We start from the raw sequence: 144,179 nt of genomic DNA, 5'->3' as shown, positions 1-144,179 counted from the left end.
ATTCTGTTTCGTTGAGCCATTGCATATCTTGGGATTTCTTTGTTATAGCAATTTAACCTGCCCTAACTTGATAAACTGTTACTCTGAGATAACGTTAAAATTGACATTTGTAAATTTTTCCTCTGCATATATAAGTGTGATCAATATCGACATCTATTAGATATATAAAGTCTTAAGGAAATTAGGACATTGACTTAAATCTCTTCTATAAAATAATGCTTAAGTTTCCAAGTAATGCAAAGTATTGTTTTCAAAATAATTGTGAAACTTATCTTTTTACTTTTGATGGTCCAGTTTGTATAAAAGTGGTTTTCGAATATTGTCAAAAAAAGAGAAATTGTAGTTGTAAAAAAGAAAACCAAATACGAGAGCTGAAAATTGTAATACAATGAATTTTAAAATTCTGCATAGTTGCTCAATGGCAAAATGATAGCAAAAAAAAAAAAAGATATTAAAGAGACCCAGTAAAACAACAGGGAGATAAAACAGAAAACATAACAGAGACTCAGGAACTTATGGGAAAATATCAAAAAGTTTAATATTCAAGCCATTAGCATGCCAAAGGAGAGAAAAGGAGGGACTTGCCAATATGGAAAGGTGGAAAGCTAAAGTGAATACTATAGTATTGTATTAGAAATGGAGGGATCAGTAAAAATTTAGAATTTTAATATAGATGATTCATTCATGTCTTAGTTCAGGCTGCCATAACAAAATGCCATAGACTAGGTGGCTTAAACAACAGAGATTTATTTTCTCACAGTTCTGGAAACTGGAAGTCTGAATTGAGGGTCCTAGCATGGCAGGTTGCTGGTGAGGGCTCCCTTCCTAGCTTATAGATAGCCACCTTCTCACTGTGTCTTCATGTAGGGGAGAGAAAGAGTGAGCTCTGTTCTTTTAAAGGCACTAATTTCATCTCATCATGAGGTCCCTACCCTCGTCACCTCATCTAAACCTAATTACCCTCCAAAGACCCAATCTTCAAATACCACCGTGCCAGGGGTTAGGGCATCAACATATGAATTTGGGAGGTGACACAATTCAGTACATAGAAGTTCATAAGTATAAAAATAGGTGGGTTTGTGTATGGGTATGTTTCATGATTCAGTCTGTTAAAGAGCGTACCTAGCCATGAGGACACTCCGGTAGTAATGAGCACAGCTAGCACCTAGTTCTTAGTTTCCTAAAAGCCATTCTATAATACAGGAAACCTGGAATCTTTCCAAAAATTGCTGACTTCAGACTGGATGGAAAATTTTCAGATGAATCTGAGATACCTTGTACCAAAAAATAAGAAAATGGTCAAAGAATAGTGGGGCAATGTCAGTACAACACAGAAGCCACATCGGAGGGCCTCCCACTGGCAAATGAGGAAAAATTTGAGCATAAAATAATGGTAATAGATTATGATTTATTGAATAAAATAAAAACTCATGAGACTGTGGTGATATAAATGAACAAATACATATATATAGAAATAACTTAGATATAAGGGGAATCTATTCCTTTCACTAGAATGCCAATTAATAAATGTAGAAGGAATAATGAAATTAAAAATTCATCTTTTGATAACAATCATATAATTAATTTAGCGAAGCATGAATCATCAATAGGTTCTAAAACTTGTGAGTGAAAATGTGATGAGAATTAGAATATTTACATGGTCTTAAATACTTACATGGTCTTTTTCCATTTGTAATTAATAAACCCTATAAAATAAGTTTGTTATTTACAAATGGAAAAATAATGATTTTATGGTGAGAAACCTGGGAGACACGTTAACCAAATATCAAAGTTATCAGCAGTAATGGGATGAGTTGACAGCATGTTCTTACTGGTGTGACACAGTGAAAAGTGTACGGACAATCCCCAACTTAAGATGGTTTGGTTTAACAATTTTTTTTGACTTTACAATAGTGCAAAACTGACACACATTCAGAAGAAACCATACTTTAGTACACTGTTCAATAAATTATATGAAATATGCAGCATCTTATCATAAAATAGTCTTTGTGATAGATGATGTTGCCCAAATGTAGGTGTTTTGATCATGTTTAAGGTAGGCTAGGCTCAGCTATGATGTTTGGTAGGTTAAGTGTATTAAATGCATTTTTGACTTATGATATTTTCAACTTACAATGGGTTTAGCCAGATGTAACATAATCATATGTAGAGGATCATCTGTATTTTCTACATCACTACTATGATACTCCTGCCAAAAATAAATAATTTTAATTTAGTCATGAAGAAACAAAATGAAAATGAGGTATGTTTCACAAAACACATGGTCTGAAGGAATGACTGGATAAATAAAATGTGGTGCTTATATACAATAGAATATTATTCAGCCATAAAAAAGAAGAAAATCCTGCCATTTGTGACAATATGGATAAACCTAGAGGACATTATGCTAAGTGAAATAAGCCAAACACAGAACAAACGAACACTGATCTTATATATTTAGAATGTAAAAAAGAACTTATTCAGAGAGTAGAATGATGGTTGCTATGGGCTGGGGATGGGTTTATGGGAAGATTGTGATCATAGGGCACAAACTATCACAAATAATATAGGAGTTATTAAGAAATTATTTTAGCAGTTAACAAAGGAAAAAGTCCTTGGTAAGGTTTTTTCTTTTAATAAAAAGCAGCCCCCAAACCACTTCTTTTCTAACAAAAAGCAGCCTGAAAAGTCGAGCTTCAAACGTAGATTAGCTGGAAGCTTACATATATAAACGCAGGCAGCTGTACTAAAAGCCAGGTTCATCCAACATGGCGATTCCCACTCCCTTTTCTTTGTCACCACGTGTGCAGGTTTCATGGCACCAGCCAGGTAAAGCCATGTGTGCAGGTGTCATGGTGCAGCCAGGCAGAGGCTGCATTTGCATAATAAAAGATTAGGGTGTGAGGGCCAGTCTTTTTGTGGGCTGTGTAAATGGCACACCTGGTCAAACCAATCCCCTGGGCCCTATGCAAACGGACACATCTCCTCAAGCTTCCCAATATAACCTACAGCTCTCAGCTGCAAGCAGGGTTTTCCACTGGGAGGCCTCCTCTCCCTTTTTGGGGGAGGTGTTCTCTTCTTTCCTGCCTATTATTATTAATTATATATAATTATATAATAATTAATATAATATTGTTATATTATGTAATATATAATATTGTTATATTATGTAATATATTATATAATATGTTATATTATATAATATATTATATAATATTGTATTATATAATATGTTATATAATATTGTATTATATAATATGTTATATAATATTGTTATATTATATAATATATTAATATATATTATATTGATTATATATTAATTATATACAATCTATATATATAATTATATATAATCAATTATATATAATTATTATATAATATAATATAAATATTATATAACATAATATATAATATATTTTATATTTTATATAATATTTATAATAATATATTATATATGATATATTATAATAATATATCATATATAATATATGATATATTATAATAATTATTATTAATTTATTAATAAGAAGCAAAATAGATAATATATTTTTTCTCTAAAAAGACAATTTTCCTCTCCTTAACCTACTCTGTGTGTGTGAGTTCATGTTGTTAATCTTCACAGCACAAGACGAACCACAGATATTTCCCCAGACAATAAAGCTGCTTCCATAAGATGAACAAATTCTGGGAATCTAATGCAGAGTATGGGTGATGATGAATGGGTTAATTAATTTATTTATGATAATCGCTACACAATGTATATCTAACCATCACACTGTACACCTTAAATATGTACAATATTTATTTGACAATTAAATATTTTAAATTAATTTTTTAAATGTCAACCTCATGAAAATTAAGGAAAATTAAGGACCTACTCTAGATTAAATAGGTCTAAAGGGACATAACAACTAAATGCAATGTATGATCTTGGAGTGTCACTAGAACCTGGAAAAAAAAGTTATTTAATGCTCCCTTTCCTGCAGCTTTGTGTATAGAACACATTATTAAGGCAATTGACAATGTTTAAGTAAGGTCAATAGGAATCGATAATTTAATTCATCAATACGAATTTTCTAAACTTTCAATTACACTGTGGTATAAAAGAAAATGTCTTTTTTTAAAGAAATTATACATTTAAGTGTTTAAGGAAATGGAGCAACATATCAACAGTGTATAATCAAATACCAAGTAGAAAGTGTAATAGAGAAAAACATACCATTTACAATTGCAACACACTCTAAGATACCAAGGAATAAATGTGTAAGTGTTATAAAATGTCCTAGAATTAGAAAAGAATAGCTAAAGAAATAGATAGATTTACTGTTTTTATGGATAGATTTAATATCCTAAAAAATCCAATTCTTCCCAAAGTAATCTCTAACAACAATAGGATTCTAATAAACCTTTCAATGGTATTTCTATAGAATTAGACAAACTGATTCTAAAGTTAATTTATTAATAAAAACAAAAATAGATAATGTATTTTTCTCTAAAAAGAAAAAAAGATCTTCCCTTATAAATATTATTATGGTAATTTAGAGAGTGGAGCATTGCCACAGCAAATGAAAAAATTGAACAATGCAATAAAATAGGCCTAGAAATGGGCATATATATGTGGAAATTTGATGATGGTGACAAAGCCTCTCTTCTTGACCAAACTTTAGTCAGGCTCCTCCGAGTCCCTTTCCCTATTCACCTTCATTCTTGGCCAGCTGAGCCTAGTTTTAGCAAAGAATATTGCTATTCTAGTTTATTAAGAATTAGATATAACCCTTGATATCTAATCAAGTTCCTCTTCTCCCTCACCCTGCCCACTAGCTATAAATCTCCATTGATCCTTCTTGTATTTGGAGTTGAGTTCATTCTTTCGACCCTACTGCAATAGTTTCTCCCCTGTTGTGATAGTGTTGTATAAAACTTGTCTTGCTATTTTTGATAAAAATTAGGATTTTTTTTTTCTTTAACAATAGTAAAAGTAGACATTTAAATCTTTGGGGAAATGGAAGATTTTTTTTTTAAATTTTGGTGTCAGAGTTGTATTCAGACAACTAGCTTTAGACCTTCATGCCACAAATGATGATGGTGATTAAAATCAAATGAACCCTTATTTTATTTTATAGGTTAAGATGTCTGCCATTTTATACCATAGGTAAAACAATTCAAATGAAATAAAGATGTGAAAAATAAAAACTTCGATATTTTAAATTTAGTACTAATTAAACCTTAGTTGACCAGAGAACATAATTTGTTTTCAGGAACCCTGAGAGTCTGTACAACTTTAGCAAATATGAAGCCCTGGATTGGCCATTAGTCTTTGCTTGAGTTAATAAGAAAGACTAGGCCAGGGGTAGTGGGTCACGCCTGTCATCCCAGCGTTGTGGGAGGATCACTGGAGTCCAGGAGTTTAAGACCAGCCTGGGAAACAAAGTAAAACCCCGTCTCTACATAAAATGAAAATGAAAAAAAAAAAGAATAAAAGAAGAGTGGTTGTATATATATTAGTTACCATAGAATATATTGGTTTTTGTTATCCTAAAGTTTAGTTTCTGCCTGTGAAAAGAAAATAAATCTTAGGGCCCCAAAATCACCAATCTAAAGGGAAATGTCAAGCTGAGAACTGCTTAGGGCAAATCTCCTTCCCATTGTATTCAAAGTCACCCATCTACTCACTGACATAAATGCAGATCTGATTGCCTCCTTTGGAGAGGCTGATCAGAAACTCAAAGAATGCAACCATTTGTCTCTTATCTACCTACCACCCAGAAGTCCCCTCCCCACTTTGAGTTGTCCTGCCTTTTCCTATGGAACCAAGGTTCATCTTACATATGTTGATTGATGTCTTATGTCTCCCTAAAATGTATAAAACCAAACTGGGTTCTGACCACCTTGGGCACGTGTCATCAGGACCTCCTGAGGCTGTGTCACATGCAGGTGTCCTCAACCTTGGCAAAATAAACTTTCTAAATTAACTGAGACTTGTCTCAGATATGTTTATTAAAAGAGGCAAATAACTTTCCTAATATCCTAAAGTTTTTTTTAAAATGCCAAGAACTATTTCCTTCCAATTTTGTAATTATTAATATTTAATATAAAAATTATGTGTCAGAATGTTTGTTATAGGAAAATGTGTTTGTCCACATAGAGCTGTGAACTGTTTCTATGGAAGTGCTTACTCTCACACATTTTGTGATATTGAGTCTGCTGATTACATACTCACTTATCTTGTCAAAAATATCTCAACCAATATAAAACATATTGTGTATTCTTTTAGAATTAGAAATGTAGATAATGAAATTTCTCCTTATAGACATTGCTTTATAAGTAAATTCCAAAAGAATAACTCCAAAAAAATGGAATATCTGGATTTCCTATGACAATATCAAATAAAAATAACTTTTGAAAGTCTTAGAAAAATGTGTAAGAGAATATTTTTGTGTTTTACAGGTGGAAAAGACACACACACACACACAACAATGAAAGAAAAATTGACAAAACAAAAACTTCTGCAATAACAAAGGCAAAATAAAAAGATAAGAAATATTCTTGAAGAAGATATTTGCAATATATGTGTGTATATATCAGTTATTAAAATATATAAAATAACTTTTAAATTTAAATCTAAAAAGACAAATATTATATCGATTTTTGTATCACTTGGAGAAGCTGCATATGATATGAAAAGCAACTCACAAAAGAATCAACCAAATTACCAAAAAACATGAAACTTAATTACACCAAGGTGAGAAGAAAACCTACTTTTTAAAGTTACTTTTTAAAAAAATAATTCTCAGTTGGGCGCAGTGGCTCACGCCAGTAATCCCAGCACTTTGGGAGGCCAAGGCAGTTGGATCACGAGGTCAGGAGATCGAGACCATCCTGGCTAACACGGTGAAACCCATCTCTACTGAAAAAAAAAATACAAAAAAAATTAGTCGGGCATGGTGGCAGGCGCCTGTAATCCCAGCTATTTGGGAGGCCGAGGCAGGAGAATGACGTGAACCCAGGAGGCAGAGCTTGCAGTGAGCTGAGATTGTACCACTGCACTCCAGCCTGGGTGACAGAGCGAGACTCTGTCTCAAAATAATAATAAATAAATAAATAAATAATTCTTAGAGTAGAAAATAAAAAGTCTGGTGTACCTAATACTGGCTAAGATTTTAAGCGCAAAGGAAACCTGCCCTCCAACTCATACAAATTTACAGTGGAAAAAACATTGTGGAAAATATTTGGTCAGTATCTAGTAAAGTTTAAAACTTCACTGTGTCTTCATAATTACTCCTCAATCCTACTTTTGGTGTGTACTCTAGAGAAATTCTCATAGATGGACAACATGCAAAATGATAAGGATCTTTGTTGTAGCAAGGTAATATAAAATCAATAGCAATTAAATGACCATCAATAAAATAGCAAACTTGCATATTCACATGTTGAAATATGATATAGCATTTAAAATCAGTGGACTTGATTCATATACAGCAGCATGGAAAGAGGTTGAAAATCTAATGTTAAGCTAGAAATGAAGGTCGCATAAAGAATAACATCCTTGAAGTTTGTAAACAGAAATACAGAAAGCTATGTATATATTGTTAACTCTTCCCAAATATAGCATTAAAATATATAGTATATGTGATGGTTTATTTTAAGTGTCAATTTTTCTAGGTTACAGCATTCAGGCAGATATTTGGTCAAAGGTTATTCTAGACATTTCTATGAAGGTATTTTTCAAATAAGATTAGCATTTAAATCCGTAGACTTTTTTAGTAAAGGGTTTTTTCTAATTGGATTAGGTTTGTTTTATCCAATCAGCTGAAAGTCTTAAAAGAAAAAAGACTGACCTCCCCTGAGCTAAAAGGAATTCTGCTGATAGACTTCCATTAGCCTTGAACTAAACAGCAACTCTTCACTAGGTCTCCAGCCTACCAGACCACCCTGCAAATCTTGGACTTGTCAGCCTCCAGTATCACAGGCTAATTCCTTAAAATAAATCTCTCTGTATAGATATATAGACATATATACAGATATAAAGATATAAATAGATTGGTTCATTAATTGATAAATAGATAGATATCACCTACTGGTACTGTTTTTCTAAAGAACTCTGACTAGTAGAGTAATTAAGTCTCAAAACACTCACAAAGTATGCCATAGGTTAAAATTTCTGTTAAAATATGAAGCGGACTTCAGGTTAGTGGATGCTTCTGAAGAGGGAAAGAAGCAAATAGATAGGAGTCAATAATGAAAACTTTGCTTTTATCCTTGACTTTTATTAAAATACATATCATTATATATATATTCTTATCTAAAGCAAAAATGGCAAAATATTAACATTAATTAATTTGAAGAGGAAAGAACATGAACACAATTTTCATTATTCAATATACTTTTCAATATCTTTAAGCACTACAAAATAAACAAATAAAAACACACTGCATGAGTGAGCAATTTTATCCCAATCATTAAAATGCTGTCATACGTTGTATATGCAGTTCTGATTCACAGAACCTGAAAGTGGCCTCAGTGATCTATCTCTTATGCTTCCCTGAAGTTGCACTTTGATTTCATGTTCATTCAGCAATATTCAGCCTCCTAGTGCTATCACTAAGACTGAGGAAAAAGTGCCCGGGGTTGAGAACAAATGTTTTTGATAACTAAAATGATGATAATCAATTGAAAATCTGTATCTTTATATCTGGTTGATTCTTCCATCTCTATAAATCTAGTTAATGTAGATTTGTTCTCTAAGTCTGGCAACTTCCAATTCTCCAGGAGGAAAAAATAAGGTAGCTTTTAATCTAGCAATTCTGAGAATGGGATGGGGCTATGCTAACTCCCCTTCCTTACCCACAGCTTCAGACCTGTCACAAACCAGGTTTCCTTCCTCCCTGAATACATACATGCAGGATGTCTAGAAGAACTTCTTTACTACTGAATTTAAATGTGTTAATTGTAAAAATGGAACCCAATATCATATAAGTTTGGGAGTTACTGAGTTAAACAAAATTAAGTGGATTTTCTTCACGGCAGCATTGCACAGAACCTTTTGCATACTGATGTATGATATACTCCATGAATTTTCTAAAGAAGGATATGACATGTGACATGTCTTTTACTCATGTCATCTTTTTGTATAAAATGTCTCATGAGACTAGTGTCTAGTATGACATTATGGGAAATTCCTATATAAATACCATCAGTATTTTTGGGGGTTGAATGAATTGTAAAATAGAATTGTCTCTGCATATAAGAAGAAAGTATTTTAAACTTATTCATTTTTCCTTGTCTCTTGTGAGAGAAAAAATATGTGTGCCTAATATGATGATAGGTGGCAGCTGGCCACCATTTTCTGTTTGACAAGATGTCAAGAACTTGAGGTCACGAGTAAGTCACCTTTACTTTCTTCAATAGACTTTGCTAGGTGGCAAGTGAGCCAAAGACAAGGAGAATATACTGGAAATTCCTACCTCAAAGAAAAACAAGTGTGACAGACATTTTTAGAAACAAGCTTTTCTTTTGTCTCCGACACCTTAAGACAACTTAGTTCTTCATATTTGTGGAGACAGTGAGCTGTCTTCTGCTCTACAACTAAAACACATACATGCATGTGCACACACACACACATACATACACACCGTCCTCACTCTGCCCCTCCATAACATGCAATAAAGTGACGAGCTTCCAAAGAGTTATTGATTTTGTGAGGACAGCACCCTGCCATTTATTCCCAAAAGCAGCTGATTTTCATGTTTTAATGGCATTACAGAAAATCCATTCCCTACTCTTGTTAATACAAGGTCATCTGACCATGGTACAGCTCTGTTGATGGCTTCATCAGCCCTGTCTTCATATGAGGTCAGTCAGCATTTACCCCAGCTCAGTCCAACTTCCAAGAGCTCTCTAATCTGACCCTCTGTATTTCAGTGTACAGGAAACTGGTGAGCAGGCATAGCAGAGAAAGAAGGGGTAATAGAAATAAACATTCCTCTTATAAAGAGTAATTCACAAGAGTTTGAGGTGACAGCGAAAAAGAAAAGCAATTTTGTAAGGTTTTATTTTTGGTAAGGTTTTTATTTTATATTTTTTGTCTTCATTGCCTAACATTCACAGGTGGTTTTCATTATCAACATCCAAGAAAATCAGAGGCAGCTATGATGTTGCAGTAAGTTGAGTTTGAATTCAATTTCTGATTCTAAAACACCACACATGGAAATTTAGGAAAGCCACCAATTCTATTAATTTAATTTCATCATCTTCAGAAGAGGAATGTAATAACTGTGGCAGATTCCATAAGTTTGGTTCACTCAATCCCCATTCTAAATATCTCTGCAGGACCATTGTATTCATCATGGTTTTCCAGATAAATAGAATAAATATATATATATGGGAAGGGAGAGAGAAAATGAATACATGTACAGAAAGAGAGAGAGAGAGAGAACATACACCACACACACACACACACACACACACACACACACACACACAAGAGAACCAGGAAGGCCAGTGGTATAATTATAATTCAGTCTGAGTTCAAAGTCCTAAGAATCAGGGGGCAGATGGCATAAGTCCCAGTCTGAGTCCAAAAGCCTGCAAACCAGAAGTGCCAATGTTCAAGGACAGGAGAAGATGGATGTCTCAGCTCAAGCAGAGAGAGTAGTGAATTTGCCTTTTCTCCATCTTTTTGTTCTATTCCAGCCTTCAATGGATTGATAATACTCACCCACATTGGTGAGAGTGATCTTTTTCTTTACTTTTTTCTTTTTTTTTGAAGACAGGATCACATTCTGTCACCCAGGCTGGAATTCAATGGAACCATCATAGCTCACTGTAACCTTGAAAAACTGGCCACAAGCAATTCTCCTGCCTCAGCTTCCCAAAACCCTGGGGTTATAGGGGTGAACCATTATGCCTGGCCAAGAGTTACGTTTTTTACTCAGTCTACTTATTCAAATGCTGATCTCTTTCAGAGACATCCTTAAAGACACACCTGGAAATAATGTTTTCCCAGCTACCTAGGGATTCCTTACCCCAATCAAGTTGACACATAAAATTAGCCATTGCAACCATGTACTACTGTATTTTCTAGAAAGCCAAAACTACAACTAGACCTTTCAATAATGCATGTTTTAGGCAGAGTTGGCCATGTGTCATGATTCTGGGCAATGAGACACAAGGAAAGGTCTCTGGAGTTTATGAGAAAGGCTATGCTTTTCTCACCCAGTCACCACCTGATCCTCTATCCCCCACCTTCTTTGCCCTGCCTAGAAAAAGGTCGAAATGATAGGCTAGAACAGCCAATCTAAGACCATGAAAGGAAGACCAAAAGAAACATCAAACCTCAGCCCTGTTTTCCTTGAGCCGTTATAACACTGGTCCTTATATCCCAACCACATATATTTGCCACACAAAAGAGAGAATATGGATTGAGCAGGGGAAGAGGATAACAAGGCTTAAGAACATTACCGTTTGACAGGAAAATAAGATATAAAATGCTTCTGATGCTAGAAATAGGCTATGAGGGAGAAGTGAAGGTAAAGGAGAGATGTAAAGTTCTTAACACCTCCCTTTTATCAATACCAAGGAGTAAGGTAGGAAGTTGAGTGCTAGAGACACCAGAGATAATGTAACATCTTTCCTATGGAGGCAGTTTTGCCCTTTGATTCCCAAGGCATGATTTGTGAAACTTGCAAGTGCTTTTGAACCCAGCTTCTTTAAATGTAATATACATAGGAATTACCTAAGGGTTTTATTAAATTGCAGATTCTGACTTATCAAGTCTAGAGAGGAGCCTAATATTTCTCATGTCTGACAATCAACCAGGAGCTACCAATGCTACCACACATTACACTTTGAGTAGAAAGGGTCTGGAAAGCCAGGAATGTGAAGACCTCATCTTTTGATGTGGTAGAACAAGTGAGATATGGATTGGTGTGGGAGATTAATAGGATATTGAATTGCCATACATGTTAAATAAAATTACTTTCATTAGTTTTGTTTATTTTACTTCCTTCAAAGGATGTAAGAGAAAAGAAAGGAAGTGGACTAAGTCACTTGGTAGGAGGCTAGGATCCTAGTTCATGAAAACAATTTAGGAATTTTTTGAAAGGCCAGAAATGTCTCATACCCAGTTGTTGATTAGATGTTTGAAGTTTCCTCTTTAAACACTACTAAGATCTACTACACATCAAAAGGTCTTTGGTTAGTAGGGATTTTTGTTAGTTTGTTTTAGTGTAACAAGTAGGACCATACACACAGAGCTTTGAGTGGATTCGTACAGTAACTGAATAGAGGAAGCAGAAAACATGAGCTAGAGGCCATGAAATGTAAGTCTCTTAAAAAGTTAAAAGTGGTTGAATGGAAATTGGAATTTTCACAAGTTGTTGAATGGGAGTTTGAACCAATGCAATTTATATATTAAGAGACAGAAAAGTTCCAGCTATCTCTTTAGTTACATTTGCATCTAAAAAACATGTGAGAAGAAGCAAACATTAGAAGCAAATATATAAAAGCATTGTAAGTGTGATTTCCAGTCTGGCATGTAGGGATCTTGGAAGTCTTTACTCCCATCCTCACAACAAAAAATAAAAGCTAAATAAAAATTAACAACTCTTCTTAGATACAACAGAAAATCTAGGTCACAGGACAAACCACTGCTTTTCAAAACTGGAGAGATAGAGTTAGAGAATCATAACTTACTGGAGCAGAAGCCCAGGAGTAGAAAACTCTGTGGGAACGAATAACTGGAAGAAAAACTTAACCTACAATTAAGAAATTGCTGGAGGTTCAATGTGGACAAGTTTAAAAGTTAACAGGTCTATATTCAAGAGAAATTATTTTACCAGATCCTAACCGATTGGGGTTTTGCCAGAGCATAACCTACTTGGGGGAAGGGAAATACACAATTCCAACGTCCTCTTGCTTTTCTCTTTCACCAAAGACTAACAAAATAAAACTGAGAAGCACTAACAAAGGTCACAGCCCAGGGGCACAAGCTCACTAAAAGACTAATACCTAACCAAATAAATACAAAACACCTCCTCTCCACCCACATCTTACCACCACATCAATAGAACTCTTATACGATAACAGGGGAATCCAACTGAAGGAACTACATGAATCAGCTTATTTAAGAATGGCTCTCTAAAAAACAAAATAACAATAGAAGAGAGAAAAACAAGTTCACAAGATGAAATTGGAGCCGATGACACCTACAGCTACAAAAAATAGTAAACATGGACTAAGTCCTAGATTAATACATGTGAAACCTCACATAAAGGCCTATTTACTTCAGTCCCTTTTAAATAGTGCATCATATCAGGCTTTCCAAAAAATTACAGGACAAATTAGAAGACAAAAAGCACAGTATGAAGAGAGCAAAGCATCAGAATCACACTCAGATGTGGCAGAATTATCACATTAGGTATTTAAAACATTTATGATTTAAATGCTAAGGGCTTTAATAAAAAAACAGATACCATGCCAGAACAAATGGGCAACGTAAACAGAGAGATAAAACCCTAAGAAAGAATCAAAAGGAAATTCTGGAAAATAAAACTATTGTATTAGAAATAAAGAATGTCTTTGATGAACTCATTAATAGAATGGGCATCACTGGAAAAGATTCAGAGAGCTTGAAGAAACATCAATAGAAACTCCTAAATCTGAAATGCAAACAGAACCAAAAAAGGATAAAAAAGACAGAAATGAATATCCAAGAACTATGAGACAATTAAAAAAGATGTAACATGTCTGTTGGAAGCACCAGAAAGAAAAGAAAGAAAGAAAAAAAGAAGAGAAGAAGAATTTTAAGAAATAATGACTGAGAATTAAACAAAATTAATGGTAGACACCAAAGTACAGATGCAGGGAGATCAGAGAACATGAGGCAGGATAAATACTAAAAGATACACATCCAGGCATATCATTTTCAAACTTCAGAAAATCAAAGACCAAGAAAAAATCTGGAAACAAGCCAGAGAATAAAACACCTAATCTATAGTGAAGCAAAAATAAGAATTATGTCAGACTTTTCTTCAGAGACCACACAAATAAGAAGAGAATAGAATGAAATACGTAAAGTGTTGAAAGAAAAGAACCACCAACATAGAATTTCATATCCAACAAACTATCCTTCAAAAGTCAAGGAGAAACAAAGACCATACGAAGCAAAAATTGGGGAAATTTGTTGAGATCAGTCATGTCTTGCAAAAAAAATGTTAAAAGAATTTATTCAGAAAGAAGGAACATGATATAGATCAGAAGTTCATACCTACATAAAGAAAGAAAGGGGCCAGGTGCAGTGGTTCATGCCTGTAATCTCAGCACTTTGGGAGGCCGAGGCGGGCAGATCACGAGGTCAGGAGTTCGAGACCAGCCTGACAAACATGGTGAAACCCTGTCTCTACTAAAATTACAAAGATTAGCTATGTGCAATGGTGCATGCCTCTAATCCCAGCTACTCAGGAGGCTGAGGCAGGAGAATCGCTTGAACCCAGGAGGTGGAGGTTTCAGTGAGCCGAGATCATGCCACCACACTCCAGCTTGAGACTTCGTCTCAAAAAAAAGAAAGAGAACTAAAAAAAGAGTAAGTAAAGGCAAAATAAAATATTTTACTTCTTTTTTTACTCTCAACTGATCTAACAGATAAGAGTTTGTTCAAAATATTAATAATAATGGCAATACTGAATAACAGCAGTATTATAAGGAATAAAAGAGAGGAATTAGAAATACTCTTTTATAAGTTACTTGTGATACCTGTGAAGTGGTATAGTGTTATTTAAAAGTGAACTTGGATTAATTGTAAATGTATATTGCAAATTCTAAGGCAACCACTAAAAATTGGGACATATTGAGAGAAATAACCAGAGTAACATGAATCTAGACAAACTTACTTAAATGGAGGTCCTAGGGGAAGACATGATTTTCAGCACTTTCTCACCTTACTCCACATGCTTGATATCCTTTTAATATCCACCACCCTGAAATCTAAATCTAGCTTCCCCAGTGACTGAAGCCTAAATATTAATAGAGAATTTTTTTTATTGACCTAGAGTCTGTCTTTCACTTTAGCTTCCTCTCTAAGGATCTACCTCCTCCATACCTACTGACACGAGGAAAATCTTCACAATTTGCATTCAGCGGGTTACAGAAGCTCTGATAAAGTTGTTTATGAGAGCCTAAAATTTTCAGGAATTTTTGCTAACCAGTTGTTAAATGCAGCCATTATTAAAACACAATTTCAGAAGCTTACAAATAAATAACTATATTAAAATAATGATGAAAAACTCCAAATTAATCATGTTTTTATTATTTTAAAATTATCTATGTTCTTGAGGTCACTTGCCGATTTTACTGTGTGGTGAAAATACTATGAAATTGTCACTACCCAAATCCACATTCATTGTGTTGGAAGTCTGAAATCCACTGTGGTGAGACACCACATAAACTGACAAACTCCACAATCAGGGATTTTTGTTGTATTTCATAGAACTGATTGTCAAACATTTACCAGCTCAATACTGGGTTAGCTGTGGCTAACCACAGCTTAGCCTTATTTGTTTCATAAAACATATGTTTTCCTTGTATGATACCATACCTTTTTATATTTTTACCCCTTTAAAATATTTGATAATCTAATGAGTAAATTTTTCTCTCCTTTTTATTCTTTTTTATGAATTTCTTGTGATATCCATATCCTTATACATTTCATAACAATGAAATAGTTAATGCTGAGTAAAATGGCAAGAAACTTCAAAAAGTGTCAGTAATAGCAATAAATCTACAAGTATTAAATATCCATCTAAAGACATATCAACAAAGAAATTACTTTTCTTGTTTTTTAAAAAAGCTACATAAATAGTCATTTAAAAATAATTGTGCCTAAAAGGAAAGAACTTGGAAATGCTGAAAAGTGTAAGAGATAGACTCAACCTAAATATAGCAGGTACATTAATATGAATTTAAGACAAAATGTAGTACGAAACAAATAAAAAGACCAAAAGGACATCTATCATAGTGAAAAAGTCAAAATTAGAAGATATGTAATAAAAATCACTACATAATTACAATTGATAATGTACTTTAAAAATAGCAAAACTGAGAAATACATTGACATTTGCAAACTTATATATGATTTTTATCATACCATATCATAACTCAGAAACCAGAAGTCAAGTACTGTGTGTTCTCACTTATAAGTGGGAGCTAAATAATGGGTAGATATAGGCAAATGAAGGATAAGAAATTACTTAATGGGTACAATATACACTATTTGAGTGATGTACACTAAAAGCCCAGACTTTACTGTGATGCAATATATCCATGTAACAAAACTTCGTTTGTACCCCCTAAATCTATACATGTAAAAAATAAAATAAATGGCAAATTTAAGCATGCTTTCTTGAAAAAAAAGATTTGAATAATACAGTAGATAGACATGAAATAAACCTGTTTACTGAACAAAATGTCAAGATGTTGTTAATTAAATAGTAAATGAAAAAGAAGAGCCAAAACATCTATTATCCTAGAACATTTTTTAAATCATTGTAAATAATTAAGTTAAATTTGAAATCAAATAGAAATTAAAACTGGTTTTAAATTGATAAAAATAACTATACTATATAGAAACAACCAAAATGACATATTCACTAGAAAAAGAATATAAAAAGTGAAGTAACTATTTTTTAGCTTAATAAGATAGAAAAACAGCAACAAAATGAACAACAAATATTAGATGACGGAAATTAGTGATAAAATATTAGCAAAAAATAACAAAATGGAAAATAAAATGTAGAATCGATCAACAATATCAAAACTTCCTTTTCTGAAAAGCAAAAACTTTAATGGACAAAGCTTTGATAGAACCAATCAACATGTATAATGGACAAGAAAATAGTATCTTGAATGCCTAAAGTATACCAAACAATCTTGCAGAAAATAAGAAAAGGATATGAACAAGGAATTTATAAAAGAAAATAAAAAGGAGAGATATATTTATCATTAGATTATCAAATATTTAAAAATTATTTATGATATAAAGAGATAGTATGGTAAAAAATAATACTCATAACCGAATTTTAGATTTCCATTTTGTGTTAATTAAAAATGAAATTCAAAGTTTAGTTCTTTCAAATCTACTGTATACTCCTAAAGAAACACTTGCACAGATCCACATGGAGGAGTGCAAAATTGTTTGGGGCAGCATTGCTTATGATAAAATATTTTGAAATTTTTATAAAAATCCACTGATGGAACAACATTGAATAAACTATGACATATCTTTATCGTGGAATGCTTTGCAACAGACATAAATAAAGTTTATGATATCTATATATTAGCATGAATACATTTTAAATGAAATACTGCTGAATGACATACCATCGCTTCCTTCAGAAAACTCTCTTATCACCTAATATTGTGTTATATGTGGTTCCTATGTGTTACCTCTTTTTAGCTCCATCTATGTTGAAATCTGTTACTTGTCCAGTTATTTCAATGGACTGCTAATTTCATGGTTGTAAACACTAATCTATGTTGCTTATGAAGGCTTAGATTTTGATCCTCACTCAGTCTTTCAACTAGCTTCAGTTTCTTCTCTCCTGATTGGCCTTCTTCACAGTCCAGCCACCAGGGCACCACATACCTCTGTGGGAGTCATGGAGAGATCATCAGGTGGGACCTCAGAGTTTCCTTCCTAATCAGGACAATGGCCACAGAAACCCACAGATTTAACACAATGGCCATTAGCTTTTAAGAGCACATACAGAGTTAATTCAAGAATGGGATCAGAGTGCTCTTTCTCAGAGGGAAACTGCTTCTCTTGTGGGCAGCTCAACTTGTGTACTGGATCACAGAAAGTTACCTGATCTGAGTTCCTCTTCTAATCAGGTCACTGAAACCTCAATTCAGTACAGACTGGAGTTCATTATAATAAAGACTAAGCCTCTTCCCCTTAAGGGAATCTTGCAACCTAATAAAGAGCAATTTATTTTTATTAAGCTACAGATTTGAAAAGCACAGGAAATTTGCATTTTTGAGTCTCTACAGCATGACAGATGCTGAGCTATGCATTTTACCTACTTCACATAATTTAAGAACCCTATAAGACAGGTCATCCTCATTTTAAGTGGAAGTCTGCAGCACAGAGGTTAAATGGTTTTTTCATGGACGCATTACTATTATTGATCAGATTCATAATTTAAACTCAGAGCTATCTAATTCCAAAGCCTGTGATTTCTTCACCAGCTGCTAAGATCTATGTACAACTAAAAGACAAGGATATGTCTAGGACCTTGCTACTCAAGGTATGGTCTGAGGAACATTGGCATCATCCGGAAGGCCACTATAAATGAAAGCAACTAAGTCATAATTAACATTTTTAAAAGTATTCACACCCAGATTTTTATGCACATTAAAGTTGAAAGAGCATCTGTCAATGATATGTGCTGGATTTGTAGATCGGGTCACCAAATAGATGACTGGGTGTAGTTTGGGTGACCATCCACTAAGGTAAGGCAAAGAGGTACATGAACACATTGCTGAAGGGGAAAGAGTGGCCCACTTTTGAACATTTGGAACTTATGTAGGAGACATTCAAGCAGAAGATTACAGAGGAGAATTGGATATAGTATGTTGGAGATCAGAAAGACAGCCCGGTTGGAGATGTGGATTGGTAATTATAATCTAGTGTGGAATGTAGGACCATAAGTGTGCATAAGCTTGGAGGGAAAAAACATGTGGAAAGAGAAGACAGCCAAGGACAATGGTACCCCAGATGCTATTATGTGAGAATTTGAAATTTCTCTGAACTGTTTGTCTCCAAGATGTAGAACTAGAAACTATATGTTAAAGATGCTGGTTCAAAGTGAGACAGTGACTTTCAACACTTGGAGTTCTGTGACTAAATGGACTTTCTGGGGAAATAAGGAGGAGCCCTCCTTGTATCTCATCCAGCACAATACACTTGTTAGGGATGCTACAGAAAGAATTTAAATACTGAAGCACTGGGACTATTCCTACCCTGAAATTCCACCATAACTAAGGCTAAATGATTCTGTTAAGGGTAAATGTCCCAGCATGTTCAAACTCTAACATGCTTAACTGCAATTGCAGCAAAACAGCACAAAGTTTTGATGTTAATAATATAGAGAGAATAAAAGGAGATAGCTGCCTCAAGTTTTGTGTGGCACAAGAATTTGATTTGTTTCAACCCTTACAAGTTGCTGTTGTAATTTTTCTGCCACTGTCACGATGCAGACTTGAGTTGTGTTAGGAACATAAAGCAAAGAGCAGTAAATTAGAATTCTTAGAAAACTCTATGATCTCTTTTCTCCATAATCCCCAATATATAACCTTTCCTCCACTCTATTGCTAAAACCGTCATTCTAAAACAAGATCTTATCATGCTAGGTCTTGGGTGAGATAGTGGAGAAAGATTACTTTTGAGGAAACCCTGTTGCCTTCAGTCTAGAATCCAACTCGTTGTATTATGAATGGCATGCCACAGTCTGACCCATCTCCTTCTCTAGGTGATTATTGCTATGATTTTTTTCTCTCTAAAATGGTGTTTATGTTATTCTTCATCTGGGAAACTCCTTCTCATCTCTCAAGATCCAATTTGAATGTCCTCTTCTTAGTAGTGCCTTTTCAATTTTCCAAATTAGATTTAATCATCCCACAATAATCTGAACATACTTCTAATAGAGCAATTGAGACACTTTTTGGTAGTGATGGGGGTTAGCCATCTTTCTCATAGCATTGTGTTTAGGAGCAGATTCTGTCCTTTTCATCTTTTGTCATCAGCACATTGACTGCCCTTAGTAGTGCCTACAGTCTCAAATGTTTACCAAAGCTGTGCCTCTCTGACAAGTGTGTGTGCATGTTTGCCCAATTGTGCATATGCGTTTGTATACTCACACACACACATTCCAAATCTATCTCCCTCTTTTGTGTGTGTGTGTGTGTGTGTGTGCACAATTGGAGTTCTAATCTGGCTTTTGTCTTACTAAGTGGGCTCTTAAAAAGATACAAAGAAAATGAAACAAAATATAAATCTGTTTTTCAACAATCTAAAATAGATTATAGTTAGTTAATTGTTCTGGAAGATAAACAAAAGGGACTCCTTGTTTGTCTCAGCCCTCTTCTCACTAGATGATAGATGTTTTCTCCACCGTTTTCATTTCTGTCATCACCTGGCTTATGTATTAATCAAGGATTCAGAGGCACAAAATAAAACAGTAGCCAAAACCTATGATGGAAGACTAACAGGTAACTACATTTTCCCCTTTCATTATCTCTGCATAACTCAAAGTGGGGGTTGGGTGATCAATTGCGTAATATGCACAGCATAACCAATGTCTGATTTAAGTGAAATATTTTGTCCCTAAGTCTCTGTCTCTTGGTCTGTAATATAAGTAGATTTATAACTGCTATACAGAGTTACTTTGGAAATTAAATATTCTAACATCGGCCTGTGTTGTGTCTCACGCCTGTAATCCCAGCACTTTAGGAGGGCGAGGTGGGAGGATCATTTGAGGTCAGGAGCTCAAAACCAGCCTGACCAACATGGTGAAACCCCATGTCTACTAAAAGTACAAAACAATTAGCTGGGCCTGGTGATAGATGCCTGTAGTCCCAGATACCTGGGAGGCTGAGACAGGAGAATCCCATGAACCTGGGAAGTTGAGGTTGCAGTGAGCCGAGATCATGCCACTGCACTCCAGCCTGGGTGACAGAGCAAGACTTTTCTCAAAATAAAAAATAATAATTCTAACATAAATAAAAATTCTGAATATGTAGAAATAGTAGTTACCTTGTTCCCAAACACTTGCTACAGAGGTCTGTCAACAAACATAGTCCTGTGCCTTCACCTGCTCTCTGTTCTTTCAAGATTCTCAATTCCTACATTATATAACACGCTCTATACAGAGCACTAAACTGAGGAAATCCCAAGGATAATAGCTTTTCCTATTTGATCAATTTATATCACCATGACTCTTGCAGGTTGTGTTCCCTGGAAAACAAACTCCAAGATAGAGATTAAAATATAGGAGGTTCACTAGAATGTATTCTTGGGATTGATACCTATGGAAGCCAACTGGGAGAAGAGAGAAGTTGGGCTGCAGTGAAGTCTCAATCAAGGTCTCAGCTTATTTCACTCAGTCCTCTAAAAATGGCCTGGTGCTTCAGAATTGTCCTGCACTGGGACAAAAGGCTCAAACCCTTGTACCTTTATATGAACCAGTTACTCCATGCAGGTTACCATGAGAAGAAGGTAAAACCAGGGAAGTCAACTCTCCTTAGGTAAGTCAATTCCTGAAAAGTGTGGATGCTGAGCACTGCCTATGAGAAGCTGCCTTTCCTGCAGAGGGAAAAATAAGTCTTTCAGTCTTGTAAAAGGATATGGGTGGAATGTAATAATGTCCAATATAATGACATCATTTACAGAGCTCAGTACTGCCAAAAGTACTTAGGGGGAAAAGTTGGGAAGAATTGATTTCTGAAAGTTAAAAAATTATAACAACAGTTAACAGATTTGATTATTTTTTAAAATAGTCAATTTTGAAAAATAAAGAAATGGTAGTGGAGAGGTAAGAGAGGGCAGAAGGCCATTTGTGGGCTAACAGTTAATGTTGAGGGCAGCAAAATAAAATCTATAGCCAAGGATTTGAATCTTTACTCTTGCTTACTAGCTATGTGGTTCTGGGAAGTCAAGTGACCCCTTGGACTTCTCCTTTTCCACTTGCAAGTGACAATAGCAACTATTTCACATGATAGTTATGAAGATTATGAGATATTGTAGGTATAACCCATCATGGTGTAAAGGACATATGGCATGGAAAAAATGGTATTAGTATTATTTTAGGATTGGCTCTTATATAGGTAACTAAAGGAGTCACTGTGTTAGTCAGGGTTCTCCAAATAAGATAGATAGATAGACACATAGATGATAGATAGGTAGGTAGGTAGAGAGATGAAGAAAGAAAAAGAAAGAAAGAAAGAAAGAAAGAAAGAAAGAAAGAAAGAAAGAAAGAAAGAAAGAAAGAAAGAAAGAAAGAGAAAGAAAAAAGAAAAAGATCAATCAATAGATCACACACACACACATACATATACAGATTTTATTATAAGGAATTTGCCCAAGTGAATATGGTGGCTAACAATTCTCAAGATTCTCAATCGCCAAGCTGGAGAACCAGGAGAGATGATGATGTAGTTTCAGTCTGAGTCCAAAGGCCTGAGAACCAAGAGAGCTAATGGTATAAGTCCAGCCTGAAAGCTTTAAGGCTCAAGATCCAAGAAGGGCAAGTTTCAATCTAAGTCTGAAAGCAAGAATAAAACCAATGGCCTACCTCGAGCAGTCAGGGAGGAGTTTTCCTTTACTTACAGGGTCAGCCTTTTTGTTCTATTCACACCCTCCATGGACTGGATAAGGCCAACCCACATTAGAGTGGGCAATCTCCTTTATGCAGGCCATCAATTAAAATGTTAATCTTATTCAGAAATACCTTCACAAACACACCCAGAATAATGCTTGGCTAAATGCCCAGATATCCTATGGTCCAGTCAAGTTGACACGTAAAATTCATCATCACAAACTTTTCACTCCAGATTCAAGCATTGTGTTACAACTCTTCAGGAGTCTACATCATAGAAGAAATTCTGGCGTGTATCTCTAACCAACTGATCTAGTCTCCATGAACTGTCTCTGGCACTGAGCCCCAAATTAATCTGACAACTACCCATCTCTAGTCATGTCAGTGTATTCTTGAGGCCCTGTCATTAAGGACAGCTTCTTAATCTGTTATTCTTCTGGTTTACTTTCCCAACATCCTGCTAAATGCAGAGTTATTGTCATTTATTTCTAGGCTCATGGGCATTTGGAGAGGAAAGACTTCTTCAATCTAAGGGTAAACAGGAGGAACAAAAGTCCATGAGAAAGAATATAAAAATAAAACTGATCTTTTGTCATTTAAGAATTAATTGCCTCAAGTCTTTCTCCTTTATTTCTATGAACTAGAAAAAAATGGTGTCTTTCTTCTCCGTAGGCAATAAAATAACAAGCTTGACACTACCCTAGCATCTCTAGAGATCAGGCTCCCAGGTGCCTTCCCATCACACAGGGACAGGACCTGCAATTAGTAGAGACTCAGTGGTTGTTGGTTATATGCCCAGTTTGATTGTTTGAGAGTAACTGTTCACCTCTTAAAGACCTTGAGCTTTTGGCTTCATAGACTCTAAATAGTGTTAACGCAATTTATTTGAAGAGGGTCATTGCCCAATAATGTTGATCTATTTTTTTTTCCACTCAGCAAATGCATTATTTGATTTTCTCCTCTTCCCAATTAGCATCAATGGTGGATTTTCTAACGGTGTGATCTGAGCTTGAAGGTTAAACATGGCATGCTTGTGTGTTGTTCAAATCAATGCTGTTCTGACATTGCTATTCCTCACCTTAACTTCCATTGATGATTTGATTTAAACCAGCTGTTTTTGCTAATTCTGTAATTAGTGACTTGGCAAAGCACTAATCATGTTGGGAGGTAGAGAAAAATAACTCAGATTTACATATGTAATGAAATTTCAGCATGAAAATGTTGTTCCAAAGAATGATAATATATAATATGAAACTCAAGTTTACACAAAATAAAAATAAGAAACTCACAAAATGCTCTAGTACCTTAGATCCATACAGTTATATTTCTCCATTTTGTGAACACCTAGTGTATGCCAGGATTGTGCCAAGTGCTATACATACATTACTATATTTTCCACAGTGACCCTAAAAAGTATGTATTATCAGTTGCATTTTACAAATGAGAAACTAAGACCCAGGGATGCTCAATATTTTTTCAGTGTCTCATGGCCAAAAAAGCAAAGAGCAGAGATTCAAACTTAGATCAGTTTAATCTCAAATTTCATATTCTTCAAATTTTTTTCCACAACTCTTAGCTATTTTCTTCCACTCCTGATGAGTAAAATTCCACTAAAGTCACACCTATCACAGTTCAAGAAAGATAAATGTTTTGTCCTTTTTCTGATTGTTCATGTCAATGGCTGGAATGTTGTGTCTAGTGTCCCTACAAAATAAGTTGGGTATATGGAACCTGGTCTCCATTTAAAGATCAAAAATTATCTGTGCATTTGGCCATGTGTTATAAATTTAACTATGTTAGAATTTCTGCTATTAATTGTGTGCACCAGCTTATATTACATGTCTAGAAGTGTCAATTCCACATGCATGTAATTGCCATGGATGTACATTTCTTTGTTCTCAGCATTCTATAGCATTCCCTATATTTTTGTTCCAAGAAAAATTCTGATGATTAGAAAAATGTGACTTTTTTTTCTATTATTCTATGCTAGATTTGGAAACAAACATCTAAATGGTGGCTCGAGCTACAATATTTTACAGTTGTTTCCCCTTAGCTATAACCACTTTTCTGCTTTTTCTGGTTTCAGTTATCTGTGGTCAATCAAGGTCTGAAATAGGTGAGTATAGTACAATAAGATATTTTGAAAGAGAGAGTGTGTGTGTGTGTGTGAGACAGACCACATTCACATAAATTTTACTACAGTATATTGTTATAATTGTCCTATTTTATTATTAGTTTTTTTCTAATACATTTTAATCTCCATTAATAGTCAAATTCAGACTTTGCTTTATTAAAAAATAGATAATCATTCAACTTAAAATGATACATAAATGACAAAGAAGAATAACAAAGTAGGATAAATATAGTAATATACATAAATTATGGCAATATAGTTAAAAGTAAACAGTACTGAACTAAAAATGAAAAAAAAATTCCTAATAAATTCAAGTACTTGGTCTTTAAATAATTGGTTTAAAAAACCACTAGATTATCTAATCAAGTATAAAGAATAAGAATGATAATAAACACATAGCAGGAATGATTAATATGATTAAGCCACAGATATGGAGATTAGAAAAGTATGAGATATTTTGTTATTTGCATCAAAGTATTAAATTTCAAAAGGTTATTTTATTTTATTTCTTTAATCATTATTTTGTTTTGTTTTTGTTTTTAACTTTTATTTTAGGTACAGTGAATATATGTGCAGATTTGTTACATGAGCATATCGCACCAAGGTAGTGAGAATAGTACTCGAATAGATAATATTTCGACCCATTCCCCTCTTCCTTCCCCCCACCCCTAGTAGTCTGCAGTATCTATTGTTCCCTTGTTTATGGCAATGGGTGCTCAATGTTTAGCTCCCTCTTATAACTGTGAACATGCAGCATTTGGTGTTCTGTACCTGCAGTAATTCACTTGGGATTATGGCCTCGAACTGCATCCATGTTGCTGCAAAAGACATGATTTCATTCTTGTTTATAGCTGTGTAGTATTCCGTGATGTATATGTACTACATTTTCTTTATCCAACCAACAATGTATGGGCACCTAAGATAATTCCATGTCTTTGCTATTGTGAATAGTGCAGCAATGAACATACAGGTGCATGTGTTTTTCTAGTCTAACGATCTATTTTTGAGGTATATACCTGGTAATGAGATTGCTGGGTCAAATAGTAGCTCTGCTTTAAATTCTTTGAGAAATCTCCGAACTGCTTTCCACAGTGGCTGAACTAATTTATATTCCCATCAACAGTGTATAAGCATTCCCTTTTCTCTGCATCCTAGCCAGCATCTGTTGTTTTTTTGTCTTTTCAATAATAGCCATTCTGACTGGTGTGAGATGAATCTCATTGTGGTTTGATTTGCATTTCTCTGATGATTGCTGATATTGAGCATTTTTTCATATGGTTCTTGGTCACTTGTAAATCTTTTGAGAAGTATCTGTTCATATTCTTTGCCTGTTTTTTTTTTTTTTTTTTGAGATGATGTCTTGCTCTGTCGCCCAGGCTGGAGTGCAGTGGTGAGATCTCAGCTCACTGCAACCTCTGCCCCCCTGGGTTCAAGAGATTCTCCTGCCTCAGCCTCCTAAGTAGCTGGGACTACAGGCATGTGCCACTTTGCCCAGCTAATTTTTGTATTTTTAGTAGAGATGGGGTTTTGCCACGTTGGCCAGGCTGGTCTCAAACTCCTGACCTCAAGTGATCCACCCACCTTGGCCTCCCAAAGTGCTGGGATTATAAGTGTGAGCCACCGTGCCCGGCCTTCTTTGCCATTTTTTAATGGGGCTATTTGTTTTTCATCTGTTGGGTTGTTTAAGTTCCTCATAAATTCTACATATTAGACCTTTGTCAGATGCATAGCTTGGGAATATTTTCTCCCATTCTGAAGGTTTTCTATATACTCTGTTGATTGTTCCTTTTGCTGTGCAGAAGCTCTTTAGTTTACTTAGATCCCACTTGCCAATTTTGTTTTTGTTGTAATTGCTCTTTGGACCTTAGCCAAAAATTATTTGTCAAGGCTGATGTCACGAAGGGTATTTCCCAGGTTTTCTTCTAGGATTTTTATAGTTTGGGGTATTACATTTAAATTTTTAATCTATCTTGAGTTAATTTTTATATGGTGAAAAGTAAAGGTACACTTTCATTCTTCTGCATATGGCTAGCCCATTATCCCAACACTATTTATTGAATAGGGATATCTTTCTTCATTGCTTGTTTTTTTTTTTTTTTTTGCTAGCCTTGTTGAAGATCAGATGGTTTTAAGTATGTGGCTATATTTCTGAGTTTTTTAATTCTGTGCCGTTGGATTATGTGTCTATTCTTGTACCAGTACCATGCTGTTTTGCAGCCATGTTCTGCAGTGAGACTGAGAGAGGTGACTTCCTCACCAGATCCACTCCTGTGCTTTGAGGGAGACCCCTCAGATCAGTGGCACTGCACCCTTGTTTCTTTTGTTAGGTGTTCTGGGCTGCAGGGCTCCCTTGGGCAGATGTCATGGCAGGGAGATAGACCACACCTTTTCCTGGCCAGCCCTGTGGAGGGAGGCAGCCCTGCAGCAGCCCACAAACCATGCAACTCCCCCCGCTCAGTGCTCTGGGAGTGTATTAGTCCATTCTCACACTGCTATGAAGATACTTCCTGAGGCTGAAGGAGGTTTAATTGATTCACAGTTCCACATGGCTGGGGAGGCCTCAGGAAACTTACAATCATGGCAGAAGGTGAAGGAGAGGCAAGTACCTTCTTAACAAGGTGGCAGGAAAGAGAACAAGAGCAAAGAGGGAAGAGCCTCTTATAAAACCATCAGATCTTGTGAGAACTCACTACCATGAGAACAGCACAGGGGAAACTGCCCCTGTGATCCAATCACCTCCCACTAGGTCCCTCCTTCGACACATGGAGATTATAATTCAAGATGATATTTGGGTGGGGACACAGAGCCAAACCACATCAGAGAGTGTGAGCTCTGCTCCTGCTTGAGTGTCAGGCACCAATCTCAGGTTGGCACTCCTGAGCTGTGTGTGCACCGCAGCCCCAGGGAAAGCTCAGGCTTTTTGTTCCCTCCCCAGCTTAGAGGCAGCAGGGGCACAGACCTAGGCAGTGGCAATGGCAGAGGACCTGTCACTTGTCTCTGTGAGCTCCACCCCAGAGAAACACAGAGCTCCTGTCGATTGGAATGATTAGCGAGGGGTGGAGTAGCTGCCCTGGCATTCTGTGCCAGAGTTGGGAAGGGGGGCTTCCTAGAGAAGAGTGGGAGTGGGGCTCACTGGGAAGACAGTCACAGGGAAGACTGTCTGGCCTCCTCTCTGTAATGTAGCCATGGCATGCTGGAGGTAGGAACAGAGCAATCAGATCTGTTCCTTCTCCCTAACCCTGGGAATGGTGGCAGTGTCAGAGGAGCTGTCAGTTGCCTCTGGGAGCACCACTCCAAAGAAATGCAGAGCCACTTCCAATCAGAATGTTCAACTTGGAGTTGGGTAGCTATGCTGAAGGCCCACGCCGGAGAGTATGAGGGCTTCTGGTGAAGAGCAGCAGGTTGGGGTCTCACAGGGAAGACAGCCTGTCCTCCTCTCCATAGCATGGCTGCTGTATGCTGTAGAAGCAGACAGACAAGCAATCAGATTCTTTGCTTCCTCCCTAGCCTAGGGGAGCAAGGGTGGCTACTGCTGTGGTGGCAGTGGCAGAGAGCCTGCTGACAGTCTCCAGGAGCTCTACCCCAGAGAAATGCATGGCTGCCACTGATTGAACTGATTAGGCAGGGGTAGGGCAGCTGTGCTGGGAGCCCAGACCAGCAAGCCCTGTCTAGTGAATAGTAGCAGGGTCAGGGATCCATGTGGAAAACAGTCTTGCTACTTTTCCATATGGCAGCAGCAGCATGCTGGAGGCCCATGACAGTTCTCAGGCTCTTCACTCCCTTCCCATCCTGAAGGCAGCAGGGGCAAGGATAATAGCAGAGGCAATTGCTGTGGGCCTGGGGATTACCTCTGGGAGTTCTGTGACCTGTCAGAGTGCTCAGGCAGAAGTGGGGTGGCTGCATTGGGGTCCCAGCCCAGTGGGCTTTGCTTGGTAACACACTGCAGAGACAGGGTCTGCAATCCATCTGCTCCTCAGCACCATGGACACAGCCCATATCCTGGGGGTTCATGAAAGAGCTTGGCTTCCCTTAATGGTGGGGCTACAGCAGCTGACAACAGGATGTTCAAGGATCTAAGACCCATAGGGCTCCCCATGGGCCTGAGTGTGGCTCTTCCCAGACTCCAGGCAGCTTGCTGTGTCAGTCGGCAGGCCCCGGGGGTGGGGGGCTATCCAGAGATGATCTCTTGTGTTCCCCAGGATTGCAAAGGTTTGTGGCAGAAGTATGAGTCCCAGGGGCTCTCACCCACTCACCTTTTCTTCATGGTAGAGAGCCTCCCCTGGCCTTGGGCCAATCCCAGGTGGGCTGTTGTCCTGCCTCAGTCCTCTCTGCTTTCCGTGGATTGCTGTTGCTTCCTTGATGAATCCCAATTTGCCTTCGTAGACAATCCACTTGAAGAGCTAGTGTTTACCTGGCACCCTGTCTCTTCTCTGTCAGAGCACGGCACGCTAGCTGCTGCTGGTCAGCCATCTTGGTGCTTCTTTCTATTGTTAGTTATTATTGTTAATCTCTTACTGTGCCTAATCTATAAATAAAACTTTATCATAGGTGTGTATATATAGGACAAAACATGGTGTACATAGGAGTGAGTACTATTCAAATTTCAGGCTTCCACTGGAGTCTTGGTATATTCCTCATGGATAAAGGAGGACTATTGCATATAGCAAATCACTTAAAAACAAATAAATAAATCCAAAGAAGGAAAAAGTATGCTTATTGAACAATAATCAGACAGCATTGTTTTATATTCATTACCTCATTTTATCTTTCCAGAAACCTTATGAGGTAAGGCTTTTTTGATGAAATTGGGGCTGAAGAAAGTCAAATGTCTTTACCAAGTACTCAGTGAACTAATGACGATTAGTGCTTCCGATATCAAAGCCCCTGTACTTTGCATTCATAAAACATAGCTAATTAACCAATAGACTCTTGTGCCAAGGCTGGAATGCTTTGAGAACTCCCTCTCCACATTGAGTGTGCAACAGAAACATAGAGCTGTCTCAGTAGTCACCAGTCAATTGGTAGGAAGTGGCACACACTTTTAAATCCATTTCTAACTTTACCCCCAAGATATCGCTATGGCTTGAATGTCCCCTCCAAAACTCTGTTGGAACTTAATCCCCTATGTGGCTATAAGGTGGGATCTTTAAGAGGTGATTGGATCATGAAAGCTCTGTCTTCTTGAATGGATTAATCCACTCATGGATTAATTGATTAAATGGTTAATGGATTGAGTTATCACAGGAGTGGGACTGGTGGCTTTAAAAGAAGAGTAGTAGAGTCCTGAGCTAACAAGTTCAGACCCCTCACCAACAGACACCCTGTGCTGCCTCTGGACTCTTCAGAGAGCCCCCACCAGCAAGAAGGCGCTAACAAAATGCAGCTCCCTCAATGTAAAACCTCTCTTTGTTCATAACTGTAAGAAACAATTTTTTCAAATAAATTACCCAATTTCAGGTATTCTGTTATAAGCAACAACAGACTAAGAAATACAGATACTAATATGCTGGCAGAGCCTTTTAGACACTTAGAGAAGGAGGCAGGCAGCCACGTCACCCTGCTGCCTTGCCTGTCTTTGGCTGGTTAATACATCACATATGGTGGATCTGTGTGCCAGCCTCTCTAATAGATCACCCGGGCCCAGGGCATACAGGTGATCACTTGGGCCAAGCTGCCTTCCCCAGAGACAAACACCAACAAGCTCAAGGTCTTATCACCCTGGGGGATTGAGCCACCACTCTTTATAGAGCTCATGTTTCATTTAACTAAGAAAACACATTTTAAAATCGATTTTCTCTCAAAATACACTTGGGTTTTGTAGATGAATACAGAAAATAGTTTTCTAAAGTTAAATAATTCCTTGGAGAGAGTTTGCAGAGCAGCCTCTAAGTTAAACATACATATGTATATAAGCCACATGTCTTTCTCCATCACTCAATGAGGTCTCTTTATAATTTAAATTAGGTGAGATGAAGAAGGCAAAGGGCCTACACCACACTCAAAACTTTCCCTTTTTATTCTGACTCCCTTTCTTCCTAAAGATCCCTTCCCTCAGACGCTTCTGTGAATAATTGACAAAGATATTGAACCAGTTAAGTCCAATTTTAAAATTAAATTACGAGTAATATAGTCAAAAATTTTTTAACAGAAAAAAGTTCAAAATTACAAAAAACATGATTTGAATTATTTGTACCTAATCCCTTAGCTTCATTTTTTACAACATTCTTTGAATTTATTCTTTAATAGATTAAAAAATTGAAAAGAAAGTGTTTATTTCCTTTCAAAGAGAGAAATGTTCAAAGACACCATGGAGAAAGGCAGAGAATGTAGAGACTGTAGAAAGCCATTCTGTGTAATTACATTTGTAGAATAATATTTGTAGAAAAAACTAGGATTTTCTACTTAAGATTAAGATTAAGAAACAGTGATGTAGACCAAATCATTGTGCTAGAAGAATAAATTATGTTGCTACATGATTTCTACTCAAAATATTTTTCTAAATACAATTATAGAAAATACGAACAAATAATTTAGAAAATAAATACATCCCAGTCTCACAGCACTTAGATGAGATTTTTGTAACACTATTGCTAATATTTTTATTATTTCCATCCAGTAATTTTTCTATATATAGACACATTTAAATACATTTATTTTTATAAGTTTAGAATTTTATGTAAGTTTGTATATGTTTCTGTGAGCATCTGTGTATCTATATGTGTAAAAATGTGTATATGTGAGTATATGTGCATATACATTCAGACAGGTGTGCACATGTGTGCATGTATGTGTGTCATATGTACATGTGTGCATGTGTATATATGTATGTTTTATATGTACATGTGTATAATCATTTATATATTTGTACATGACCTATGTTAGTTCAAGACTCTTCTCCTCTTCTTATAAAGCCATGTACATGGGGCATGTACAAATAGAGAAGATTTTCTGTTTATCAGTATGTGTGCATGTGTCTTTGTATATTCAAATATAGGTATGTGTACACTTGTGTCTGGGTATGTGTGTATGTGCATTCATGTTTGTGTCTGTATACCTGCATATGTGTGTGTACTTTTACTAAAAACATATGTGGTACTGTAATTGTCATTTAACTCTAAAGAATTTTTAATATTGGTTTTTTATTCTTTGTTCTTTTTGATCTCATATATTTCTAATGTTCCATAATTTAAAAGATCAAATAGTTTTACAAAGTTTGTTATAGAAATCTCACCATATTTCTCATTCCTTTTAAGTAACTAATTTAAATTCAGTGAGCCACATCTTCTGTTATTTGACTTAATGTATCTAAAGAATATACTTAAATTGTTAAAAATCTCTAGTCTTAAAAATTATATATTGACTTCTCCAAATATAATATGGATTCTTAGCTGTTTTTTACCAATTCTTTGCAACACCACTCCCACCCATCCTAACACCCCCACACTTTTCCCAATATACTTTAATTTTGGCTAGATCGGTAGTCATGCCTACTTCAGTATGTCCATAAATATTAGCCACCATTGATTATATTGTTGCCTGAACAACATACTATTTTCTTATAGCTTATTTTCTGTGAGCTCATCATTACTTCACAACCAAACTTTTTCAGCGGTGAAACTCTCATTACAAGAAGTTGAGACACATTAGGTATGCTGCCACTGTTACCTGCTTGATGAGACCCTTACAGATTTTCTTAGATGCCTCAGGCTGGACAGAAGGGATTCCCGGCCTGCTGGGTACCTGTCCTTTTAGAATCTTACCATCATCCTGAGGATTCCATTTACTTCTGTTGCATTGGATCCTCTGTTTCTTGGATTCCTTACTATTCTCCTTGATTTACTCCACCGATTTGGTGGGACATATCCTTTAGTGGTTTCCTGAGAAAGAGCGTGTTATAGGTAAAGTTTTAAAATATTCAGTTTTGATAATTTCTTAATTAACTCCCACAATTAATTTGATTGGGAATAGATTCTCAGTTAGAAATAGTTAATTTTGAATAAATTTCTACATTGTTTTCTAGTTTCCAAGGGTGTGATTGAGGTATATAATGACTATCGAACCTCTGATTCTTGATTCTCTCTCTCTCTCTGTGTGTGCATTATACATGTACATAAATACATATATATATACTATATATAGATATATATTCTGTCCCCATAATCACATAAGATATTTTCATGTAGTTTCACTCAATATATTAGGTGACTAGAGCCTGTTCACTTTTTAAACACTTCTTTTTAATTTCTGGGAAAATATTTTCCATTATTTCATCGATAATTTCCTTTCCTCCCTTTTCTTTCTTCTCTCAGAAACTCATTTCTAGGGTTAAATATTAGGTTACTGGACCTCCTAGATGGGTTCTGTAATTTATCTTTTCTCTCACATTGTCATCTCATTTTCTATGTGTTGACTTGCAGGATATAGGATTCTAGTTTGACTTTTCTTTTTTTCTTTAAAAAAAAATGGGTTTTAAATATGTTATTCCATTGTCTTATAGTCTCCGTTGCTGTTTTCTGATGAGAAGTCAGCCATCATTCTTACTATTGTTTTCTCTATTTAATATGTTTTGTTTTCCCTGGCTACTTTCAAGGCTTTCTCTTTATTTTTGGTTTTTGCATAAGACCCAGGTACTGGTTCTCTATCTCTTCCCCATATTTAGGCAGATAAATAGATTTCTCTCTGATGTCTTCCCTCCAGCAAAGGTCTATGTATTGCTTAGCTATTGCTGCACAACACTCTCCAAAACTTAATGGCTTAAAACATCAAAGATTCATTTTCTGAGAATTTCTCCGAGTCAGAAGTCTGGAAGCCACCTAGCTAGACAGTCTGGCTTTAGAGTCTCTCACAGGACTGCAATCAAGATATGGCTGAGTTGGGAGACATCTCAGGATATGACTGAGGAAAGAGACTTCTAATCTCTTAAAAGAACTTCCAAGTTCATTTACATGGGTCTCTCTACAGTGCAGTCTCATTAGCAACCTAGAGAGAGTGAGAGAGAGCGATGGCAAAGAAGGAAGACAGACTTTCACATGTAACCTCAGAAGTAATGTCACTTTTGCCACCTTCCATTCATTACAATCTAGTTAATATGCCTGGCCCAAACTCAAGGGGAGAAGATCACTCAAAGGCATGAATATCATGAGACAGGGATCACTAAGAACATCTTAGAAGCTGCCTATGACAGACTGTATCTGTCTCCTAAACTATATAAGTGCCAGAGCTCAAGTGGGTTTATCTAGTTCTCCTCTGACCTCAGATAATAGCAGACCCAGCGTACCTGTATCTCAGATAGGGGTCCCTACCTTTACTCTTTCAAGAGAGCACTTAATAAGGTCCTTGGAGAAGAGATAATAGGTAGTTATAGGTTCCTTTGTGTCTGGGGCCCTCCAAGATACCAATCAGTCCAGACCACAGTAAGCCTTTAAATTTTTATTAAAAATTCACTTACAGGCACATTCACCTGTGTCTGTGGTGCTTCCACCTTCTCATGTTACTCTGCCAAAGATGAAAGCAGAATCTCAACCTGGCCAGAAAAGGCTGGTAATTTCTGGATTTTTTTTTCATTAGGTTACCTTGTGATCTCAGCTTTCTCATGGACATAAAATAATTGTCATTTTGTATATCATCTGGTTAGTTATAATTACTAAAGTAAGGAAGACATTCTACTATGGCTTTCCATGTATTACGTGGAAGCAGTGTGTTTTCCAATTTCCTCCTCCATTCCCATGTCTTCTTTCTACTTATCTTTGTCCTGTGGCTTTACTTCTCAAATGATAAAATTAAAACTCACCTTATTGTTATTTTGGTGAGGTTCTTTGAGAAAATGATGCCAAACATGTCATTCAGCTCTTCATCTAGTATATATATTTGTGAAAAATAATTAGTTAGAAGCACTGGGCACAGATGGTCTGTGGTTGGTTGTTTAATACTGAAGTGTATAGATTTGAGTATGATACTTTTGTATTTTTTTTTTGGAGACCGAGTCTAACTCTGTCACCCAGCTGGAGTGCAGTGGCAAGATCTCGGCTCACTACAACCTCCACCTCCCAGCTTCAAGCAATTGTCCTGTCACAGCCTCCTGGGTAGCTGAGACTACAAGGCGCCTGCCAAGACGCCCGGCTAGTTTTTGTATTTTTAGTACAGACGGGCTTTCACCATATTGATCAGGCTGGTCTCGAGCTCCTGTCCTCAGGTGATCCACCCGCCTCGGCCTCCCAAAGTGCTGGGATTACAGGCGTGAGCCACAGCACCCGGCCCTGAGTATAATACTTTTATAATTCTTAATCTTGTTGACTTTATGCAATAAATGCAGCTATATATAATATTTTGCAGCCACATATAAACATAATTTTTAAAAACTGTGAGACTTCCTTTGTGACCTAAAATATGCTGAATTTTAGTGAATTTCTGAAATGTTTGGAAAAAATTTATTCTCTATGTCTTGGCTGTAAAAATACTATTTTATCTATTAGATAAATCTTAATAACATTATTCGAGTCCTTAATATTCTGCCTTATTTTTATCTATATAACCTATTAATTTTGAGAGAAGTGTGTTAAAAAACTTACTCTGATTATTGACTTGTAAGCTTACTTTTATATTTCTAACAGATTCTGTAGTACGTATTTTATCATTGTGATATTATGGTTATAAGGTAGCCTTGATAGATTGTATATTTTGTCACCATAAAATGTCTCTCTTGGTTCTTTATCTACCTGTAGTTAGTTTTGGAAATATCTCTATTTGTTCTTTTTCTGTTTTTAGTTAGCTTTGTATTTATACATCTTGTTCAATTTCTAAAGTCTTTAAAACAGCTTTATTTTCTTGAGAATATCCATTTGTTGAAGAGAATGTCCTTTCCCCTTTGAATTGTGTTACCAAATTTTTTTAAAAAATCAGTTGACCATAAATGTTAGGGCTTAGTTTTGAACTTTTAATACTGTTCCATTGATTGTATGTCTGTTCTTATGCCATGCCACAGTGTCTTTATTCTCTAGCTTTATAGCACATTTTGAAAGCTGGTGCAGATCATAATCTCATAAAATACAATCCCAAACACCATAATCTCAAATACTGAAATCTCAGAAGATCACAATCTCTAAAAATCAGACTCCTTAAAGTCTAAAAATTCCTAACATCTAAAATCCCAAAAATGATAATTCTGAAAGATTAAAATCCCAAATGTTGAAATTCTTAAAGCCAAATTCTGGGGAACATTTTAGTACATTTTTAATTGTGCACAGTATAGTTGCATCATGTTAAGTGGAACTATCACCTTGTTATTGTATTTATTTGGAAATTAAGTATAACTTAAGAAGATGTGAATGGGTGACTGGTTGACAAAGGATAGATTTGTCGACTTAATTTTAGGTGTCGACTGGATTAAGGGATACCTAGAAACCCAGTAAAGCATTATTTAAGGTGTGTCTGTGATGGTGTTTTCAGAGAAGACTAGTGTATAAGTCTGAGAGGACTAAGTGGGGAAGATCTGCCCTCAGCGTTGGCAGGCTCCATCTAATGGGCCAGGATCCTGGAGAGAACAAATACATAAGCCAATTTGATCTCTCTCTGAGAGCTGGGACAGACTTTTCTTATTCTGCTGCCTTGGGCATCATAACTCTAGGCTTGCTGGCCTTTGGATTCCAGGACTTCCACCCCAGCTACCCCCCAGGTCCTGAGGATTTGGTGTGCAAACTTAGAGCTACATCATCAGCTTTCCTGGTTCTGAGGCCTTCGGACTTGGACTGAGCCACTCAACTGGCATCTCAAGGTCTCCAGCTTGCTGACAGCCTGCTGTGGGACATCTCAGCCTCCATAACTGTGTAAGCCAATTCCCCTAATAAACTTCCTCTGATATATCTATCTACATGTCCTATTGGCTCTGTATCTCTGAAGAATCCTGACTAACACAGGTTTGGTACTGGGGAAGCTGAATATCATTTCCTCTTACTGTATTCGTTACAACACAGTGGACGAGATCTGTGAAATTGTTCCCTCACAAAATGGCTTTGATAAGTTAAGGGTACAAGGCTACTTAATGGTGAAAGATAAAAGTTTAAAAGCTAATTATTATTGGTTCTACAAAAGCAGAAAATTGCTTACTTGCAATGGCCCAGCAATAATCAAACTTTTAAAAGGGTGGCATATGCTTACACAATTTGTACATCACAATGACTCCCCAAATACAAATGCAATGAGTGTTTCAAAGATCATAGAAGTGAAAACACATGCAAAAAATACAAGAAATTTTCCCTGCCAAATTGTTTAATCATGTACGACATCTGCCCCTTCACCCATAGCACCAATTTGCTATGCTATGCATTTTATCTTCACATAATTTTCACTACTGAAGATATAAAGTGCGGAAAGACTTTTAGAGTGCTGTAATTCATTTTGTGCACTTTTTGCAAATTTGACTCAACGAAAGTGCATTACCACAACATGGACACTGTGTGTAAGCATTGTGTATGCATGTAAAAATGTGGACACTTCCTCACTAAATAAAAGGATGTCCTTTTTATACATCTGCATAACGTTTGTTAATGATAAAATTTCTTGAGATTTCAGCTCTTTGGGTGACTGCATACATAGTGGTGACCCATTGTGTTTTTGATCCATCTAATCAAAAGACTTAGGTTGTCGGCCAGTTGCAGTGGCTCACGCCTGTAATCCCAGCACTCTGGGAGACCAAGGCAGGCGGATCACTTGAGGTCAGCAGTTAGAAACCAGCCTGGCCAACATGGCGAAACCCTATCTCTACTAAAAATAGAAAAATTAGCCAGGTGCGGTGGTGCATGCCTGTAATCCCAACTACCCGGGAGGCTAAGGCAGGAGAATCGCTTGAACCCGCTGCGAGGCAGAGGTTGCAGTGAGCCAAGATTGCACCACTGCCCTCCTGCCTGGGAGACAGAGCAAGACTCTGTCTCAAAAACAAAACAAAACAAAAAACAAAAAAAGACTTAGGTTGTCCACAGTATTTCAAATAACTGCAGTTAAAAAGCTGGGTGCACACAATTACCAACCATAGTGATATTCATTTATACATTTTACTTTTTGACTTGTTTCTTCATGAGTACAGTTTATTTGCCCGTAACTGTTATATCCATGTAATTGTAATTAGTATAACTGAGTGGTTATGTTTATAAAATATGTAATTACTGCCTATTTTATCATGTAAAGTGGCCTATGAAGTGTTCTATGATTTTTTTATGTTTCTCAAATAAATACCCCTTTAAAAATGTAAGTAAATATCTTTAAAACATTTTTAGAATTATATTTTCAGGATTTTGATCTTTCCAGATTATGGTTTTCAGAATTTTAAACTCTAGAGATTTTCATCTTTTGGAATTATGGCATTAGGGTTTGTGTCCTTTGGGATTATGGGCCAAACCCTTTGAAATAAAAAAGTGTAAGTTCTATGACTTGGTTTATCTTTTTCAAACCTGTTTGGCTGTTCTAGGTCCTTTGCGTACTCACATACATTTTAACATCTCCTTGTTAATTTCTGCAAAAAAAAAAAAAAAAAAAAAAAAAGCCTGAAGTGAATTTTATACAGATTGCATTGAATTTAAATTTTTAAAATATTTTTATCTTATTGATGCTATTATATTTGAAATTGTTTTTATAATTTCATCTTTGACTATTCATTGCATGTAGAAATAAACTAATGAATTTTGTATTTTGACCCCGTAACTTTGCTGAATATATTTATTAGTTCCAGTAAGTGCATTAAGAATTCCTCAGGATTTTCTACTTACAAGATCATGCTATCTATGAATAAAGTCAGTTCTACTTCTTACCTTTCATCCTGAGTTCCATTTCTTCTCTTTATTGCATAGGCTACAACCTCTACTATGAGGTTGAATCGAAATGGAAGGAAAGGGCATCCTTGCCTTTTTTCCAACCTTAGAGGAAATGCAGTCTTTCACTAAGTTAGATGTAGATTTTTCATAGATGACTTTATAAGAGTACCATTCTATTCTATCATTATTTGTTGAAAAATTTTATTATTTTGGCTTTGTCTCATTTTTTAATCTGTTGAGATAATTATGTAATATTGCCTTTTAGCTTATTAATATTGTAAATTATGTTAATTGCTATTTTTATATTAAATCAAGCTTCTATTCCTGGGATAAACCTCATTTGTTTATGGTGTATAACCCCATTTATCTATAGCTGGAGTTGGTTGCTAATACTTTGTTGAGAATTTTTGTATTTATATTCCTGAAGGGTATTGGTCTACAGTTTTCCTTTCTTACAATGTCTTTTACTCTGGTATATAACACAAATACAGTCCCCTTAGAATGAGTTGGGCAGATTCCCTTTCCTTCTGTTTTTTCCTTTTTTTTCAACTTACACTTCTTGTGGATGAGTTTGTGAAGGAGTACTATTATTTCTTCTCTATTTCATAGATTTTTCCAGTGAACACATCAAACATGGAATTTTGTGTGTGGGAAGATTTGTAATTATTAATTCAAATTCTTTGCACATTATATGTCTATTTAGATTGTGTATTTTATCTTGAGTCATTTTTGATAATTTCTATATTTCTAAGAATTTGTCTATTTCAACTAAGATGCCTAATTTGTTGGCATAAATTTGATAGTGTCCATTAATAACACTTCTAATTTTTATAGGATTAGTAGTGATGTCCTCTATTGTATGAATGATTTTTAAAACATGTATTTTCTTAGTTTATTTTTTGGTGAATCTATCCAAAGATTTGTCATTTCTTTTTATACTTTTGGTCCTCATTTGCTACTTTGTCTTATGTTAAATAGATATTTTATGTTGTACTATTTTAATTTGTTTGTTGTTTTATTCTATTGCATCCTTTAATTAATGTATTTATTGTTTTCAAAAGTATCAGGTTGGTAAAAAATTTTGCATATTTTTAAGTTATTTTCTTAGTATTGCTCTAGGAATTACAATATACACTGTCTCTTATCACAATTAATTTCAGATTAGTACTTAATTTCATTAAAATACAAAATATTTGCCTCAATATAACTCAATTTCTTATCCCTTCTTTGTGCTATATATACATGCATATGACATATTTTATAGCATATGAAATCTTTATACAATTTCATACTTATTGTTACATGCAATCATCTATTAAATCAGTTAGGAAAAAGAGAAAAATATATATTTACACGGGCTTTTATATTTGCCTATATAATTGTGTTTTTTAGTGATCTCTATTTATTCATGTGAATTGGAGATAATATCTGCTTTGACTTCTTTTTAGCCTAAAAGACTATTATTTCTCCTAAGGAAGGTCTACTAGGAATACATGCTATCAGTTTTTGTTTTTCAGAAAATGTCTTTGCAACCTTCACTTTTGAATGGTAGTTTTTATGGATGTGTATGTGTGTATCTTGGTTGAATTTTTTTCTTTTGGCACTTTGAATATGTCATCCATTGTTTTCTGCCCTCCATTGTCACTGTTGAGAAGTCAGCTGTTAATCACATTGTTGTTGTCTGTGTGTGATGAGCCTTTTGTTTTTCTTCTATTGCTTCATTTAATATTTTATCTTTGTCTTTGTCTGTCAATAGTTTGAATATAATGTCTAAGTATGTATCTCTTAATTTGTCCAACTTGCATTTCCTTGAAATTCTTGAGTGCAAAAAATAAATATTTTGCAACTAATTTGGGAAGTTTAAAGCCATTTTATTTTCAAGTAATTTTTCTGTCTCATTCCTACTCTTCTTTTTCTGGGACTGTCCTTGCACATATGCTAATAAATTTGATGTTGTTTCACAGGTCTCTGAGGTTCAATCCTTTTTTCCTCATATTCTTTACTTACTCTTCTTCAGATTGTATAATTTCTATTGATCTCTTTTTAAGTTCACTGTTTCTTCACTATATTTTTCTTATGATAAATTTTCTCTAATACACTTTAAAAATTTAAGTTATAATATATTTTAACTCCAAAATTTCCACTGAATTCTTTTTCTAAAATCTCTAACTCTTTATTGATATTCTACCACTCATTATTGTCATATGTTTTTAAAAATTCTTTAGTCATGATTTTCTTAAGTTTTTGAAACATATGTAGTAACCATTTGTATCTGCTAGGCACAGTATCTGCTCTCCTTCGGAGATACTGTTTATTGATTGAATTTTTTCTATGTATGAGTTACACTTGTTGCTTTCTTGTTACTTGACATGTCTCATACATTATTTTGTGGAAAACCAGGCATCTTGTTAGATAATATATTAAAGAAATCATTGATTCTGGGTTTTCCTACAAGGTTTTTTTTTACTGTTCTGTTCTGTTCTATTCTTTTTGTTTGTTTCTTTTTCTGTGACCTGCCTGGTCTCATTCTCCTGTCTGTTACTTCCACAGTGTACAGCTCCTGAGATATCTGCTCATTCTAATTTGTTCCTGTTTTTATTTTTAAGCATAGCTTCCTAAAGCTCACACCTAAGTCAGCATATATTAATAAAGAGCCACTGGCTGGCCCGGTGTTTTGCCCTGAAACCTTGAGCTGATAAGTCTTTCTGCATTTGTTTTCAATGAATGTATACTATGCAATATATTCAAAGTTTTGAAAGTTTACAAATATACCTCAGTTTTGTTTTGTTTTCCCCCAGGCCTCCTCATGTCTCCTCTGCATGTATGGAAGACCTCATATTTATCCAAGGGAGTAGAAACAGAGAGGGCTCTCCTCATTCTATCCTGTGCATATAAACAGTCTTGCAAGTGAATACTGCCTTCTAGTCTGCCAGGACTATGTCAGAACTCGAGAAGGCATACTATGGCTATCTCAATCCTCCGATTTCCTTGTCAAATTTGTGGTTTGTCTGTTAATCTTGCTTAACTCAACTAATATTGTAACTTTAGGTTGCAATGTTGGCCTCACATATTCTTTTGCCATTGAGATCACCACTGTTTCATACCCAGAAACATAGCATATTTCTGACTCTGCTCCAAAGAAAGTCAACCTTCAAAAATATATCTGCTGTTTTTTGCAGCTTTCCTGGCCCTTGTAAAACTACCACACCTATAAACCTGTCAGAACAGCAATATGAAACTATTATTTCATTTGCTTCATGCATCAGTGTTGTGGTATGTGGTATGTGAAACTATTTTGTGTTGCTTTTTTATGTGTTTTTTAATTTAATTTTTAATTTTTGTTATCTAGAAAGTTCCTTCAGCCTTATTCTGCAATTGTTTAAATTTCCCAATGTGAGGTTACATTTTTCTTTACCCTGCTTATCATTCAGTGAGGGCTGTCAATTTAAAGATCTTTTTTGGGCAGGGGAGGGATCTATGAAATATTTCACTGATTATTTATTTCCTTCCTGTGTCTCTAGTCTTTCCTTCTGGAACTTCTAATAAATGGATGTAGAACACCATGTTTTTCCATTTTTTTAATTTAAGGTTTCCAGATTCTCCAATTTGCTCTTCAGTGGTGTTTTTACTATATATTCTATTATTAATTTTTTAATCTATACAATTAATATTTTTAAGTGACTATTTGGTTAATGATAAGATAGATATATTTTATGACAGTATCATTTCTTAAAGATCTGTTATTGAAAGCCTCTTTATTATGGTATTAAATCTGCTTGTTAGGATTGATGATGCCTCTTTTTAATTCTATAAGTTTTTCTCAGGTGTTTTCTAGTCTTTTGTATGGGTTGTCATCTGTGTTTCTAGATCCCTGTAAGCATGTGTGTGAATGCTATAATTTAATATTGCCACCCTCCTTTATGCCACCAACCATGGAGAAGCAGTAGAAGGCAGTAATCAGCAATGCACAGAAATACTCATTTTCAGTAGATAGTGATGACCATACTACCTGGAATTTCCAGCCTTCCAGGGCACTGCACTGTCTTTCAGGCCTCACATCTTCATTTTCTCTGATTGTCTGGTACAGATGCTTCTGATACCCTGAGCTTTGCACAAAAGGCATGAAAGACAAGAGATCAAGTAGCCTCAACAAGCAGATGTGATATCGTAACCACCCAGCCCTGAGTAGTTTCATGATTCTTTTCTGGCCCCTGTGATACTTCCATTTCTTCACTTGAAAAGCCTTCACTGCCTTTGTATTCTTTTCAGCTAATTCTTCCTTGAGTCTGTTATAGGCTATTTTTTTCTTCAATAGAATCTTATCTGCCTACTGTTTTTTGAGTAATTCTCACAATATCTGGTGTATTAAGGTCACACTTTCTGTTCCGCTACACCCTTCCAAAGACTGTCATAGATTTAATATTAAAAACTTTTTTGTTGATTCTATCTGTGCTACCTGCCAATTTTAAGTATGCTAATAAACCACTTACTACTGTATAATGATTTTTTCTCACAATATTGCACAGTCTTGCCTTTTTTTGCCCATTGCGAAACCAACAAAACCTAGCACATTGGAAGTTAATAAATGTTGAATGAGTGAAATATTTCTTGGAACAATTAATTTTAGTGCCCAAGTAATTTTAATATATACATGTAGTTTAATATTTTATAATTAGAAATTTATTTAACACTTCTGAAAATATCATTTGTTTCTTAAATTTTAGTATAATAATGCTTCAGTCCACACTATCTCTCTGTCTTGCCCTCTAATCAAATCTTACTTATTTGTTTGCTGCTCACAATTGCCTCTGCAGGATGTAAACAGTGGCAGTTCTTAAGGCTGGCTTGGGATGGAGGCAGCTTTAGCCACTGGATTGTACTTGTCAGTGGCCCCATCAAAAAAAGCACTCCCAAAACAGGCAATGTAAATAAAAATTAGTCCTGCTTCACTTCCTCCTTCAGCTGTGGAATGGAAGTAAGTGTTACCCGAGGTGTCATTATCGGCCCTTGGTGCTTTATGGTTCTGAATAACCCTTCCTCTATGGACTAAGGCTGATGCTTTTAACCATGCCTCACCTTCAGAAGCAGTGGCTATAGCAGCAATAGTTAATTTTATAGGTTTACATGGGTATCACAGGGTGCCCAGATTAAGTATCCTTTCTCAGTGTATCTGTGATGGTGTTTCCCAAAGAGAATGAGCATTTGAATTGGTAGACCCAGGAAAGCAGATTGCCCTCCCCAGCGTGGAATGGCATCATCCAATTCACTGAAGGCCTACATAGAACACAAGGTGGAGGAGGGAGGAGTTCTCCCCTTTGTCTCTGCCTCTCTGCTTGAGCTGGAACATTTCATATCATCTCATCCTACCCTCAGATTGTCTCCTTTGGTTCTTAAGCCTTGAGACTCAGACTGAATCACACCACCGGCTTTTCTGGGTCTGCAGCTTACAGATGGCAGACTGTGGGACTTCTCAGTCTATAATCATGTGAGCCAATTAGTGTAACAAGTCTCCTCTTATCTATAAATAATATATAATCATTATATATAATATAGTATGTAGTATATATGAGATATATATATATAATATACAGTGATATATATAATTATATGTTAAATATATTTTTAATTGGTCCTGTTCCTCTGGAGAACCCTAATACACCCATTACGGAAAGCAAGTTGACACACACTCCCTGTGGGCCTTCCTTATGTCCCATATGGTCGCTGGGGCCATGGAGATAGAGGAGAGGAGACAAACATGATTTCTGTTCTCATATTGCAGACACACATCAGAGTAATAGAAAAAGCAGGCCTAAAAGAGGCAAAATCAAGACTGAATTCAAAAACATGTATATATACATGAAGAAAAAAGGAAATGACATCGTGATAAGTGTTAAGTCAGAGGAAATTTCTGAGACATTATCCCTAACTTATTTAGGATACAGAGCAGATACAGAGTGGAAGAGACATGTGCATGAAGAATTATGAATGTACAGAATATTTCAGTAAAATGGCAGCATCTTACTTATCATAGGGAGACACTTGAAGTTATATAAGAATGTATTATGCTTTACATTATTGTGTATTCTAGACACTATAGTGTAAAAAATATGGTATATAATCTCTAGTATAAAGACTATGGTATATAGTCTTCAAGAATTTACTTGCTTTTTAAAAGTAGCGTCAGTGGTACTAGTAATATTGACAGCAAGGGGGTGTGTGTGTGTGTGTGTGTGTAAATAAATTGGCTCACACAGTTGTGGAAACTGACAGGTCCCATAATCTGCAGGTGGAAAGCTGGAGACTCAGGAGAGTAGTTGCTATAGTTCCAGTCTAGGTCTAAATACCTGAGAACTCGACAGCCTATGGTGTGAGTTCTAATCCAAGGGCAGGAGAAGACTGACAGCCTGCCTAAATCAGTTAGGCAGAGGAAAGCAGTAAATTCTCCCTTCTTCAGCCTTTGTGTTCTATTTGTGACCTGACCAAACTGGATGATGCCCACCCACACCAGGGAGTGCCCTCTGCTTCACTCAGGCCACCAATTCCAATGCTAAGCTCACTAAGAACACCCTCAAAGACACCCAGAAATAATGTTTAGTCAAATCTGGCTAAACATTGACACATAAAATTAATTATCACAGAGTGCTCAACTGACACATAAAATTAATCATCATGGGTGCTTGCATCTTGGGCCATTGCTCCTCTAAGCTCCTCCCCAACCCCATCACACACTAGGGCTCCTGGGAAGCCAGACCAGATAGCTTTTCACTCACATATGTCCCCACACTGCAAGAGTGCTGACCTTACCTAGTACCCCACACCCACGCTCACGGGATCCACAGCAACCAACAAAACAACACAAAACAAACACCCACCACCATTCCCTCTTTTACATACACCCACTCTACTGATAGGGCTGTTTAAAAATAACAAATACATATGTCCTTCATCGCTTATAATTCAAGTCCACTTAATAACAATGCTGTGTATAAATAATATTTAGCTACATTTTCCAGATGAAGAGTAGCATTCAGAGAAGATAAATAGATTCCCCAAGTTCACACAGCAATATAATGACTTAGGTCTGGTGTCCCATGAGTTTCCAATATCAACACATCATGCTGTAATGATGTATCAATGTAGCCTCACCAATTATCACAAATGAACCACTCTTCTGGGGAATGTTGATGATGGAGGAGGCTGTGTGTGTGTGGCACTGGGAATATATGAAAAATCTCTGTACCTTCCACTCAATTTTGCTTTGGACCTAAAACTACTCTAAAAAATAAAGTATATTTAAAAGAATTGCCCTCTGAAATATTGGGCAAATTCTAAGGTCTTGCTCAGGGGACAGATCAAGGGCTGGTTCCCCACATCCTTCCCCTTAGCTATCTCAGCACCAGTTTCTACGATTTCTATGGGTGATCTGGGTTGGGCATCTTAACTTTCCGGCTTCTAGAGGAAACAGAAATTCATGGGATTGTGCTGAACTTCTGGCATGGTTTGAGGTATATTCATGGTTCAGCAAGCATGTTTTAAATTATGTCTGTGATAGACGATTCCCAGTTCTGCACCCTAGAATTTCATGGTGGGTGAGAGTTTGAATTCCCATTGGTCAGTAGGTATTTTTGCTTATGATTCAATTGAGACACAGCTAGAGTTCTCAGCTCCAGAATTCTCCTCTCGGTAATATTCCTCACACATTCTCATTTTTCTGTCTTATATTAAGCATTTGTCTCTCTGCAACCATCTCATCTGATCTCAAGAAATTACTCTAAGTAATATTTGGAGCTAAAGGAATGTCTCAAACTTGCTTGTTTTGAATTTTTTTAAAGGGTCAGAGGATTAAAATAATACAATGTTTTTAGATTTGAAAAACTTTAATGACCAGGCTTACTTAAACAAATAAAAATGAAAGATTAAAACAAAATATATTATGTAAACCAAAGATGCAATTGTTTAGTTGTTATTGCTGTTGTTGAGAAAGGCAATTTAGTGGGATTAAGAACTGAGTAGAAAATCACAAATGACAGCACAGCTTTGTTTTCTGCATCTGTCTTATTACCTTCCCACACTCTGATTCTAAACCCCATTTGTCTTAAGGATGTTTTTTAAAGGTTATTTCCCATATCCCACTTCCTAATAACCTTGACTTCGTTCATGAATATTTTTGTACATCTACAAGATGTGTAGCATTGCATCAGGAGCTCAGGATTCAAATACCTAATTTATTTGTCATCCCAGTTCCTATGAAGCAGGTTTTTTTTTTTTTTTTTTTTTTTTTTTTTCACGAGAATGCACAGGCTCAGAAAGTCCAAATGATTTGCCCAGGGTCATGGAGCTAGTAAATAACAGAACAGAATATAAATGTATGACCTACCTCAAACCACCGAACCAGACTGACTCTTCAATATATCAGGCTGCTATAGTTCTCAAAATCTACTCACTCCAGTTTTCTCACACACAAAATCTTAAGAAAACTAATGGACAAGAATCCTGGTATGTTTTCTGTTTGCCCTCATGATATTCACAGCTGATATATTTTTAAGGATCTCAGCTTTAAATATCAAGAGAATATTGTATCTTAATTTATCTGATTACAAGTTAAATCCTATCTATGAGATACATACACACTAAGTACATTCAATAAGAATATACATCCAATCATCACAGAATGTTCAATATAACTTAATCACACTCAACGAGTTTAATAAAGCCAAGAACTAGCATATATTAAGCATTTACTCTGAAATATGTCAAGTACTTTTGCATATTTTGCCTCCTTCAAGCTTCCCAACAATGTTATTTATTATTTACATTTGACAGATAAGAAAAGTGAACATTAGAAAATGTAAGTCAATGGTGGAGCAAGACACAAACTTCTGAATCTGAGTCCAAGGCCTGTGTCTTTAACCACAACATTCATATGCCTATAAAAGGAGGAAATCAGGATTTGTAGAGTAGGCACACATTTTATTATTGAGCAGGAATAAGAATGCAGGCCTCTATATGCCCACTGCAAAGTGTACTCTGCCTTCAGATAGCTTAAGTTCCTAGGTATAGCCTTATTGTTAAGCTGTAGATTGCTAAGACCTAACCTATAATACAGTGCTTCAAACTGTGCATTTCAGAGTCCTGGCATTTCTACCTGCCTCGTGGACTAGTTATCATTTTAGAATGAACCTTTTGCAGTGCTAATTCCTGGGCTAAATAACAATAATAATGATGACAATAATAAAAATATTCAGTGGTGGTGGTGATGATGATGACAATAATGATGTTATCACTACAGTTTCCATTCCAAGTGGCCTTGTTTGTCAGAGAATTGAGCAGAAAGCAAATTGGAAATCTGAAATGAAAAGGGTTAGCTGGTAAATTGCCATGTGTGAATCTGCTTTGATTTTTGCATTTTCTGTAAGACAATTTGAATTCTAAATGGCACCCCAACCCAGAGAGTGTGAAATCTGAAACTTGCGCTGTGAAAGTCATACAACTGAGCTCTGATAAGTAACCTTAAATAATTTGAGATCTAATGCACCATTAAGATCATTTCTGTTACCATCTTGTAACAATTGTGTGGCCAATTTTAATAGATAGATTTCCTTTTAGAAAGGCTGGGGCCTTCCTCCGGCCCTGAATGGCACGCCTGGACTGTGAGATGCCAATGCATATAACATCTAGCCATAGTGGAAGAGTGATTATTCTTTAAAAGTTTCAATTAAGCTCCTCTTTTGATCTTATTTAGCTGCCTTGTAAGTTGGTTAGATGGAGACTTCAAACTTTGTGAACACATGGTGGGGGAGAGGTTTATGTGCCTGCCTCTTCTTGCTCTCTGTACAAGAAGAACAAGGCTTTATCAGGCTCCTTCTCCATAGCAGATGAATATAAACTCTATGGGATACTTTATAAGCAAAACAGCCCTGCCTCAGAAAGAAATAATTAATCCTCAGAAGAAAAAAATTATCTCTAAGAAAGGAGATTGAGGCTGAGCATCCCAAAACTAAAGAGACTCAGGGGTATGATACCAGGCAGTGAATCAGACATCAAAATATGAACTACTGCCATAGCTGAAAAAAAAAAGGCAGAATGTCTTTTCATAAAGGGATAACTCTTATCTCCAACTTCATATCACTGCTTTAGAAAAATGGCAGTATGCATGCAATATGAAATGGTTCTTCCACTAGCAAATTTTCAGAGGAGAAAATTTAGTTTGAATCAAGACCCAAAACTATGCCTTGTAACAGTAAGGTTTCACTCAGAAAATTAATATAAAATAATTAATTTAGACTCTGGTACCTAGAAGTGTTATGAGTGGCTCATTCTGTCCCAGACAAGCCACCACTGATTTTCTGAGCCAAAACATGGGGATCCTATACCATCCATACATCAGAGCATAGCATGTGGCTGCTGTGGGCAGGGCACAGACTGACAGAAACCCAGGGATAGAAGTGCTTCTGAGAGCTTAAACTTTACAGGGGCTCTAAGCATACAGAAAACATCCCCGTCATGCTTTTGCCAGCTTCTACTCATGTTCCTCTGGAATCTGCACTTGCACCAAATATCCCAGATCCAACACTACCTCTTAAAGCCATACAGACCAAGCCCAATCCTTCTATATCTATGAAAGATGCTGTAAAGTTACTTGCACATTTGTCACCTGAGATAAATTTCAGTAGTATAAGTTATTATGGTCTGAAAACTCATAGGTGGAAAGTCCTTTGCTGGGTGCTTTTCCAATTTCATTCATTCCTTGGCAGCCAATAAATGAAATGGCTACTCAGCCTTTTCTCCATGCTACTCATCTTGAGTCTTTAAATGGGACTATTTTCTAAATAAGCCTCTTTTAGTCGTACTAATGTAGGGCATTTTAAAGTGTCACAACCTTTTATTTTTTGAGCGGAGTTTTGCTCTTGTTGCCCAGGCTGGAGTGCAATGGTGTGGTCTCAGCTTACTGCAACCTTTGCCTTGCCTCAGTCTCGCAAGTACCTGGGATTACAGGTGCCCTCCACCATGCCTAGCTAATTTTTGTATTTTCAGTAGAGGGGGAGTTTCACCATGCTGGGCAGGCTGGTCTTGAACTCCTGACCTCAGGTAATCTGCCTTCCTCAGCCTCCCAAAGTGCTGGGATTACAGCCACTGTGCCCAGCCTACAACTTTTGTATGATTTAATAACAACCCTGTTAGTTATTACACTTCCCATTTTACATATGAATAAATAATGCATCACAGTTTAGTAACTTTCACCAGTTCACTTAATTGTTTAGCAGGGAGATAAAATTCAAAAACATTTTGCCTACTTCCAAAATTCAGAGTCTTAGCACTATACTATACTATCTCCATCTCTTTTCACAAGAGAGGAGCATACTAAATCTAAAGAATAAAATTCAGTAAAATAATAATAACAATAATAACCCTTTCTCTCTCCCTCTCACAGTCTCTCTGCCTTTGTTTTGGTCTCTATCTCTGTCTGTCACATGCACACAGACACCGACCCCTAGGCACTAGAGCAGTTCAGAAAGAGTAATCTATATGATATGATAAGGGAGATCAAGAGGCTTTCTTTATCCCAAAATATACTCTCAATAGTGCTGGTGTTTTGGTTCCTGCAAGTCCCATTACTTTCTCAGGTACTTTTGAATTAGGAATGGTCTCCAAAAGGTCCTTGTTCTTTTGCACATCTGCTCAACAGTTCATTAATATAAGGTCCATTAGAAATGGATTACCATTTGCTCTGCATACTTTCCATTGGGAGAAAAAGGAAAAAAAAAAAAAAAAAGGTCACCAAAGTAAGGATCAGCAAAACAAAGCCCAAGACAGGGAATGAGGAAATAAAAAATGAATGACAGCAATAGTCCTAAGCTATCCATGGGTGCCGGAACACGTGGATCATGGTACTTTGTAGGATACCATGAAATGAAATTTACAAATTTTAATGCACCTTCAAAGAATAATTTTAGAAGTTTAAAACAAAACCTTTGTTTTTGCAGAAAAAAATTACAGCCTCCAACATGGATTGGTTTCTGCATTAGTCCCATACCAAAATACCATAAAATGAGTAGCATATAAACAGAAATTTACTTCTCACAGTTCTGGAGGCTGGGAAGTCCAAGATCAAGGGGCCAGCAGATTCAGTGTCTGTTATGGATCTCTTTCTGGTTCTAGGTAGTGTCTTCTAGCTTTGTCCTCACATGGTAGTAAAGGCATGGCAGCTCTCTGAATCTCTTTTATTAGGGCATAAATTCCATTATTGAGAACTCCACCTTTATGACCTAATCGAATCCCAAAGGCCTCCACTTCTTATGACCATCACCTTGGTGATTAAGTTTCAACATTTGAGTTTTGGAGAGATACAAACATTCAGACAGACCATAGCAGTTTACATTGAAATTCACTTGATATTTTCCACTTATTTATTCATTCAAATATTTTTGACTATTCTTTCTTTATCAGGCATTGCCCCAGAAGCTGTGAGGACAGTGATGAAAAGGAGTTATGGCACACACCCTCATGGAGCTGGTTTTCTTACTCAGAAGCTATGTTAAAATACGGCAGCTGGTAGGAGAGGCTTCCATGGGAAAAATTGCAAGGCACCTAGGATAGTCCAGGAGGGTTGAATGGCCGTTTTGGAGGAAAAGTTAAGCTCTTGTGGATCAGTAGGAGTTATCCAGATGAAGGGAAGGAGAACAAATTTAGGAAATATAGCAAAGAGTAATATGATTATAGCTCAGAAATTTGTAGAGAAAAGGTGGCACATGAAGCCAGGGAGGGCAGCAGGAAACAGACCGTGAGGTACTTCAGTGACATCCATTCAAGACAACAGGAACCACTCTAAATAATCCAAATGGGGCAGAAAGTAATATAGGGAATTTATTTTACTGGAGATGAGGGGCTCTGAACCAAATAGCAGACAGAAGGGACCCTAGAGCTTAGCAAGAGCAGGCAGCTTCTCTGCCTTGTAGGCTGCAGAAGCAAATGGAAAAGGTGATATTACAGGAGTCCCGGAGCTCAGATCAGGTGATAAAATTAGAAACCACAGCAAAAGCCCTCTTTAGCAAGAGCTGGAACCACACAGCTGCTACCAGAAATGACTCAACAGGCAGAAAGAGAAAGAGATAAGTACCTTTCTACTACTCTTTGGTCTTAAAGGTATCTCCCATTTGTAAACGCCAGCTGGAAGCCCAGTGTAGAAAGCCTGGGAAATACAGTCCTTGAAATGGAGGGTGGGAAGAACAGTGGTCTGAGAACAAACACAGAGGATTTAGTCTTTACCCTGGTTCAAAGAGAAATCTTTAAATGTTTATTCCTTTTGCATACTACAAGTACTCCTAACAGAAAATTAGGGGCAAGAATCAATGTTTAAGGACACATATAGGTGGCAAAGTTTGATAATTGAGACAATTCTATCAATTATCTGGTTTTTATTAACTTTGAAGATGATCTTCACTCAGCTTTATCAGTGGAACTCTATGGCAACAACTGTGATTTCCTGGAAGGGAAAACTGAGATTAATGGAGCAGGGTATGAGCCTCTAATGCGGCACTCAGGGCAGGCAATCATGGAAAGAAGGCAGTGGTGAATATCAGGACTTGGAGTACTTGATGAGGAATGAGGATTAGAGAAGGAATCTGAAAGAAGAGGCAGGAATAATAAAAGATAAACCTTACTCACCTGGACCCTGGCTGATTCTTGCTTCCTCAATCACGGAGCTTTCTCCAAACATCATCATCAACCCTTCATTATCTCTTTGGTCTATGAAGCTCTCAGCTTTCGGTGCTGAACAAAGGGCTCTTCTGAGATGATGCACACGTTCAATATTTATGTAGTGAATAATGCAGTCACTAGCCATACGCCTGAGAAACACATTTTTAATTTTGTTTCAAATTAATTTAAATTTAAATAACTATATGTGATCAATGGCTACTGCATTGGCTAATGCAGCTGGAGCACCTACTGGTAATGGTGTGGTAATCGTTTGGACAGTCTTAGAGAGGCCTTTCCATCCCCACTCTTCCTCATCCTAGCTACTTAGGTAAGTTACAGAACGTTGCTGAATCTGAGTTTCCTCATATTTTAAAACTCGTATGACAATAGATTCTTCTCAAGAATTGGAAGGATAAAGTAGAAAAGTAAGTCAATTACCCAGCACAGTGCAGAGCTGGAGGAAGTTTCCAATGAAAATGTATGTGTCCTCCTATCCAGAACACACTCTCCCCCTTTTTACACATTGCTTACAGTTTTGTAAATGGCCATTATAAAATAACAAGATGGATTTTTATATCAAAACTATCAGAACTGCTGTGTGTAAATGACCTACTCTTTCATGGCAGTCACTTTGCTTAAATAGCACTGTCATTGCTTAAGTAACTTTGGACAAGTTTTTTCTCAAAGTTATTGCACTGGTGTTTGGTTGCATTTTCATTGTTGACTCATTTTTGTTTTTTACTTCCCTTTTTTTAAAATTATATATTTTGATTTAAAACACAAGAATATGTGAAGAAAATAAACATTTTCTTTTTTTTAAATTATTATTATTATTATTATTATTATACTTTAAGTTTTAGGGTACATGTGCACAATGTGCAGGCTAGTTACATATGTATACATGTGCCATGCTGATGTGCTGCACCCATTAACTTGCCATTTAGCATTAGGTATATCTCCTAATGCTATCCCTCCCCCCTCCCCCCACCCCACAACAGTCCCCAGAGTGTGATGTTCCCCTTCCTGTGTCCATGTGTTCTCATGGTTCAATTCCCATCTATGAGTGAGAACATGCGGTGTTTGGTTTTGTGTCCTTGTGATAGTTTGCTGAGAATGATGGTTTCCAGCTTCATCCATGTCCCTACAAAGGACATGAACTCATCCTTTTTTATGGCTGCATAGTATTCCATGGTGTATATGTGCCACATTTTCTTAATCCAGTCTATCATTGTTGGACATTTGGGTTTGTTCCAAGTCTTAGCTATTGTGAGTAGTGCCACAATAAACATGCGTGTGCATGTGTCTTTATAGCAGCATGATTTATAGTCCTTTGGGTATATACCCAGTAAGGGGATGGCTGGGTCAAATGGTATTTCTAGTTCTAGATCCCTGAGGAATCGCCACACTGACTTCCACAATGGTTGAACTAGTTTACAGTCCCACCAACAGTGTAAAAGTGTTCCTATTTCTCCACATCCTCTCCAGCACCTGTTGTTTCCTGACTTTTTAATGATTGCCATTCTAACTGGTGTGAGATGGTATCTCATTGTGGTTTTGATTTGCATTTCTCTGATGGCCAGTGATGATGAGCATTTTTTCGTGTGTCTTTTGGCTACATAAATGTCTTCTTTTGAGAAGTGTCTGTTCATATCCTTTGCCCACTTTTTGATAGGGTTGTTTGTTTTTTTCTTGTAAATTTGTTGGAGTTCATTGTAGATTCTGGATATTAGCCCTTTGTCAGATGAGTACATTGTGAAAATTTTCTCCCAATTTGTAGGTTGCCTGTTCAGTCTGATGGTAGTTTCTTTTGCTGTGCAGAAGCTCTTGAGTTTAATTAGATCCCATTTGTCAATTTTGGCTTTTGTTGCCAATGCTTTTGGTGTTTTAGACATGAAGTCCTTGCCCATGCCTATGTCCTGAATGGTAATGCCTAGGTTTTCTTCTAGGGTTGTTATGGATTTAGGTCTAACGTTTAAGTCTTTAATCCATCTTGAATTAATTTTTGTATGGAGTGTAAGGAAGGGATCCATTTTCAGCTTTCTACATATGGCTAGCCGGTTTTCCCAGCACCATTTATTAAATAGGGAATCCTTTCCCCATTGCTTGTTTTTCTCAGGTTTGTCAAAGATCAGATAGTTGTAGATATGTGGTATTATTTCTGAGGGCTCTGTTCTGTTCCATTGATCTATATCTCTGTTTTGGTACCAGTACCATGCTGTTTTGGTTACTGTAGCCTTGTAGTATAGTTTGAAGTCAGGTAGTGTGATGCCTCCAGCTTTGTTCTTTTGACTTAGGATTGACTTGGCGATGCAGGCTCTTTTTTGGTGTCATATGAACTTTAAGGTAGTTTTTTCCAATTCTGTGAAGAAAGTCATTGGTAGCTTGATGGGGATGGCATTGAATCTATAAATTACCTTAGGCAGTATGGCCATTTTCACAATATTGATTCTTCCTACCCATGAGCATGGAATGTTCTTCCATTTGTTTGTATCCTCTTTTATTTCATTGAGCAGTGGTTTGTAGTTCTCCTTGAAGAGGTCCTTCATGTCCCTTGTAAGTTGGATTCCTAAGTATTTTATTCTCTTTGAAGCAATTGTGAATGGTAGCTCACTCATGATTTGGCTCTCTGTTTGTCTGTTATTGGTGTATATGAATGCTTGTGATTTTTATACATTGATTTTGTATCCTGAGACTTTGCTGAAGTTGCTTATCAGCTAAAGGAGATTTTGGGCTGAGACAATGGGGTTTTCTAGATATACAATCATGTCATCTGCAAACAGGGACAATTTGACTTCCTCTTCTCCTAATTGAATACACTTTATTTCCTTCTCCTGCCTAATTGCCCTGGCCAGAGCTTCCAACACTATGTTGAATAGGAGTGGTGAGAGAGGGCAGCCCTGTCTTGTGCCAGTTTTCAAAGGGAATGCTTCCAGTTTTTGCCCATTCAGTATGATATTGACTGTGGGTTTCTCATAGATAACTCTTATTATTTTGAGATACATCCCATCAATACCTAATTTATTGAGAGTTTTTAGCATGAAGGGTTGTTGAATTTTGTCAAAGGCCTTTTCTGCCTCTATTGAGATAATCATGTGTTTTTTGTCATTGGTTCTGTTTATGTGCTGGATTACATTTATTGATTTGCATATATTGAACCAGCCTTGCATCCCAGGGATGAAGCCCACTTAATCATGGTGAATAAGCTTTTTGATGTGCTGCTGGATTCGGTTTGCCAGTATTTTATTGAGGATTTTTGCAGCAATTTTCGTCAAGGATATTGGTCTAAAATTCTCTTTTTTGGTTGTATCTCTGCCAGGCTTTGGTATCAGGATGATGCTGGCCTCATAAAATGAGTTAGGGAGGATTCCCTCTTTTTCTATTGATTGGAATAGTTTCAGAAGGAATGGTACCATTTCCTCCTTGTACCTCTGGTAGAATTCGGCTGTGAATCCATCTGGTCCTGGACTCTTTTTGGTTGGTAAGCTATTGATTATTGCCACAATTTCAGAGCCTGTTATTGGTCTATTCAGAGATTCAACTTCTTCCTGGTTTTGTCTTGGGAGAGTGTATGTGTCCAGGAATTTATCCATTTCTTCTAGATTTTCTAGTTTGTTTGCATATAGGTATTTGTAGTATTCTCTGATGGTAGTTTGTATTTCTGTGTTATCGGTGGTGATATCCCCTTTATCATTTTTTATTGCATCTATTTGATTCTTCTCTCTTTTTTTCTTTATTAGTCTTGCTAGCGGTCTATCAATTTTGTTGATCCTTTCAAAAAAACAGCTCCTGGATTCATTAATTTTTTGAAGGGTTTTTTGTGTCTCTATTTCCTTCAGTTCTGCTCTGATTTTAGTTGTTTCTTGCCTTCTGCTAGCTTTTGAATGTGTTTGCTCTTGCTTTTATAGTTCTTTTAATTGTGATGTTAGGGTGTCAATTTTAGATCTTTCCTGCTTTTTCTTGTGGGCATTTAGTGCTATAAATTTCCCTCTACACACTGCTTTGAATGTGTCCCAGAGATCCTGGTATGTTGTGTCTTTGTTCTCGTTGGTTTCAAAGAACATCTTTATTTCTGCCTTCATTTCGTTATGTACCCAGTAGTCACTCAGGAGCAGGTTGTTCAGTTTCCATGTAGTTGAGCAGTTTTGAGTGAGTTTCTTAATCCTGAGTTCTAGTTTGATTGCACTGTGGTCTGAGAGACAGTTTGTTATAACTTCTGTTCTTTTACATTTGCTGAGGAGAGCTTTACTTCCAACTATATGGTCAATTTTGGATAGGTGTGGTGTGGAGCTGAAAAAAATGTATATTCTGTTGATTTGGGGTGGAGAGTTCTGTAGATGTCTATTGGGTCCGCTTGGTGCAGAGCTGAGTTCAATTCCTGGGTATCCTTGTTAACTTTCTGTCTCGTTCATCTGTCTAATGTTGACAGTGGGGTGTTAAAGTCTCCCGTTATTATTGTGTGGGAGTCTAAGTCTCTTTGTAGGTCACTCAGGACTTGCCTTATGAATCTGGGTGCTCCTGTATTGGGTGCATATATATTTAGGATAGTTAGCTCTTCTTGTTCAATTGATCCCTTTACCATTATGTAATGGCTTTCTTTGTGTCTTTTGATCTTTGTTGGTTTAAAGTTTGTTTTATCAGAGACTAGGATTGCAACCCCTGCCTTTTTTTGTTTTCCATTTGCTTGGTAGATCTTCCTCCATCCTTTTATTTTGAGCCTATGTGTATCTCTGCATGTGAGATGGGTTTCCTGAATACAGCACACTGATGGGTCTTGACTCTTTATCCAATTTGGCAGTCAGTGTCTTTTAATTGGAGCATTTAGTCCATTTACATTTAAAGTTAATATTGTTATGTGTGAATTTGATCCTGTCATTATGATGTTAGCTGGTTATTTTGCTCGTTAGTTGATGCAGTTTCTTCCTAGTCTCGATGGTCTTCACATTTTGGCATGATTTTGCAGTGGCTGATACCAATTGTGCCTTTCCATGTTTAGTGCTTCCTTCAGGAGCTCTTTTAGGGCAGGCCTGGTGGTGACAAAATCTCTCAGCATTCGCTTGTCTGTAAAGTATTTTATTTCTCCTTCACTTATGAAGCTTAGTTTGGCTGGATATGAAATTCTGGGTTGAAAATTCTTTTCTTTAAGAATGTTGAATATTGGCCCCCACTCTCTTCTGGCTTGTAGAGTTTCTGCTGAGAGATCCGCTGTTAGTCTGATGGGCTTCCCTTTGTGGGTAACCCGACCTTTCTCTCTGGCTGCCCTTAACCTTTTTTCCTTCATTTCAACTTTGGTGAATCTGACAATTATGTGTCTTGGAGTTGCTCTTTTCGAGGAGTATCTTTGTGGTGTTCTCTGTATTTCCTGAATCTGAATGTTGGCCTGCCTTGCTAAATTGGGAAGTTTTCCTGAATAATATCCTGCAAAGTGTTTTCCAACTTGGTTCCATTCTCCCTGTCACTTTCAGGTACACCAATCAGACATAGATTTGGTCTTTTCACATAGTCCCACATTTCTTGGAGGCTTTGTTCGCTTCTTTTTATTCTTTTTTCTCTAAACTTCCCTTCTCACTTCATTTCATTCATTTCATCTTCCATCACTGATACCCTTTCTTCCAGTTGGTCGCATCGGCTCCTGAGGCTTCTGCATTCTTCACGTAGCTCTCAAGCCTTGGCTTTCAGCTCCATCAGCTCCTCTAAGCACTTCTGTGTACTGGTTATTCTAGTTATACATTCATCTAAAGTTTTTTCAAAGTTTTCAACTTCTTTGCCTTTGGTTTGAATTTCCTCCTGTAGCTTGGAGTAGTTTGATCGTCTGAAGCCTTCTTCTCTCAACTCGTCAAAGTCATTCTCCATCCAGCTTTGTTCCGTTGCTGGTGAGGAACTGCGTTCCTTTGGAGGAGGAGAGGCGCTCTGCTTTTTAGAGTTTCCAGTTTTTCTGCTCTGTTTTTTCCCCATCTCTGTGGTTTTATCTACTTTTGGTCTTTGATGATGGTGTTGTACAGATGGGTTTTTGGTGTGGATGTCCTTTCTGTTTGTTAGTTTTCCTTCTAACAGACAGGACCCTCAGCTGCAGGTTTGTTGGAGTTTGCTAGAGGTCCACTCCAGACCCTGTTTGCCTGGGTATCAGCAGGGGTGTCTGCAGAACCGCAGATTTTCGTGATCTGTGAATGCTGCTGTCTGATCGTTCCTCTGGAAGTTTTGTCTCAGAGGAGTACCTGGCCGTGTGAGGTGTCAGTCTTCCCCTACTGGGGGGTGCCTCCCAGTTAGGCTGCTCGGGGGTCAGGGGTCAGGGACCCACTTGAGGAGGCAGTCTGTCTGTTCTCAGATCTCCAGCTGCGTGCTGGGAGAACCACTGCTCTCCTCAAAGCTGTCAGACAGGGACATTTAAGTCTGCAGAGGTTACTGCTGTCTTTTTGTTTGTCTGTGCCCTGCCCCCAGAGGTGGAGCCTACAGAGGCAGGCAGGCCTCCTTGATCTGTGGTGGGCTCCACCCAGTTCGAGCTTCCTCGCTGCTTTGTTTACCTAAGTGAGCCTGGGCAATGGCGGGCGCCCCTCCCCTAGACTCGCTGCCACCTTGCAGTTTGATCTCAGACTGCTGTGCTAGCAATCAGCGAGACTCCGTGGGCGTAGGACCCTCCGAGCCAGGTGCGGGATATAATCTCCTGGTGCGCCGTTTCCTAAGCCCATCAGAAAAGCGCAGTATTCGGGTGGCAGTGGCCCAATTTTCCAGGTGCCGTCTGTCACCCCTTTCCTTGACCAGGAAAGGGAACTCCCTGACCCTTTGCGCTTCCCGAGTGAGGCAATGCCTCACCCTGCTCCAGCTGGCACACGGTGCGCTGCCCCCACTGTCCTGTGCCCACTGTCTGGCACTCCTTAGTGAGATGAACCCAGTACCTCAGATGGAAATGCAGAAATCACCCGTCTTCTGCGTCTCTCACGCTGGGAGCTGTAGACTGGAGCTGTTCCTATTTGGCCATCTTGGCTCCTCCCCCCGAAAATAAACATTTTCTACAAACCCATCAGCAAAGATTAAGAAGTATTAACCCTGTTTATAGTAATTATAGGCTTTTTTGATGTTCTTTTAAAGATAAAAACCTACAATTTGATAGTTTAAATTTTTTACACTTTCACATAAGCATTTTTTATTAAATATTTATTAAAATGTGCTTTTTAATGGTTTCAAAATATTCTGTTATATGAATGTGTCAAATTGTATGTGCTTACTCCTACTATAGCTACTATTTGTTTTTGAAGTGAAAAGAAAATTTTTCTAATTTATCAGTCTTGACTTTAAAAGCTTTTTCTTTCTCCAAAATATAACCCACTCTAAAAAAGAAGGATAAAAAGAAGCAACAATTGCCAAATATCTACTACAAAGCAAGCTTATCATATACCTTATCTTACTGAGTCCTAGAAATTCTGAGATATGTATACTATGCCCCCAATTTTTAGCATTTCAAGTGCAAAATTTTGAAAAGTCTAAATAGATTGTTCTAAGCCATGTGTCTAGGAATCTTCACAGACAGATTTTTTAAACCAAGAGTATGGGATTCCCAGTCCATACTTTACATCATAGCAGGCGACAACTGAATGGTTTCAACAGAAATAGAATGACAATTCCAAACTGTGTTTGCCATCTTTCATCACTTGCACAACTCAGAATATTTATATAAGCCACTTTGGCAAAAGAGAGACAAAGGGCTCAAAGTAATTTGGCTCTTGCTAATTACAAAACGTAATCCAAAATCTTTTTTTTTTTTTAACCACAACCACTTCAGAAGATTGTTCCTGTCAAATATGTCTCAGCACATCAGTCAATCAGGCTGCAATATTTCCCCCTCCTTGGCAACCAGGACCTTCCTGGAATTGCCCATAGTGACAGTTTGAGCAATTTTAATTAACAAGCACAATCAGGCTGGAGAAAATTAGTTCCCTAAATGCCAGTCAGTCCTATTTTCTCTTTCATGCTTCCCAAACAAAGATTGCAGCTGATACTACTGCACAGCAGTGTGTTATGGAGCCTGAGGGCCAGCAATGTCCAGCCAGGGATCCAGGCTCAGCCTGGCTGTGATGGGGATCAGGAAAGAACTTGGGCAAAAGGCCCTTTAAAACCCATCCAAGATACAATTGCCACCAGAGCCTTCTCCAATTTCTGGAATTTCATTTCAGGGAGGAGAAAAGGTGTCAAGTTACTCTGTTCTTTTAGCAAAGGAAAGGAACTGGTTTTTCCAGGTTTCCAGCTGCAGGAGCCCATCAGCACACTCCTGAAATTGATGGCTCTGTAAAATCATAATATTTGGAGGTGGATGGAAAGAGGGTAGGAGGGCAAGTGACGTTTTAAAAAGCTGATTTATAGTTTTGGATAAAGAAAGATGAATTTATTTATTAAAATGCAGTAGCAGATTAAGACATCATTCAAGAGGGGAATACATTACTAAGTGTTTTGAATGACAACTGTGGGAGTGTCTGGCATATTTTGATTCTTTCTGTTCCATGTGATGTCAACTAAAAAGGGGCTGACTTATGTAAAGAACGGAAAAAAGAGTTTTAAGATGCAACTCACGTAAAGGTCCAAACCTTGCACCTTGTCCCAGTAAAACCTCAGATAACATATTGCAGCATTATTTTTACTTTACTACTACACAACTTAATGGAACTATAAAATCAGTCAGCTTGGGTTGGAATTCTGGCTCTACATCTACTGGCTGTGTGACTTTGAGCCAGTTACTTGTTCTCTTTGTGCCTTAGCTTCTTCACCTATAAAGTGGAGTTAACAACTAGTTAACAACCTAGAGTAATTGTAAGTATTAAATGAGATAAGATACTACTTGTAAATTGCTTCAGTGTCCTAAATAAGAATTTATTACACAACAAATATTTTTTGAGTACAATCATTTTCTTGTCCTTCTTTTTCACCTGACCATTGAAAACTGAGCAACTCCAGGCAGGATGAGCATGAAAACATTTTGTCTTCCATCATTCTTACTCTGCCCCAATTTTCCTCTGAGAAAAGTGGGTCCATCCAGTTGAACATCTCTGATTTCCTGCCCCTACACACTTCCACGCTTTATACTGCCAATCTTCTGTCCTTTCACCCTGTAGTTTCAGGAAATTAGCTGTCTCTGCTTTTGTTCAAGGTGAACCCCCTCATCTTTCCTTAGTTCACATCCTCCTTGGAAATCTTACTATATTCCAATCTTGTCTCTTAGCAACTTCTCTGCTTGTGCCTTCTTCAGTGTATAAACATGTTTAAGTCATAATAGAACAAGACTCTCCTAATCACTTGTTTCTTCTTTTAAAAAAAAATCATTTTTTTGTTGTACTTTGTTCTTTTTCTGCAATGTTTTGCCCAGGCTTTGTTTGCCCGTCCTCTGATCCTTTGTTAGGATATTAAAAAATATTAATATACCTTTTTTGACAAGTTTTAGGTTTATAGAAAAATTGAGCTGAAAGTACAGTTTCCACATACCCCTTCCCTTCATAGATTTCTCTGTCATGAACACCTTTCATTAGTGTGGTACATGTTAGAATTAATGAGCCAATATTGGTACATTATCATTCACCAAAATCCATTATTTATGTTAGGGTTCACTCCTTGGGTCATATGTTTTATGGGTTTTGCAAATGCATAATGACGTATATCCGTCATTACAGAATCATACAGAATTTTTCACTGCCCTAAAAATTTCTTATGCTGCATAGTTTTGCCTTTTCCAGGATGTCATGTTTGGAGTAATACAGCATGTGGCCTGTAGAGATTGGCTTTTTTCACTTAATAATATGCATTTAAGGTTCCTCTCTGTCTTTCTATGGCTTGATAGATCATTGCTTTTTAGTGCTGAATAATAGTCCATTCTCTGGATGTGTTACTATTTATTTATCCATTCACCTACTAAAGAACATGTTTTCTTCCAAGTTTTGATAATTATGAATAAAACTGTTCTAAATATTCATGCACAGGTTTTTGTGTAAATATGTTTTCAACTCATTTGTGTAAATACCAAGGAGTATGATTGTGGTTCATATGGTAAGAGCATGTTTAGTTCTGTAAGAAACTCTTAATTGTCTTCCAAAGTGGCTGTATCATGATGCATTCCCACCAGCAATGAATCAGAGTTCCTGTTGTTCGACATCCTTGCCAGCATTTGGTGGTGTTAGTGTTTTGGATTTTATCCATTCTAATAGGTATGCCATAGTATTTTTGTTTTAATTGTTTCAATTTGCAATTCTTTAATGACATACCATGTTGATCATCTTTTCATATGCTTACTTGCTATCTATCTAGCTATCATTTTTTTTTCGGAGGGGCTGAGATATCTGTTTAGATCTTTTGCTCATTTTAAAATTGGGTTGTTTCTTTATTTTTGAATTTTAAGGGTTCTTAGTATATTTTGGATATGAGTCATTCATTTATCAGATAAGTGTTTTGTAAATATTTTTTTTCCCAGTTGGTGGTTTGTCTTTTCACTCTCTTAACTATCCTTTGCAGGATATAAGTTTTAATTTTAATGAAGTCCAACTTAATTTTCTTTCATAGATCCTGCTTTGGGGCATTGTGTATAAAAAGTCATCCCCAAACCCAGGGTCACCTAAATTTTCTCCTATGTTATCTTCTAAGAGTTTTATAATTTTGCATTTTACACATTTAGGTCTGTGGTCCATTGGAGTTAATTTTTGTGAAGGGTGTAAGATCTGTGTCTAGATTCATTATTTTTGCATGCAAAGTCTCATGGTTCTGGCACCATTTGTTCAAAGTACCACCTGTCCCCCAAAAAACCTATGAAAATAAGTTTTTTATAACAAAAGAAGCTACAGTAATGAAGACAGTGAAGTATAGCAAAAGAAGAGACAAAACAAGGGAACAGAAGAGAGAGCACAGAAATAGACTCCCACAAATACAGTCAAATGATATTTGACAAAGGAACAAAGATAGTATTTTGAACACTTGTTTATTTTTGCCTGCAGCTCCTTAATTTCCATCATTTCCATCATAATCACTTCTCAGGCTGATGATTTTTCTGTATTTTTTTCCAGCTAGGACTTTGGACTCCCAGCTGGACCCCAAATGAAAAATCTTCTCCCTCTCAGTCTACCTAATTATGGAGCAATTTTAAAGATAAATAAGTAAATGAACGTAAGCCAATTAACTATGGTGAGTCACCCAAATACTTGAAAAAATATTAGTCCTTGGCAATGCAAAGGGTATATTTCATGGAATAGGGTTAGAGTTTCTAGCCTGAACCCAAACCATACACTTTTGTGAAAACCAGAATGTAAAATCCAGAGGGGGTCAAAAGGCTCAGAGATTAAAAACTCTCAAATAACTTAGTTAAGTAGGGTGAGGCAGTGGTAGGAATGAAAGAATAAAGAAGGGATGAACTGGTTACTTCTTTATTTCCAAAAAAACTCCTTCTCAATCTTTGCTCCTATTGGCCAGTATGGCTATTAGAAGGGAGAAAAGAATGGTTAGTTCTATGAGCCTTATTTTAGAGAAGACTGAACGTTACGGTAGCCAAATGCCTGGGAATTTGAGCCTTTATTCCTCCTCCAAAAACATTTTAACAAGGGAAAAATATGCTTTTCTTGTTAAATCCAATTTTCCTGAAAATTCTGTTACCCAAACTATGCCATTTACTAAAGATTTTTATGGATTGAAATTTTATCCTTATTTATAAAACCTACTCATGTCTGGTGATATTTTTTAATGAAATAAAAAGCCAGCATATCACTGTAGAGAATTATTTTTCACAGTTTGAAGAACTTTTTATTAGAGAACCATTGATTTTATAGGTTGCTAAGGATTTTTTCTTGAGTCATGCACAATTCAGACGGAGAAGAGATGGGCACAAGTGTCAGATGGATTGACCAATGTTACTGCTCAAGGAGGATTATCAACCAGTCGAAGCACCCTAAAGCCCTGTGCTCCTACAACAGAAGCCGAAGGGAATGACAGAACAGAAGACTATTTCCCTAATGTAATAAAAAATAGTTCTTTAAATTTATGTAAGAATAAATATAATGTTTCATGGATAGAATAATGATTCTCAGAGCTCATCTTAGTTCTTACAGAAGTCAAAGATGAGATGAATCTTTTGCAACACTCACAATTCTATGGTGAGTTAGAAGTAAAAAAATGAATTTTATATGATTTTAAAGTTTTTATTATCCTTTCCTAAGCTTTATTGTGTCTTATTTACTCAGGACAATTTATTCATCTTATCTGCTCTGCTGAATCACCCTTGTAGCAAGCCTCAACCTTGTGTTCACTTTCATGTGACTCTACCTTCTTAGAGACCAAGTTCACTTGAGCATATATTATAAATTCAGGTAAGCTTTATGCCAAACTTGGACTGCAGAATACTCTCTGGTCAAATGATAGCTATTATTTCGCCAATCATATTCCTCATACAGAATTTTAACTGAGAAGTAAAAGAGCAAATTAGAATTGGCTATAAAGTTGATATGTCTGTGAGACAGAAAGCAAGCAGGAGCAGGAAAAGGAAATTACAACAGGTGCTCAGAGAAAAGCAAAGATGAGTCAGTGAGGACCCTGAATGGGAGACAGAAATAAGGCAACTTCCCAACTGCTGTGTCTTATAAAGCTGTTCCTGTCTTCGGAATTCAGTAAAATGTCACTAGCATCCTTCTAATAACCACTAAGCCAGTTATTTCATGAGTTATCTGGAATAAGCTCCTGTTCTTTTGAACCAAAAGGGCCTTGTGCAGCCATCCTCATGACTGCCTGTCAAGATAAGCAAAGAGAGAAGAAGTGTCAGCAATATGCTTGTCTAGTGTTCCATAGATTCAATTCATCAGAACCACCTGGGGAACTTTTTTAAAAATAAAGATTCACAGACTCATTCTCGTTCAAGATGGGCTCAGGAAACCAACGTTTTCTTAAAGATCCCCAAATATTTCTCATGATAGCTAGTTTGGGGAACCTAAACTAAGGGCTCTTAATCTTGGAATTACAGATATCTTTGAAAATGGCATAATACTATGATCCTCTTTTATTATACGACATTCACATGTGCTTTTGTATAACTTTAGGACCCCCAACCCAGACCTAGCCCAGTGACCCTTCTGGGAGTAGACAGAAAATGACCTATCCAATAGCCAGCCAATGGGAAGCAGCCAAGCCAAGCCTATTATCTGAGCTGTTAGAGACATTTTGCAAATAACAAATGAGGAAAAGACACAAGATAAATTTCTTGGTGTCCAAAAAGAAACCACACTAGGTGTTTCAACAGAGTGTAATGAATAAATACAAAATTGGTTGCACAGGCGTTGAGGAACTGAAAGAGATAATAATTCCAGAAAGCCATTTATGACCCAGGGAAGGAGGACGAAGAGTAGGGGCTAGGATTCTCAGAACTTCTTCCCCAAACTGGTGTTGGTACTCCAGGGGCATGATGGAGGAGCCCTGCAGACCCAGGCCTCTGATCACTGTGGAGAGAATTTTAATTATTTGTTGCTGGTACAATTAAAGAGAAAAATAAAGCTGATTCTGGAAGTACTGAAAGTAGCTGGAGGCTGGAACCGACTGCTGCTACTGGGACAATGCTAACAGGCATAGAAATCAGACAAGAAGAAAATAAAAAACCCTTGTTATTCCTCTGCCTTCCAATTGTCCTCCAGTGCTCCTTATTGGTGGAATAGAAACAAGAAGTGTGGTGATTTGTAAATATACCAGAAATTACTTCAAAAAGTGAAAGCTAATTCTCCTCTGTTTCACTGTAGACTGAGCTTAGTGACTCACTTCTAATAAATAAAATGAACTGAAAATGATGCTGTGCAACTTTGAATACTTTTCACAGAAAAGAAAGGCTGACTCAGAGGGCAGAACCAAAAGTCATGGAGAAGTATTCTTGGGCAAGATCAGGCTAAGAAAAACTTTTATTATTAGCCCAGCTGAATTTCAGATTTTCTATGGGCCAATGACTCTTTTGAATCTTGCATTCTTGCCCTTCTTGAACAAGAATGTGTACAGCAGCTATTCTATGCCTGCATCACTGTTGCATGTTGAACACGTGAGGTAGAAAATTTGCCTCTCAGAGGTCTTAAGGCTTGGAGAAAGTGCACTCAAGAATCTCTATTTTAAAAACTACCTCTCAAGCAAAAAAGAGCCTCAAGCATACCTGGATCTGGTTTAGATAGTGAGATTTTGATATTAGAATGTTGGGGACCTGAGAAGGGGGTGTGTGTATTTTGCACATGAGGGGAATGTAAATAGCCAGAGTGTACACTATGGTTGTTTTATTTTTGAACCTCAAATTTTTAAATATACATTTCTTCATGAAGTGGAGACTAAGATTACTCCCCTTGTGGTGGGCTGGACTTAGTGACTCATGTCTTACAAATAGAATAAACTACAGGGAACAATATGCAACCTTAAAGACTAGGTCATAAAAGGTACTATAGTTTTTTCCTTGCTCTCCCTCTTGAAACAAACATTCTGGAGAAAGTTACCTCCCATGTCAGAAGACAATGCAAGCAGCCTATAGAGAGGGTCATGTCCAACAGCCCGTGAAAAATTGCCAACAACCATGTAAGTGGGCTTGAAAGAGATCCTCTTTCAGTCAAGCATTCAGATAAGAATGCAGCTTGGCTGAAATGTTGATTAAAACTTTAAAAGACCTTGAGGCAGAAGCACCTTGCTAAGCTGCACCCATATCCATGACCCACAGAAACTGTCAGATAATAAATCTGTTTTAAGCCATAAATTTGGGAGTAATTTATTACACAGCAATAGATAACTAACACAGATGGCAAAACAGAAACAGTTTCCAGAGTCTTAGATTCAGCATCACAAAAGAAAATATATATGAGAAGATTTGGAACTGAGAGACAAATTAATCACTGTTATGGTCCAACATTTTCCTACTCAGCATCCATTTATACCTCTGTAGATACGTGTAAACTTCCACACTAAAACACTAACACTTTTATGCTTAACAAGTTGCAAATATCATTCAACCAAATAAAAGACAGTCTCACCTTCTCTGCCAAAATAAGCAATTCAAATTCCCCAAAATCATGGTATCATCTCTAAGTGAAAACAATCCCAGAATCTTTTTCTGGGCAACTTCTTGTTGAATGGGAATTTTCTTCTTTTCAGTACTAAACTAACTAGCAGAAGGCAAAGATGTGGTAACAGAAAGCATCTGCAAGAGCGTTCATAAGTATAGTGAAGGGAACAGCTAGTTCTGCATCTCCCTTAATCTCTAGACCACAAATCAAGTGTCCAAGTTCAGCCAAGTACATTAACTCATCATTTACTCTGACCTGAATGTCCTCCAAAATACATGTGTTAACTTAATTGCCAGTGTGATAGTATTAAGAGGAGGGGCCTTTTGGAGATATTTAGACCATGAGGGCTCCACGTTCATAGATGAGATTAGTGACCTTAGAAAAGGGCTGGAGAAAACTAGCTAGGCCCCTTTGTTGCCCTTCCATCTTTTCTGCCATATGTAGACACAACTTTCATCCCCTCGTAGCAACAAGGCACCATATTAGAAGCAGAGAAAGCAGCACTCACCGATGAACCGGCCAGTGCATTGACCTTGGGCTTCCCAGCCTACAGAATTGTGAGAAAATAAATTTCTGATCTTTACAAATTGCCCAGTTTCATATATTATGTTATGGCAGCACAAATGAAGTAGGATATCATTAGTATGCCAATTATTTTAAATAATAAAACCAAGGCAAAGAGAATAATGTTACAATGTAAATATAATTAATAATACTGAATTGTATGCTTAAAAATGGTTAAAATGTTAAATTTTATGTCATGTATATTTTGTCACAATTAAAAATAAAAATAAATAACAGGAAAAAAGAATAAGTTACTTGACCATTGTTACATGGCTACTAAGTATCAGGGCTGGGATTTGAATTGAGGATTTAAGAACAATTGGTCTTATTAGGACTTAGTGAAGTTTTCTTTGGGTTGAATGTTATTAGAGACTTTCAAGCTTAGGTACCTTAATGTCCACATCTCTTCCCAGATTTGGAGAGTTTTCAGCCATTATTTATTTAAATAAGCTTTCTGCCTCTTTCTCTCCCTTTCTTGTGTCTAGAAATCTCATAATGTGAAAGTTAGCTCTTATGCTGGTGTCCAATAAATCTTGTAGGCATTTCTTCACGTACTTTTTTTTCTTTGCATATTTTCAAACGTCCTGTCTTTGAGTTCACAGATTCTTTCTTTTGCTTAATCAAGTCTGCTGTTGATTCTCTCTCCGTTGTATTTTTGCATTTCACTCATTGTATTATTTAGCTCCAGTAATTCTTTTTTTCTGTCTCTTTACTGAACATTTTATTTTCTTCATGTATGTTTTATTTGATCCTGTTGAGTTGTCTGTGTTCTCTTATAGCTCACTGATTTTTGAAACAATTATTTTAAATTTTTTGTCAGGCTGTTCACAGATCTTCATTTATTTAGGGCTAGTTCTTGAAATATTATTGTATTCCTTTTGTTGTGTCATGTTTCTTTAATCATTTCAGTTTCTTGAAGTCTTGTGTTGCTGTCTTTATATTTGAAGAAGCAGTAACTTCCTCTAGTTTATACTGACTGGCTTCAGGAGAGAAACGTCTTCACCAAATATCTCAGCTAGGAATTCTGAGGCTCTCAGAACTTTTCTATGGGTATGCCCACTCCACACCTCTTGTTCCCTCTTGGGGTGTGGGGGTTCTTAAGATCGTATGCCTTTCTTCCATCCTGCAAAGCCAGGTCAGGTGCTGACAGCTTCCCATGTGTTTTCCCTAGGACAGTGCCCTGAAATGCTCAAGTTTGTGTGCCTTGTCCCAGTCCCACAGAGTCGAACCAGCTGTCTTTACAAGAGCTGTCTTGCGCTCATCATCTGCAAGGGCATGCTTGGAGAGCTGGCCTGAGGAGAGTGGTGAGGTGCATAGAGCATTCGAGTCGCCTATGGGCCAGTTGTGGGGGAGTCCACAGGTGAGATATTTTAAGCCACTCATGGATGAGCTGCCTGATTGGGTCCACTGAGCAGTTAGTAGAGCCCATGGCCTCTCTTCTGTTCCCAGCTTCTTCCAACCACTTAGCTATGTCCATCACTTCAGTATCCTGGGTGGAGCAAGAAAGAAGTGGGCCTCCTGGCAGCATCTTGCATGGATGGGAAAACCAGACACTTATTCACCACATTTTTATTCTCCCCTGAGGGAGAACTCATGGGCCAAGGGGAGTCTATCTTGGCACAGAGCTGTGCCACATTAGGAGAAGGGCGACATGGGTCAAGTGAAAATGTCCTTTGTACCCCCTTCAATGAATCAATTCTTAGATTTTTTACTTCAGTGGTATACTGGAACTTCTCCATTGACTCATAGATTCCTGCCAAGGTACTCTTGTTCCTGGGTGTTTGTCAAAATTGATGCTTTTGCAGGAGGATAAGGTAGAAAGCTCCTATTGTACCACCTTGCTGACTTTACTCTCCTTAGGAATTAAAAATTTATTACCAATACTCATTGTCAAGACCAAACTTATTTACTAATGCCTTTTACATTTTACTGTGGTGAAGAATTAACAAGGTAAGAATTAACAGTATGCACAACTAATGTAACCTTTCTCATTATATACTTGACAAGAAAAGAACATTGTATCTATTTTTCATTTTCAAAGCCAAAGTATTTAAGATTATAAATAACTAATATTTCCTCCTTATTTTTTTTCCGGTCTGTGTATTTTCTATGGAGCAGCTAGAGCTTTTTAAATTTTTTGATGAAAAAACTTTTAGTCAGATGAAGTCAATAACTAGGGGCCCAGAAAACAAGATGGCTTCTGAGAGTAAAGCTAGGACGTAAAATACCAAAGGTGAATTTAATAATCAACATTTTTTTTCAGGGATCGGTCATCTCTATGGTCAAAGTGATAAAGAAGATTTGGGATCCAACCAAGGAAATATAGCGAAGTTTTGCATCACTGACAAAATTAATATATATAAGGGAAGAATAAAATTAGAAGTCCAGATAAAGGGATGTCCAGAGAACAAAGATTTGTGACTATCTTCAGGAATGTCTAAGGAAGAAAATACTCCATCAATTGACACAGCTATTTTACAGTCCTTTCCTTAAAACGTTAATGAAATAAGCAAGGAGTCTTATTTCATACTACAATTATCTAGGAATAATACTAAAATTAACAAGAATAACTATTATTATATAGTATACAGTATTAATCACTATCATTATTCTTGTTATCCATAGTATTACTAATAGCTAATTATCATGAATGTGTATGCTACTATTATTTTGCGACAGAGGTTGTAAGGAAAATTCACCTTTCTTGCTTTCTTCAGGTGTTCCCCAAGCAGAAAATGAATGAATTGGTTTCACATGTAGTTTTCTAGCAGGCAAACATGCTAATATGGGCATAAACTTTTCATATCATTCTATTTTTCAGTGAAGTCAGTAACCAATTTATACAGAAGTCCCACGTGAGTTTGGTGAGTGTGCCTCAAGTCATTAACAATGCTGATCTCTGTGTGCTGACAAAAAAATGAATTTTGGAACCAAAAATGTAAGGCCCTGACCATAAAGCACAGTTGTCTCATTTTGACACCTCTCTGATAAGGACTTCAGCCAGTGCCTTTCTACTACTGCTACCTGGAATCTTGCTTGATTCAGCATCACAGATATGTTTTAAGTGTTTCTTTTTTCATTCATAGAACCAAAGAAAAACAGTATCCTTCCTTCCTTCCTTCCTTCCTTCCTTCCTTCCTTCCTTCCTTCCTTTCTTTCTTTCTTTCTTTCTTTCTTTCTTTCTCTTTCTTTCTTTCTTTCTCTTTCTTTCTTTCTTTCTTTCTTTCTTCTTTCTTTCTTATTTCAACAGCATTCGTGTGTGTTTCTTTGGTGCTATATGCTGCTGCAGCAGTATACCATGCAAGAACAAAGAATGGAAAAGTGTAATGGCTTATACCAGAAGAAGTCTCCTGTAAAATCTACAGGGTGGAACTTGGAATTTACTTTGAACTACGCTTCCATCTGGCAGAATAAGCAGAGCCTGTTTAACATTATGTACATAAATTTTCTCATACTGTCTTTAAATGAAAGCCTGTATGAGCTTCGCTACTATAGGTCCTGAAGATGGCTTCATGGTATAGGTCACACTTGCATCTCTTTCCCACTATCACCATATTTCGAGACACTGGAGTTTTCTGCTAGAAGGGTAGTGAGGAAGATGGTCTTATTTTAAGTCAAAAGTCCTGACTCATGTACAAAAAAAATCATGTGTTATGTGTGAATCAAGTGCTATTGTTGGAATTAAAAATTCTCCCTTGGCATGGCCACATTATACTTTTAAATTGTAGAAAAGGATAACTCAGTTATACAAGAATTGGCTTTTAGAAAAATGTCAAGTACAGTTCTGCTTTGGCTGGGCTAAATAATCACAATTATTTAGCCACAATTATTTATATCTCCAGGCCAGGAGACAGGGAAAGTGAGTGCATCCCTCAGGTGGGGGAGTTGGGAGAAAATGCCTCTCTGAAGGCTGACCTGCGTCCTGTGTCTGAGCTCATGGCAAATTGTCAATCAGTAGTTAAAGTATAACCCTGGACACAAAATGAAAACACGGAGCTTAGATTCTCTTCAGTGCTTATCTTTTATCTGATGCATTTTCCTGAAATGGAAGCAGGTTTTCATAACAAAATTTTACGGCTCTTTTGCATAATCTCTCTCTCTCTCTCCACCCCCACACACACACCCTCATCTTTTCTCTCTTGTCACTCTTTATATGTTTTTCCTTTCTCTGGAGTCTGCACCATGAATGATGACATGGATGTTCTGCAAAATTCCAAGCAATCTTTGATTTCTCTCCACAGTGGCTTAGTAGCTTCTTTCATAATTCTTAAGCTCCCAAACTCATTTCCTCCTCCTCACTTTCAAAGAAGAGCAAATTACCTGTTTTATAGATATAACTGGAGTTGGGGAGAAACAGAAACAGCCAGTGACTATCTAGATAAGAGATAAACATTACCGGTCTTTCAGGCTCAGTTTTCACTCTAAACCCCATTCAATTCTTTGTGTCTTTTGACAACTGATTTCACCCGAATGTAGAAATGAATCTGCATGTGCCACACTGTGTTACTGAAAGTTAAGCCACCCCTTTTCTCCCCTCTTATTTGTGCAACAGAGAATTGAGGAAGGAAATGTTCAAAAGCCTGTTTTTTCTATACCCTCTCTATTCAAAAATGCATAACATTTGCTAATGCAATTTATAGTCACTTGGCCCGGTTCAAATGCTGGCTCTAGTACCTTCTACTTGTGACATAATCTCTCTGGCTTCCAGTGTCCTCATCTTTAAAACAGGAATTATAATAATCTGCTTCATAAGATAGTTCATTCAGTCTATGCTTATTGAGCACTGACTCTAGTCAGGCATTCCTTTAGGCCTCTTACCTGCTTTAACTCAATTTATCCAACAACTACTTTTGATACAGTTACAATACTCCCCCTTTATCCACAGGGGATACATTCCAAGACCCCTAGTGAGTACCTGAAACCAAGGATACCAGATGTTTTTTTCTTCCTGTACATACATACCTATAATAAAGCTTAATTTATAAATTAAGCACAGTAAGAGATGAACAACGATAACTAATAATAAAATAGGACAATTACAAAAGTATGCCAGTATAACTACTCTTGTACTTTGGGATCATTTTAAAGTAAAATAAACATTACTTCAACTTAAGTACTGTAACAGTGTGACAGTCGATCTGATAACCAAAGAAGGTCACTAAATGACTTGGGTGGGTGGAATATGCCATGTGGATATGCTGGAAAAATGGAGGATTCATGTCCCTCTGGATGGCATGAGAGTTCATCAGAATGGCATGCAATTTAAAACTTTTGTTCATTTCTGGAATTTTATATTTAATATTTTTGGAACACAGTTGACCACAGGTAACTGAAATCATGGAAAGTAAAACTGCAGATAAGAGGAAACTATTGTACTATTATTATTCATATTTTACAGATGGGAAAATGTGAAAAAGCATCACATTATTAAAAGCTGGCAGTGACTAATGCTGCAATGCAGGACAATTTAGTGAATCTGGGTTGGAGCCTAGGGTTTAGGTTCTGAGCCTAAGCTTCTGAGTCCCACATCTCTGAATCCTGTATCTACATCTTGGAATGGTACCATTCTCCAACAAGCTCTGTGCAGTGGCAAATATGCTGAAACACACTCTAGGGCATTTTAGTGCACACTGATTTCTTCCTAGCCCAATAATTATCTCACAAGCTAAGTGATCATTTTATAAATGGCTACCTTTTTGCAAAGGGAATTGGGGGGATGGATGAGTGAAGAGGCAATACTGCAGATTCCCATTTCCCCTCCAAGCAGCTTTTGGATAGAGAAGAATAAACTCACACAATGACTATGCTAGTAGGTTTTATTATCTCACATTTAAAGGAGAAACACACAAGACTTAAAGTAGTAAATTAAATTGTCCAAGGTCATCAAACAAAATAAGTAGTGGTTACATTTCTAATTCTTTCTAACTCTAAACTCTTCACTGCAAAAACCTTGCTTCTCTGTGATAGTTTTAAGGATGTTCACTGATTATGTTTGGCTCTCCATCTTACGGCACATGATAGGTCTGCCTCCGTACTTGAGTGGAGATATTTTTCACCTACTTATTTTCCTACTCTTGTTTGTCTCAGACTGTTATTATTATGTAAAGTTCTGAACACAGAGGAATTGACAGCGAGGAAAAGGAGGTATGCTAGTAAGTAAGTATAACATAATTTTGTTATAAATGATTTGGTCTATGCAGACTACAATGTGCTCAGCACATGTGCAAATTAGTAAGAGTTGATTGTGAGTCAATTGATAAAGGAAGAGGCAAAGCAATGTGTTAAAGCAGGAACATTACAATATCTAGTCAAACCCTAGACTGAGTAGTGTCACTAAGAAATTTTGCAATGTCAGGCAAATTATATTTCATTGAGTCTCTGATGCATCAACCATAAAATAAGGTTTTAATTCAATGCTTTATGCCATAAATCAGTATATAAAATAAAGAATGGTCACTATTACATGAGAGGCCAGTATTAACAAATTTCCCTGTGTACTTGTTCATTCACCATCAAAAGTTTCTGGACTGGCTCATATTCCTGTGATTGTACCCAATTCCCCAAACATATGTATAGTATATATAGATACTTTCTGTTTCATAAGTTCTGGGAGATGACAGGCCCATGCTATCAGTAATAAAGAGAATGTCAGTTGTTGACTTTCCATACTAGTTTTACCATGTAATATATTTATCAATACTTGTATTTGTTTTTAGGAATCCAATTTATCTTTTCCAGAGCTTCATTCTCAATAACCGCCTAACCCAATCAGTGCTAAATCACCATCAGGGTAAAATCTAAAACAACAAAACAGAAGAATATCAGTATAAATATTAAAAAGCTTCAAACTCCCACCTGGCCTTTTGTTCAGTGCAACTAAGTGTCCTAGTCAGCAGTATGAGTCAATGTAGGCAATAGAGTGAGCCCACAGAATCCTCAACCCTTCTATGCTCTGCACCTCTCACAGTGAATTCAAGGCAGAGAAAAAAAAAAACTGTTCCCAAAGTTAAGAACTATGTTGTTCTAGCATCTAAGATTAGGCAGTTTTCAAAGGCTAAGTCAGCATCCTGCTCATTCCTTTAGAACACTAAATACAACTAGAGAGAACGTAACTAATTTGTTATTGACCTAATTTTTACGTGTCTCACCATGTAGAAGAGAACTCCATACGGGGAATGATTTGAATGTCTTATGTCTTCAGAGCCTACTAGAGTCCCTGGCATTGGGTTGGCCTCAAAAAACCTTTGTTGTGAATTTAAAAATATGAAATATTTGTGGACATAGCGGCACATTTTTAATTCATTCATTCAATCAACAGATTTTGAGGTCTTGTGTAGAAGGCACAATGGGGATGCAATGATAAAGAAATTAGATATGAAACTTACCCTCTGGTGGGTGAGATGGACATTAAATTATTATTTATATAATTAGATATTTAATTACGATTTTGAAAAGCACTACAAATAAGAAATACAGTTTGCCAGGGAAACATATTATTTGATCTAAGCTGTGTGAGGTAGTTTAGGGAAGGATTCCCTGATAAAGTGACACTTGAGGCAAGGTGTAAGGAATTCTTGGTAATTAATGTGACGTGTCTCGAAGAAGAAGGGGCATTCCAGAGGAAAGAATACGCTTCAAGGTCCTGAGATGCAAAGGCTAAAGCTGCATTCAAAGGACTGAGGGGAGCTCAGTGTGGCCAAGGCAGGAAAAGTGAACCAGAGTCCTATGGGATCAGTTTAATGAGGCAGGCAGGGACTGGCTGTTCCAAGAACTTACAGGTTATGTTAAGGTTATTCTTTTTCATTGTCCCAAGAAGAAGAGGAAGCACTTGAAGGGTTTTAGCCATAGATTTGTTTTTAAAATATAATTGTGGCTGTACTAATGATAATAGCTTAGAGAAATGTAACAGTGTATGTGAGGAAACCAGTCAAGAGGCAAGAGCATGGAGGGTGAAAGTGAAGATAGAAAAAAATAATAATAAAGAGGATTTGGAATTGGGAAGAAAATTAGGTTGTAAATTTGATGACAGATGGTGATTAAGATGTGGGGATGGGGTGAGAAAATGTTAAAGATAAATCTCTAATTTGTATCTTGCGCGATTCAGACCCATTCAGACCAATTCAGGGTCAACTTATTCATTAGGCTCAGCAGGCAAGGTGCCTGGGGCCCACAAAATTTTTAGAGGGGTTGTCAAGAAATTTTTTGATTTTCTTTTAATCCAAAGAGCAAAATGAACTTTAGCAAAGACAATGCTTAAATGTGTAATATTAATATATTCTTCTTTATACCAATGCAATAAAATATAACTTTTAATATTCTTATGGAGGAAACAAAAGTGCCCAGGGCCCATGGAAATTATAATGCAGCCCTGGAGCAACTGTCAGTGATATAACAAAACTGGATGAAGACCAGGTGGGCATGGGGCTGGAGGCTATGGCAGCACAGGGCAAGTTGGCTCTGACGTCAGTTGAGTTCAAGGTACCTGCGAAACATCCAAGTGCAAGTGACAGAAAGTCCTTTAGATACCAACTTGAAAATTACTATGGCATTCTCAATGTCAGAACGTATGGAGTCATAAAGTATGGATTTCAGTTCCAACTTCACCATTGTGGTAAACTTTGGTTACTCTTACTACCTTAAACAACATCATCTTTCCTTCAAGAAATGCTTCAAAACACATGGCTTTGTTGATGGTGACCCTTGGCCCAGTTGCAGTGAGAGGTTACCTGTGGGCTTACCCAAAATGAGCCAGTCAGAGTCCTCCTGTGGGGTTTTGTATCTGACAGTGGTTGGAAAGACCCCTGTGACTTCCTAGCGGTAAATCTACTAGAACGTGCGCTTGAAATTGCCAGGGAAAGGGTACACTACCACATAGAGAAACTTGCTTGAGAAAATGAAGCCAACATTTATAAAGTGACAGATTCAGTGTAGAGAAAATTCCAATGCCATTGTCACCCCTGTTTCCAATCCTACCACCACATCTACCCTTGCACTCTCTAGATAATTGACCAATAAATTGTCTAGTCTGTTTAGGGTAATTACAATTTTGATTTCTATCGTTTTCAAAAGCAAGAAAGGTGGCAAATATAACCACAAAACACCACATGATATTGGGTAAACCTTGTAATCTCCCCAGGCTTCAGTTTTCTGGTCTGTAGGATGAATATGGAAAAACAACAACATAGGGTCACGATGATTAAATCAGAAAATTGCTTTAAAGTTCAGTGTACAGCATGCACATATTGGTTATCATTTTCATGACAAAGAAGAGAGAAAGGAGGAGGGACTTCTAGATGTCAACATGGGAGCTGTTTGGCCCACACAGGGTCTGGCTCAATTACTGGGAAGCCATTACATGTGGTTTAAAGAGTGCCTTCTCAATGTGCACCATTAGATCCAAGAAAAGTCATTATTATTTTTCTGTGGTACTCTCCGCTTCATGTTAATCTTTTTTCCTTTTCTGTTTTGTTATTGTTGTTGTTGCAACTCCCTCTTCACAGAATGTGTTAATCTTTACTAATTTTCCAACATTTGCAAAAAGCAGTGAGCTTACTCTGTATGAAATTCATGTAGAGCTAGGATGAGTTGCCTTCTACCTCACTTAATGCTCACAGTGAAAAATTCCTTCTCTGTGTCCTCTAAGTGTCCTAACTGTACTATTGACCTCTCCTCATTGCAGTGTGAATTGTTTATGTTCACTATCTCTCACTGATTAGACTGTGAGTCTTCAAGGACAGACATATATTCTCATTTATGTGTGTATGCCCCCAGCACTGAGCACACAACAGGTACTCAACAAACATTAGTTCAATAAACAGATGAATTTAGATACGTTTTTTTGCAAACTCACAAAACACACATTAGCATCTCTAACACCAATAATGTGTAATCCACACTGTAGAATCTGAAATAAAATCCAAGCAGCTGGATTGAGATTTGGAAGTATATATATGGACAAACAGGTGGTGCTCAGCTCGAGGGTGGCCTGCATCCCCTTTATGAGAAAGAGACCCTGTGAAGGTAGATGTGAACTGTCTTTAGCTTAGCCTGTGGCAGGAGGGGAGCTCTCGTTAGGAGTACCTGAAAAAACGCATTTCCACAATAAGACAACTGGTTGTTCAAGACACTGCCACCACACCACTTTACTCTGTCTGGCTCTTACTTTATAGCTCTATCGTTAGGGCATCTATATTTTATTTCTGTAAAAACTGACAACGAAGTCAGAAAGAGCCTTTTGTGGCATCACTATTTGTAAATCATACAGGCATAAAAGAGCATCACAAAGACTAGAACTCGTATTTTGCATTCTCCAATAAGCATACTATCAATTAAAAGCTCAAGGTCAAGAAGCTCAGCCAAGTTTCCATCCAGATGGAATTTATAATAAATGTTATAAAGCACTGAAAACAGGGGGTTCCAGCCAAAGTAAAGACATGTCATAGAAGGTACACACCTCCCTAATGTGGTAATAGCACCACAAACATGGGTCTTAGTTTGCCACAAATCTGCTTTTTCATTCTGTTTTTCAGCAAACATGTATTCAGTGCCTACTATGTGCTGAAGAATGCATAGAAGCTACAGTCATGAGAAGGTCCCCGAGAAAATGAGAAGAAATATATATACACAAATTCAGACCCAGATGTACATGGACACACACACCATGTGCAGCTTAGTAGCGCAAAATCAGTCAGACTAAGGCAGAGTAATTGGCGATTGCTTCTTCAAGCCTGTGTTATGGGTTGAATGTGTCCCTTCAAAATTCACATGTTTAAGTTCTGACCCCAGTACTTCAGAATGTGCCTTATTTGGTAATAGGTTTTCAGCAGACGTAATTAGTTAGGTTAAGATGAGATTATACTGGGCTGGGGTAGGCCCCTAATCCAATATGGCTATTGTCCTTATAGTACAGGAAAATTTGGACACAGACACACATACAGCAAAAACACCATGTGCAGATAACAATCATGCTGCCACAAGCCAAGAAACTACCAGAAGCTAGGAGAGAGACCTGAAGCAAGTCTCTATCTCCTACTCCAGAGTGATTGTGTGATTGGAGTGTGGGATGGAATTTATACCTTCAGAGAAAGCATGGCTCTGTGAACACCTTGATCTTAGACTCCTGACCTCCAGAACTACGAGACACTATATTGCTGTTGTTTAAGCAGTTCAGTTTGTGGAACTTTTTTACAGCAGCCCCAGGAAACGAATACAACTTAGTTGATGGTTGATTAGATGACTGATGATTAAATGACATAGTGTATATGAAAAAGCTTTTTGAACTTCAAAGTTTAAAAGCACAAAAATGTACATCATCCATAGAGGCCTTTTGCACAGCCCAAATTATATTGTGTTCCCAAGCAAGTCTGAGCCCCAGGCTTTAGATTTCAAAAGCAAAGCATGGAATCTGGATCTGTACCATACAATACAGGAGCCACTTGCCACATGGGAGCACCCAAAATGTGCCTAGTTCAAAGTGAGATGCACCGTAAGTGTAAAACACACACCAGATTCCAAAGACTTCCTCTGAAAAAAATGTTAAATTGTTCATTAATATTTTTTATACCAACTACATGCTGAAATGATAAAATTTTAGATGTATTGAGTTAAATAAAATATGTTATTAAAATAGTTATTTCACCTGCTTTTTTATTTTCACCTTTTTAATGTGGCTACTAGAAAATTTACAATTACATATGTGGCACATATTCTATTTGTATTAGACGGCACAATTCTAAAGGTAAAATGTGTCCCTACATTTTCCTGAAATCACATAGATACTATTTTCCATCTGGTTATGTGTCAATTATAGCAGAAGGTCTTCCTTCAGATCACCGAATCAGAGCACTTTGCAGTTAAGTGCAAGGAGGTTTGCCTGCCAGTGGTTTCATCAGCTGCTCCTACCTCACCAGGGAAGGTTTTAAAAGTTCAGACCTTTGATCCCCTTCCTCCGCTTGTCTTCATTCCACCCCCTAAGGACTCCAACTCATCCAGCTGGTGGCAAGATCTCAGATTTTAATTCACAATTAGGTTAGAAAGCCAGTGTCCTTTGCTCTTCAGTGAGGAGGCAGTTTTTGAGAAATGACCTCCCCTTGGCCAAACAGAAAAGTCTAAACATTCTACTTTCGAAATTATACAGACTACCATTAAAGTTACAGCCTGTCACTTACTATCCCTGGGACTTTTCACAGATACTTAGGGCTAAACATTAGCCAGGTGATAGAGATACAGATAATTACGAAATAGATTCAGCCATTAGGGGACTGAGAAGCAATTTGGGAAACTAGCATTTACCTCCAGGGTTACAATGATCATTGAATGACAGCTCATATGAAAAGTGCAGTGTTCTCTATGCACATAATACCTATTAGCTGGATTATCACCTCAAATTAAAAAGCCTTAGTACTATGTCTGACACAAAGAAGTTTTTTTGTAATACAGTCCCACCCCGTTTTTATTACCTCACAATTCACTACACTTTTCAATGCCCTGAAACGTCTCCCAAAATATTCACTTTAGATATATGAAAATTAAAATCCAGGAAGATATATGACACAACAACTCCCATTCCCCAATTACACAATCACTCTGGAGCAGCAAATGAAGATAGCAGACCACTTTGTGGGGCTATCCCCAGTCTTAAGGAACTTATCCATAATAAGCAGGATTGTGTCAACTGAAACTATGGGGACAAGCTCTGACCCTAGGTGATAGGCTGCCACAAAGTAGACAGGATGCCCCATCAAGCAGGGATCAACACAGGACGAAAGTATAATCCTCACATTTAGGATGCATGGCAAATTCAGGACCTGCCAAACACTGAAAAGCAAAGAATTAAGGAGGCATTCCTGATATATTTCCGGACATATTCTACGGGCATCTCCTTGCACAAGGCTCCCAAGGTATACACTCTTCTTACCTTTCCAGGATGAAGAACAGGATTTAAGAAATAGAGAAAAGAAAGCTAAGTTAACAGTAGCTTAATTCCTTGAAGAAACCAATATTAACATCACAAATATGTTTCATTTAAGTCTTTTTCTCTGCTTATGTTTTTAAAATTGGTATAACACTTTATAAGTAGTTTTGTATTCTGTCTTTTCACATATATAATATGAATTAGCCCATGTTAGAAAATATTCTTTCAAGTATCACTTTTAATAGAAAAACAACATAGCATTATAAATACGTATGTATACATTTCATGATTTGTTTTGCATTCTTTATAGTAATTATTTTGTGATAATGAAAATACATGATACAGTATACAAATGCCAGACATGAATATCTTTGGTCATCAATCTTTGTTTCAGATGCTAAAAACATCCTTAGATTGCATCAATGAGCATAAACAATTTAAAGACATGTACTGCATGTCGTCAAACTGCTTACAAGAAAGTCTGGACCATTGCAATTACACTAAGAGAGCAGGAAATACACATTTTAGCGACGCCTTGTTGAGTAAAACATTATTGGATTTTAAATTTGCTAATTACGTATACAAAATAATAAGATCCCACTTCTATTGATATGCTTGCTTTGATACCAAGTAAAAAAACAATTTTTAAAATATTTATTAGTTCTTTGACTTTCTTTGAGAAATGACCATTCATACCCTTTGCCCACTGTATTACTATATTAGTGGCTCTCTACCACTACTTATAATACATATGAGTTCTGTATACACTAAGAATAGCAACACTTCATTCCCATACTTCTTCAGAATATTTTGTGAATACTTTCCTTGGGTTTTCTTTATTTTTAATTTTTCTGTGAATGTTTCATTGTTACATTTTTTAATGTAATCAAAGTCATTATTTATTGACTTTGCAACTGTCTTCACTGTTTTTATGTATACCTAGAAAGTCTCTTTCCTGCAAGGTCCAGATAAATATAGAAAATATTTTTCTCTTTTAGAAGAATAGTTTTATTTTTTAATACTTATTTCAATTAATATAATTGGAAATCATTTTAGTGAACAATTAACTATGTCAAGAAATTATTTCTGATATCAAAACATTTATAGATTATGTTGAGATAAAAGAATGTCATAAATGACCATATATAAGAGATTTCATCAACTAATTTTTCTTGTAGTGAAATTCTATGTTGTCTTAATAATCTTGTTCTTGGATAATATGTAAATCGGAAAAATGCTTATAAACTAGTATTAATTGTAAACAGCAACTAAAACAATTTTTATAATTTAATCTCTATAAATGTAACTGCATTTAAAGTTCCAACTATATAAGCTGCTATAATATAAAAATAAATATAGGTAGATTCTAAAATGTTAAAATTGGTTGTTTCTGGATTATAAGATTACTATTGATTTTTATTTTATACTCTTCAGTATTTTCCAATTCTCCTACAATAGGCATTTATGACTTTTAAGAATAAAAAGTAAAGAAATATTGTTTGAATTGAAAATACAGTATTGCTTTTTCCATTAATGCTTTAATAATAATAAACTTTTTCATAGGCAGTTCTTTTTTTCAAAGTGCTTTGTAGTTGTTTTCATTTCTTATTCCTTTCATGGATAAAAGGAAAAAAAAAGTGGAAAATAGTTCCCTTGAGGCATGTTTCTAGGTCTGAGATTATTCAGACTCATTGGCTGCCACCTCTTTCCACACTAGTCTCCCATTCGTGTTGTGCTGTTTGACTTCCTGTGAATACACCACACCTTTACACCCAATTCATGCCTTGGCATACGATGATCTCTTGCTTCCTTCCCCTTCCCCATCAGTTTCTGACTGCTGACAATATTCCATCTCAAGATGTTTTTCTTGGCCTTCCTGCCCACACCCCCTCTGCCTTCTCTCTTAGGCTTCCTCACACCATGCAACATCAAGATCTGTCTCCCCTTCTGAGCCATGAGCTTTCTGTTGGAAGCACTGTGTCTTATTGATCCTTTGAATAACATGATTCTTACTCATTTGTAAGACCCAATACAATGAGCATATAGCTTCTTTACTTGGCTGCATTACACGGACATTTCAGTAAACCGTAAAAACAAAAACCTGTATTTTTTCAGCATTAAAATTATATATACAGCAACCTTATTTCCTCAAGTGTTAAATATAGAGTTCACATATGATCTACAAATTTGACTCTTAGGTATATTCCCAATAGAAATAAAAACTATCTTTACAAAAACTTGCATATAAATGTTAGTTAGCAGCATTACTCATTATTATTCATATTCATAATAGACAAACACTAGAAACAAATCATCCACTAACCAAGTAATGGATAAACGAATGTCATATACTCAAAAAATGGAATATGATTTGCTAATAAAAAGAAATAACATACTGATACATGCAACAACATAGATAAACTTTATTCTGCTAGGTGAAAAAAAAAGCCAGTTGAAAAAGAACACGTTATATAGTATGTCCAGAATAGGCAAACCTATGGAGACAGAAAGGAGATTACTGGCTGGTGAGGGATAGGGGTGTGTGTGTGTGTGTGTGTGTGTGTGTGTGTGTGTGTGTAGGGTGGGAGGGATAGGGGAGTGACTATTAATGGGTATAATTTTTTTTGGAGTGATAAAAATATTCTAAAATTATGGTAAAAGACTATGGTGTTGGTTTTACACCTTTATAAATACATTAAATACAACTGAATTGAACAATTTAAATGGGTGAACTTTATGATGGTAAATTATTTCTCAAAAACTGTATATATACACATATAGACATATATATATAGAGAGAGAGAGAGAGCAAGAGAGAGAGAGCTTGAAACACAAACATCTTTACTCTTTTTTTTTTGAGATGGAGTCTCACTCTGTCGCCCAGGCTGGAGTGCAGTGGTGCAATCTCAGCTGACTGCAAGCTTGGCCTCCCAGGTTCACGCCATCCTCCTGCCTCAACCTCCTGAGTAGCTGGGACTACAGGCACCTGCTACCATGCCTGGCTAATTTTTTTGTATTTTTAGTAGAGAGGGGGTTTTCACCATGTTAGCCAGGAAGGTCTCGATCTCCTGACCTCGTGATCTGCCCACCTCTGCCTTCCAAAGTGCTGGGATTACAGGCGTGAGCCACAAAAATCCTTACTCTTCGTGGAACCGGCAGCCCATCCTCAAACTCTACCCCATAGCCTTGCCACTATCCACCACTGAAGGAGAAATGTGAAGATATGGTCATGGATAGACTCAGGAAATTTGAGATTTAGCAACATCTATTGTAACTACTCTTGGTAATATTTTAATAATGTGTTTACATTTTGAAGCATCAGGCTGGCCAATCAAATAGTCACAAGGTCAAAACAACCCCATTAATTCAACTATATCAAAGTGGCTGTATAGAAATGTGCTACTTTTCCACCACTTCCTAGCCCCCCAGGGATTAGTGGTCGAAGGTTTACTTCTCCGACCTTCCATAGATCCCTGTTTATGACCCTTCTATGTTGTGGTATTACTGGATTATGTGTATATTTCTCCTAAAAGGTTAGACTAGCTAAACTATGAAACCACAGACTGTATGGATTCATTATGGAACTCTGTCTTCTAAATACAACCTGGAAAATGGTAATGTTTTATGTTTACTGAATAGAAGTTTAAAAAAAAAAGCCAAAAAATAAGAGATGGCATAACTGCTAACTTTAAAAGTGTATGCTTTCTACCTCTATTCCCAGGAAGATGTTAAGCAATTTATTTGATGTCCTTCAAAAACTATCTTTATAATGAAACAAGAGAAACCATGATTAAATATCAAATTCATCTTGCTGCACAGCATAACAAAACTACAGTGGAATAAAGAATAAGGAGAATTTTGAGTCATGTGAGTAGCAGAAAACCAAATAGCCTTGATGATTTAATTTTACCTGAATAAAACAGGGGCTAGGCAATTTGATCTCAAAAATCCTTTTTCCTGGGTCTTGTACAATTGAAATTTAAGAGCAAGGTTGCTTCTGTACCCCTATACAGACTTGGCGCTGTGCCTCCACACTAGCTGCCAGAAAGATGACAAATGACAGTCAAAGAAATCACCAGGAGACAATGGCCTCTATGAGGCCCACATGCTTATTTGTTCTGAATTAAAATGCTCAAACTTCAGATTCACTCTCGTCCTCGGTATTTATGGTTCCTTCTGCCTTGAAGCAAGCATGGTGAGTGCCATGATAAATTGTTGAAAGTCTGTCTCATTTCCAGGCAGACCCTGTACATTTCTGAGCTGTGCTTTGCAACCCTTCATTCTGATTTGTAACATTCAACCACACTGTCAATGACACACAAAGGGTCTGCAAGGCCCTTTTCCTTTGGCTGAGCAGTGGCCATGAGGTCCTGGCCTTTCATTATCCCCAGAATGCCACAAAACTGTGCTTAATCAGAGCATCCAGCCCTTTTCAATGAGGATGATGTGCTTGTCTTCCCGGTCAAGACTTTTGTCTAAGATGTGGCAGGTGCTGAGAGGGGCAGAACCCTGTCAGGATGTTTGATTTTGGAATAGATATAGTAGGGAGAGTAAAGTCCTAAACAGAAGGTTCTCCCTGTACTTAGGATGAAACCCCAAAATATCAGTCCTCTGGGACAAGTATTCTTTTCTTAAAAGCATATTTATAACAGGCCCAGCACTCTTGTAGAAGCTGGGGAGATAGGAGAAAACAAAGCAGGGCAAGTCCTTGATCTCTTGGGGCTTAGATTATGTTCCTTTCACTGAATGAACAAAGGGGTAAATGAGTGAATGTACATGATCTTTGTCTTCACAAGAAGTTGCTAATCCCATTGCCATCTAAATCATATCTGGCCCTCTAAGCCAGGCTTACAGCACAACCTGGGCAACTAGTGAAAGTAACCTAAAGGATAAAACAGTTTTTCAAGGTTATTTTTCCATACCTTTTCATATATGAAATATTAATACCTGGCTCCTAAATTCTGGTTTTCTTTGCCAACTTCAAGATTTTTCCCTGAACCTGTATGATTCTGTTCAATCTCTCAACCTCCAGCTTGGTGGGCCTTAACGTTCACACATAATTTTCAGTTTCATATCCTCCTTCCATATTTGTGTTCTTTCAAAATTAAGTATACATCAATAGTCCAGCTCAAGGTAGCACAGAAATTCACCTACTCAGAGGACAGATTGAGATCGCTATGAAATAACTGTCTCCATGGAACCTAGAAAACAAAACGGAGCGGGAAATTAAGACTTCATCTTTTCCCATTTGCCAGATAAAGGTGCACTTTGATGCTAGACATTTACTTACAAAGACTGGACAATAAAACTGAGACCCAGTTAAAGCCTGGGGTGAAAGAAGGCAGAAAAGCTGAATTTATATCTGAGGGGTCTCTGTCTCATCAGTGTTGACGGATAATAAAGGGAGCCTAAAATCCAGGGTGGCTGGAAGACTGAGCTTTCCTCAATCCCCACAACAAAGCAGAGGCTAGAACTGTAAGAGAGAATCAAACCAGAAGGCAAATACTCCAAAGCAAGTTCTGAATAAGAAACACAATCATGGGCATAGGTACATTAAAATATGAAGAACTAGGCAGTGAAAAAAGAATAGAGATGAGGAGAGGAAGGAAAGACTCAACACTTCATAGTCTCACAGTAGGTGCTGAGCACTTTCACATACAACAGTTCATTTAATATCCACAACAATTTTTGTGAAACAGATATTATTAAAACTCTTTTTTTTTGAGAAAGGACAACAAATTGCTGAAAATCTGAGAAGTGAAGCAGCCTATATGAATCAGACAGATGATAACCAGAGAGCCAGGAATAGAACCCTCGTCTCTCTGATACCAGGAGATTCATGGTTCACCTTCATCAGCTTTATCATCATAGCAGAACAATGTGGAAGTTTACATAAAAAGTCTTCCTTTTTTTAACTTTTATTTTAGGTTCAAGGATATATGTGAAGGTATGTTACATAGGTAAACTCATGTCACATAGGTTTGTTGTACAGATTATTTCATCCCCCAGGAATTAAGCCTAGTACCCAATAGTTATTTTTTCTGCTCCTCTCTCTCCTCCCACCCTCCAATAAACCTCAATGTCTATTATTTCCTTCTTCATGTTCACAAGTTCTCATCATTTACCTCCTGCTTATAAGTGAGAACATGTGGTATTTGGTTTTCTCTTCCTGCGTTAATTTGCTGAGGTTAATAGCCTCCAGCTCCATCCATATTCCCGCAAAAGACATGATCTTTAAAACCTTCCATTTTACTTGACTGGACTTAACGTTCTCATTTTTTTTCCTAATTTGATGGGACACTAAATGATTTGATCTATTACTAGCGAATAAGGAAAGGAGAGCATAAATTGCTATTTAATGTTCATAATTACATATCTATATCAGAATCAGCTTTTGAAAACCTTGTAAAATAAATAGTATATTGTTTCCAGAGTTTATCTCCACTGTATTAAGAAGCATTGTAAGAACAGCACCGGGCTCCAGAGATTCGGGGTGCCTTGGAAGATGACAGTGCAAGCGAGGTATGTATTTTCAGCCTTTAACTGGCCTGATACCCTAAGCCTAAAGAGAATTCCTCATATTAAGATATCATAAATATTGTTTCCTACATGTTATTTACTTTAATCTTCCTAACATCTAATGGTTTTGGTATCACTGTTATCGCCCTTTTTAATAATACTGAGAAAGTTGAAGCTCAGGATAGTTAAAACGTTATCCAAATTATCTTCTAACAGTGAACCTGCTTGTGCTAGTTTATTGCCAAGTCAAATGTGACATCACTCACTGCTCACTAGAGGTGTACTATGAGACTTTATTTGAACTATGAATATGAGTGGGAATCTGTGCAGTGTGTGTGTGTGTGTGTGTGTGTGTGTGTTTCCCAGCAGGTGACTTATTTATTAATACTACCAGCATATTCACACACTGGATCCACCTACTCTTAGGCCAAACTCTGCATCAGCACTGTGGTAGACTGTTACTCAAACCAAAGCTCCAATGGTCCTTTAGATACATCTTGATAATAGACGAAGGATAAATGCACACATGAGTACCTGAGATCTTCAGTGCTACTGCTTTAGAACTGGTAAAATATGTTCTTTGAGACTATAATATTGATACATTTGTATCTTTCTTTTATTTTTCTTGGCCCTGAATTTTTTCTCCTTCTACTTTATGACTTCATTCAGTTATTTATTTAGTATATATATATGTACATGATTGGAAGAGCATAAGGAAACAAGGGTGTAAATTATATATAATTTTTGCATATATACATGTACATTTATGTATATGTATATGTGTACGTGAATACAGTTGGCCCTTGAACAACATGGAGTACTGTTGACTGGAAGCCTTACTGATAATATAAATAGTTGATTAATATATTTTATATGTTACATGTATTATATACTGTGTTTCTACAATAAGGCAAGCCAGACAAAAGAAAATGTAACTATGAAAACCATAAGAAGAAAAAATATATTTACTATTAATTAAGTGGATCGTAATAATGGTCTTCATCCTAGCCATCTTCACTTTGAGTAGGCTGAGAGGAGGAAGGAGAGTCGTTGGTCTTGCTATCTCAGTGATGGTAGGGGCACAAGAAAATTGACATGTAAGTGGACCTGCCCAGCTCATACTTGTGTTGTTTAAGGGTCAGCTGTATATCACACTACTATATGCCAGACACTATTCCAGGCACTTGGAGTATGGTAGTGAACAAAACAGACGTAATTTTCTGCCCCTGTGGAGCTTACTTTTTTTGCAGAGGGCATTAGAACACAAATAATAAAAATAATAAATTATAGGATATGTTAGGAATTGAAAAGTGTTATGGAATATAGGGCTGCATGCGGCTGAAGAGATATGAGTGGGGGTGCAAGCTTCACTTTTAATTAGGGTGGGTGGGTAGGCCTCTTTGACAGGATGAAATCTAAGCGAATACTCTAAGGAAGAGAGAGAAAAACATTTGGATTTGGAGGAGAGTTCCAGGAAGAGTGAACAGTCAGTGCAAAGAACGTAAGGCACGAGCATGCTTGACATATTCAATAAATAGCATGGAAGCACGTGTATGTGGCTGAAGAGAGTCAGAAGGAGAGAATAATGATAAGTTCAGGGAAGTCTGAGGGTTGCAAGTCTACAGGGTTATTGTAAAGACTTTGTCACATACTCTGAGTAAGACAGAAAAATGTCAGGAGAATTTGAGCAGGGAATGACTTTATTTGACTGACTTTTTACAAGATTCACTCCAGTTGCTATGTTTAGAATGGATCTTGTGTTGGAAAGGTTGGAGGCATGAAACCAATTTACACACTAACTGCAGAAATTCAGGCCAACGATAATGTTGGCTTGGGTCAGAGTGATAGCAGAGGAGGTGCTAATAAGTTGTCAGATGCTGAATACATTCTGAATGTAAATCCAGTAAGATTCCTTGACACTTTGGATGTGGGGTGTAAATGAAAGATAGCAGTCAAGGAAGATTCTAGGTTTTTGCCTGAGAAACTTGAAAGAAAATGTTACCACGAATTGAGATGGAGAAGGCTGCAGGTGAAGCAGATGTGAGGGTGAGACCAGGAGCAGAATTCAAAGTTCTGCTTACATATGTCACGTTTGAGATCTCTATCTTTTCTGAGTGGAAAGGTCACGTAGGCATGTGGATATACACATTTAGACTTCTGTAGAAAGTCTAGATGAGGTAAAGGCTGAGATATTGATTGGGATCTATCAGAATATAGATGTTATGTAAGCAATATGAATTAAAGTCACCAAAAGAGAGTGTCGAATTAAAAAGAAGCAAGCCATTACAACATTTAGAATTTAGGTAAAGGAAGAAGAAATGTAGGCAAAGAAGAAAGAGCAACAAAATACTATGCTGTATCACAGAAGTCAAGCAAGAATACTTTTTATAAATGGAGATCTTGAATTTTATTATAAATTACCTTAAAGTTGAGGAATTTGAGGAAGACATTGCATTTGGCAACACGGGGTTCATTGATAACACTAAAGCAGCAGATTTAGTGGAGTTACATGAATATGAACCAGAGAGGAGAGAAAGAAAGAAAGTATGATGAGGAAGCAACACCTTGAATGGGCAATTCTTTGCATGTAACATAGGCTAAAGGTAAAGATTGTAAACTGTGAAGTCAGAGTATTTTCCTAAACTTAAATCATGGTTCTACTTATGTATTAGCCTTTGAATGTTGCAGCATTATTTCACCTTGCTAAGCCTCAGTTTTCTCGTCTGGAAAATACAGTTATTAATAGCACCTATTTCACAGGTGTTTTGTGAAAACTAAATGAAGTAATATATGGGAATCCCTTAGCAAAATACCTTGTATCTAGTAGGATTTGAATAAATGTTAGCTATTATTATTTCTATTAATAATCTTTTGAGACATTTTTCTATGAAGAGCAGAACAGAAGCAGGACTTTTACAACCTGATACATAGCTTTAAACATAATTCTAATTATCTTGTCATATATGTCATATGACATATGTATATACACACACACGAGTGTACAAACATAATGCCTCACATATGTTACTTGAAGTTGGAATAAAAATAGTCATGGTGCACATATTTAGTAAACTGTTGCAATTGGTTTCCATTATAAGATTTAAATAAAACATAATTTTGATGTCCCTGAAAGCCTCATTAAGCAGGATTCAACTATATAAGCATTTAGATCAAAGAACATAGTTCTTTTGAGAGAACTTTTAGAAGTATAGAGCTTTAGAACTCTATAAGCTACTCAACTATCAGATGATTCAAGTTGTCATTGAACCATTACTTTTTAAAGTAAGTATATGCTGTGGTTGCCTGGAAACCACAATCTATCTTTGAGTTCATGAAGTTTCTGATCCAGAATTCTATATATGGGTCAAATATCATGTATTTCCACAGGATGAGAAAATCTAAAATTCGGTAAGTGCAATCAAAGACAATACCATGGAACTGAACCCCAGAGCTGCCAAGCAATTCAGAAGACTGGATCATGATTCAGGAACTAAACCACCTCATTGCCAATAAGAAAACAAAACCAAAAACCAAAAAAATGACAAAAATGTAAGCATTTCCGAAGCTGACTTTTAAAATAAAGTTTAAAACATCTATGTTCACTTATATCAAAGCCAGAGTTCACAACATTCTATTCCCCTGTTTCAGCCCCAGACATCTTACAGGCTCTTTTAGTGCCATGTTTCACTGAAGATACTTAGGAGGTAAGGTTGTTCAGATTTTGCATATTGGAGGTGAGAGAAAGGAGTATCGACTGATGGAATTCACTAAGAAAGGAGATGCAGGAGATGGACCAAAGTTGGGACATGAGATCTTGAGTTCAGTTTTGAACATGTTGATTTTGAGATTCTTGTTAAATCTCTAAGTGAAGATGTCATGAAAGTATTTGGGTATATGAGTTAGTGGTTCAGAGCAAAAAAATCTTAATCTAGTGATAAAAACTTGGAAATAACACCATATAAGTTACCAATTGAAACCTTTAATCTTGGGGAAAGGAAGCAGACTGACAAGAAAATAGACCCTGAATAACTCTAATCTTCAAAACTCCTATCTGCTGGTTTAAGTTTCTGGGGAGGGTCCACAGTAATTTAAGAAAGACTAAAAAAGTAGTTATTCAAGTTAAGGGAAACAAATTTAAATAAATGGATCATATTCAATTTATGAAATTCTATGAGTGGTTAAGTAAGATGAGAACCAAAATATATCTACTGGCATCAAGGCACAGAGGTCACTGATGTCCTTAGTAAGTGAAAAATTGGTGAAGTGCAGGCATATATTTGTTTCAATAAAATACAAGCTATTTAAGTGTGAGAGGAAACAGAAAACGCATTCCTCTGTCTTTTAAGAAATCTGTGAATAGAAGGAGAGAGATAGAACTGCAGCTAAAGTAAGCAGTGGAGTCTAGAAATATTTGTGTTGATTTGGTTTTATGTTACAATCTGACATGGTGTGGCAAAATGAAAATAAAAGAAACAGAAGGGATAATATAGGTATAGGTTTCCTGAGAAGAAAGAGAGTGAGACTCAGAACAAAGGTGCATAATGAACTAGCCATAGGCAGAAGGATGGATATTTCCTGAGAGAGAGAGAGGCTGAAAGAGAAACACATAGAAAGAGAGAGAGAGAGAGAGAGAAACTGGTGCAGATGACAAGTAGAGGTTGGTTTACAAATTGATGGCTTACATTAATGAGGGTCCCATCTAAAGATCTCCTGCCTCAAGCCTCCATCTGAGAATTAAGGTGAACACAGGAGAATCAAGATTTTGAGAAATATGAAGACTTCAAATAATCTTAGGAGAGATCACTGAGTAGAGAAAAATGGTCATGAATGTAGTGGCACCGACTGATTTTCTTCAATTACATAGAAAAAGGAAGATAGCTAGAAAATTGTGTTTTATTTAGAGCAGATGAGTTTACAAGAATTAGAAGGAAAGACCAGAGTATAAGCCTTGAGGACATTGGAGCAAGAAAGTATTCGTGGGGAAAAACAGATTTAAATAATGTATCACAGACAGGAGAATAATATTCATAACTTATTCATTATTGTATCTCCAGCAAGGTGGGTGTGATCATTTTGTAAAATTTCATCTTGTAATATGATGATAAAATGTGCCCTTTTTCTATGTACATGCTATATTTCAATAAAACAGTTTAACAAATAAAAACAATACAAAAGTATCAGTGAATTATAAGTCCCCAGTTGTATTCAGTATACTCTAGCCAGAATGTACTTTTTTAAACATCTGCTGCTATACAAGGGAAGAGTGTACTGAACCTGCAGTTTAATTGTTTGATTTTTCAAGACATGGACATAGCACACCGAGTCATTTAAAATGTATTGGGATAACACTGTTATGATCCTTTTTTATATCTGAAGGATCAATATTAATATACCTCTTTTTTCCTGATACTGATCGTTTTCTTTTTCTTGTTATTTCTTGATTACTTTTGGCAGGGGTTTGTCATTTTAATGGCTTTTTTCACTTAAAAAAAAACTATTGATTTTTTTCATTCTCTCTACCACAAGTTTTCTACATCATTAATTTCTGTTCTTATCTCCTTTACTTTCTTCCTTCTATATCATTTGAATTTAATTTGCTGCTCTTTAACTTCTTGATATCAATGCACAAAACAGTGTTTTTAAGTCTCTCTTTCCCAATATACATTTAAGGTTAAGATTTTCTTCTTTTTATTGTGGTAAAATTAACACAAGTAAAAGCTACATATATTAAATGGGCATTATGATGAGTATTGGCAGATATATTTACCCATAGAGCCACCATAACAATCAAAATACAGAACATTTTTTCTATCATTCCAGAAAGTTTCCCCCATGATCTTTTCCTGTATTTCTTTACATAAATAGAACCATAAAGGTATTATTTGTATCTGTCTTATTTCTTTTAACATATTACAATTTATTATCTTTTACAATGTTTACTCCTTAATATTGAGATAAATTTTGCAACCAGTGAAATGCACAGATCTTAAATGTATAATTTCAATAAATTTTGTCAAATGTGTAAGCAATCTTCTCAATCAAGACATAGAATAATCTATCGCCCCAGGAAGATCCCTAATGCAACATTAGGCAACTACTTCTCTCAATTACATTATGCAGATTACCTTTGCCTCTTCTGTAGCTTCATATAAATGGAATTGTACAGTGTGTATTTTTTAGTGTATAGCCTCTTTCACTTGGCATAATATTTTGTAGATTCATCAATGTTATAGAATGTATCAACGGTGTAATCTTTCATAGTGCTAAGAAATATTCCAAGTACCAATATATCATAATTTCTTTGTGCAAAAATTGTTTATGCAAAACGTTTATGCAAAATTATGTTTATTATTTAGCTACCATTAATGGACATTAGGATTTTCTCTTTAGTAGTTGGTCATTATGAATAAAATTACTTTAAACATTTTTATGTAAGTCTATTTATGGATATAGGTCTTCATTTCTCTTGAATAAATTTCTAGAATTACTAGGTAAACAGATAGATGTAGATTTACTCTTATAAAAAGCAAATAGTTTTTTAAAATGATTGGATCACTTTACTGACCTAAATCAGTGACATGTGTGGATGTTCAATTTATTCCACATATTATTCAACACTGGAGATTGTCAGCTTATTAAATTTTAGAAATTATAGTGGTAGGAAGTATTATCTTACAGTAGTTTTAATTTGGATTTTTCCAGTAACTAACAGTATTGATTCCTTTTAATGTGATTTGGGGCATTTATTCATATTTTATGAAAGCTTATGTTCATGTCCACTGCAATTTTTTGCATGTTTTCAAATTATTGATTTGTACACATTCTTTATATATTTTGGATAAAAAGTCATTCTCCAAATGCTTTCTATGCCTCCATTAATAAGATAATGTTGTTTTTCTTCATTATGTTAATATGGGTATAAAGGATAAAGTGATTTTACAGCTGGATTAGGATACTATAATTATATGCATAGATGCCTGGAAGTTTGGCACTGACTCTTGACTAAGATATAGACAGTGTGATAAACACTGTTTGTTGTGTGATGTTTAATATTTGAAACTCCCCTGGCAGCATACATGAATGATGTATACTTGGCATAATCATATAGATAGTCTTCTTTGGCCATATAGCCAGAGGGGCACCAAAACTCTGCTGGAAAATTTAGGGAACTCTCCTGAAGCAAAGTGTTACTGCTCACTTTTTAGGGGTTGAATCTAGAGGTGAAGGACAACCTTGTGCAAATAAGAAAGACCCTAGAGAGCTGTGCCTGGAAATCTCTTTCTTGTCTGCCCAGTCTTTCTCTTGTTCTTCCCTTCTGCCCACTTTTTCTTCTCTTTGTTCTGCTGTACCCTAATTTTTGCTTTATATAGATATGTTCTATGGATTTGTAGGTCTTTTCAATTATCAATTACTGTCATAATCTTTGCAAAGAGGAAATACATTTATTGATGGGCAACCACTAAATTGAACTTCCTGGGATTAGCATACCTAATAGACTGTGCCTTGTTTTTGTTTTCAGAATTTGGCTATTTCATCTAAATTTTTAGGATCTTAACATAAAATTGTTTGTGGGAGTCACTTATTGTACTTGTAATATCTGTAGGATCTCTAATGATAGCCCCTTTTTTCATTTCTGATATTGATAATTCCGTATTTGTCGCCTTCTCTTCCTCTCTCTTCTGTCTCTCTCTATTGCTCTCTGTGTATGTGTCTAAGTGTGTGTGTGTGTGTGTGTGTGTGTGTGTGTGCAGACATGTATGTCTGTCTCTTCTGATTAGTCTTGCTAGGGTTATATCAATTGCATTAATTTTTCTAGAGACCAGTTTGGACTTTCTTAATTTTCTCTATTATCATGCATTTTCTATTTTATCTTTTTGCTTTCATCTTATTTACTTCATTTTCTGTATTTTACGTTTAAGTTGCCCGTTTATTTCTGTATTCTTAAGGGGAAACTTAGTTCGCTAATTCTAAACAGTTCTATTTTTCCAAGATAAGCATTTTAGTCTGTGAATTTTCTTCTAAACATTGTTTTATTCATATCCACCAATTTTTAAATATTGTGTTGTTATTTTTAGTGAGTTCAAAATATGTCTTAATTTTCTTATATTTCTTTTCTGATACACATGTTATTTAGAAGGGTAATATTAATATGAAAAAATATGTAATTTTTCTGGGTTTCTTACTTTTTTAAAAGTTTTACTGTATTAGAATAAGAAAAGAAATCATAAGATTTTGAATTCTAAAAATTATTGAGACCAGTTCAGTCATCATCATATCACTTTCTTTGTGAAGGTTCCATGTGTATTTGAAAGGGATGCTGCTGTTCATATTCTTTTACAGATTTTATATATTCCTAATGTTTTTTATTTAATATTTAAATCAAGTGTTAAAAGAGGAGAGTTAATATCAACAACAATAAGTATAGACTTATCTCTCTTCTCTTTTGCTATTTTTGCTTCAGGCATTTAAAGTTTGCCTCTTCTTTTTTTTTTTTTTAAGAGAAAATTCTCACTCTGTCACTGAGGCTAGAGTTCAGTGGTGCAATCATAGCTCACTGTAGCCTCAAAATCCTGGTTTCAAGTGATCCTTCCACCTCAACTTCCCAAAGTGCTGGGATTACAGGTGTGAGCCACTGTGCTTAGACTGAAGCTTGCCTCTTTTATCATTGTGTAGTATCTTTTTAAAGTCTGGAAGTACTTCTTTTTTGAAGTTTATTTCATTTAATATTAATCTAGCCACTCAAATTTTATTATGCATTCATTGTTATAGTGCATCTTTTTCCTCTTTTACTTTGAACTTTTCTGGCCTGTATCCTTAAACCATATCCCCTCTGTTGAGAATATGTTGTTGAAGGACTTTCTTTTTTTTTTTTTAATCTTATCTGAAAAAGTATCTCTATTTGCCTTTTTAGTACATTTACACTTAATATAATTATATATATGTTTAGTCTAGGTCCATAATTTTGCTACTTGTTTGTTTAATACTTTTGTAGGTAAGGTCTCTGGTGTTTATGTGAAACCATTTGGCCCCTGCCACTCTGAGTTACCATCATCCTCATTGAATTCAGGAAGCCAAATTCAATAGCAACATCTCCCACTGTCATTTTTGGCCAAGGTAATAGCCACTATGTACCCACAAAAATTAAACAAAAGAATGACAGTACTCACCTCACTAATGTACTTTTAAAGTCTTGTTGGAAAAAGTGTCCCCTACACCATCATGTGAGACACAGGGAGTAAATGAGCAGGTCTAACATAGTATTTCAGTCTAGCATTTCAACTTCCTTTAAATTGGATACTTGTCTGTACTAGACTAAGCAAATTTTGGTATTTTCTCTTCAATAATTATAGGTCACCTTTAAGTTCATGTTTCAGTCAACTAACAAAGCACACTTTTAGAGCCAGTATCAATTTATACAATCAATTAAGAATCTCTGCTTAGAGTACCCAAGTCAACAAATTCATCCCATGATAACTACATTTCTTCTACCTTTACTCTATGTCCTTAGCATTGTTTTCCAGATGACTTCTTTAGATTTCCATAAATATAAATTAGAAAAATTTTGCAAAACACTGGGCAGAGGAAATTATGGCATGCATTTATGAGTCACACTTTGTACTTGACTCTCGGTATCTGTTTGGAATTAAACCTGTTTATAAATCTAAGAGCAAGACCTCTGGTAGAAGTCTTTGGCGTAGGTGTTAAGAAATATCAGTAGTTTCCTTTAAGACAACCTTAGAAGAGACCATTTGCTTTCTTGTCAAAGGAGTGTTGATGGGGTGAGGGGCTGCTGTTTCTATTGGCAAAGACAGCTCAGCAATATTTGGAAGATCAAAGTTCTTAGCATAAAAATCTGCCCAGAAGCTGGGTGCAGTGGTTCACACCTGTAATCCCAGCACTTTGAAAGGCTGAGGCAGGAAGATTGCTTGAGCCCAGGAGTTTGAAACCAGCCTGGGTGACAAAGAGAGACCCTGATTCTACATAAAATAAAATTACCTGGGTGTGGAGGTACACACCTGTAGTTTCAGATATTTAGGAGGCTAAGGTGGGAGGATCGCTTAAGCCCAGGAAGTTGAGGCTGCAGTGAGCTGTGATGGCACGCTGCACTCTAGCCTGGGTGACAGAGCCCCAATACTTTATAATCAATGCCCTTACTTTACCAAAAGAGACCTTCAAAGATTGTGAATTCATTTACATTGCAATCCGCCCACCCACAGGTTTAACTTTTATGTGTGCTTTTTAGAAACTGCAATCCTGTGGCTAATAGAGATAGGACATTTTTTTTTCTAGTTTGTTGCCTAGAACTTGAGTTAAAAAGTCTTGAGCTCAAAATTTTCTTTCAACACATTTTTCAGTAATGTAGAGGCAAACAAACAATCCACAGTTCCAATACTCCATTTCCACAAAATGTCCTATGGCATTGAATATTTGGCCATTCAAAGCTTTATTGACACTTAATTCCTGGTGACCACAGATGACAGTTTAAATAAGTGTTTGCCATAGCATGGCATGGGCTGCCAATGCATTTACTACCAGCATCAGGGTTATTAATGCCTCTAGATCTAGTCAGAAAAGAAAACCAATCCAGATTTGTACCTTTAAGATGTTGATGAAGAAACTCAAACATTGTAAAACATTTCAAGAGGTTTTCTGAGCCAAATGTGAGGACCATGACCTGTGACACAGCCTCAGGAGGTCCTAAGAGCATATTCTCAAGATAGTTTGTTTACAGCTTGATTTTATACATTTTAGGGAGACTGAAGTTACAGGCAAGTCATAAATCAATACATGTAAGTTATACGTTGGTTCAGCCCAGAAACACAGGATATCTCAAAATAGGAGCTTCCAGGTTATATGTGGATGCAAAAATTTCCTGACTGACAATTGGTTGAAAGAATTAAGCTTTGCCAAAAAAGTTGAAGTCAGCAGAAAGAAATGCTTGGGATTAAGATAAAGGGGGTTCTTGTAGCCAAGATTCTTGTTACACAGATGAAGCCTCCAGGTAGCAGGCTTCAGAGAGAATAGATTGTAAACGTCACTTATCAGACCTTAAAAGGTATCAGACTCTTAGTTAAATCTTTCCTGCATCAGGAAACGATCTGGAAAGAGAAAGGGGTTCTCCATAGAATATAAATTTTCCCCACAAGAGATGGCTTTGCAAGATTATTCTAAAATATGTCAAATAAATATATTTTGGGGTAAAATACTTTGATTTCCTTTAGGGTATGTTACCTGTCATGTGGTGTTATTCCAGAGTTAGGTTGGAATTGGTATCTTATTGCTACAAAGAGTCTGTTCTCTCAGTCTTAGGATCAATGTTAATGCTGGTCAGTTGTATCTAAAAAACAAAAAGGAGAGGGTATAATGAAACTTGTCTCAGGCCATCTTCCCATCATGGTCTGAATTAATTTTTCAGGTTTCTTTGGAATCCTGAAAGAAATCCCCCCTTTGGCTGAGGGGGAGGGGTACATTCAGTCAGTTCATGGGCTTAGAATTTTATTTTTGGCTTACAAAGGTTCTGTCTCTCTCAAACTCCTTCTGCTACTAATAAATGAATCAACTAGAGATCAGAGAATCAAAGCCACTATAATTGCTATGGGATAAGAGAACTATCATAGGAATTAGATCTTACAAAATTTTGAGAGGAGGTGGGGAAATGATAGTCTAGAAGGCAGAGTTGAGGGATCAGAGGAATAAGACATGAATCAGTCCTCCTGAAGCATTGATGTGAGGAGGTAAGTTAGAGCCTGAGAGAATCAAAGGAGCCACATGTGACCAGCTGCCAGTGGGGGATGATGAGGGGATGATGCGCAGGTGATGATGGGAAGTGAGTTCCTATGTAACTATTGCCTGTATGCATCTGCAACTAAGCATCTGGTAATAGGCTGGGACCATCTGCTGGTGGGCCTTTGTGCCTGCTTGACTTATAGCTTATGGAGAAACTGAACCTGTGTGACCACTGAAGCTAGATCATAAATTCAATACAGCTCCTGCCTGGCTCTCAGAACGCTTGCCCTTAGAATCCAGCCACTGTGCTATGAAGTCCAGACCATATGGAGACCAACTAAAGTCCCTGTTCCTCCAGCACAGCAGGGATCCCAGTCAATAGCCAGCACCAACTCACCAGTCATGTGCATGAGCCATCCTGGAAGCAGATCCTCTAGCTTCAGTCAAACCTTCCCCACTGACATTAAGTGGAGAAGCAGTGAGCTTTCCCCACCAAGCCATATCCAAGTTGCCAATTTGCGAACAAAATAAATGTTCATTGTTGTTTTAAGCCAAGGATTGACAAACTTTCCCTGAAAAGGCCAACTAGCAAATTTTCCAAGCTTTGCAGGCCACATGCTGGCTCTGTCGTATTTTTTTTTTTTTTAACAAAAGTTCAAGAATAGTAAAAAAACAACAAAATATTCCTAGCGTATTGACACACAAAAACAGGATGTAGGCTGGATTTTGGCCATGAGCAATAGTTTACTACATCCTATTTCAGGCCACTAAGTTTTACAGTGATCTGCTACATAGCACTAAACTATCAAAGCAATCAGTTAAATAAATTGCACAAAGCTGAATTCGGAAAATTAGGAGAAAAATGAGAATCAAGGAATCACATATGTCTGTCTGTGTGTGTTTGCATGTGTTTATTTGTATACATTCATACACAAAGTACATTTCATAAGAATTCTTATAATAGCTTTATTGGCTTAAACATAGAAGATCAGATACCAAACATACATGGAACCGCAATATATAAAAGCCCCCTTTAGATATATCTTATTAAAGGGAAGGGAACAAATATGTATTAAAAACCTCCCATATTCCAGGATCTCTGTGGTACCATGGCATGCATTGTTTTATTTCTCTTCAAAACAATCTTATGAAGGAGGTATTGTTATCCCTGTTTTACTAATAATGAAACTCATTTGGACAAGTCAAATAATTTTCTCAAGGTCCCATGATTATTCCTTGATTAGTAATAAGCAGAGCTTGAATTCAAACTTAGTTCTATCTACCAAATTCTAAAGTCTGTCTATGTCTTTAAGGATTAGCTGAAGTGGATCTTAAATAAAATCACTTCAGCTAAAGTATCTTTCTCACTTTGCCTGTTAGTTTTACGGAGGAAGGAAGTGAGACACTGAGAGTTCCTTAGAATCAGAGCATGATATAACTGGCATTAAGGCTTAATTCCTTCTGCACATAACTATCTTATGTCTATATTTGGCTAATTTTCAGCTGTACTGTATTTAATACGTACATTTATATGTAATACATTTTTATGTAATAAGGGATCTAAAAGTTTAGATACTACTTTTAGATTTCATTCATGAGCCAATTTGTCTTCAGAATGTGTGAACAAAATAAAAAAATTTCAGCAAATAAATAAGATATACAATAGTCTCCCTTATTCATAGTTTTATTTTCCACAGTTTTAGTTACTGGTGGTCAACAAAGAATGGAAAATATTACATCACTACCATTGAACCTTGGGGCCGTTATTAGGTAAAATAAGTGTTACTTGAACACGAGCACTGTGATACTGCCACCATTGGTCTGATAACTGAGACGGTTACTAAGTGACTAACAGCAATCCAGGCAGGACAGACAGGATGGTGTTATATTTCATTATGCTATTCAGAAGGGTGCACGATTTAAAACATAAATTCTCTATTTCCGGGATTCTTTTATTTACATCATAATGCCTACATCATTCACCTCCCTTCATCTCATCGCATAGGCATTATATCATCTCACATCATTACAAGAAGAAGAATAAGTACTGTACAATAAGATAATTTCAGAAAGACAGACCACATGCTCATTTTACTACAGCGTATTGTTATAGTTGTTCCATTTTATTAACAGATATCATTAATCTCTTAATGTGCCTATTTAATAAATTAAACTTTATCATAAGTATGTATGTATAGAAAAAAAGTGTAATATATATAGGGCTTGGTGCTATCTGTGATTTCAGGCATCAACTGGGACTTTGGAACACATCCCCTAGGATCAGAAGACTTCTGTATCTGTGTGTATTCTTGTTGAGTGACAGAAAAAGAGAGTTGTTTCATATGCATTAACTTGGAAGCATAGAAGACACCCTAAAAGATAATGTTGTTTTGAGCTGGCATAGTCTGCAGGAATCAGTGTTCTTTTTGAGCTATATTTTTGTGATACATTTAACTCATGCTAAGCACCATGAAAGTTTATGGCCCAGAGACTGACAGCCAATTCCTCTCGGGAATGTATCCATCCACCCTCTATGGCTGATTCTTTCTGATCTCTAAGCCTGCTCTGAGGCACTCACTCAGGAAAACTTTTATCTAGTGCTCACAAAAATCTGAGATCGACCTCTTGCTGCAGATTAGAATATCATCAGAAGATTTCCGTAAGCCATGGAAGGCTTTTCTCTTCCTCAGCGGAGAGAAGATGAATGGTTTTACAAATCCCTGAGGAGACTCTGTGGAGCTATAGACAAGGATGGAAGATCTTCCCATTGAAGCCGCAGGGCTCCATCTTAGCTCTGGCATTATAACGCAAAGTCTGGAAAGAACAAAGTCAAGAAGCATGCCTTTAGTACAGTATCCCTTTATTTGGTAGGCCAGTGTGCTGGAATTTTCATCAATACCCAATTGTCTTCTCCTGGCCACATACCAGGTGACAGGATGATAGAAAACAAACAAAATGAAGCAAAGTCACATAAGTACTTCTGGCCAATGAAATGTGAGCCAAGGCAGGTACTAGCTGGTGTATTTTTATTCATGTTCCTTTTCTCTGCGGCAGGGGTTGCAGAAGCTTGTGTTTAGACAGAGACACTGCAAGATCAAAGCATCTTGAAATGTATGTACCATGTGAAAGACAGGAACTCTGGAATGCCTGTCAGACCTGCAGCAGAGCTGGAGTTCAAGGGAAGAAAGCTGTTATTGCATCAAGCCACTCAAATATGTGGTTTTGTTCCTGTAGCATAATCTATCCTGATTAATATATGTAGCAACTTCATGGTGCTACATCTATCAAGATTTTCCTGCTTCTAATGAATCTATCCAATGGATCTGCTTTTCACAGTTGGTACTTCAGAATAGTGGAGCAAAAATACATAATTTCATTGTAAACCCCATCAGCCTCACCATCTTCACGGATCTTTGTAAATACCATTTGTTTACCAGGTAGAGACTAATTATCAGCTAAAACTGAGGACCAACCTGTTCAATTTCCAAAGGTATAAGCAATATTGTTTGTTAAATATCCCTTTCTTAATCAATTTTGGAAAGGCTTACCTTATCATGTATCAAGAATTTTGGTTTGTTTCTTTATCAACTCTCAGTTTTCTACCACTGTTTTACACATTTCAGATTCAGTAACATCAGTCTCCTTCAATTGTCACTATTATTGATAAAATATCCTTCTTTATTTCTCATTACTTTTGTCCCAAATTAATTTTAGAATTATTTAATTCAAAACTATATTTGGATTTAAATTGCAGTTGTGCTAATTTTATAAGGTAAATTAGAAATATTAAACATTTATATAATATTTAGCTGAAATATTCAAGTATGTGGTTTGTCTCCATCAATTCTGCCTCTTTATTTATCCCAATAAAATGTTATAGTTCCCTTTACAAAGATCTAGTGTACCTCGTAGTAGGTTTAGCCCTAATTATTTTAGATAATTTAATTTTATTATAAATGGAATCTTCATTATTGTTGCTGGTTTAATAGGATGCTTTTATCTTTGTTATATCTATTTTATTTTGGCTCCTTTATTAAAGTCATAAACTTGAATGCAAATCAAACACTTTAATTAAGCTAAATTCCTACTAGATTGGTGGAATCCAACCCCATGAACTTACTATTACAAATGTTCATAGCAGCAGTATTTGTAATAGTACAAAACTGGAAATGATTCAAATGTAAATCAAAAGAGAAATAAATAATTAGCATATTCATACAATGGAATACTGCAATTGACAAAGAGAAGTAACTGGTTATCACTCAACTATATGTTGAGTGAAAGATGCTGAATAATAAAAGATCCTTTATGAGTCTACTCACATGAAGGTCAAAAACAGGCAAAACTAATCTAGGCCGATAGAAATCAAAATATTGGTTATCTGTAAAGAGGTCTTGACTGAGAAGGCACAAAAGGAGATTTCTGGGTAGATGGAAATGTTCTGTATCTTGAGTTGAATAATGTTTACATGGGTATATGCATATAAGCTATACATTTTTGTCCATTTTGCTATATGAAAGTTATACCTAATTAAAACACATATACACAAAACCTGCAGAACTAATCTAATGGTGATACAATTCAAAAGAGGATGGCATTTACTGGGAAGGGCATTTACTAGGAAGTTACTGGGAAGGAAACTTCTGGGGTGGTGATCTGGCTGTTGGATATTTGGGAGTTGTCATGGGTAAAAGCTGGACATAGCAGTCTTGTATACTCATGTATTTTTTATCTCAATGAAAGCATCTTTAAGTTAACAAATTACTTTGAATTAATCCTTTTGAATTTTCCTGGTGTACAATAATAATACTCTGTATTATTTTTAAATTTTATTTATATCCTTAATTCTATTTACCAGAAATTTTTAAATACTGCCTTTTGTTTCATTTGTAAAAGCACATATCTACCAATATTGACCATAAAATAACTTTTGATAGAAAATGTATAATTTGTTATATTAAAAAATATTCCTCTTCAACAAAGGATATTGTAACAAACTTAAAAGGCAAATGAACAACTAGGATTACATATTTGTACCATTTAATATCATCAAAATAGTGTAGAGCTTAGAAGTCAGTATAAAATGAACAAAACAGCTTAATGAGAAATGTCTTGAAAGTGTCATTTATTAAAAGTTTCAAATTTTCGACTGAAATATTACGAATGTGTTCGTATAATCTCGAACTAGTAACCCAAGAAACAAATTCAAATAGGAAATCGTTTTACTTGTTAAATTGATTATAGCTAATTAGTTAATGGTCCAGACTCTGGAGTTATACTGACTCACTCCTTGCTATTCAATGTCTTTATAGATATGAACTGGGGAAATAACACTGATAACATATAGTGTTTATGTAAGGACTTCATTAATATTCATAATGCTCTTGTTGACTTGCCTGGCATATAATCTGTGCTCAACAAATGCCAACTGTTGTCGTTATCATTGTGATTCTTATTTTTGGAAAAAATGAGAAAATTGATATTATTCTGTAATGATGAGTAAAATTGTTACATTCATTCTGGAGGGCCAGTTGGTGAATAAGTATCGGCATTTTAAATGTGCACACCCTGAAACTCAGGGACTTTAATTCTACAGTTTTACCTCTCCTAAAAAAAAAAAAAAAAAAAAAAAAAAGACAGTCCTTTTTTAAAAAGAAAACATACAAAGGATATGTCCATTGCAGCATTTTTATAAAACAAACAAAAAATCATAAATATCCTAAAGACCACCACTACTTCTCTATTCTTCTTAGCCACATGAGATCTTCTTAAGATTCTTGAATATACCAGCTATGTTCCTGACTTAGGGCCTTTGTCCTGTCCATTCCCTCAGTCTAGAAAATTATTTCCCCCAAATCTACATCTCATTCCCTCTCCTCCTTGTTGTGTTTCCTTACATATCACATTATCAGTGAGGCCTTCTCTGGGAAAATACTGGTGATCATCTTGGCATTGTGTGTTTCTTTTTAATTTTCTTGAAGGAAAAGGGAAGTCAGCTAGCTTCTATGCTGCCATTTTGGAACCAGAAGTCTCTTATTATTGAGTTTTAAGAGTTCTTTGCATATTTTGGATAACAGTTCTTTATCAGATGTGTCTTTTGCAAATATTTTCTCTGTCGATGACTTATCTTCTAATTCTCTTGACTTTATCCTTCACAGAGGGGACTTTCAAAAAATTTAATGAAGTCCAGCTTATCAAATCTTTCTTCCATAGATCATGCCTTTGGTGTTATATCTAAAAATGTATCACCATACCGTCGGACTTGTACGGTTTGTCCTGTTATTTCCCAGGAGTTTTATAGTTTCAAATTTTACATTTAGGTCTATAACACTTTATGAATTCATTTTTATTAAGAATGTACATTTGTGTGTAGGTTTTTTTCTGGAGTGTGGTGTACAGATGTTCTAATACAATTTATTGAAAACAGTATATTTGCTCGGTTGTACTGTCTTTGTTTCTTTGTCAAAGTTTAGACCATATATTATGTGGGTCTGTTTCTAGGCTCTATTCTGTTCTATTGATCTATTTGTCTGGTTGTTAAACAATAACACCACCTTAATTACTGTAGCTTTATAAAAACTCTTGATGTAGAGTAGTGTCAGCCCTCAAACTTTGTTATTCTTCAGTATTGAGTTGACTATTCTGGATATTTTGCCTCTCTGTTTAAACTTTAGAACCTGCTGTCAACATCCACAAAATAGCTTGATGGGATTTTGGTTGGAATTGCATTGAATCTATAAATCAAGTTGGAAAGACTGACATATTGACCATAATGAGTCTACCTATCCATAAACATAGAATTTCATCCCATGTATTTTGTTCTTCTTTGATACCTTTTCTCAGATATCAGATTTTTAGTTTTTCTCATATAAATCCTATAATATTTTGTTAGATTTACACCTAAGTATTTAATGTTTAGGGATGCTGATCTAAATGGTAATGTGTTTTTACTTTCAAATTCTATTCATTTATCATTGGTGTACAGGGAAACAATTAACATGTTGTATATTAACCTGGTATCCTGCAATCTTACTATAACTGCTTATTAGTACCAGAAATTTGTTGTTTATTTATTTTTTGTCAGTTCTTTTGGATTTTCTGTACAGATGATCATTTTCTATACACATTTTAATGTGTGTCATCTGTTAATAAAAACAGTTTTATGTTATTTTTCCCAATCTGAAAGCCTTTATTTACCTTTCTTGTCTTAGGCATTAGTCAGCATTTTTAGCATGACTTTGAAATCCAGTGGTGAGAGGGACATCTTTGCCTTGTTCTGATCTTAGCAGTAAAGCTTCCAGTTTCTTAACATTAAGTATGATGTTAACTGTGGGGTTTTTGTAGATGTTTATCAAGTTGATGAAGTTCCTATCTATTCCTAGTTTGGTGACAGTTTTTATCATGAATGCATTTTGGATTTTGTCAAATGTTTTTCATCTAGTGATATGAGCATGATTATTCTTTAGTCTGCTGATATGATGGATTACATTAATTATGCTAATTGATTTTTCTAATGTTGAACCAGCCTTACATACCTGGATAAATCACACTGAGTCATGGTGTGTACACTTTTTATATCTTAAAGTATTCAGTTTGCTAATATTTTGATGAGGATTTTTGTATCTATGTTCATGAGAGACATTGGTCTGTAGTTTTCTTTTCTTGTAATGTCTTTGGTTTTAGTGTTAGGGTAATGTGAACCACACAGATTCAATTAGGAAGTAGCCCTCTGCTTCTACGTTCTGGGAAATGTTATGGAGAATTGGTAAAATGGCTTCCTTAAATGTTTGGTAGAATTCCCAGTAACCCCATGTGAGCCTGGTGTGTATTCTGTGGCTGAAGGTTATTAACAGTTATAGGCCTATTAGAATTGTTTATTTGTTCTCATCTGAGTTTTGGCAGATTGTATCTTTCAAGGAGTTGGTCCATTTCATTTAGTTTATCTAACTGGTGAGCATATAATTGTATAAAATATTCCTTTATTATTATTTTAATGTCCATTGTGTCTGTAATAATGCCTCCTCTTTCATTTCTGATTATTTTAATTTGTCTTCTCTTTTTTTCTTAGTCTGGCTATAGACTTATTGATTTTATTGGTCTCGCTTTTTTTCTGGACCTAAGAAGAGCTGATGATTTTTCAGTTTTTAAATTTTGTAAAATTGATATATAATGGATGTACATATTTGGAGGGTACATGTGATAATTTCATATGTTCATATAATTTGTAAGTCAGCATGGCACATGTATACATATGTAACTTATCTGCACATTGCGCACATGTACCATAAAACCTAAAGTACAATAATAATAATAATAATAATAAAAGAAAAAAAAATAAAAAAAACAATAAAAACAACAATACCAGTAATACTTTACCATTTTCTGTGACCTACTGTAAGTAGGCACAATGCTGAGCATGATGTATTTATTAAATATAATGCTCAGAACTCTTAACATACATAAAATTATCTCCACATTACTAGTAAGGAATTGAAACCAAGAAAGTTTTAGTAACATTTATAGTCATACACCTATAAAGTAATTAGGCTTGTTTTTTAAACTAAATTCTAACAACTAAGCTCATAGTCTTCATTTAGTATTTTCAGGCTCTGAATTAGCTTTTCTAAGCTTTTTGTAAACACATTCGTCTGCAACATCAACAGTTCGGTTGTTGATTACGAAATAAAAGTACATGCTTGAAACTTGCTTGTACACAGTAATAATACAGAATACCATAATAGTGGGGGGGGAAATGGACCATAGGCAACACCTAGGCACAATTCCTAGTGCAGCTTGGCTGTATGCCAGCTCTTTCCTTGAGGTGACTATATTATATCTTCTCTGATTCATTATTTGTGGGTTTATAAACATTCAAATGAGATTTCAGATAATATTTGAATAAATTCTTCCTTCTATTTCTTGAAAAAAAAAATAAGTAATTTGTAAGTCAGTGTAATTGAAATACCCATTGCCTTAAATATTTGTCTTTTTTATGCTAGAAACATTTAAATTACTCTCTTCTAGCTATTTCAAAATATAAAATAGATTATAATAAACTATAGTCACCCTACTGATCTATTGAACACTGGGTCTTACTACTTTTGTCTAACTGCATGCTTATAATCAGCTTCTCTTCATCTCCCTCTTTCCCCATCCTTACCAGCCTCTGGTAACCACTTTTGAACTCCTTACATACTGGACTGAAAACCAGAAGTTTGCTATTTAATTTTCTGCTTTCTTTTTATTCTGTCTTTATTTCTCCATTTTATTTTCTCATTTTCTGCGGGTTACTTGAACTTTTTTAAAATTCCATTTTGATGTAACTATAACTTTTTGGTAATTCAGTGGCTTTTATTAAATATATTTAAGGTGTACAAGTGATTTTTTATATACCTAGGAATATGATTACCACAGTCATGCAAATTAACATACCCATCATCTCACACAATTATGGTGAAACCACCTTAAAGCTACTCTTTTTTTTGTTTATTTGTTTATTTTTTTTTTTTTTGAGACAGAATCTTGCTCTGTCGCCCAGGCTGGAGTGCAGTGGCGCGATCTTGGCTCACTGCAAGCTCTGCCTTCTGGATTCACACCATTCTCCTGCCTCAGCCTCCAGAGTAGCTGGGACTACAGGTGCCCACCACAATGCCCGGCTAATTTTTTGTATTTTTAGTAGAGACAGGGTTTCACCATGTTAGCCAAGATGGTCTCGATCTTCTAACCTCATGATCCGCCTGCCTCGGCCCCCCAAATTGCTGGGATTACAGGTGTGAGCCACCGCACCCAGCCTTAAATCTATTCTTTTAGCAAATTTTCAGTATACAATACAATATTATTAACTTTAGTCTTTATACTGTTCATTGACTCTCCAGACTTATTTGTCCCGCATAACTGCAACTTTGTACCCTTTAATATACATCTCCCATTTCTCTTATTTTCCTACCCTTGGTAACCACCTTCTACAGTCTTTCTATGTTAGGCTTTCTGTTTTTCATTTGTTTCAAATGTGTTTATATTGCTCACTTAAGCAATTTTAGCATGATTTCTTCAAAAATCATCACCAGATTATTATTACAGTTCTGTCATCTCATTGTTGACATCTCTGTATTTCTTTTTTTCATTAAGTCTAAGATCTTCCTGATATTTAATATGATGAATGATACTTGATTGAAACCTGGACATTTTGTTTTATTTTATATGAGACTGTGAATCATATGTAAGATTTCTACTTTAGCTGCATTTCCTTGATGTCTGCCCAACAGGAAAAGAAAGTAGGTCACTTCATTAATGCCAGGTGGAAGCTGAAGTCCAGGCACCCCACTCAGCCTCCATAGACAGGAAATCAAGGGACTTTTCCTTACTTCTTGATAGGAATGGGAGTTCTAGCTCCCCACATGGTCTCCACTGACACTATAAGGGGTGGGAGCTTCTTACTGCTAGCAATGATGAACGTCCTGACTCTCCAAGAGGACTCTTCTGAAAGCTCAATAACAGAAATAGGAAGGAGTATATTTCTGGTTAGAGTGAAAGGACAGACTCCTCATGTGGTTTCTACTACACCATTAAGGGAACAGAGTGTATGCTTGTTACTGGCTAGTGAAGAAGAAGTAGGCATCTCTTCTAGCCTTTATAGATTGGATTTGGCAAGGAAAGCACTTCATTGGTCAACTCATCCAGAGATTCTGGGTGGGCTGGCTGGTTGTTGCTTTTGGAGTCTTTGGGCAGGCTGGCCTAATTCCTGGGTGAGCAGGTGGGTGGGCCTGGTGCCTGGGTCCACCGAGATAGGACTGAAGCCTGAGTGCAAAGTGGTGGTCCTGGATCTTGGGTTGTTAAGGTCAGTCCTGGATCCTGGTTCTACAGGGGCTTACTTGGTGCCAGGGTGGCCTTGGCACCTGGGTCTGGGGGACGGTCCTGAATTCTGGGTCTGCAAAGCCAGTCTGATGCTGGGGAGGGCCAGAAACCTGAGTCCACAGGAACAGGCTTGTGTCCTAGGTTCTCAGGTGCTGGCCTAGATCTGTAGAGGTGGTTCTGAAGCTTGATTCACAGGGACTGGCCCAGCACTGAGATATACTGGAATAGGCCTTTACCTTGAATCTGCTGAAGTGGGCTTGAACCCTGGGCCCACCAGAGCCTAGGGCCTCGGGCTGGCCTGATGCCTGGTTTTATGGCTGCTGATCTTGTGCCTGCAGCCACAGCAACTGGCCTAATGCTAAGGTGGGCATGGAGCCTGGGTTCACAGAGCTGAGCCTGGAGCTTGGGTCTGCACAGGCAAGCCTAGGTCCTGGGGCCAGAGGGGCTATTCTGGCTTTGGTGTGCCTGGAGCCTGGGGATTTGAGGGTCAACCTGCTACAGGGGCAGCCTGGCACTGGTACAGGCCTGGGGCCTAAGTCTGCAGGGGCTGGCCTGGTGCTAGTGTGGGCCTGGAGGCTGAGTCCACAGATGCTTGCCTGGAGCTTGGGACCACTGGGTCTGGCCTAGTACCAGGGTTGACTGGGGCGGTCCTGGAGCTGGGATCCCTGAAGAAGTGTAGTGCTTACTTCCCTCTTTTTCCCCTAAGCAGATGGTGTCTCTCTTCACACTGGGATTGGGGAGCAGGTGATACAGGTCATATGAAACTCTTTCCTACCCTCTTCAGTGAATCTTATTCCTGTGCTCCACCCAGGTGCTTTAACCACTCACCTGGATCCCTTGCCTTTTGCAAAGGTATTTTCGGATGTGGACAGTTGTTCAAATTGATGTTTCTGTAAGGAGATGGGCACTAGAAAGTCCTATTCCTACATCTTTTTGCCAGAGAACATCTTTAAAAGCTTTGTTTCCATTTTTGGTTTAACTTGTTATAATCTAGAGGTGTGTTTTGTTAATATTTGATGATTTTTTGCTATTAATTTTTATTTTTATTTCTTTTATGACCTAATGTGTGCTTAGTTTTGAAAATGTTTCATTTATTCTTGAAAAGAAAGTACAATCACTGCTCTTGAGTGGAAGGTTTAGAGAAATGACTCTAAGATTTCATATTTGCCTGTGCTGGAACCCTAAACGTTTGGCAAACGTGGGGACAATTTTTAGGCCAATTTCTCCTCCTAACAGGATGCAAATTTGACCTATCTTCTTCTGGTAAACACACATATAGTGCATTGTTCATGCTCTGGGCAGGTTGCTTATTTTCCTGCTGAGTTGCCAAGTTGTGGGTGTTTTTTTGTGTGTGTTGGTGTTTTTTTTTCTTTAGAAACAGAGCTTCTTACTCTGTCACCCAGGCTAGTGTGCAGTGGTGCCATCACAGCTCACTGCAGCCTCCCACTCATAGGCTCAAGCAATTCTCCTGCCTCAGACTCCAAAGTAGCTGGGACTATAGGCCCACACCACCATATCCATCTAATATGTTTTTATTTTGTTTTATAAAGATGGGATCTCACTATGTTGCCCAGGCTGGTCTCAAACTCCCAGGCTCAAACAATCCTCTTGCCTCAGCCCCTTAAAAGAGCTTGGATTACAAGCGTGAGCCACTGCACTTGGCCAGGGTAGGTTTTCTGTGTCTCCCTTCAATAATTAAATGTCATATCCAGGTTCCTACCTTTAAGAAGGGAACTTGGTTCCATCTCTGGCTTACACATGGCTGGTATTTATTAGGTATCAAAACCTCAGCTTCTAGGATACATTTGGTCCTCTTACTTCTGTGCACAGCTAAGTTCCACTTTCTGATCATTATTTTAGATTTGAGTTTCCATTTCATGTAGCATTGAGCATTTCTTTTTATTTATTTATTTTTTGTTTAGTGCTCAGATACGTTGTTTTAAATAATTGTTTTTCATTCATTTTTAACATATTTAGAATGAAGTCAGATTTTTCTCATCTACTTAACCTCCTCATTGAGAAAAAGTGCTTTGGCTTTGCATTCCAGGTTGGGCTATCTGATGTTAAGATCTAGCCTATATTGAATGCCACATGTTCTGTCTGGTCATGAAGAATAGTAAATAAAGTAACTAACATTTCTTATGCTATTATTGAGGATTCGGAGCCTAAAGTTCTACCTCTGTGTCCTTTCATAGATGGTGTGGCATGGGGGATTGCAGAGTGCAGATTGGAGTGTGGAGCAAAACTGCATTATTTCAAATCCTAGCTCTGATATTAACCATATGACCTTGGGCAAATTACATAGCCTCTTCTTTTCTAATCTGTATAATGGGGTCAAAATATTTACCTATTTCATGTGCTTTTGTGTAAAAATCAGATTATACTATAAGGTAATTGTACCAATGCTCAAAATATAGTATAGACTTGATGACTCAGTTATGACTCTGTGTCAATGCACAGCAGTCTCTACGTCTTTTAATCCTGTTACTCTGATAACTTACATATTGTTACCGTTCCGTCACACATTGCCTAGCACAAAATAGACTCTTCCCAAAAAATGTGGTGAATAGATAATAGAATTATCAATATTTAAGTAAGGAAATAAAACTGAATATGGACAGATAATTCAGCCTGTGCCACATAGTATAGACCAGAGTTTCGATGGCTGTCTGTTTTACTATTGATAACTAGGATTTCATCAGCACATGGAAACCTCTCTCTGGCCAGCTGTATCACCACGAATAAGGAAGAGTGTTCTGCTATAAGCATCTACATTTCTCTTCACCACTTTTTACTCTACTGTTTTTTTTAAATATTCCTCTTCTCTGTGATGCAAAAGACATTATTATCTTTTATTATCTTCCTTCTTTCTCTGGACTTCTAAAATTGCCTGCTCTCTTGTCTTATACCAGTGTTTTTTTTTTTTCTTTAATGTGACTTCATTGGGTGTTTTTTTCTCCTTCTCTCTTCTCTAGATCAATAGTTTCTGTCCCCCTCACCTGATAATTCTACTAGCTTTCATTTTCAAGTCTCTTAAAGCCTTAGGGGAGAAATCCATTTGAACCCCTTCCTTTTATAATGTTTTGTCTTTCTCCAAAGCAGAGCAGTTTTCTTTACTGCAGTGGCAATTTTGTCCTTTCTGATGCCCTTTCTGCTGAGGTTTCTGTATCTGCAGGGGCTGCGACAACCCTTGGCCAGATGCTAGGATGTTAAGAAAATTTAAAGTTCATATTAGATGGTGAGCCTGGTGAGTTTCTAATGTGATCACTGCCGTTATCCTCTGAGGTTTCTATTACGGAATCCTGCATTTTATTGCAAGAAGAGTTCTGTCTTTCTCCGGGCCTCTTTTTCACTGTTTTGATTTACATGAAGGCTATGCTAACCCCAGGATTCCCTGATAGTGAAAAGGTGGGAGACCCATTTTCTTCATGATGTAATGAGAGACCACCACACAGCCAGTGCCACTTGTGATAAAGTCTAGACTGGTGGGTACTCCTGGAAAACTACAGCATGGGAAAAATGAAACTTACCCTGAATCATTTATCTTTATACTTCCTTAAACTTCTGTAAGATCAAATCACACACCCTAATGCTCTACCTCTCTTAGAGAAAGAAAAAAACCTGACATCACAGAAAGGAGAATCCTATAATCACAAAGGAAAATCTACTGATCATTTTTTGTGTGCCTAATGTTATGAACTGGACTGTGTCTCCCCAAAATTCACAAGTTGAAGTCCTAACCCCCAGTATCTCAGAATGTGACTATATGAGGCCATTAAAATGGGGACTGTAATTCAATCTGATGGGTTTTCTTATAAGAAAACAAAATGCATACACAAAAAGAGACACTAAGAATGTACTCAAAGAAAAGCTCATATGAGAACACAGAGAAAAGATGGCCATCTGCAAGCCAAGAAGAGAGGCCTCAGAAGAAATGAACTCTGCCAACACCTTGATCTTGGAATTCCGGCCTCCGGAACTGTGAATGAATAAATATCTGTTGCTGAAGCCATGCAGTCTGTGGTATTTTGTTATTACAGCCCCGCCAAACTAATACAAATAGTATTGTCAGTCCTAGTGCCTGTGAAAACAATCATCACTGAGGTTGCTTTGATGTTCCCATTCTATGGATAAAATGTATGAACCTCACCAATGTTAAGTAATTTTTCTGCAATACCAGGGCTAGAATTCAAGTGCAGAGAAAGGTAGCCTTGTATTTACAGCATATTCTTACCCATTCTCACCCTGCTTCCTCCACAATTCACAGGCAGCCAGAACTCTCTTTATCAGAGAACCACCTCTCTCAGTCTTTGGACACCAGAGAAAACTAAGGGTTGCCCTTTGTTTGGGGACCCAGGTTTGAAAAATCCTACAGACAGGTATCAACACAGCCTAGTGTCAGGCCTCTGCCTTTTCCAATGCTTAAGGAAGACTTGTCTGTTACACTAGGATCCGTTCTTTCCAAACCCAGAGACAATCTCTGCTGTGTCTGAGAATAGGAACTGGCCCACTAGAACCTCACCTCTGCTGTGGCCACATGACTTAGCCAGGAGCCTCGGCCCACCCCATCATTAGGTTTGGCCACTAGACATTCTTGGACCAGCAGAAAGGGAGCAGATGTGATGACAACCATTTCACAGCAGAGGTTTCATGAGATGTTTTATGGTTCTGGTAATGTGTGCTCTTTTCCTTCTCCCACAATATGGGGCAGCCAACAAAATGTAACATTAGCAGGGAATCCACGTTACATTTTGTAAGCCTCGGAGATTTGGGGTTGTTTCACCTCTGCAGCAAAGCTAATTGAACCATGATATTCACACTGGCCCTCTCATTGTGTTAAATACACTGATGCACGGATGATTTATACTGCCTGGGGAACTCTCCCGTTTGATCCACACACGGTTTTACTTTTTGTTATTCAGATTTTTAGGCAACTACTCCCTATTCATAGACAATTCTCTTCCATTATTTTCTACTAAGATTTAATGGTCACTGAAATTGTATTAGGTATGCATTTGTTGACTTGTTTATTGCTTGTTTTCTCCAGACTATAGCTTCATGAGAATAAGTGTAGTGGTTAAGAACACAGATGTGTTAGTCCAGGTGCCTCCTGCATTATAATTCTGGCACCAACGCTGGTCAGCTCTGAGACACTGGGAATGCTATTTAACTTACTGGACTTTGGTTGCCTTATTTATAAAGTTTAAATAAAAATAGAATAGAACTCATAGGGTTGCTTTAGGACTAAATGAGTTAGCAGGTACAAAGCACTCAGCACTATGCCTGACACGTAGTAAGCACTTGAGGAAGTCTGATGTTATCATTAGTGTTGGATGCCATGGCATCCAGATCTGATAACACCCCCAGGATAATGTAGGAGTTTAATAATTATTTGATAAATGGGTGGATGGATGGATGGATGGATGGTTGGGAGATTGCCATGAAGATTTAGGAAACGTTGCTGACAGAGAATAATATGTCGTAGTTGAGAGTCAGTGATAGTCAAGTGGAAGTCTAATGTACACAAAATGTTTAGATTGATTCTTGACAATTAGTCATCAAGATAATGATATTAACAATAACAACAGATATCAATACTACCCTATATTTAGCATCTACTTTTGTTACCTATATTATTACCTGATTGTAAAAGGGCTATCATATTTTTAGGTAGGACACAGACTTGGAGAGAAGTTACCTGGGCTTACTCAAAATTTCGCAGATTATTGAAGCTGGACTTCGAATGTATTCTTCTTTGACTACGTAATACTGCCATGTGCTTATTTAAGTGATTACTTCTTTCTTATCTTCTTCTAGTCCTGCTTTACTAAGATGATTCATGTTGTCAATCTTAGTCTGATAAACAATATTATCAATTTGTTTGAATCAAGCAATGTTCTGAATCAACCAATGCTCTGAATCGTAGAACAGGTGAAATAAAGAATCCCATCCCAGCTTCGTGGTAAGATTCATGATGGTCACAGAAAAGCTAGCAGTGATCTGCCAAATAGGTATGGCTGTGTGCTCCTTCTACTGCCTGATTCATGGTCACACTCCATGCTAATACTGATGGAATGCCCACTCTTTTGTGGTCACTCTGCTGTGATAAGTGTTCCAGAAGAAACAACAGAGAAACGAGATATGTCCCTGGCTCTTGAGGAGTGAAACTGTTGAAATAACTGCTAATCCTGAAAGGAAAGTAGTTGGAATGTGCTCTTTCTTTTACTTTCTTTTCTAATAATTACACCAATCTTTGCTGTACAGATAAATGGGAGCACCAAGACTTTCTGAATGTACCCAAGGTTACAAAGCTGAGGAAGCCATGTGGCTAGGATTCGGATACTGGAAAGCTCTGTTCACTTTCTACTGTGTCTCTATTGTTAGGTATGAGGAACAACTCATTTTTTCCCATCTAATAGTGAAACCAGGTCTAAAGGCAAAGCTGGTCAGAGATACACACAGAAAGTAGCATAATGACAAATGCATCTATAGCATGACCATTTCCTAAGGGGTGTGGATTCCTGCATAGAACACATCGGCAGCAATTAAAGGATCAGTTAATGCTCTGGTCTTTTCAATTGCATGGTTCTCAGTGGCCCTATGTTTGATGTTTTCTCTCTGTACATTGCATTTGGGTAGCCCACTTGTGGCCTGAAGCCTCTCCCTAACTGCTGTGTTTTCGATAGTTCTTACTAGGTGTGCAGATCATGCATTCCAAGTGTAACAGTGGCTACATCCCCTCACTGAACACCAGCCTCTTTGACCTCTCCCTCCTTGCTGTTTCCAATATGCAGTTTTTCAGAAACACAGCATTGACTCTGGGCCATAAATCATGGCCAACTTGGTGGCATTCACTTCCCTCCAAAGCTGGACACATGGCAGGCTACCTCTGCTCTGCAGAGAAGCTGCCAAAGAGTCACGTTGCTTCAGCATTATAAATCAGTACCAGGCATGCGACAGCATTCTGACAGCAGGACAATTATCGTCCTAGAAATAAGAAATGCAAATTTCTCTTCCCTCATTGTGGAGGCAACCAGCAGACTTATTCTATGACGTTGATCAATGACTTTATACCCGCCTTCTTCCTTGCAGCTCAGCACTGAGGCACTTTTTGATTTCTCTAGGTGTCATGTGAGTCATTTGGGCCACCTTGAAGGGGTGGCTATTAAAATGGTAAGTTTTGGAGAGAAATTTTAATTGTAACTATTTCACCTGAAAACTGAATTCTGGAGGTTTCACCACTTAGGAGCTGTGTGACCTTGACAATTTAGTTGGTCTCTCTAAGTGAATTTCTTATATGACAAATACAGATAAAAATATCTATAGCAGAAGCTGGCTTTGTTCTGTAAACTGGGAAAATTGCTCATTTTGTGTTTACTACTATGTATTTAGTATCATTTGGCCAGAGTGGTTAGGTAAGAAGTGATGAAAAAGTGAATCCGTACTAATGAATCAATCAAAGCACCAGAAAAATAGGAATAGATTATTTACCAAGAGATTGTGCAACTTTATTTTTCATATAGTAATTGACAAGCGGGCCTAGCTGAAGAAAACATGGATGATAATACCAGAGAAAAAAAGGAGACCAGCATGAACCACACACCTGTTAGGTTTCAGTCACTGTCTAGGACCATTACCACATATAAATGACCTCCACTATCCTTCAATTTCCTCAACCAAACATGAAGCTTCTGGATTGTTTTAATAACATTATTGGTAAGCAGGTTACATAAAGATATATTCTACCTATAAGTCACATGGTATTTACATGAGATCACAAATTTGATGGAGAAATTCTGGGTGGTGGCAGAAAATACATGGTAAGAAATCCATTTGAGATCATGCCAATGTGGACCATAGGTGCATCAAACAGGAATAATTAGAGGGCTAGAGACCATAAAATGTTGAAACTGTGCAAGGAAAAGAGATGAACACAGATCAACCTCTCTGACTGTGAGTAAAGCTGTGATGGTTGGCTCATAAGTTTATCTTGCCTAATAGCACCACAATTGTCCATTAAGAGATGTGGTTATTGAAGCCAGTTGCAGCAGCTCACACCTGTAATCCCAGCAATTCTCCTCCTTTACTCAGGAGTTCAAGGTCAGCCTGGGCAACATAGCAAGACCCTGTCTCTAAAAAATTAAAAAAAAAATAAGCTGAGCATGGTGTGCCTGCCTATAGTCCCAGCTACTTGGGAGGCTGAGGCAGGAAGATGGCTTGAGTCCAGCAGTTTGAGACTGCAGTGAACTATGATCGCCACTGCACTCTAGCCTGGGAGACAGAGTAAGACCCTATCTCTAAAAATTAATTAATTACAAAATAACTTTAAAAACAAATGTGATTATTATGGTCATAGAAAAGACACTAAACTGGGCCCCTTCTGGATAATTATATTCTGTATCCAAGGACTTCATAAAGTTTTGAGATAATAATTTTTGAGAAACAGAGTGGTTTATCTTCCTAACATTATACCAGAAATTCAAGCAGGCATTTCAACAAAGGAGAGCCTTGCAGTACTTAAACTTCAGTTGCATCTTCTTGCAAGAAAATTGATGTCCTTATGAAAGGCTTCACAAGGTCACTAAGACCAGAAATATTCTGCCTCTACTGGATAACTGATGGATCAGTTGATCACAAAGAAAACTGAGGATGCAGAGAGGCCTAATCAAAGCTTTGGATTCACTATGAAAGACTCTTGCAAATAAAGAAATTGTGTATGTACACTCTCCACTGCCAACTAGCTGGTCATGATTAATTATCAGGATAATAAATTGTGAATATATATGGGAAGGCAGTGAGGATAATAATTAGAGACATTTTCTGAATTTTTGGAATCCATGAGAAAATAATGTGACTTGTAACTGGATGCTTGTGTTCCCCCAAAAATTCATATGTTGAAACTTTAACTCCCGATATGATTGTGTTTGGAGATGGAGTCTTTAGAAGGTAGTTAAGGTTAGATGAGGTCATGAGGGTGGGGGTTCTTATGATGGGATTAGTGCCCTTAGAAGAAGAGACACCAGAGATTCTCTCTCTGCTCCCATGCACACACAAAGAAGAGGTCATATGAGCACAGAGTGGGATGGCAGTCACCTACAAATCAAGAGATGACGCATCAGATCTACCCTGCCAGGACCTTGACTTTGGTCTTTCACACTCCAGAATTCTGAGAAAAAAATGTCTATTGTGGTATTTTGTTATGGCAACCTGAGCAGACTAAGAGAGTGACCATTAGAGCTATGTCTAAAATCTTCTTTCTAGGTTCTTGACCCTGAAAAATTAATTTTAGTTTTTATCTGACAGTGGAATAAAACAGTTGAATGCAGAATGCAATGGACATTTAGCAAAATATTCTGATATGTTAAAAGATAAGCACCTTACTTCAAAGGTTTAATCAAGGAAACAGACAGTTGTCTCTGGAACTGTCTGTGGAGCTTGGAGAGGTGTGATGTGGTGGGAGTTGAGAATAGCCCTGATTATTACAATCACCAGCTAGCTATCTTACTGCCTGCTCAGTGTCCCAGCCTTCTCATCCCTCAGCTCCTGCCTTCAATGACTTCTCCTGGAAATCTCAGTCATGTTGCTTGATAGCTAGACACATGAAAAGCATAAAGAGAGGATCAGCAGTGTCTGCTCATTCATCTACAAAAAGGCTTTCAAATTCTTTTTCTTGTCTCCCTTTTCGCTATCATCATCTGAAGGCTGTGTCTCATCATTTCTTACTGTGAAAATATTTCAACATTCCCTGCCCATGTGTCCATGACTCATGATTTTTCTACAATACAAACAATGTATTTATATCATGGATCTGATCCTTCTACAAAAACGGTTGATGGCCACCTTACCATTTGCCTATGCTCCAGCTCTGATTTGTTGGTCCAGCTTCATCTCTGGCCAATACCCTCTCTGATCCCTGGGCAAGCTCCATAATTATACTACCCATCATTGCTAAATGAATCTTTGGCATTCCCTCTTGCAGTAGTGGCCTTCCTAAACTTTCCTTTCTCCAATGCCTTTAAACCCCAGCCCTATTACTTTATTGTGATAGGTAGAATAATGACCCTCAAAGACGTCCACAACCTAATCTTCAGAACCTATGAATATGTTGTTATATGGTGAGAAAGAATTAAGGTTGCCAAAGGAATTAAAGTTGCTCAGGAATACAGTTGCCCTTAATATTATCCTGGATTATCCGGAGGGCCTTATGTAATCACAAAGGTCCTTTAACATGGAAGAGGGAGGCAGAAGGTCAGTGAAACAATGTGAAAACACACAATTGGCCATTGTGGCTTTGAAGATGAAAGAGGCCATAAGCCCAAGAATATGAGCAGCCTCCAAAAGCTAAAAAGGCAAAAAAATGGAGTCTTTCCTAGGGACTCCAGAAAGAATATAACCCTGCCAACGTCTTGGTTTTTAACCCTGTGTGATCCATTTTGGACTTCTGACTTCCAGAACTGTAAGGTAAAAAGCTTGTGTTGTATTAAGTTACTGTGTGATAATTATTAACAGCTAAGAAAGGAAACTAATATGTTTATGTTCATTCATTATTTTGTTCATATTGAGAGTCATTTAAGTTCCTCAATTGGCTAAGCGCTGTGGTAGAAACAGAAGAAGTAGAAGATAATGTGCTGGCCCACAGGCATTTAAAATCCACTTTGGAAAGGTAATAACAACTAATGTGTGCTGAACACTTGCTCTGATAGTCCTATGCTATAGACTGAATGATTGTGCCCCCTCCCAAACTTTGTATGTTGAAATTCTAACCCTCTATGTGATGGTATTAGGAGGTGAGGCCTTTGATAAGAGATTGTGTCTTGAGAGGGAGCCCTCATAAATAGGATTTTTATTTATTTATTAGAGCACTTTTTCATAAGTGCCCTTATAAAAAAAGACCTCAGAAAGCTCCCTCCTCCCTTCCACCATGTGAGATAATAGCGACAAAATGACCATCTATGAACCAGTTGGCCCTCACTGGACACTGCATCTGCCAGCACCTTGATCTTGATCTTCCCAGCTTCCAGAGCTATGAGAAATAAATCTCTGTTCTTTATAAGCCACCCACTTTATGATATTTTGTTGTAGTGGCCCGAGCTGACTAAGACAACATGGCTGTCACATGGTTTATATATTACCTCACTGCACCCTTCCACATCCTTCCACTCTTTGAGTAAAGTAGGCTCAAAGAGGCTAGTAAATTGAATAAATTCACACAATGGAGGAATTGCCATTTGAACTGAAGTTTAAGTGACTTCACCTAAAGCAACTTAGCAACTTTTAAAAATTTTTAAAATTTTTGACTTTGGGGGGTACATAGTGGGTGTATATAATTATGGGGTATCTGAGATACTTTGATACAGGCATTCCATGTGTAATAATCACATCAGGGTTAATGGGGTATCCATCACCTCAAGCATTTATCCTTTGTTAGCTATTTTTTTTAAATAATAAAAGAATAGATAGTGCTTTGGGATTTCAGAGGGAAAAAATACTTTTCAAATTAGCAGAATCAACAATAGTTTCTGAGAGTAAGAAGATTTTGAACTGGATCCGGCTTAGAAGAAATACTATATATTAATTATGACATGCATAGCAAGGTGACTATTTAAATAGTCCAGAACTTAATTGTGTCTGTATGACTGCTGTTATTATTTTCAGGCTAACTGTCCACCAGGTTCTGCTCTTGGAGTCTACAGGCTGCCCTTAGGCCCTTGCCATGTGGTACCCTTTGTTCACAACAGGGTAATTACTTCATCCTTCATGCAAGCATAGGAATTTCTTTCTGAGGCTTCTTCTTCTTTTAAAGGACTCACCTAATTCATCATTAATAAATAATGAATTATGCTTATTCATTTTTTATTCATATTGAGAACCATTTATATTTATCAATTTGCTAAGTGCTGTGGTAGGTACAGAAGAAATGACTCACCTAATTAGGCCAGACCCACCCAGGATCATCTTCGTTTGTTGAATTTAAAATCAACTTATAAGTTCGTAATGAGCTCATAAAAAGAAAACGCTGCATGCCAAATCCAATTCTGATGTAGTGCTTGACATAAGGGATATTCTTAGGTAAGGAATATTCTTAGGTTAAGCTCTCGAAAGACATTTCCTTGTTGTTGTTGTTGTTGGATTTTTTTCCAACTTTTATTTTAAGTTCAGCGGTATATGTGCAGAATGTGCAGGTTTGTTACATAGGTAAACGTGTGCCATGGTGGTTTGCTGCACAGATCATCCCATCACTGTTAAGCTCAGCATCCATTCGCTATTCTTCCTGATGTTCTCCCTCCTCCCACCCCAGTGTGTGTTGTTCCCCTCCACCCATGTGTCCATGTGTTCTCATCATTCGGCTCCCATTTATAAGTGAAAATATGCAGTATTTGGTTTTCTGTTCTTGTTTTAGTTTGTTGAGGACAACAGATGCTGGCGAGGTTGCAGAGAAAGAAGAATGCTTTTGCACTGTTGCTCAAGGTATAAATTCAACCATTGTGGAAGGCGGTGTGGTGATTCCTCAAGACCAAGAGGCAGAAATACCATTTGACCCAGCAATCCCATTACTGAGTATATTCCAAAAGGAATATAAATCATTCTGTTATAAAGATATGTGCATGTGTGTGTTCACTGAAACACTATTCACAATAGCAAAGACATGGAATCAATCTAAATGCCCATGAGTCATAGATTGGATAAAGAAAATGTGGTACACATTAGCAAAGACATGGAATCAATCTAAATGCCCATGAGTCATAGATTGGATAAAGAAAATGTGGTACATATACACCATGGAATACTATGCTGCCATAAAAAGGAATGAGATCATGTTTTTTGCAGGGACATGCATTTCTTTGTTGTTAATTCCATCAAAAATAAAAAATAAAATTTTATTTGGAAATATCAATTTTTTCACATTAACATTTTAATGATATACATTAAATTTTTTGTTGTAAAGATCTATGGGTTTTGACAAATGTGTATCGTCATGTATATACCATTACAGTATTATACACAATAGTTTTACTTTCCTAAAATCCTGTGTTCTACCTGTTCAACTCTTCCCTCATACCCCTGGCTATTTGCCATCTCTATAATTATGCTTCTTCCAGAATGTCATACAAATTCAATCATATAGTACGTAGCCTTTTCATACTGGCTTATTTCACTTAGGAATATGCTTTTTATTTTAACTGTTTTTATAGGAACGTGGTCTCACTCTTGTCCATGTTGGTCTCACTGTTGGTCTCACTGTTGTCCATGTTGGCATTAAGAGTTTCTCCTGTCTCAGACTCCCAAAACGCTGAGATTACAGGTAGAAGCCACCATGCCCAGCCAGCAATATGCATTTAAGATTCATCTATGTCTCTGTGCGGCTAGAAAACTTATTTCTATTTATCCCTGAATCATATTATATTGTAAGCATGTGAAACTGTTTATCCATTCACCTAATGAAGGACATGTTGGTTGTTTCCAGTTTTTAGGGCTATGAAAATTCAACATCTCCATGAAGATTTTTTGGTAAACTTAAGTGTTCAAATCAGTTGGGTAAATACCTAGATGTTGAATCATATTGCAAGACTATGTTTAGCTTTGTGAAAGACTAGCAAACTCTATTTGCATTTGCACCAGCAATGAATGAAGGCCTCATCCATTGCTCCACATTGGATCCCGAAATTGGCATTGTCAGTGTTTCGGATTTCAGTCATTCTAATAGGTGTGTAATAATCATCTTTGTTTTTAGAAGTCATCTTCCCTGTAATCCCAGCACTTTGGGAGGCCGAGGCAGGCAGATCACAAGGTCAGGAGATTGAGACCTTCCTGGCTAACACAGTGAAACCCCATCTCTACTAAAAATACAAAAAATTAGCCAGGCGTGGTGGCAGTTGCCTGTAGTCCCAGCTACTTGGGAGGCTGAGGCAGGAGAATGGCATGAACCCAAGAGGTGGAGCTTGCAGTGAACTGAGATCACGCCACTCACTGCACTCCAGCCTGGGCGACAGAGCAAGACTCTGTCTCAAAGAAAAAAAAAAAGAGACATCTTCACTGGATATAGAATTCTATGTTCATTTTTTTAAGGATGTTTTGAAAGATGATGTTTAAAAAGTGATGTTTTTAAAAGATGATGCTAAAAAGGATAATAAAGATAATTTAAAAATAATGTTACCCAGTCTTCTTGCTTGCACTTTTTTTCTGACAAGAAATCTGCCGTAATCCTTATATCTGTTCCTCTGTGTACAAATGTCTTTTTTTTCTACCTTATCTTAAGATTTTATCTTTATCACTGGTTTTAAGCACTTTAATTATTATGTTTCTGGATATAGGTTAGTTCATATTTCCTATGTCTGGGTTTTGTTGATCTTTTCTAATAGGTGGTTGTAAAATTTTTATCAAATCTTCAACATTCAGAGGTCAAAAGTTCAAAAAGTTAAATTTTTGGCTTTGGCAACATTGTAACACAAAATATCCATTGGATTTATCCCAAATTAAAAGACTTTATAAATTATATATCACGCTTACTTGGTCTATCATGACAGAAACACCGGGGGTCTCAACCAGTGGGCAATAAGAATTCATTAGGCAACACGGTGGCATGAGCAGTAGCAGATGGTTCCTTCACTCTATGAAGAAAGGCAGCTGCCTAACCTTGAGAATTTTCCTAATAAAAGCTTTTTATGTAGTTTTCCCCTATTCCTAGTACACTAGGATGGCACTGTATTATGATGTGTCACTTCAGACACACTGCTTATGCTCTCAGCTCTGCCCCTTCAAGTTGTTGCACAACTCAAGGGGACATCATTCATATTGCAGAATATTAGAAAATAGTTGTTCTTGTTACTAGGCACTTTTTGGAGCTGAACTTTTTAGGGTTTTAATATGCATAAGCGGAAGGATTAGTATGAAGGTATTAAATGAACAAAGTATAACTTCAACAAATAGGAGCAACTTTTTGCCTGGCTTCAATTCTCGATGGGATCTAGAATAAAATCAAGGAACCATGGGATGGTATAAAATAAGCAATCAGAAGAAGCACAGTTAAAGTTAACATATTGTAAAGGTTATAGTTAGAATCTGATGTCAACAAATGGACCTTGATTGAGGTTCTGGCTCTGTCGTATACTGGATGTACTGGAGTTAAGGGGTTTCAGTAAAATAATAGTACCTTGCTAATGGAGCTAGCAATGTTTAATTGCTATTATAATGTCTGAATGAAATGGTGCAGGCTTAAGTCCTCTCAGCAAATTGCCTGATATACATTGATCCCTCAAAAAGTGGTAGTTATTATTTATTAGACAATGAGGTTGAAGCTACAATTGAAGGGACAGAATGCCCTTTGCCAATAGGTTCCATGATTCTGATGCAGTATAGATCATTTTTCTATCCAAGATTATATGGGATCTAAAAATCGGCGAAAAGAAGAATGGAGTCAGACCTGAAAGAAAAGGCAAGAAACCAATAAGACTGTGGATATTAACCAACCCAAAGAAAAGAAGAAAAAGTAATAGAGCTGGAATACAGTCAGGAGCCTGGGAACCATGGAGATAAAGAATAATAGTAAACAGGAAGGGAGGAATAGATAAAGGTCTGAGGAAATTGTCAGGCACTTGTGACTGTAGGCAAGTTTCCTCATCTATAAATGGATAAATTTGATTAATAAAACACTACTCTTGGGAATGACAATAAAATTAAATAAGGAACCATCCGCATGAACATTCGCCACAATGGCAGACAGAGAGTAGACCTGGTCGAGGTCAGCTATTATTACATTATAATGATGGTGTTGGGTAGGTCATAGACACCTTCTGCACAGTTAACATTCAGCCATACCTGACACAGGCCTTAAGGCAATAGAAATTACAAAAGAGTAAATGTGGATTTGAAGACACTAAAAGAAGCACTGGAATGAAAAACTGGAAGTATAGAGAGAAAAGGAACACAGTGCATAAATCTTATGTTAGTGTTCACAGGGTCAGCCATGGCTGGATTGTTGATTCTGTATAAACCTTTTGGAAATGAGCATGTATTTCAAGTCTGTTTCCTTTGCTGATTTGGAGTTTTTGTTGATTTCTTACCCTCAGAAGAGGCTTTTGTGACCATAAGAATTCTGAAAGGCAAATCAAGCAATTAAAATTGTTACTCCCACTTGATAGATGAAGAGAGAGTTTGGAGATATCTAGAGATTAATTCATAGTCCCCTAGCTCATGAGTGATGACTAAGGTTTGAACCCAGTCATTTTCCCTAAATGAGCTCCCATTCCATTCTGCCATGTGCTATATAAGAAGCATGTTAGATATTCAAACATGAAGGTGGTAACCCCCATAAAACTGAACAGCAGGACAGATGTTGTTTGCCGGAGGCTGAGCCAGATCTGTCTATGAGTGCCAAATTGCTGTCTCAGCGCTGCTGCTGATGCATAGTCTGCTCGCCTGCCCCAGGCACTAGGAGCAACAGGGAGGACCTTCCATATGGCACAAAAGTCCCCAAAGCTCTAGGAGGCATAGCCATGTGACTCCACTGAACTTGCTTTAACACTTCAGCCATGAGCAGCTGGGGCAAGGGTCTAGCTTTGGTGAGGATGAACTTAGGGGCTGCCTACAGAGTCCACCTGATGTCTAGGTCCAGGCAGTACCTTCATGGCAAATGTAATTTTCAGTTAAGCAAATTCTGGGTAATTACAGGATTTTTGATATTTTATTAATGAATGAGCTTGCAGGAGATATTGAAGGCAATCCATGAGCATATGCATATTTATGTCATGAAAGCATTTTGGGTTTATTTGTCTCTCAGTACTGCAGAGGCACAGTTGGTATCTGGCGGTTTAAGAGGAGCAAAATGAAATCCTTTGCTTTTACAATTATATAAAGCTAAGTTATAAATCAGGAAGGTATCCTGCAAATCATCTCATCTACTATTTTTATAAATGAGATGACTGACGTCTCAGGGGCACCAGTGGAACTTGGTTGTGGTCACAAAGCTGACGAGTACAGAAGCCTGGATCTGCCCCATGATGCCTGGACTTGAGCTTCCCCACTCTTTTGTGTCTGGTAAAAGTCAAATACATGTAAAGTACCAGTTCTCTATTTTTCTCTTCTTTCCTGTTGTTTTTGTTCCTCTTTCATTTCTTTATTATCCAATTCAATTCATAATTTAATAATTTTCCCATTCTTTGTCTATTTATGTACTTTGTTCATTTTCTCCCCTTTAAGAATGTGTAAGAATATTCTTTATACAATGTGTTCAATCCGAAAAAGCTCTGTTGGTTTGTTTTTTCTGTTTCCAGTGCTTGTAAAATGGAAACTCAGGATAAGTGTCTTGGCTAAGTTTACACAGCTATCCAGAAGCATGCTAAAGCTTTCTTTGCTGTCAATCTCATATATTTATTTACTTATGACCATAATACATTATCTTTTCTTGTTTCTTTCGGGTTTTTTTGTTTTTGTTTTTGTTTTTTTTTGAGACAGAGTCTGGTTCTGTCACCCAGGCTGGAGTGCAGTGGCATGATCATGGCTCACTGCAGCCTCAACCTTTCCGGTTCAAGCAATCTTTCCACTTCAGCCTCCCAAGAAGCTGGGGCTACAGTCACATGCCACCATGCCCAGCTAATTTTTGTATTTTTTGTAGAGCCAGGAGTATGCCTTGTTGCCCAGGCTGATCTTGAACTTCTGGGCTCAAGAAATCTATCCACCTCAGCCTCCTAAAGTGTTGGGATTACAGGCTTGAGCTACCATGCCCAGCCCATTTTCTTTCAACATAGTTAACACTTGCGGGCCATGACCTTCATATTATTGGTAGCATGACAGCACTGTTCTTTCTTCAATACCTACGTAAACTCATAAAAATCTTTAGTACTTGCTTCTTCAAACTTCTAAAATTTTAAAAGAGGAGCTCACACAAATTTCACTAGTGGGACATTATGGCAACTAGTTTCAATACTTACAAGGGAGAGATTTTATTGTGATGCCTCATAAAATAATTACTATCCTAATTTTAAAAAGCATAAAACTATATTTTCAACAACTACTGACACATGAATGAACAGACATCACATCATTAGCACATCCTTCTCAATTTACATATTCTTTGAAAATCTCATTTACTGAGTTTATTTATGTCTTCATTTACCATTCACTACCTTGATTAACCTAGATTAATCAAAATTGCTTTAAGGAAATTGATTAGTTAAAAGTCTTTCTGATGTAATCTGTCAAGCATACCTGATTCAGTCCTACTGTGTGTACTGAACTTAGGCTTTCTTGTGCTCATCTTCTTCACAGATACTCCCATGAGATTCCGAATATGCCTGGAGCAGACTGACAGTGTAGGTTAACAGATTTTTTATTTGCTTAAGGGTATAATGGATTTCATGAATACTTAATGACTGAATGAGTTTAGGCCAATGGCTGAAAACAAAGGCTAAGACCATTGTACTAGACTATAGTATTTAAGCTACTTTCCTCATTACACCCGCTTCTAAGGAATCTACCAGTCCTTCAGCCCGTAGAGGGCCTTTCTTTAACTATGTAACCCATGTCCTTCACTTTTTATAGCTATTTGAACCAAAGATTAGCACTTCATGCAAAAGTAGTAAAATAAAGCCTGGATGGTGATTTATGACTTGACATGAAGAAGTAAATATGGTTAATCACAGTTTTCTTCCAGAAATTTGAAGTAAAAAATTTTGAATTAGTTCACATGTAGGGAGATCAACAAACATATGAAAATACAAGACTGACACTTTGCCCTCTTCCATATGAATAAGTATGTTTATTATTTAGTGTAATCATAAAAAATATACTTTGAATTCAGGAATAAACCTCAAAATACAAGAACACCCTATCTAATACTATCCCCCCAAATAAATAGTGTCTTGAGCCCCTTTCCTATATATTTCTGATTCTCTAATGGGAAATATAACATATAACAATCCTTATAGATATAATAATTATAATTATAAGTCACAACTTCTATTTTTCTACCAACGATTAGGCCATTTATAACTTTCTTTTTCATTAGAATAACAGTGTACTTTTTATTCTGAAAACCCAGTTCATCTGATGGATGGACTCTTTCTATAGCAAACATTTCAGGTAAACATATTTTATTTTTATTTTCATGCTAAAATTTTTTTTGTTTACTTTTTTTAGTACAAAGATCATGAGTAAGGGCCCAAGAAATAAACAGAGTTTCTGATTCCCAGATCAATTTTAGTTTTAGCCCACATGTTTCCTTAAAATCAACATCCTGTTTTGGGAAAAAAATGCAGATGACTTCTTTCTCACAACCAAAGAATGAAACTAAAACATGTCCTAGTAAATTGAAAAATCCTGATTATCCTTAACACTGACAGGAGTGTATGGAATTCTCTTGCTTGTGGGAGACCCTCACCCGACCTGCCTGAGGATCAGAAGGGAGTGGATGATAAAGTACTATGGCGCAGGTGTACTTATGTAATCTTCCTACCAAATTTCCTACGTATTCCTAAAAACATATAGCAGTGCTTTCTAAACACTGGTTCATGGAGTCCATCTGTAATGATTTTCCTAGAAATGAGCAAAAAAATTCTGTGTTACTTTTTATATAAAAAGAATTTATTAAATTTAAAAATATGTTCTCCATGTAACTATCTCTTCCTTTCTATATTCTGGAGTTTGCATATTCTTTCTTTTGTGAAAAGATAATATTAAATAATGTTTCTTTCTCAAGATCTCATCTTGGCCTGGTAAAATACTGGCCACCATATGTTAATCCACATGTACATTTTAAATTTTACTAAAAAATTCAGCATAGAGACTACTGAAGTAGAATCAAGACTTGCTGGAAAAATAACCATGTGCTGAAACAGGAAGCCATACAGAAGCCACAGGTAAGGCGAAGAAAGAATGATCACAGGCCTTACAATGAGCTTTGGTGTAGCCAAGGGTGTCATGGTTGCTCAAGAGCCAAAGGTTCACCTTAGGAGCTCACAAACAGGAGGAGGAATCTGGGGGTCGGAGTTTCAGTGATTTTGCTAAAAGGGTAGTTATCAAACAATACCGTTTATTACCATGACTACAGCCTCATTCCATGTGAGTATCTCCTGGTCTGTGAAGCCCAAGAAAGCTGGATTTTTTTTTTAAAACCCAAAGAAATTGGACACTAGACTTAATGAGATATCTGGAATCCTGTGAACGTTCCCTCTTCTGTGCACTTGTATGTATGTTTTCACTTTTTCACCTAGGCCTATGGTTTCTAATCCTGGGTGCATATTAGAAACACCTAGAAGTTTTATACAACCATCCAAAGAGCTCTGTGATGAGTCTGGAGGCCTTGAACTTCTCCACGGTATGCCCTTGTGCAAGCCACTTCATTCCAGTTTCTTATTACAAAATGAAGTCACTGGAATAAATGATCTCAAAGCTTCCTTTTAGCTCAGATGTTCTATAATTCTGTTCTCTTCCACACATCCATTTTTTCCCCAAGAAGGAAATGCCATGTCCTGATTCCAAGATGGAAAAATGACATTAATTTTTAATATATTTTCCTTCATTTAAATTTTGATTTTTTTTAAAAAAATGAAACAACTCAAGTGCCTGGTTTTTATCTTAAAATCAGAGATGGCAAAGAATTAGAGTACCTTATTGCTTCTTTTGTTGGGGATGCATGGCCATAGTTCACTGAAGGATAGCAAGGTCTCTTTGTTGACACACCCAAAGGACTTGCTGGAATTACAGAAATTGCCAGAAAGCTGTTCACAGAGAAATGTCTCATCAGAAGCACTCTGTTACAAAACCGCTTGAGGAGATTGTTGGAGGAAGCTGCTGGCCACCAGGAGTTGCTGGCTGCTGTGCACTGCAGAACCTGGACACCGGAGAAAGTGCAGGCCCTGCTGGGGAAGTCCTGTGTGCGACAGGAGCTCGACCTAGAGAAACCGCATAATTCAGCAGGAGTCTGCACAAGGAGCACACTGGAAGCAGGAAGCAAAACTCTTTCCTTTCTTCCGAAATTTCTCTCAAGCACTCACTACTATCAAAATTTAGCTTGTGTTTGCTAGTAGAGAAAAAATATTTAAAGGCCCCAGATCCACTTTCATAGAACAAGCTAAAAGAGTGAATTAGAAGCTGAGATGCCATAAATTGATAACAGCATAAGCTCCTTGAGGGAGACAGCATGTCTGACTATTCCTATGTTCTTCTGCCTGGGGAACAAAGGGATTGCAGAATGTTTGTGGAAACTTCCGTTACTGTACACATCAATTGTTCTGTGTGTGTTGTCCCCAAAGTCCCCACTGTGGGAAACAGGCCCAAGCATCTGGGTTTTCCCCTGATTTCCAACCTGTACTCCGTCTTCCCCTCATGTTCCTGTCTTACCACTGGAACTGGACTCCAGCTGTGGGTCTCTCACCTTGGAATAGTTTTCTCCAGACACTTCCTTGGTATTGTTTGATTCCACAGACTCTAAAACGGAGAGAAATTCACTAAACCATGTTTACTTTAGGTAAAATGGAATGCATCATCATATCCAGTGTGGATGGACACAGAGCAGGTGCTGACTAAGGAAGTTAGGCAAAGCATTATAGTCTCCAGGCTGCAGTTCCACTGGGCCAATGTTATTTGCAAACACTGTGGGGCTCTCCAAGTTTGAGGAAGAGTTAAGGCCCTGGACACCGGAGAAAACTCTGGAGGGGCCCACAGAGCCAATGAAGACAAATGTGCAATGGGTTTAGATATTTTTTCTTTAAATTCTTGTTTATGACTTTAATTTTTAAATAAACTCATTATCAAGATAAGGAGGAAGGATAAAAATGACATGGACAGAGAACGGAAGGGAAAAAGCTGAAACATTGAGAAGTTAGAGTTTCAAAGTTAGAAACAATAGCTGACATCAAACGGAACTGAAAATAACTGAGTGTATTTCCTCATTGCTTCTCATGAAAGATTTCCTGCTTTCCATATTAGTTGTTCAGTCACCTTCCTTAAACAGAAAAGCTGAGGCATAGAAAAGTATCATCAGTGCCACAGTCCCTTGTTTCACAAGGATAGGGAAAACAGTGCCTAGTATTTGGGCTATTTGACTTTAGAGCACAGAGAAGCACAGACATGGTAAACGGAAGCAGTGTATACTGAATGCGTTTTTTAATTCCTCTACTAGAACTCCATATTGTCACCTGCATATTGCAGATGATGTTCTGATTGGAGCTATCAAGGGCCCTAGAAGCAGGAAGTACCATCAGTCCCAAGCTTTGTTCTGCATAAGAACAGGTGTTATGAAGTGATGAATGGAGAAATCTCAGCTGCCCCACAGAGGGTCCCATGGGTGAAGAAAATCTTGAATGTGCCAAGTTCCAGAGTTAGCCTTCCTCTCTACATGTCTTGAAAATAAATCACATTGAAATCACGTCGACCTGTCCAATGTTGATAAGGATCTCAGGGATAACTAATTAAAAATGCCAGTAAAGCCGTTTCTGATGCTTATTTAAACTGAAACCAATCATGGGGCTGGTTTGCTAAGCATTTGTGTGTGTGTGTGTGCGCGCGGGCATGCATATGTGTGCCCAATGTTATTAGAAATTTAACATTTTGTTCTTTTTAAATATAACTTTTGTCTACAATTATAAAGATAGTGTATCACGACCATAAACACTTAAAGAAATATGGAACAACAAAAAGAGAAGATTAAAGTCCCACCTTGAACAGAATTTCATTTGAGAGGTCTCCAAGTACAGAAATTCACTATTTTGATGAGAAACAGGAAGAGGAGATGAGGGTCACTACATATCCCCATGTTTTTGTGTCCTTTGATCTTTCTCACTTCTCTGTAATGCATTCAACTCTTCCCAAGTTTAAGCCAAAATTCAATAATTTTAAATCTGATATCTTAACTTTTAACTTCTGGCTTAACATCTCAACCCCCATGTCTTTTCTGCATATATAAGGGATGAGTTGAATGTTTTTTAATGTGCTTGTTGGATGAAGTGTCTTTAGATAGTCATTGCAGGACAAAGTAAGGGCCTTTGATTTCCTCCAGGGCAATGAAGAAAATGGCCATGAGGCGAGTTTTCCAGATGCGGTTCTTGAGAAGGAAGCAGGCAGGCACAGACAAAAGGCTCAGTGAAGGAGGACTACACTGCAGAATAGAGGAATAGCAGTTAACAAAACAAAATGCCATCAGAAAAGTGTTTATGGTCTGGAGACCAAACTTTTACGGTGCAGACAATCTGTCAGAGCTGGTACAAATTCCTACTTGTACACCTAAGCAAGTTACCCAACAACTTGTTACCTTTATTTGCACATAAGTGATGAGGTTTGTAAAGCATACCTTCCTCACTGGATTATTTTCAGAACTACTACTCATTATTAAAAATCTAGGCAAGCCCCTGGTGCTGAAGCACAGGAGATACTTGATAAGCACTGTTCCTGCGTCTCTTCTCCCTTGCTGCTGATTTACAATCTAGTGGGGTCTGGCGTTGAGGAAAGGTTACTTTTGAAGTCATTTTTTCCATAGTTTTTTTTTTTATTCAATATGTGTCTGTATCCCATTTCCTACCTCAGAGTTTGTAACCCCAGGTTAGCAATACCAAAGGTGTTGCTATGGCTACTGCTATACTGTGACTTCAGGTGGTGAGAAAGCTGCAGGAGGCAGAGTCTGTGCTTTCATGCAAATGTCCTCAAAACTGCAGAGAAGGAAGAGTGAGCCTTGTGAAGGTGCTTGGACATGAAATTTTGTATATGCAGTGGGCAAGGGCTGGAGTCACACCTGCAATGTGAGGTCTGGGCATGTCATATGTAGACAACATCCTCCCTGCAACACCAGGCCCCTGCAAATGAGCAAGTGCCTCATTCCAGAGACTCAAACACAAATTCACATTTCCCTGTATTTTTGTCTCTTTTCTCAATCTCTTTTGTATTTCCACCCAGATATTCTTTTCTTCCTTCCTTTAAAACAGATTCTCCCTGATTTTACTCTCAGGAAAAAAAAGGTAAACGCCCTTTTTCCTTTAACTAAACTTGCTTATTGAATTGATTCAGTTTATAGAAGGCAGCAACATCCAGGCACATTGCTTTTCTCCTACACCATCATGAGGTATTGATCCCTCCCTTTCTGTCCAGATATCTTTGGCATTTTTTCTTTTTAGCTTTACTAAGGTATAATTGACAAATAAAAAGTGTGCATATTTGAGGTGTACAATGTGATGTTTTGAGATATATATATATATATATACACACATTGTGAAATGATTTCCACAATTGAGCTAATTAACATATCTATCACCTCACATAGTTACCAATTTTTGCATGTGTGATGAGAATACTCAAGAGCTACTCTCTTAGTAAATTTCAAGTATACAAAACATTATTATTAACTATAGTCACCATGCTATACATTGTCTCCAGAATTTATTTATCTTAGAACTGAAAGTTTGTACTCTTTGACCAACATCACTCCTTGACCCCTGATAACCACTGGTTTACTGTTGCTATGAGTTCAGCTTTTTTATATTCCCCATATAAGTGATATCATGCAGTATTTGTCTTTCTATGTCTAACTTATTTCACTTAACCTAATGTCTTCTGGGTTAATCTGTGTTGTCACAAATGGCAGGACTTCCTTCTTTCTGAAAATTGAATAGTATTCTATTGTGAATATACACACCAAGTTTTTTTTTTTTTTTTTTTTTTTTTTTTTTTTTTTTTGAGACGGAGTCTCCCTCTGTCTCCCAGGCTGGAGTGCAGTGGCCTGGTCTGGGCTCACTGCAAGCTCCACCTCCCGGGTTCACGCCATTCTCCTGTCTCAGCCTCCCAAGTAGCTGGGACTACAGGCGCCTGCCACCACGCCCGGCTAATTTATTTATTTATTTTTTTTTTGTATTTTTAGTAGAGACGGAGTTTCACTGTGTTAGCCAGGATGGTCTTGATCTCCTGACCTCGTGATCCACCCGCCCCAGCCTCCCAAATGGGATTACAGGCGTGAGCCACTGTCTGGCCTATACACACCAAAGTTTATTTATCCATTTATCTGTCAATGGACACTTAGGTTATTTTCAAATCTTGGCTGTTGTAACTAATGCTGCAATGAATTTAGGAGTGCAGATATCTCCTCAAGATACTGTTTTCATTTCCCTTGGATATATGCCTAGAAGAGGGATGGCTGGATCATATGATAATTCTATTTTTAATTTTTTGAGGAACCTCCGTACCATTTTCCATAATGGCCATACCAATTTACATTCCCACCTACAACATATAAGGGTTCCTTTTCTCCGCATCTTTGGGGAAATGCAATTCAAAACTACATTGAGAATTACCTTGCACTTGTTAGCATGGCCATTGCCATTGTCATTCTAACCTGAGATCACATCAGTCCACAGTTTGAACAGAATGTATTTATCAGTCCAGTCAAAATCCTCAACATGAAAGGCAAAAATTATGCAGAATTACCTCTCCAAGCTCTGGACTTGTCATCTAACATACGCTATATCATTTTATCTTCCTAGCTGTTCTACGGAATAGCTGACATTTCCTCATTTTACAGAGATAAGTACTTTGCCTGAGGTCACAGAGTAAGTGAGTATCTGAGTCACTATATACTGATATAGTGCCTGATACTGTATAATTGCAAAGCCAGCCCTCATTCTTTCTGCTTAGTTGCCTTATAGTGACATAGACATATTACATTCAGCACAAAACATTGCACCTATGTAAAAGTATATGCAGCATTAAAAGCTACCAGTTCTAACTGGCCAGTAATGTGTCTGAGAATTTTTTTAAGTCAGTACAGTATTCATCACTGTAAACTATTTTCAGAATTGCTAGTCTTTGAAAAATATGTATCTAGGGAAGCAGAGGAAAGGAAAGAACTGATGTTGCCTATGGCATTTCATGTCTAATGCTTAGTACTGTATCCCTCAGCTCCCAGAAAATGAATTCCTGTATTTTTCTCACTTCTTAGAAGGTTTGGTTACTATTCACATAACTGAGAAAATGTACATGTTATCCTTTTCCAATCTAATGTTCTACTTTTCCATTATGAAATAAGGAGGCAAAGCCATGATAGAAAGAAAATGGCCTTTAGACCATGAATAATCATGGTATGAATCCTGATACTTTCAGCAACCTCATGCAATTATTTAACTTTATAAGAGGTAGCCATGGCTCTCTCCTTGCAAGGGTAGAAGTCATGCTTGTGAAGGGATGTCTGTGTGTATCAGGACCGCCCTACGTGATATGCTGTCTGTAATATCATGCTCATTCAAATAGGCAATAATTATGTTCTGGAGTCTCAAGCACAAATTCCCTTTTTCTAGTATTTTTGTCTCTATTTTCAGTCTAATCCCTATTTCCAACCATATAACCCTATTACTATTAAAAAATTCAGTGAAAATGCATATTTAAAGTTCCTAGTAATTTATCTGGCACAGAGTAGATGCTCAACAGAATGAATTTCCTTGTCCTTGTCCTTTTCCATTTCAAAGAGGAGAGCAATCCCCTTCTCTGGTTTGGGTACAGGCTACTCTTGTTTTTTTGACAAATCCATTATCCACAGGCAATAGCTCTGTGAGGAGTTCAGGAAAATCAGCATTTACTCAACAAAATGACACTCTGATATCATTTCCCTGTGGGGTTTAATTATTTAATAAGCTTACAAACACCCACTGTATACGAAAGGGAGCAAATAGAACAAATCAGGGACTTGGCCTTTGAAAAACTCACAGCCTGGCTGGGGAGAGAATGACCCAAGAAAGAGTGGAGAATGTGGGATAAGAAATGCTGAATCTGACTGGGGAACTCCAGATTAGAACCCCAGAGTCATAAAGAGTGTGGGAAGCCTCTCTGACCCCAGGCCAAGTGAAGAGTTGATGATGGAATTGAACTCTCCACAAGAGTTAAAGACCTGTAGTTCTTCTAGGTTTGAAGATAATATAAACCCTCTACCCCTAAAGATAGGACCAAATCTTTACCAGGGAAGCCTGGCAGCAATCACCTTGCTCTCTAGAGGTTGCAACCAAAGACAACCATTTCCAGGAGTTAGCCGATTAAAAATATTACTTCCTAGTTAATTATATTTCAGTATTAGATGTGAGCATTAGGATCTCTGTGTAATACATGGAAGCAGAGAAGCTTAATCTATACTCTTAAACTGCATTGACATGGTCCAGTTTAAGATAGAAATTAGACAAATCTCTGAGTCATTTGAGAAACCAAGCCAACTTAAACTTATGAGTCAAGTATTGGGCTGAGCAGGCTGCTCCAACAGTCTACCTCAACTATCAGAGGAAAGGAGGATTCACCTTCACTTCCAGAGGCTTCCTCAGAGTCTTCCAAGAAGGAAGCCTCTCCATAAGGGGAGTTCTGTGCTACTAGAGAGACCCAGGCAATGTCTTCCCTTAGGAATCTCTGCTGAAAATAAGAGGTATCTTGGCTAGTTTGTGTTTCCTCTCCACTGTCTGAAGTTTAGAGAAAACAAACATTGGAAAACAAAAAAAAGGAGTAAACATTCATTCAGCCCACATTTGGGGTCAGACACTGTTTTGTGTGCTTATCTCCAACAGTGCTAGACATCATTAACTCTACTGAGCAGCTGCAGAGATTAGGATCATGGAGTTAAAGTAACTTTCCCAAGGTTACTGAGCTGGTAAATGGTGGAGATCAGATTCAAACTCGTGACTCTGAAAAAAACTTACAAGATTTTTTTATTCTACCATACTGCACCTCCTGAAATAACAAGATTAGCAGTTCCTCTCTTTGTTTCTCTTACCTTCCTTTTTTATTTCCTTCTCTATCTTTCTTTGTTTTCTCTCCCTCCTTTGTGTTTCATTTCCTGCCCTCACTCTTGATGATATTTGGGTGGCATACAGGTCATGCTTGTTGACATTGGTTCATACTTCTCACTGCACATCATTTTCCAATAAAGTCAAATTCCTATCTAGGGGAAAAGCTTTCAACGAAAAGTTAGAAACAAACATTATATGTGCCTGACCATCAAATTACAAGCATCATTAGCTTTCTTCTATTCTCTCTTTATCTTTTTAATATATTTTTAGAGTTATTTATTGCTTAAGACATCAGTTTGTTGAATGACACTTCCAGTCATTGCCTCCAAAATATATAGGATTGTTATGGGATCATACACTTTAGGCAGTATTAAATTGCCAAAGGAAGATTAACTCTTTTCCTACAATTTAATTCTATAGAAAATTTCCCTTCTATTCATATGTGTTGCTTCTACTCATGATTCATATGTGGTGGCTGGTAAGTATTAGGTCTGTTTTTCATTTGCCCCTAGTGTTCAGGAGAGTATTTTATTGTGATGCCATGAAATGCAAGGTTAACATTACTCAACAGGTCATATACACCATTTGCTGTCCACCACGAAGAAATACAATTAAGATTTTAAGCAAATAGACTGTCAGAAAGGAATGCATATTGCTCTTAAAGGCACAACTTCAGCGTCATTGAAGAGTCCAAATGGCTGCAATCCCCGTTAACAACATTGTTTATTTCAGAGACTGGCAGTCTTTTAAACAGCTGAAGGAGCACAAACGTAGGTCAGTGTTGGGAAATTATGCCAAGCAATGCTCCATACCTCAGAATTGGGCCATGCCTTGAGGTCAGCACAAACATAATAACACCACTGTCTAACTGTTCACGTCTAGCTCTTGGCCAGACCTGTCCAAATCATTTAAGCAGCCACATCCAACTTTATATATGCGCTAAATACAGACAAAATGAAATCTACAAATTATTCTAACCCTGATATGCTCACCTTGTTAACAGATGAGGACAGGGAGTCAGAGGGTAAGTTAAAATAATCAAAAATAGGAGAGCGTTTTGGTTATCTAGTAGAGAGTAACAAACCATTCCCAAACTTAATGGCTTAAAATAACTGCAACATTCATTTTGCTCACTAATCTGCAGTTTGGAAGAGCTGGAAAGAAGGTGGCAGCCCATCTCTTGTTCACTTGGCATTTGCTCAGCCACTCAAAATCATGATGGCATCTTATGAAAAATACCTGTAGAACCTGTAACAGAGAATGAATTATTAAGTGCTTTTTGGACATCCAACAACAGAAATGACTCTGGACTCTGCCCTGAGATGAAATGTCTGTAACCTTAAATTACAGAGAGCCTCCACTTAATCCTTGAGAGAGTGGTGATTCTTTTGACAGTCACTGGCCCCTTTTACTGGAGGGGCAATTCTTTCTCTTATTTAAAGAATGATAAATGTGAAAAAACACATAAAAACTATGGAGAACCACTAAATTATTTGATTTTGTGTTTAAAGCAGCTTTTTATCCTAATAAAATGTATACAGTTTAAAATTATCTAAATTTAAAATTTAAAATTTAAATTTAAAATTCTATCAACAATTTTGTTGACAGAAGCTCCACACAATAGGCAGAATAACCTTTGGGAAAACAGTATACACCTATGTGAGTGTGTGTATATATATGTCCATATAAATGTATACACATTTACATATTTATATGCCTATATATGTGGGTAGTTTATATTCATAGTTATCTAGAAAATTATTTTTGCATACCAGGATTATGAACAATTTTTATATCGTAAATCATTTTCTAAAAAGTTTTTCACTCTACATTGTGTGTATGTATATATGATATGCGTGTATGTGTGTATATGTGTGTGTGTGTGTGTGTGGGTGGGTGGGTGGGTAGGTGCATATATACAGATACCGGCTGAGTTAATAAAAATCTTTGAGGTTTTTACCTACATTCCCTCGAGTAGTGTTATTGTGCCTTAGGTTGGGGGATAATAGTGAAGTCATTTATCCCATAATGTGCACCATGACATTTCTTATGATGTCTTTCATTGAAAAGCCAAGCAGATCCAGAAAAAGTTTACTCCTATTTTGATATCAAGCTTCCTTTAGTTCAGTAGCATTCTCTAGTAGTTTTAACTCTACTGAGCATACAAACATTCTAAAACTACCTCTTGGCAATAAAGAACATATGGAGGTTTTCTAAGGTCCTAAATGCTTAGACACAGCAGTACAGACATTATCTCTTAGGAGGACTGTTTACTTCTGACACTTGTTTAACTTTGTCCCTTGCTCTATACCTCACCAGCTTTTCCGGGGATTTTGTTTCCTTTCTGGCCTGACTGGTTGTGAATGGAAGATTGGAATCGTTTGTGGTTGGGATTTACGGACACCTACAGTATAATCATTTCTTCTTTGATTCCACTTGGAGTAACCTGTTATACACTGAGGGAAGTTTTATTCTCAATATATCCACCTAAATCTTTTGACTAAGTCATAAATACCTTCCTTTCTCCTAAGGAACTAGACATTTAATTATCAAAAAATTATCAAATGAAAAATAGAATCAGGTGTCTCCTGTGTCCACTGTAACAGCCCATCTCTGAGGTAGTGGAAACAATGGACAGGGCTCAAGAGAACTTAAGATATTAAAATATTAAAAGGGAAGTTGGAGATGGGAGTTTTAGGGAATAAATCTAAAAAAAGGAATTGGCTAATATTTCCAAATAGCATCTTGTCATGATTGGTTTGTACCTCATGTATATTTCTTGTTTATTCATGAATGATCTGCTCTACTAGGTTCTGTACACTTTACAAAAGAAAATAAAAACTATGGTGATTCAAATAAGACTGCTGTGGACATCCTAATTTCACCACTTGATGCTTAGTTATCCTTATAAAATTATGTGACTTTATGATTTTGAATTCCAGTTTTGTCATCTGTAATGTAAGCAACTTCACAAAAATCTTTTAAAAATAAAATAAATAATAAAAGTAAAACACAAAATACAGCACCTGACATTTAAAAATCTTGCTATGTATCATTTCTTAAATGGCATTCATTCCTCTGAATCATGATTCAGACAAGACCCTTCCTTTGTGTTTCCACAAGGAATCAGCTAAAACATTTGTGTTACACACTGGTCAGAATTGGAACCCAGATTCATTTGTTTAAGCACATGATTCTTCACTTCTACTTTTCGCAAGGGTGTCAGAGAAAAGCTATGAGCCTATTACAGAAGAATGAGCAGAAGTTAACTATGCATTTGATCAGAATTAAGTTATCATGTGACAAGTTATCACTTGAAATTGCTTCTAAGGGGTCATCTGCAGTATATAGAATTATTTAATTGGCTTGTCCTGTAGTTGAAGTCTAGAAAGTTGGAGGCTACAAAGTATGGACCAAAAGCACACCCAAAAGTGAATCCAAAACATTTTGAGAATGGGAAACGTTTAAAATCAGTCCATTCAAAAGGCACATTAAATTCAAAAGGCCAAAAATAAAACAGATGACTGACTTCTCAAAAGAAGTGGTGGAAGGCAGAAGATATTGAAAGGTATCTATAAAGAACTGAATAAATATAATTGTCAAACTAGAATTCGATTCATAGTGGACTCATCCTTTAAAAGAGAAGATGAGAGGCCAGGCATGGTGGCTCACGCCTTTAATCCCTGCACTTTGGGAGGACAAGGCGGGTGGATCACCTGAGGTCAGGAGTTTGAGACCAGCCTGGCCAACATGGTGAAACCCCGTCTCTAATAAAAATACAAAAATTAGCTGGACGTGATGGCACGTTCCTGTAATCCCAGCTACCCGGGAAGCTGAGGCAGGAGAGTCACTTGAACCCAGGAGGCAGAGGTTGCAGTGAGCAGAGATCATACCATTGCACTCCAGCCTGGGAGACAAAAACAAAACTCCATCTCAAAAAAAAAAAAGAAGATGAGATGGAAATATTTGCCATACATACACATACACACACACACACACACACACACACACACACACACACACCCAGAGGGAGAGAAAGAAAATTTCTAGAAAACCATCATTTAAAAAAAGATAATACCAAAAAAGAGCCCGCATTGCCAAGTCAATCCTAAGCCAAAAGAACAAAGCTGGAGGCATCACGCTACCTGACTTCAAACTACACTACAAGGCTACAGTAACCAAAACAGCATGGTACTGGTACCAAAACAGAGATATAGATCAATGGAACAGAACAGAGCCATCAGAAATAATGCCACATATCTACAACCATCTGATCTTTGACAAACCTGAGAAAAACAAGCAATGGGGAAAGGATTCCCTATTTAATAAATGGTGCTGGGAAAACTGGCTAGCCGTAAGTAGAAAGCTGAAACTGGATCCCTTCCTTACACCTTATACAAAAATCAATTCAAGATGGATTAAAGACTTAAATGTTAGACCTAAAACCATAAAAACCCTAGAAGAAAACCTAGGCAATACCATTCAGGACATAGGCATGGGCAAGGACTTCATGTCTAAAACACCAAAAGCAATGGCAACAAAAGCCAAAATTGACAAATGGGATCTAATTAAACTCAAGAGCTTCTGCACAGCAAAGGAAACTACCATCAGAGTGAACAGGCAACCTACAAAATGGGAGAAAATTTTCGCAACCTACTCATCTGACAAAGGGCTAATATCCAGAATCTACAATGAACTCCAACAAATTTACAAGAAAAAAACAAACAACCCCATCAAAAAGTGGGCGAAGGACATGAACAGACACTTCTCAAAAGAAGACATTTATGCAGCCAAAAAACACATGAAAAAATGCTCACCATCACTGGCCATCAGAGAAATGCAAATCAAAACCACAATGAGATACCATCTCACACCAGTTAGAATGGCGATCATTAAAAAGTCAGGAAACAACAGGTGCTGGAGAGGATGTGGAGAAATAGGAACACTTTTACACTGTTGGTGGGACTGTCAACTAGTTCAACCCTTGTGGAAGTCAGTGTGGCGATTCCTCAGGGATCTAGAACTAGAAATTCCATTCGACCCAGCCATCCCATTACTGGGTATATACCCAAAGGACTATAAATCATGCTGCTATAAAGACACATGCACACGTATGTTTATTGCGGCATTATTCACAATAGCAAAGACTTGGAACCAACCCAAATGTCCAACAATGATAGACTGGATTAAGAAAATGTGGCACATATACACCATGGAATACTATGCAGCCATAAAAAATGATGAGTTCATGTCCTTTGTAGGGACATGGATGAAATTGGAAATCATCATTCTCAGTGAACTATCGCAAGAACAAAAAACCAAACACTGCATATTCTCACTCATAGGTGGGAATTGAACAATGAGAACACATGGACACAGGAAGGGGAACATCACACTTCGGGGACTGTTGTGGGTTGGGGGGAGGGGGGAGGGATAGCATTGGGAGATATACCTAATGCTAGATGACGAGTTGGTGGGTGCAGCGCACCAACATGGCACATGTATACATATGTAACTTACCTGCACATTGGGCACATGTACCATAAAACCTAAAGTATAATAATAATAATAATAATGATAATAATAAAAGAAAAAAAAAATAAAAATAAAAAAAAAGATAATAGAGTTATCAAAGAAAGAAAATAATCCCAGAATAACACATATAAATACAGAAAGAAATGACGAACAATTTAATGGCTTTGCATGTGAGTAACTGTCAATGAATATTAACATTTTAATATTATAAAACCATAATAATATCTGAAAGCTTTTAAAAAATATGTAAAACTAAAATATATGACAAAAATAGCAAAGAATATGATGGCATATAAATATAGAAAAATGTTCTAATGTTCCCATTGTCTGGAAAGTGGTAAAAGTAATCATTTTAATTAGGCTCAAGTAAATTTTTTTAAAGAGACTTTGTGCTCTCTAAGCTAACCACAAACAAAATAGTAAAAGCATGTTTAACAAAATAATGTCTAAAGGAAGAGAATGTGCAATTTAAAAAAACTTGATTACTAAAAAAATACTAGAAAAGAATGCTAACAACAAGTACATCAATTGTGACAAACTGAAAGAACATATAATGAGATATTTAAACTCTAACATATCATGAATTAATCTAAATTGAAGTGAACTAACCATTTTAACTAAAAGAAAAAATATTAGACCATTAAAACTATATTATCTTAAAAGGGGTAAATCTTAATTGTTAAAACAAAAATTACTGAGAGTAATTGAATAGAAAATGTGTACAATGCAAACTAACTAAAAAAAATCAGGCATAACTACACTAATTTTATTTAAAAGTAGTTATTAAAATAGGAAGCATTACAAGAGTTAAAGGGGAATGTTTCAAAATGACTAAAGGATAAAATCTACAAAGACAATTTTCCATTTCTAAATGTGTATGCCTAATAGTACATCCTCAAGATTATACAAAGAAAAACTATAACGGAGCAATAAACAACATCCAATTATTGTGAGAGACAATAACACTTCTCCCTCAGAAACTGATACAGCAAGAAGACAAAGTATCAAAAAGGATCTGGATGGAATATCTTTTCAAACTTGACTTAATTTATATGTATACAATATTGCATAAAAACAGTACCAGAGTAAGCATCCTTTTCAATTATGAGTATTCACTGATATTTGTTAATACTATATCATGAAGAAATTCAAAAGAATTAAAATCATTTATATATTCCCTGAGAACGGTGGAATTTAGCTAGAGAGTGATAACAAATGGACAATTGAAATTTTCATACATCTTAAAATTAACCATGAAGAACAAAATTGGACAAAAGGTTCTACTGAATACCAAGATTTTTAT

At 36.8% G+C, this 144,179-nt stretch overlaps 1 long non-coding RNA gene across 1 annotated transcript; it reads left to right on the top strand.

The window, feature by feature from the left end:
• Nucleotides 1-32,326: 32,326 nt before the first annotated feature.
• Nucleotides 32,327-102,634, top strand: LOC129048243 (uncharacterized). The gene is made up of 4 exons (XR_008510436.1): nucleotides 32,327-32,399; nucleotides 43,677-43,788; nucleotides 84,226-84,371; nucleotides 100,996-102,634. It is a non-coding gene; the product is annotated as an uncharacterized LOC129048243 (long non-coding RNA).
• The last annotated feature ends 41,545 nt before the right edge of the window (nucleotides 102,635-144,179 follow it).

Source organism: Pongo abelii, chromosome 8 (genome assembly GCF_028885655.2).
Source record: "Pongo abelii isolate AG06213 chromosome 8, NHGRI_mPonAbe1-v2.0_pri, whole genome shotgun sequence".
Taxonomy (NCBI): Eukaryota; Metazoa; Chordata; class Mammalia; order Primates; family Hominidae; genus Pongo; species Pongo abelii.
This window is presented reverse-complemented; position numbering and strand designations above follow the sequence as displayed.